Genomic DNA, 119074 nt, shown 5'->3' with positions numbered 1-119074 from the left:
AGTCCGGTAGATCTTAGATTTCAAATGGTGCTTCATCCGACGGTCGCAGGTGACGCCCGTTGTCATTCGCCACTTCAGCCAGGCTGCGTGTATCCTTGTGTTGACCTCATCAGTAAGTCTGCCATCGTCAGAGAGTGTGGAGACAAGATATTTAAATTTCTCCACTCGTGGTAGATCTTCACCATCAACGTGGATAGTTCCAACTTCTCGAGCATCTAATGTCATGTACTCTGTCTTCTTCTTGTTGAGGCGCAGGCCGTATTGCGCTAGACGGTTGTTCCACTCTTCTGTTTGGCGCTGGAGATCAGACTTATTCTCAGCAACCAACATGACATCATCAGCATAGAGAAGTGTCCATGGTATTGGCTTGTGCAGGTCTGATGCAACAGTGTCCACCAAAAGTGGTGATAAGGCAGAGCATTGATGTACTCCTACAGTGATGCGGAAATCATCGGACGCTCCTGCCGCAGCTTGAACATAACTCCTTGGTTCTGCGTAGAGCATCTGTAGCCTCTTAACAAGGTGCTCTGGAATGCTATGTTCTCGTAGCGCTAACCAGATTAGGTCATGTGACACCCGATCAAAGGCCTTCTCAAGATCCAGAAAAGCGAGGTGAAGAGGCTTATGTTTTTCATGGTGTTTCTCAACTAACAGCCGTGCAGCGTGGATTGCATCTGTTGTGCCACACTTTTTCACGAATCCAGCTTGGTTCGTTGTAAGTTTGGCTATGTGGAGAATCCTTTTGTCGAGAATATGTTCGAAGATCTTCATCCCGTGGCTCAGAAGTCTGATCGGGCGGTAATTAGAACAATCGGCAGGACTTTCCTTCTTCCTGAAGATTGGTACCGTAATTCTCCGTCGCCAATTTGATGGTATTTGACCTTCTTTGATGATCTGATTGAAAACCTCTGCTAGCCATATTGCCGCATCCCACCGTTCAGAGCACCAGATCTCTGCCGAAAGATCATCGGGGCCGGTGGCTTTCCCTGGTTTCATCTCCTTCAGAACAGCCTGAACTTCCGTGACGTCAATTTCCTTCACTGGGCCTTCAATAGCGGAGATGGTTGGGATTGGTGGGTGGGGAAATTCTTCGGTTGAAAGTTTTTCAAAATAGCTCCGCCAGCGTTCTCGCGCTTTCTTCCAGTTGACCAACAGGTCACCTTTTTCGTCATTGATGCCGTAAAAAAGGTTGGATGTCTTCCGTTTTGCGGTGCCCCGATTTTAGTAGCCGGTAAATGTGCCACTCGCCTTCACGCGTGTCAACTTTTGCATATAGGTTTGCTTTTGTTACAGCAATGACCTTCTTCGCCACACTACGGGCTGTTTTGTAGGCATTCCAACGAGATGGTGTTTTATCTGAAAGAAACTAATGGTACAGCTGTTTCTTCTTCCGCACTGCATCTTTAACATCGTCATTCCAAAGCCACGTGTCTTTGTCAATCCTACGTCGTCCTGGTTTAGTTGTTCCAAGAATAGAGCGTGCGGCTTCATGAACGACGTCTTTCAGTTTAGTCCAGCTCTCTTCAACCGTGGTGATTGGTGGCACTGTAATTTTTGTAACAATGTCGGCCTTCTTCTCCTTGTAGCGCCACCATTTGATACTTTTAGGCCCATTTCTGGGTAAGTACTCGGCTGTTGGCAACTTCATCCGTAGCTTACAGATGACAGGTCGGTGTTGCATCGCGACGGTTTCGTAAGGAACAACTCAACTTTTGTATCTAGAACATCTTTGAAATTCCGTCGTCTCACAAGGATGTAGTCAATCTGAGTTGCATTGGAGCCACTGTAGTACGTGATTAGATGAGCATCACGCTTTTTGAACCAGGTGTTCGTGATGATCAGATCATGAGTTTCTGCATAATCAAGAATTGGTTGGCCGTCTCTCCGAATCCATGTCCACCATGGGCAGTGTGGTCTTCTTTCTTCCGTCCAACATGTCCATTCAGATCACCGGCAACGATATGGTAGTCTTCCTGTGGCACTTCAGCAGTCTTCTCATCAAGGAGTTCCTAGAAGGCGTCTTTTGTTTCCACGTCTAGGCCGGTTTGTGGAGCGTAGGCACTGAAAAAATGGACCTTCCTTCTATCCGCGACATATACGATTTTCATCAATCGATAATCGTACCGTTGCACCTCAGAGAGAGAACCACCAAATTTTGCGGGTTTAACAATTACAACACCGTTAGTTGTTCTTCGGGTTCCGCTGTATATGAGTTTGTATCCACACCCAATGTCGCGTGACACGGTTACGTGAATGATGTTGATCCACGAAATATCAGCGTAATATTTGTCACAAATAGCAGATAGTAATTGTTTTACTCAAAGTCTCAAATCCAAGGTTGATTAAGAAATAATACGAAATATTTTATTTTAGAGAATACATACTTAACTGCCTTACAACAACTATTTCTGCTACGTCGTAGCACTTCCGTAAGTGTTTTGTTTGTCCAACACTGTCGTCTGTGATGCCTTTGCTCACTGAAGTTCTTTGTATCGTTTTATTGATTTTTCTCATTCGATGTATTTGATGGGCTGTAACTTCATGTGCATTAACTGATTCATTAAACGATTTATTGGTCCAGGGATCATGCTATTTTCCTTTTAAAATATATATATATATATATGTAATGGTCCAGGGATCATGCTATTTTTCAACAAAATGCCCGCACTCCCATTCGCTAGAAAGAGAGCTCTTTGGTGCCAGCCTTGGACTTCAAGAAAAAAAAAAAAACGACGGCGCGAGCAGCGGAATGCAAGTCCAAGACCGACTACAATATATCAGACCGTAATATCAAAACCAAAGCTGCCTCTGTGGATCCGTGGTAGAGTGTCGGCCTCCGGATCCCAAGATAGCGGGTTCAAACCCGGCAGAGGTAGTCGGATTTTTGAAGGGCGGAAAAAAGTCCATTCGACACTCAATGTCGTACGATGTCGGCATGTAAAAGAACTCTGGTGATACATTTGGTATTTACCCGACAAAATTAATTAAATCTCAGCCATAGACGCCCAAGAGAGATCCGGTTTATTCTAGGTCCGCTAGATGGCAGACAGAGTAAACCGGAACGTCGAAATTGACGACCAGACAGCCAGATGGCGTCAAATCGAAATGTCTGCAAACGGTAGCTGAGGCCATACGATTATTATTATTATTATTATTATTATTATTATTATTATTATTATTATTATTTATCAAAACCAACATGGTGGACGTCGTGGGCGCAGTAGTTGCCGACTGATGAAGGTTAGGTAGCACGTAATAACTTCATTTCAACGATAAACCTCCGCACATCAATAATAATAATAATAATAATAATAATAATAATAATAATAATAATAATAATAATAATAATAATAATAATAATAATAATAATAATGTTCTTTTACGTCCCACTAACTACTGTTCACGTTTTCGAAGAGGCCAGAATTTTTTCCCGCAGGTGTTCTTTTACGTGCGTAAAACTACCGATACGAGACTGACGTATTTGAACACCTTCATTTCAAGAGTTATATTAAAACGTACGTACTTAGAAGAAAATAAAATAATTGAAATGATGTACATTAAAGAACAAGTACCTAAGACCTTACTGAAGATAAATACACACATACATGTACTGTATAATAATTTGTCATTTTGTTTTATGACAAACTATTGATATGTTTTTAGGCATACATCCATGTTGTTATGTCAAATCAATTCCTTTAGCATCAGGTACATTATGAATAAAACAACACTGACATACAGAAATAATCAAGTAAATAAATACCACATGAAATAGTCTTCTTTCAGATGAATAACTTTGCCTAAATAAATAGTAAGAAGACTATTAAGAGAGAGCAGGTAGAAAATAGAAAGTAATGTTATGTAAATAGCAGTTTACCTGGTAAGTTTACATGCTGTTGAGCTTAAGACCCTTGCGGATCTTCTGCTTCGCTCCTAAGTCCTCAGTATTGCTCCTCTTCATCTGTTGATTATGGATTTTTTTAGCAATATCCTTGGAGACATTTTTGTCATGCAGAAGTTCTGAGTAGTTTTTGACACAAATGTTCGCTAGGACTTTAATGCACTTCTTCAAAATTTTTATTAATGGTATACGACACTTGCAGACATAGTCAGCATTACTTAAGGTATGTTCAGCCATTTGGAGACCTAGTTTCACTACAGCATCTCTCTGACTGTCTAATTTCAAAAAATGTGGTTCATATTCAACACTGATAAGGGTTTGGAAAAGGGAATACACATCAAAAGTAAGGGAAAGAAGGAAAGCTGAAGGGTGCTTCAATCCACCTCTGTTTAGCTGAGTGAAGTCTGAATAAAGTTCCATATTATCACAATCAAGAAGTAGCTCTTCATCAGACTGTAGCATAACTTTACATTCCAAACACTTCTCTCTTTTCCTTAGTTTCTCCAGGACGGTCATGCTCGTATAACTAGCAATACATACCAAAATTCTCTGAGTTTCTACAGGAATAGTCGAACGGCGAGACTCATCAATAGCAGGTTCCAAAACATCCAAGTTTTCATCTACTTTCCTCTGGGTGAACGTTACAACTAGATCCTTCAAGGTAAACTCTCCTAACTTGGCAGACTTTAACTTCAGCAAACGTAGGACTTTGAGTCTTCGATCAGATTCAAGTATCTGTTCAACACATACATTGTTCATGCAGCCACTCAGTCTCCTATAAGCTGCGAAGGTTCCCTCCAAACTATCTGTCTGTAGCTTGGATGTGAGTATATAGTCATAATTGTACTTATCAAAAACGTATTTACATAGATCAACAATTGCGAGGAGTGTATGAGTTAAAGCTGTGTATGTGTCATGAGTGAGTTTCCCTTCGGTCTGCGACATGTGCCAGATATCAATGTAACTTTTCAAAGTTTGCAAAAAGAGGAGTTTGGTGTCATTGGCCCCATAAATAGGGTTTGCATCCTCATTTAAGGTGTATGTTCCCTTCATAACATGCTGAACATTAACAATGTTCCACCATTTAGAGATTACCTTTAACTTTAAAAATTGGATGGTGCCCTCAGAGATAACCATACCCTCATTTCGTAGCATCTCTAAGGCCACAATATTTTTAGGGTCAAAAAAATACTCATAGCTAGAGCAACGTTCTGCCTCTCAATAGCCGTGGGATACAAAGCCTTCCTGGTCAAATTTGGAGCTAGCTTTAATAACATCCTCTTCTCAGAATGAAATAGGTCTCTCAGGTCTGAAAAATTAGCCCGCATGGTTGTGAATTGTCATGTCGTCTTACCTTCAGGAATGTTCAACATGTTCTCAATGACAGTGAATATCTGTTTAACATTTGGGATAACAAATGATTCACTGGACCTGTTTAACCAATTATTCCGAATACACTTCAATAAATGCACGTTGTCAAAGAGAAGAAACAGAGACTTGGAAGGATCAGCTTAATTAGGAACACAAGTTTTTAGGATCCCGCCGCTTAATAGCTCAAACATTTTCCTATTTGTTCGATGATTATCAGAGACTAAGCACACTACATCAAAGTTTAGTTCATTCGTAACTTTGAGAACATCTACTGTTAGTTTCAGTAGTGTCTCAGCATTCATGTTTTTTACTGGGAAGAGACCTATGACATCCTTGTACTTCGAATGTAAGGATGAACACATAAAAATCTGCATAGTGGTGGCTGCCTCAGACTCAGACCCATATTCAGGAATCCCTATTATCTTTCCTGCTTTATATGTCAGCTTGGCATTAACATAAATTTCATCCATCATGACTGTAACAACTTTATCCTCATCATTCAAAAGTTTAGACTTCTCCAGTAAGAAAGATTTTTGAGAAGATCCAATACCACAGCCTTTTGGACCTATTCTACCTAATAATTGACGAAGATATACATGATGAGGTAGAGTCATAAGGTTAGTTTTACGAATGGACTGATAGGCTCCTGGATATGAGTAAGAAATTGTGGCAGCCCATATAAGAAGCTCTGACGAATACTGTACATGACTTACTACAGACAATTCCAACTGTTCTAGAGCAAATTTAATTTTTCTACATCTTATTATATCCAGATCACTGTCAAGAACCAAGGCCTCCTTTAAAAAATTCACTAGGGCAGAAATTCTATCATATGTGGAAACATGTTCATCACTGAAATTTGAAAGTTGACTCACCAAATTATCCAGCTTACTCCACCTATTACACTTCAGGTCACTGTTTCCTTCACACTGCAGTATCCACTTGAACTTCTCAGTAGGCACACACATATTCTTATAAAATACTTTAACATCTAAGGAACTCGATACTTTGAAGCACAATATTCATTGATGGCACATCGTTAAATTTACCACCATCATCTTTACTTGTTGTAATCGTTCTTCTGGATTTCTCTTGCCTTTGGGGAGCCTAATTGTATGGTAAGAAGGTTGATTTGGGAAAATTGTAGGAACCGCATCAGGAGTTAATTTAGGAATTTTACGAGGGATACGAATAGGCTCACCATTTTCGGTTGGAAAGAGATCTTCCTTAACGACAAATTTTGGTTCAAAATGTTTTACACATACAACAGTTTGGTATTTGACTTCCAAATTTTCCCGATGAATATTCCGTATCCATTTCTCCCGTAAATCTCTATCTTTAGGGAATTTAAAAGTTGAAGTATCCGCAATGGTATAGTTCGATCTACAACCAGGAACGACCCATTTTGTGAAATCTTACAGTACGGCAATATATACACAATTACATACTAACAGTACCATTATACACACTCCTAACAATGCACCATACTAATAAACCGTTATAGAATACAATTTCACCAAATGTTTAGTTAATACTTTAATTACTCGATCAAAATAACACTTTTAACACAATGTAAACACAGATATGAACCAACCACATGTCTCACACGCTCGCCCACGAAGTCGCCATTTTCCTCCCAATCGATAGTAATATTAACGTCTGATATATTGTAGTCGGTCTTGGCAAGACTTATGGTCAAAGCAAGACCAACTACAAAATATCAGACCTTAACCGACCTATCGAAACTGTCCATAATGGCGGCAGCTGGAGTGCTAGCATGCGTTTGTTTTGATTTGTGTATGCCGTGTTGTTACCAAATATTTACGGAAATTTGAATATTATTAATCGTACATTATATTTATTTTTAGTCTTAAGAAGGTTATAGATCCTCTTTCAGTGCCGTAATAAGTTGTATGTTCTTAAAGAGCTGATTTATTCTAACAATATCGCTGGTGATTAGGTTAATGTTGATTCTCGTGTTCTTCTCTGAAAGTATTTTCTTCATTTTTAGTTTTGTATGCAATATGTTTATAGTTTAATGTGCTGTGTGCCTGGATATAAGTAAGAACTTCAGTGTTCCCGTTTCCAGAAGACCTAGTATTACGGCAAATTTGGGTTAAGAGCATTCGTAAGGAAAACTTCGATCCGAATCATAGGACTAATAATGTTGTGAACATTAATCATTTTTGAAATCAAATGTATTATCAGATTCAGGGAAGATATTATTTACCGATAGAAGGTGGTGATCTCATTCGAGTGCCGCGCAAACTTCCGAAGTTAAAACTAATGATGCCTATTCTAGCATTTGCCCTATCAACCAAGGTACCTTACTACAGAGAAAATTAAATCAGTCCCAGAAAATCATGACCAAGATTTATGATTTAGAGACTAAATTAATCTTAAACGGTGGTGCAAGAATGATGTAATTAATTTCAACGTTTTACAATGAACATGCGTAAACTAAACCTAACCCCATTTCCCGTGAGTGAACGTGAGGATTGCGTTTTTTTATATAAAATACAATTACGCCATCAATTCTGGTGAGTTTTAAGTTGACGAGTGTTTTAGATGGTCATTTATATCATACAAATATCGCTTGCACCTACTCAACAATACAGGTGGATTCTTTGTGGGGGAGGGGGGGGGGGGTTGAAATTTTATTGGAGAAATTTGTTTGCGTGTTTTACATAATGGGCTGTGGTTAATGGTAGTGTTACATAGTATTTCATGTAAGGTTAATAATGTTCTTTGTTGACATCTATATATCTTATTTGCTGACCGGAGATTCATATGTGAAATATTTTTATACTCTGTGTCTGTTTCAACCTGACGTTGATACAATTATTTTCCCCCCTGAAATTACATTTAGACTTACAATACGCGATAACGCTACTTTTGGTGTTTAATTATTCATATTTTGAGTTAGTGAGTTGCATTTCATGACGTTTGTCTTGTGATATTTTCTTTAGGTGACTCGAAATAAACATGCATAACCTTCCCCTCAACCTCTCATATCGTATCGTACCAAGACCAACTCCAATCCTCAGACCGTAATATAAGAAAAACATGGCGGCCGAAGTAGCCGAATTGCTGGTATTGGCTAACACGAAAATATCACGTGCATTTTATATAAACGGCCGTAATTTAATATGATAAATGTAACATCGTAAGGAAAATCACTTTTACACGTATGAAATCGCTTCGCCAACAAGTACGCATCACATATAATCAACTAGAATCACATATATTCTACTAGAAAAGAGACCAACAAGCTGATTATTTAGACATTTCAATTCGTCAAATACCGGTAACGTTTTCTCTTAGATTTCACTTCGCTGGATAGATGAAAATACGTGATAAAACTGTTAAAATATTTCTAACATCATTTTGAATGTTTCAAAATAAATTAAGGTGCAAAATTCCTCGATTTATTCGCTCTCATGAGAACTGTGAAACACAAACATAACTTGTTGCCTTAGTTTTGAAGTGGTAGATAATTTCTTAAATTCACCACCCAATGAATGGGAATTACACCCGAAATCATAATGTTATTCGTTTTACGTCCTACTAACTACATTTTTTACGGGTTTCGGAAACGTCGAAGTGCCGAAATTTAGTCCTGCAATAGTTCCTTTACGTGCCAGTAAATCTACCGACACGAGGCTGACGTATTTGAGCACCATCAAATACCACCGGACTGAGTCAGGATCGAATCCAGCAACGTGGGATCAGAAGGCCAGCTCCTTAACCGTCTGAGTCACTCAGATCATTGCTAGTTTTTTGCTAATTGCTTTACGTCGCACCAACACAGATAGGTCTTATGGCGATGATGGGACAGGAAAGGTCTAGGAGTGGGAAGGAAACGGCCGTGGCCTTAATTAAAGTACAGCCCCAGCATTTGCCTGGTGTGAAAATGGGAAACCACGGAAAACCATTTTCAGGGCTGCCGACAGTGGGGTTCGAACCTACTATCTCCCGAATACTGGACACTGGCGCACTTAAGCGACTGCAGCTTTCGAGCTCGGTGTCACTCAGATCAAGTACCGGTACACCCGAAATGATTATGTTAACATGATGTTAATATAATGTTGACATATGGCATAACAGCACTTCACGCAATGATAGTAACCTTAGTAATGAAACGTTCAGACACTAAAGATATAGCCTAATAGGTTTTTACCCATTAAATAACATGAGTGGAAAAACTCTATTGACTAAACATTGATATTTAACCACATGCACGAGCTTCAGTTCGGCACAGTCTGCTTGATAACTGATAGCCACAGCATGAATCGGAAGGTGTTGATAGTGTAAAACCCTACGTTACAAACCCAACTAATCCCTCTAAGTCACTATTTCTTTTGTGTAACAGTATACAGATTGCTCCATCTGTCACACTTATAAGTTTTGTTATACTCCAAGATCCAGCCAAACATTTCCGCAGGCAAAGCACAGATTATTGTAAAATACACTTGCATCTAAATCACTAGACACTTTGAAGCACATAGACACTGACGGAATAACATAATATCAATTATATTCTATCTAAGTTAATATTTTTCGAGGAACACGAATAGTTTGGAAGTAGAGAACTAGATTTCCTAACCTCAGACCTATTCTCAAAATGATGTATGCACGCTACGGTTCTGCCATGGACTTCAAAATAATCACGATGTATATTCCTAATCGATTTCTCTTCTAATGTTCTATTTCGTAGGAAACTTAAGAATAGTTGTATGACAGGCATTGCCATAGTTAGACTAAAAACTGGTCCTCCTAGTGCACTCATGTTTTTTAATGAGTAAAAATACGATCAAAACAAGCACATTCTCACATTACTGGGTATAATTACAGATCCTATGTACCCACCGACTCATATAAATACACTCGCACACTTATATTCTACAAAGAAACTAACATTTATCGTCAAATTTAATAAAATTACACCGACTACATACGATAACAACAAACCAAAACAAACCCACATTTCCAACAATTTCGGCTACTCGATTCGCCATCTTTGAACGATCGAGAGTGGCATTAAGGTCTGAGGATTGGAGTCGGTCTTGATCGTACACCGATGTCCGCCATGTTTCTTCTGGATTACGGTCTGATGTAATTGTAGTTGGTCTTGGTCAAAGATAACAAAAATCGCAAACATAGCACTCCCATACACGGTGCCATCCCTGGACCTCAAGAAAGAAACATAAGACGGCGCAAGCAGCGGAAGGCAACACCATGGACTCCTATTTACAGCCAGTAAATACGTATACATATTTCTTGCCAGTGACGACGGTATTTCTTAATCAACCTGCGACTTGAGACTTTATTTGAGTAGATCAATGATTACCTTTCGTTTGTGACCAATATTACAGTGATATTTCGTGGATCAGCATCGTTCACGTGTCGCTTCACTCATTTTCCCGAGCTGGTGATGAGTTCTGCCTTTGAGTTTCTTGTTACATAGATTTACAGCTGGGCGTTTTATTGTTGATAAATAAGGAGCATAAAAATGGACAGTAAAAATTGAACTTAGATATCGATAACTTAAAGCACACTAGCTTATACGTCCACTTATAACAAGTTGTGGGAAATAGCAAAACAAAACTTGAAATTGATATTTCGTTATAATCCAATGTCTCTATATGCTATTACATTGATTTTTTATGAAGTATAATGCATCTGAGCTGTAATTCTAAAGAACGTAAGTGAACGTTTAAATATTTCCTTATTTCGATGTGTTTTTTTGCACTTAAGTCGGGACATAGCATAACTGAGCACTAGGAAGTATTCCATTTTGGGACATAGTACTAACAGTTTTATTATTTGTCACAAAGGCGTAAACAGGATAATTTCAACAAATACAATATTTTAACCGCAAGGAAAATCATTTGACATTCTAGCACTTTGAATACAATAAAATGTACAATGGAATAGCAAATGTAAAAAAGGACACAGAACAGAAAGACCACCACTTGGTACATTCTAATCATCCTTGCCCGCTGTCGGTGTCCATACAGCTTCAACACAGACATCCTTTGAAGAAGGCAAATTTCTGATAAAGCCCTTGTAATCAGATGGGATTACACCATTCTTCACCAGATTCAACAAATCTTTCTTTTTCTGAATTGAAGTGGGCAGCTGAGCACTGTATTTTACTTTCAGAGAAATGTTTGCCCAATCAACTTTACATGGATTCATCACAATCTCGTGGAAATCGTCCTTCACGCCATACTTGAAGTGAATTGTCGAACCATTTTTTGGAAACGAAACCACTTTACGTGAAGCCAATTAACTTCCTCATTCACAGAATCGCTTGTTCGATTCTTCATGACTTGTTTTGTCAGCTGTTCTAAGTTGTACACGCTGTTGTAGCTCGGTTGAATGACAGTGTAAGGCCGAGGCTTCTTTCTGGCCATTTATATTACAAGTGGAGTATAAGTAGTTTTGTGTTTTTGACATTTCTCTATTGCGGCATGAATTGAGTCAGCCTCAAGGTAGCTATGGCCACTCTCCATACATTTCAAGTCTATGGTTTTCAAGTAAGAGTGCATTTGGGTATTCATTGCGTAGAGCAAAGCAGAAAGTACTTTTGGTTCCTGTTCTGCCCACCACATGTATCAGCATACAGAAATAAATGCTCAATTTCTGGATGCAATTGCTTAATGTAATTCAGCAAGCAGCTGCCAATTTCTGCATTCCCTTTCCTACCATGAGCCTCATCCCACAAGTTGCAGGTTCCATTCTTGAATGAATCATAATCTATAAGTTAAAAACTGAGGGCCGATTGCAGAAACGATGACTAGTTTTAAGCCTTAGGCATCGTCTACGTAAACAACGTCTAAAGCATTCACGGTCTTCCATTGCATAAACAATGTTCAGTCGATGTTTAACTAGACATCCCTTAAAGTTTCAATTTTGGTTTGAAAATGGAGACTGAAGTATCTTTCATGTAACTCTTTGCTTGTCGCAACCAATGAAATTCGTCGGTGCGCGCGCCGAACGCTAGTCAGCTGTTTGTCTTCTACACATTACTCAAATATGGCTGAGCATGACTTGCCCACAGATAAGAGTATCGCTTTCGGTGCAAATTAAATCTCATAATATTATCGACACTAAAGCGACACGCCACCGTACGGGGAAGTGTAGCTTTCATTATAATGTTACAGTGAGTGCAATCTACTCATAAATACGGTAGCTCCGACGAAGGGAAGATGAAGCAATAGTAATGTGTAACCGAGTGTGTTGTACGGGCCATATAGATGTAGATGTAGCTTGCATTCTGGAGATCGTAGATTCGAAACGCATCATCGACAGCCGTGAAGATTGTTTTCCGTAGTTTCCCCATTTTTACACCAGGCAAATACTAGGGCTGTTATTATGGCCACGGCTCTTCTTCCCCAGTCCTCTTTAAACGATAATCACCACCACTTGCCTTTTCCTATCTGATAGTTACCGAAAACCTATGCGATTATATATGTAAAAATCCCATACAACCTACTTTTTAGTTTTCACTATTATGTGTGTTTACTTGGCAGTAAATATAAGTGAATCTCTCCCGGTTGTTGTATGTGACAGCCCTCAGACGATCGGGACACGTAATTGTGATATGTATGTAGTCGAAGTGACCTATAATTCCATGGAAATTACCCCATGTATATAATAAAATATATCGATTGCCAAGAATTGTATTCAAGTTGACAGTTACCGGCCTGTCACTTTGTCAGTCTCAAGAAACAAGTCTCTCGTAAAGCGGAACCTAATTTTTTTATTATCTCCCCGTGCATGTCAAACGAATTGCTGCGATTTAGCAGCGGGCGACCCACAGATAGGCCGTCGGACTAACCTTTCTTCCCGGAATCGTCTCAACATGATAATACAAATTACATATTTCACGGTACATAACCTCTGATTGTGATTCACTCCTGTCATTTGAGGTTAAACAGTGCTCTCGGCAGTGTTTAAACAAGACCGGTTGAACATCGGTTTTAGACAGTGTCTAAGTGATAAATAACGTCTCTGCAATGTGGCAGCCATACTTAGGCATTGTTTAACCGTAGACATCGTCTAAATGCCGTTTCTGCAATCGGCCCTGAGAGTTTTATCTTATAGTAAATTTGGCAGTCCCGTGTAAAGTTTCGCTTGCAGGTCAAAATTTCCACACACAAACTTTGGATTGTCATCTGCAGTTTTGGTACCTTCTTCCTTCATTTATCGTATTTGAAGCTTACGACTGATGTGTTCCATATAGTCCGAGCTGGTGGTAGTTGTCTTGGTGCGTTCTGCCTCGGTACACTTTGAGCATTGATCCTTCTTCGGGGTGAAAATGGCTAAGGGTGGTTCAAACTTATTAAAAATCGCCCGGAATACAGATTCCGACACCTGAGGGCGATACGCATCCTTGCTGTACAGGTAATGTAAGGTTCATATTTTTATGTCCGGTATCAAGTAGAGACGATTGCTCTTTCTTCTACAGTATTGAGCAGAAACTTTTGGAAACGAGTTAATGAAGGCACGAGGGTGACAAACAACTCGTTCTGGAGTTGCATTTGGAGCTGGTCGCCCAGAAGAGAAAAAGAAATGCTGGCAAGAATTCACTGAATCTCTGCAAGAAGATCCAACCGGAAGCAAAAGGATCCTATTCCAGTGGGTTAAAAAGAAGAAAAACACAGGACAAAGTGATGTCACAGAAGCAGGATATATTGCAGAGATGGGGAAAATACTTTGAACAGCTTTACAACGTGCAAAATACCTCGGTACAAGGAGAAACTGAAGATTTAGTGCAGATGGCAGAGATTGGGCCACTAAAAGAATGAAATGAGGCAAGGCAGCTGGAATTGACAAGGTCACCATAGAAATGATAATAGCAGCAGGAGCAGTTGGTCTACAGTGGTTGTATAGACTCTTCAGAGTGATATGGAGAGAAAGGACTGTTCCAAAAGAGTGGACGATACGGGTCATTATACCAATTTTCAAGAAAGGAGACAGGAAGCAACGTGAGGAGTGACACTGATACCTCACACAGTTGAGATCCTTGAAAGAATCTTGGATAGACGAATAAGAGACAAAGTAGAGGGAAAATTGGCAGAACACCAGTATGGATTCAGAAGAGGCAGGTCCACATTTGACCCAATATTTACATTGCGTCAAATGATGGAAAGGACATGGTAGTAACGTTTATAGATATTGAAAAGGCATACGACAGTGTCCCAAGGAATTTGAAATGGAAAACATTGACGCGGCACAGATTGGGAATGAAACAATGCAGATGGTAATAGCAAAAGTGGATCAAACTGAATGGTTCAGAGTTGTATTGTATTGTCTCCCTTACTCTTCATTATCATCATGGATAGAATTCTACACATCAAGGAGAAGATGATGGGCGAGCACGTAAAGTCTATGCTCTTTGCTGATGACATTGTAGTTTGGGCGGATAATGAAGAGGAAGTACAGACACAAGTTGATTTATGGAATGAGGAGATAAGAAATTTTGGAATGGAGATCAGTTCTGCGAATTGTAAGACTTTGATCCTGACAAGAGGTAAAAGAAAATCCAGGAGAGTGACAAAAATAGGAAATGACCCTCTTAAAGTAGTGAAAAATTTTAAATACATGGGCAGCATGATATCACAAGTTGGAAATTTGGATGGAGAAATTGATTTAAGAATACAAGTCTGCAAGTTTCTACCAGTGTGTGAGAAACATTGTATGGAACAAAGATGTGCCAATGAAGTGCAAGAAGGTTTTATACTCATCCTATTATAAACCTATACTGACCTACACTTCAGCAGCCTGAACGTTAACTAAGCGGAACCAAAGTAAGATACAAGCAGCTGAAATGAGGTTCTTGAGGAGCGTACAGGGAAAGACAAGGCGAGATAGAATATGAACTAAGGAGAAGCGTGGGAGTGTGTAAACTTCAAGAAGAGATTGATATAGCACAGCTAAAATGGTTTGGACACATGATGAGAATTCCAGGAGAGAGAATACCAAAGAGAACATTCAAGGATACAGAGACCAGAAAGAGGCCTAGAATGAGATGCAGGAGCTCTGTTGTGGACTGTATTGCAAATACGGGAGTCGATAGCAATAAGGTACTAGAAGAGGAGTGGTGGAAAGATCGAGTAAGGTGGAGGGCCCAACCCAGAGAGAATCAGGAAAAGGGAATGGATGAAGAGAAGAAGAAGATTCTGGTATAATAATATCAAATAGGTTTCTGTGTAATTTCATTTAACTCATAGTTTGGATTAAAATATTGTTCTAAGTGAATGTAATATTTCTCGAAATATTGAGCATTACCCCTTTTTCCATGGTTCTCAGAATATTAATATCTTGCTCGACTGTGGTAAATTGATGATTTGCATCCCCCAAATGTTGAGGCATGAAACTTATAGCGTATTGCAAGGATCCTGCATGGGAGAAAACCTTCCAATGGTTCTTCGAGACACTCAAGAGGAAGTTTCTGAGAAACTGTCATCGAGGACAGAAACATGTGAGGAAAATACTGAATGAATGGTGTGAAAATGGGAAACCATGGACAACCATCTTCAGGGCTACCAACAGTGGGGTTCGAACCCACTATCTGCTGAATGCAAGCGCTCAGCTGCGCACCCCTAACCGCATGGCGACCTTGCTCGGTAAATTAAGTCAAATGTAATTACAGTGCTGAATAAAATTCCTACCATAGGGTTCCCTCCTGGGTCTGCTGCTCGCCTCTATCCCAGGTGGTCACTGCTTTCTAAAATGTCTGCCATGCTTTCACACTTACCACTCTCCAGCACTCCCAATGAATACTGGTGATTATTGTCTTCAGAGGAAGTACTACTAGGCAAACATCCTCTATTAACACTAATCAGAGAGAAGATAATTAGGATTCTCACAGAAGATAGGCCTCCCTCAAACAATGTACAGGTTACAGTAGATGTACAAGAGGGAGGGGAAGGAAAGGGGGGAGTTGTAGAAGACAGGTGGTCTAATGTTCTAAGGGGAAGGAGATTGGAGGCTAAGAGCTCTATTCAGGATCAGAATTCAGGACAGGCGTTTGTGAAAAATCGGTACAAGTCACTCCAGGTAGAACTACAGAGGGAAGATGAGGAAAAGGGAACTGTTGCTGAGATGTGTGGAAGTAGGAGGAAGGGAAAAGGTAGGAAAGGGAATGTAGAGTAGAGGATAGGAAAACACAGGTGGAACAGGGTCGTGGGAAGGAGGAAGTAGCGTCTGCAGCTATTAGGACAGATAGGGCTGACCAGAAGGGGAGGGATCAAATGAGGTGGGTAGGGTTGAGGCTCTGGTCATGGGCGATTCCATCGTTAGACATGTGGGGAAAGTGTGTGGAGGAAAGGGAAACAGGGTAGAGTGTTATCCAGGAATTAGGTTGAGGCAGATGTTGAGGAAAGTAGAAGAGAGGGAGGAGGGGAAGGAGAGGGTGGTAGTGTTTCACGTTGGTACTGACAACGTAAGCCAAGCTGATATAAGTACCAACAGAGTTGGGGATGTGTGGGATCTGGCAAATGCAGCAAGGGTGAAGTTTAAGGAAGCGGAGATTGTTATTAGTGGAATACTGTGTAGAAGGGATACTGACTGAAGGGTGATTGGGGATTTAAATGAGACTGTGGAGTGGGTATGTGGGAAACTGGGAGTGAAATTTCTAGATCCTAATGGGTGGGTAGGAGATAGGGATCTGCGCTCAGATGGCCTTCACTTAAACCGCAGTGGTACATAAAAGTTAAGAAATCTGTTTGGTAGGGTAATAGGGAGGTACATTCAGGGAAACAGGGTGGCCTAATGAGTGGTGACAAGGGAACAGGGAGCTGGAAATCAAGTAGGGATGACATAAAAATGTTAGTGTTGAACTGTAGAAGTATTGTAAAGAAAGGAATAGAATTAAGTCATTTAATAGATATATATTTACCAGATATTGCAAAAGGAGTTGAATCATGGCTGAGAAATGATATAATGGATGCAAAAATTTTCTCACAGAACTGAAGTGTGTATCGTAGAGACAGGATACGAATGGTGGGTGGGGGAGTATTCATTCTGGTGAAAGAAGAATTTGTAAGCTATGAAAGTTAAAGATGAAAAACATGAAATTTTAGGTGTAAGGCTCATTTCTAAAGATAATAGGCAACTTGATATCTTTGGAGTGTACAGACCAGGAAAGGGTAGCGCTGACACGGATTCATCATTATTTGATAAGAAAATCAGCTATGTGGGAAATGTTATGGAAAGGAATGTGATTGTACAGGGGGATCTGAATTTACCAAATGTCAATTGGGAAGGAAATGCGAATGACAGGAAGCATGACCAACAAATGGCAAATAAGTTAATATGGGAAGGGCAGCTGATTCAGAAAGTGATGGAACCAGCTAGAGGGGAAAATATCCTGGATGTGGTGCTGGTAAAACCTGATGAGCTCTACAGAGAAACCGAAAAATGTTAACAGACTCTGGGATGGGTTTAAAGCAATTGTTGAGGAATGTGAAAGCAGGTTTGTACCTTTAAATGTGGTGAGGAATGGTAAAGACCCACCTTATTATAATAGAGAAATAAAGAGATTAAGAAGGAGGTGCAGACTGGAAAGAAATAGAGTTAGAAATGGCTGTGGAAGTAAGGAGAAATTGAAGAAAATTGCATCTAGCAAAGAAGGCATCTAAGGATAACATGATGGCAAGCATAATTTGCAGTCATACAATTTTAGTTATAAATGGAAGGGTATGTATAGGTACTATAAGGCAGAAACAGGTTCCAAGAAGGAGATACCAGGAATAATTAATAAACAAGGGGAGTGTGTATGTGAGGATCTTCAAAAGGCAGAATTATTCAGCCAACAGTACGTAAAGATTGTTGGTACAAGGATAATGTCCAGATAGAGGAGGAGACTAATGCTAAAGAAGTATAAAATTTACATAGGCCTATGATAACAATGACATTTACAATAAGACACAAAAGTTGAAAACTAGAAAAGCGGCTGGAATTGATACGATTTCTGGGGATATACTAAAGACAATGGGTTGGGATATAGTACCATATCTGAAGTACTTATTTGATTATTGTTTGGTTGAAGGAGCTATACCAAATGAGTGGAGAGTTGCTATAGTAGCCCCTGCGTATAAAGGAAAGGGTATACTCTCGGAATCTCAACAAGTCAGTCTCACATATTTCATCAGTTATTTTTGCTTGTGGTGAGATGACCCTTGAATGGGAGAATGGTGATTTATAAAGAGCCTTGAAAAGCTGTGAATTTGAGCCAAGCCTGTTTGCATTGCTGGACTCAATACGTGGGTAGTTGCTCCTCATAAACCTGTCACTGTGGCGTGGCTGACGTTGGCTGTAATATAGTTATTGCACTGTGCACGAAGGAAGTGCGGATGTGGAGAATAACCGCTCTGTTTACAAGTGCCTATTTAATACCTCTTGACAGTCTTTTTAAGATGCCTATACATTATATTGTAGTTGGTGTGGTCAACAGAATTATTTTCCCATTTCTCTTTACCCCACTAACAATAAGGAGAATTCTCCAAAGTCTCCCGAAGTACCACTTGGGTGATTTAGTTCAGAACAAACAACCTCAAAGCCCTCCACCTGTATCAGTACCTAAGATGATTTGTGAGAACCAATCAAGTCGAACTGTGTTGTACACACCGATATCCCTACCGCCCTCTCGCTGTTAATTCTTGAATGCTTTGTCTTGAGATCTTCAGCAATAGCTGAAGAAAAATCTTCCAGTCCTACTGGCTGAAGCAATGGATCACTGGTAATCCCAACTTCACTACCGAGGAATGGCAAGTGTGAAATAAGGAGGCACGTTCTTGTGATTGAGGACTAGGACCACATTTCTTTGTAGACCTATAAATTAACCCCTTCAACATACTTCAAATTTTTCGAGATGGAAAGGTAAGATGGATGATGATGAAGCTTTTAAATTTAAAAATTTCATGATTGTTTTGTACTGAATAGAGAAATATACTCTTTTGACTGTGATCATGGTATTATGAACATCAACTGGAATTGCTGGAATTTTTTGCCTGTGATCATTGTGTTAGTTGTTTTTAGATCTTTATGACTTAATTTTTGCACTGCTTTGCTAATTGGCTGATGACACTTCAAATGTGTTGAAACCAGTCCCAAATGAACAGGTTGTAACTTCTATTTGGTTCAACTTAACAACGGAGTATTGAAAGGTGGATCCTTCCTTCTATTTGATATTGATAATGCTTGTTGTTTAAAGGGGCCTAACATCTAGGTCATCGGCCCTAGGTGAAGATCTTTGCCTTCCTTGTATGTATGAATCAGGCCAAATCAGTGTTTGTCTTTTTTTTCTTTTCTAAAGTGTTTGAAATAGTCTGACGTCCTTCTGCTTGACAGCATATAGCCTAAAGTTCCTGCTACATACTAGCAGATGTATGTTACAATACAGAATGTTTCCTTATGTATACTCAGGTATAAATCGCCATCTCTTTTCTGATATGAATGTTGACATTGTCCAGTGAAAATTCCTATAATTCCTTCAACGCCTTGAAACTTCTTACGACCTGTTGTCACTTTTAAATACGATATTGCGTGGTGCAGTTTGAATGGAAGAGAAGTAATTAAATTTTAATAAATCAGAGGATAATAGCAAAGCGCGAGGGCACGGTGAAGTAATGGACAACAAAATATGCCCTCTTTCTCATGAACCGATCGTCCCCTTAATCTCCACGTCCAAGTTTTTGAACTAATTTTCCTGGTTGTAAGTTCCCGAGGCAGTGTAAAGGAACCCAGTCAATTTCATTCCGTATAAAACGTGGAACGTCTCTTATCTATTACTACACGTTACTCTTGACTGTAAACATTTGAGGATAATCTCCGTCCGCTGGAATGTGGGGTTAATGTTTTGCAGTTGAAGGAAATACTCGGGACTGGACAGGAGTAGAGACAGACTTCGCTGTGATTGTGGCCAACCTCCAATAATAAGTCCATAATATTCAGGCCATGTACGATGAGGAGGTTGTCTATATAAAAGAAGCTGAGAAAGCCATGTCCTGGCATACTTGAAGCTGCTGCCAGCCATCAAAGAATTGGATAGGAGTGGAGTTTGTTAGGATTGTGAAAGAAGTCAGGGGAAGTCTTGAGCAAACATCTGGTATCTGATAGGCTAGAAAGAGATCCCATGTGCTATGGGGTGGGGTACAGATCAGCTGGCTTCATTGAAGTTTTGTCCCATTACTTTATGTGCTCCTTTTGTAAACACTGAGTCTACTGATTACCACTGAAATCCGTCAGAGTGGTTCAAGATGAGAAAGTTTGTGGACACTGGTGAAATATTTAGACGGTTGTATTGAGGTCGCATGTTCTAGATGACACTATAAAAAAAACAAGGCAATGTGTGACAGGTTTGAATCTAGGGCCAAACTTTGAAAATGTTTAAGAATTAAATTACAGAAAAAATCCAGTAAACCGACCTGAAAACTGCCAAAAACTTTAAATAACATAAATCTTAAATTTACTAATTGAGTTGGTACCTGGAATGACGTTACATACTTTCAGAGTGACGGCAAATGGATCAATCTGAGATAAGGAACCGTAACGATCGAGTCAAAAGTTAACCTGCACAAGTTTCACAAGCTGCTCCATTCACAGCAAACGGCGTCACACAAAGTTCCGAACAGCGTCGAACGTTTCCTTATCTTGTCCTCCATTACCCCATTGTCTTTGCCGTGTCGATGAACACTTCTCCAATTAGAGGAAGTACACGCATAAACATGCAAGAAAATGACTCAAAAAAAAGTATTAAATACCCAAATAAAGGCTATATGGTGTGCTGTGTCCAAGTAGGGGACTGGAGTCCAGCAGGGAAGAGGCACTGTCACGGATCTAGTCCATCAAACAAAATTGCAAAGAGCCTAACACTCTAATATTCGTAGATGATGTTCTGATCAGAAGCAGAAGTAAATCTTTGGAATGGCAAGTTTAAAGCATATGGACTAAGCAAAAACTGTGAACAGCAAAGGCAACTCTATTCAAATACCTTCAAGTATCATTTCAAAAGATAAGAGAAATACTTAATAGAAAGCTTCTCAATTTTATATTCAACTGAGAAATCTACTCTGGGCTGATAAAATACCCCAGAAAGCAAAATTGACCATGTTTCATACCTACTTCATTCCAGTTCTCACATGTGCACTTGAACATGTACCCTGCATAACAAGGCAAATACTAAAATCCAGTCAACAGAAATGAGATTCACCAGAACAATAAACCAAAAGACCAGGAAGGACAAGATTATAACTGAAACAGAAAGGAAGCTGGCATAAAATACCTGTTACCAAGCTTTCAGGAAGACGCACGCTTCAGTGGTTTGGACATGTTATGAGGATGGACAGAACGAGAACAGCAAGGAATTAGTTTGACCGAGAAGTGAAAGGGGAGAGGTCAGCAAGTCGGAGGAACAGAAACTATACTTTAACAGGAAGAAGTGGCGAGCGCTTCACCCAGTAAACTGGAGCTGGAAAATAATGATGATGATGTCTGTCTGTCTGTTAGGTCATCAGTCCAGAGGCTGGTTGGATCCTCAAACAGCACCACCAAAGGCTATGCAGTAATAGGGAAACCACAAAAACCAATGGCAGTACCAAAATGAGGCGTACTAGGCAAGATGAGGAGTGAGGTAGTTTGCCATTGCTTTCCTCACTGGATCAGACAGTGCTATTGTAGCACAAGTAACCCTATGAGCAACATCTTTCATGACACTCAGACACACTGGTTGTGCTCTGAATGTCATTACTCAGCACCAGCCATACCCCAGGAGCTTCCATATTGTCACAGCCATGGATGAGACTGGGACTTCAGTGGAAGCTACACTTTGCTCTGGCTTGTGCCAAAAGATGGATGCAAAAGTACTGTATCCATCAAGAAATGACAGCAGGCAGGATGATGATGAATGACGTAAAACCAGAAAATGAAAAAACCTAATAAATTAGCATTTGTACAATGTGAGGTCTGTACAAGTCTGTTGTGAACCAATTAAAAGATGACGTCATGAATATCCTAGCCCTGGTGACAACGAATTGTAATATACTGTTTTCCGCCAACGGGACTCGAACCATAATGGTCGTGGTTTGGTTCACTAAGAACATATCTGCGCACAGTATGACGACATCCAAAGTGCACATTCTGACGTAGCCTCTCCATTTAATACTGGGTACAGTGTAAGCACCCTCCACACCATGTGCGAAGTGGTCCAATATGACCCCATTTTGGTATATTGATGTGTGAGTAAGATCTGTAATGTGTAGAGTGCACAGTCAACTGCTGTGAGTCTACGTACAATACGAAGCACCCGCGATGCCCCCAGCATTTGACGGAGGTCGTACGTGGGCCATTCAGATGTCACACTGTCCCGATGTTGGACTCGGTGGGTACGAGGGCACCCAATCGCGTTGTGTAGGTTCGGGTCAACCAAGAAACACCAGCCCGAGGGAGGGTCATTCGACACCCACCATCCACGGACATGTACTGGGAAGTTCCTGCACAATGTCTCGACGACTCGCATCCTACCGCCACGTGTGTCTGTTGCCATAAACACCAGAACACCAATGGCTGCGTTCGGAGTGGTGCCTTGCCCAGGAGGCATGGACAAAGGATGACTGGCATTGCATCATGTTCAGTAACGAGTTCCACTTATCTATAAGTTCAGATGACCATCGTGTGCGAGTTTGGTGGTGTCGAGGGCATGTGGAAAGGCACACAGGCATAATCCCTGGCATCATGGTGTGCGGAGCCATAGGTCACCTCATAGTGCTTGCCACAGCACCCTGGGGCAGTTTTCCAAAAAGATAATGCATGTGCACTCACAACACGTGTCTATGGACTGCCTAAATCACCTCCCGTGGCCAGCAAGATCCCTCGACATCTCCATCATCGAATACGTGTGGTATGAGGTTTGAAGGGGACTCAATCCCAGTCTCAACCTCCGGGATCTGGACGGACAGCTGCAACAACTGTGGATGAACCTGCCTCAGGAGAGGATCCAAAGGTCGTCTGGCACCATTCCGAACCGTACAAGCGGATGACCTGGCGCCAACATTCCACCTGTAACTGTCTCTTACTTCCCATCACACATGCAGTTTCATTCACTATCAACCACTCCTCCTGGGTGCTTGACTTCTTTTATGAGGCATGTAGCTCAGGAAAGTCCCTACAGCTGTATAATTCGTAGTTAGGTTTAAGTTTGGACTGAACAATACTGAGAGTACCAATATAATTGTTCCATTTTTGGACATAAATTTTCCAGTTAACCCCAATGTGCCGGTGGCCTCCACGGTATGCACGGTAGGTGTGCTAGTTACCAACTGATGAGCCAAAATTGTCATACTGGGGCAAAAAGCTGCCAACAGGAATGAGTAAGGTGGAAAATTTATAATGTCCAAAAGTGGAACAATTATATTGGTACAGTAGAAGTCCGATAGTCCGGCACGTTTGGGACCGGCGCGGTGCCGGATTACCGAAAATGCCGGACTATTGGGCGGTACCTCTTACTACCATACAGGTTAAGGTGTACAGCAAAAACAGCTGTAACACAGCGTTTTGAAGAAAAATGTTGATCAGCAGAAAAGTGCTCCCAATCAAAACAATGAAGTGAACCTGTATGTGGTGACAGCTGATTGTGTCTAACAATAGCAGATGCATTTCCTTTAACTGTCACAAACTTGAAAAAAAATATCATCGGGTGTTCCGGACTAATGGAATTCTACTGTGATATAAATTTACTCTTTCCGTACAAATATTCCTGTAATGTGTCTCGAGTATCAATGAGGCATGGCACTGCATTCCTCCATGTTTCCCATTTCTCTATAGGAATCACAGAATTCAAGAATGGAACAAGTGTTTCCCGGTCACATAACAATGTTGTGCTGAAGTTTTCTTCTGTGTTTTATAAGGGGCAGTCAAATGAAAACCTGCCATGTGAAAGGTGGCAACACTGTTCTTATGTGATAGGAGAACTGTAAACTTCATAGTTTTCGGTACTGTTACTGTAAAGCTTATTTCTCAGAAGTGCCGCATTACATGTTTCGTCCTTATATCGTGGACATCATTGATTATAAAACTAAAAGATAAAGGTATCACATAACAAGAAATGGATGTAAAGGCTAAAATATTGAATACAGTATCAGAAATTCAAGGAATACGACGAAGCAAGTTGGTTGTTCCACCAGCGATCATGCTCAATTGGAAAGCCAGCCTGACAATGCAACTAGCACGTTCCACCTGACAGGCTTGCCAGAGGCCATTAATGGTGCATGGTCGTCTATTTCCTAAGGCCCTTTTTAGGACTACAAATGCATAGAAGTCCACGGGTGACCACCGGGTGCTTCCATCTGCATTCTCTCTAAGAACAGATGAGAGGTGACTTAAATGCTATTTAGATTATAGCTGATGATGGCCACGATATAAGGACGAAACCTGTAACAGTCGATTTGATCAAACAGGTGCGTGGACGGGTCTGGTGTGTAGAAATGGAGGCAACCAAAAAAGAGCAGAGGAGTGCGGCAGAGGGTGCTACAATACAAAAAACTGTCTGTGGTGCATGTCGACGCTGAGTGTGCACGACGGCATCACGTGCGCCCAGGACAGGCCCATCGAGCCATTGCTCCTGATATGATAGTGCAGATTAATGGCCTCAGGCGAGAAAACTAACGAAGAAATTTGTGTTCACGTCGGCATTAGCCATGGCTGATGATTTGGACGAGGAAGGGCAAGAGCGGGTGCGGCGACCTACCTCTTTCTACTGAACGAGAATTGATCATCGTCTCCCAGTGGAAGATGCTGTTGGAATAAAACCATTTCATGGTGGTGTCGTTCATTTGACTGCTCCTAATACATTCAGTATGAGAACGCTTGCTTTTTACCGGTCAATTAATGCAGAGTGCAGCTCGGCTCTGATCGTGACTGCATTAACCATCTTCCTCCCACACGATGGCACTCTCCGTTATAAGTAAGAAATGAGTGAGGAACGCTCTCAGACCCCAACAAGCCTCAACACTAATTCTTCTCTCGTAAGACCTGTAAGGGCGTAATAAAGCCCGTGTCCAGAGATGACAAGGGGGGAGCTCGTCTAGTGTATCAAGGGAACACCTACTATCAGCACTGTAAACTAGAGGATGGTGTTTAATAAGGTTACACTTGCTATCGAATGAAACAGATGTTATTCACGAATGGTTTTGTCCCAGTTTTGACGTATGAGTTTAACTGCCACAAGAAAGCAAAATTGAAATGACGTTTGTGCAAGCATGCTACAAAAAAAGGAAAGATTGTATGAAGAACACAAGCGGCTGAGAATGGAAGAAAGTGACAGGTTTAAAAGTTACCAATGTCAGAAGAGAGATGTTGCTGGAAGAACTGAGAGACTGCCATCCACAATACAGATAATATTTTACTCCAAAGAAGCATCCGTGGCTCAAGTGTCGGCCTCTCACCGCCGGGTCCCGGTGAGATTTGTGCTGGACAAGGAAGAGGCAGGACAGGTTTTTCTCTGGGTACTCCAGTTTTCCCTGTCATCTTTCATTCCAGCAACACTCTCCACTATCATTTCATATGTCAGTCATTAATCATTAGCCCAGAGGAGTGCGACAGGCACAATTCATGACCTGGTCAATGACTGGAAAACAGATTGTAGGCTTTCATTCATTCATAATACTTTACTCCAAAAAGAAGCTCAGTCGCGGGCCATCATGATGCGACCACGTAAACGGAAGTCACCCCTAGTCATGACATAGTAGACACAAGCCGTACTCAGGGCCACAGCCAGGTGGCAAATGACAAGCCCATCCACGGCCTCTCTGTATTTGGTGAGTCCCGGTTCATGCATCAGCTCCTTGGCGACCCTGTAAACAAACACGGACGTTTCTCGTAATTCTCTAGTTAATGAGGTACAGACCAAGTTCAGTAAGTATCCAAATTCTTTGCAATTATTTAAGAAAAGGCTAGGTCTAGGGAACCTGCGACCTGGGTGTTTGTCCTAAATGGAGACTGGTTGATGGGTCATACTTTAGTGAGGAGAGATGCAGCGCTTTCTCTTTCATGGCTTTTCTCCCTCTTCCTTTGAACTATGTCATCGTTGTCGTGGACTAGGCAAGAAGCAAATTCGTGAGTATCTCCGTTGAAAAGGTGAAAATGTATTTGACATAGGAGATAGAGATATTTGGAAGTTCAATCACCACTTATCCCCATTTTGGGCAGTCGCCCAGATGGCAGATTCCCAATCTGTTGTTTTCCTAGCCTTTTCTTTAATGATTGCAGAGAAATTGGAAATTTACTGAACATCTCCCTTGGTAGGTTATTCCAATCCCTAACTCCCCTTCCTATAAACAAATATTTGCCCCAATTTGTCCTCTTGAATTCCAACTTTACCTTCATATTGTGATCTTTCCTACTTTTAAAGACACCACTCAAACTTATTCGTCTACTAATGTCATTGCACTCCATTTCACAACTGACAACTCTGAACATACCACTTCGTCGAGCAGCTCGTCTCCTTTCTCTCAGTTCTTCCCAGCCCAAACTTTGCAACATTTTTGTAACGCTACTCTTTTGTCGGAAATCGCCCAGAACAAATCGAGCTGCTTTTCTTTGGATTTTTTGCAGATTTTGAATCAAGTAATCCTGGCGAGGGTCTCATACACTGGAACCATACTCTAGTTGGGGTCTTACCAGAGACTTATATGCCCTCTCCTTTACACCCTTACTACAACCCCTAAACGCCCTCATAACCATGTGCAGAGATCTGTACCCTTTATTAACAATCCCATTTATGTGATTACCCCAATGAAGATCTTTCCTTATATTAACACCTAGACACTTACAATGATCCCCAACAGGAACTTTCACCCCATCAACGAAGTAATTAAAACTGAGAGGACTTTTCCTATTTGTGAAACTCACAACCTGACTTTTAACCCCATTTATCAACATACCATTGCCTGCTGTCCATCTCACAACATTATCGAAGTCACATTGCAGTTGCTCACAATCTTGTAACTTATTTATTACTCTGTACAGAATAACATCTGCAAACAGCCTTGTCTCTGATTCCACTTCTTTACACATATCATTGATATATATAAGATAACACAAAGGTCCGATAACACTGCCTTGAGGAATTCCTCTCTTAATTATTACAGGGTCAGGTAAAGCTTCGCCTACTCTAATTCTCTGAGATCTATTTTCTAGAAATATAGCTTGTGATATCTTCATTGTAAAAGTACGTCGACTTTCTTATGTCACTTGAATTAAACAATAATGGTCACATCTAGAAGAGTTTTGGACAGAATTTCAAACAATTAATATTTGTATATATCAGGTCCAGAATAAAAAGGAAATTGAATTGTTTTAAATATCCATCACGCCTGTCTTTCCATCTGCAATCGACACAAAATGGCTCAATTCAGTTTTATGAAAGTTGGTGTTTAAGGTCTCATCAATCAATTGTTTGTTTTTCCCTTCATATATTATTCCTCTTCCTATAAATGAATTCCAACCATATTGTGATCAAACTCAGCTCATCCAAAAGGAGAACATTCCTTGAGGATCCACACATTCAATACAAAACATACATTGCAAGACGTGTTTCACTGTCACTTAGGCATCTTCAGCCGCATATAATTGTTTTACTACATATTATCTTAGGCTGTTAAAAAGTGCCGTTGTCTGTTCAGTGGTGAGTTTTTTCATTCGTATGTATCAAAGTTTGTAGAAGCCTCAATTTTTAACTTATGTTGTTTCTTTATAAATCTAAATGCAAATGGAAAATCCTACACTTATATTCAATATTATTTTGAGAGAAAACAAAATAACACCTTTTGTGCCCACGCGTATATTTTCTTTATACAAAGTAAAGAGCCCAAAATAAAATTATTTCCTAAAATCTATAGGCAGCTAATCCATGTAACTCCTTACAAGTACATAAGTTGATATTTTAAAAATACTTTCTAAACCTGGAATGTTGTGACAGATCAATGTTGTTTGTTCAACTAGTTGCACCAGCGCCGCTGGCACAAAAGGTTTTAAAAATTCAATGATTTTGGGGCTGTCAGAGTCTGCCACTTGAAAGCCTGGTCGTCCGCCCGCCACGAAAACAGTGATGAAATAGCTTTTGAACTCGCTGTTTCGTTTAGAAGGAGGCTCTGCTTCTTTCTCACTTACAATACTTTCAGCACTCTCTGTATCACTCTCGCTTTCACAGTCGTTTAAGAATTCATTAAAATCATCATCTTCATCATCACTTTCCGTTGTGGTTCTTCTTCTTCTTGAAAGGTTAATGGGCTTTGAGTTTTTACCCAGTCACAATAAAAACATAATGTAGCACAATGAACACTATCTCAAATAAAAACACAAATTGCACCCAAATCATCCAATCACTTTGTTTATCGTACATCACACACAAGAAGTGAGACTAACAAGGTTTAACTAGCAGGACCAGACAACTTGACTTTGCACCAGTACCTACTCAGTCACCACACACAGGTATTGTAACGCTTCACTCAGCCAGAATATATACTGGCATAGAAAGGGAATCCTAAGAAACCTGGATCAACATACAAGGGAGACGAGAGGAAGAGAACAGCGAGGAAGCGGACGACGACACGATACGGCGTGGAATGTGTTTTCAGATGAGAAAACTTACATGCGGACCGCGAAATGTTACCGAACGCAAAGAGGTTACGATCAACTGTGAAACAAATGAAATAAGATAGATGAACCGACAAGGGAGCCGCACACTGAAGCGTAGTAGAACATGTGTTGCCATGAGAGGTAGCGCAGATAACGTAGAAAAAGGGTGAAGGAGAATTGTTTTGGGGGGTTTAAATTACTATCACAGAGGAAGGCACTACATAATGTACAACTAAAGAAAAAACGCTACAACTGTATATGTGCATCATCCAAATATGTATTAAGGGCATTAATGATATTGGAAGTAGGCTTATATAATAAACAAGACACATTCGTAGGTAATTGACATCTAAGACTGAGTAATCGTGAAAAGGAGCAGCGACAGGCAGATTTATGGACAGGGCATTGGAATATTAAATGATTTGCATCTGCATGAGAGGAACCACATACGCACAATGAATGTGTAAGCAAATTGAATCTGAGGGGTTAAAGCATGGTTAAAAGGAAGATGTATTATATTGATAATGTGACGACGTGTATAACTAGCAAGCAGATGGTATCCCTTAGACACGGCAGATTCATTCCATAGTTCTTGCCAGTGACAATGCATTTTTTGTTTGAGCAGGGGATAAAAATCGGAGGCTGGAACAGCGATGTGGAGCGGAGGTGAGGATGAGAGAGCTACTAGTGTGAGAGCAACTCCTAACTGATATAAAAAAGACATTATATAAATACCAGTTGAGGGTATATTTGGAGGACCGTAAAGATTGTAATACACTGAGGGAATCAGTATATACAGTATATGGTGATGGATTGAATGGAACACGTTTTTATGTACAACAAAGCTTGACGGATAGCAAAAAGCTCAGCAGAAAAAATTGAAAAATGGAATGATATATGATACGACTCGACATGATTAGTAGTTTGAAGACAAAAGGCTGCACCAACACCACAAGCAATTTTTGCTCCATCAGTATAAAAATAATGTCCTGTATTAGGAAGGGAGATAGGGAGTTATTGAGTATAAGCCGAGAGGGTAACATGTTAAAACAAGACACTCATGACATAAGAAACAGCTGACCTTAAACAAACTGAATATTAGGGCTGAAACAATAAATTCTTCAGAAACCAGGAAAAAAACACTATATATGGTTTTTCAAAAAGGGGGCAGGGTACCAGCCAGAAACAAGATATTACTAGGGAAACAAAAAACAGAACTGGTAAATTCATTCAAATACTTAGGACTAAGTCTACAGACATCAGGAACATGATACAGGATCCACATCATCTTCTGCAATAAGAGCCATGTACAATCTCAAGAATATAAAGCAGCTCTCTCTGAATACAGCTATGACTGTGTTCAATGCTAAAATTGTACCAATTATGTTGTATGGGTTGGAACTGATTTGGGAATTCCTATCAAAGATCTAGAAGCAATAGAAAAAGTAAAAGCCTGCTTCCTAAAAAGAGCCCTCGGAATAGCAAAAAACGGGCCATCAAGGCTTGCATATGAACTTGGCAAGAGAAACCTTCTTCATTGAGGACTTGAGCTGCCATCAACCAGTCAAGAAAGGAAACTACTGACCCTCCGACGAGACAAGCGGATGAAAATAGAAGAGAAATTTCTATCCTACAGACGCCATGATTGATAGAGGATGGACAAATGAAAACCACGACATGCGTTCTGCACTGACAAGGATGGCGATACATGGATTTCACCACAGAATATGCAAGAATACGAAATACCATGAACTGCTTTTGTAGTCTGTGTGATCAGTTCTTCTCCTGGTGCAAGAATCACAAGATTATAACACTCACGATTCAATTATTAGTTCTACATAATGACCACAAATGGCAGAACATGCAAGAGTGAATCGGGAAACTAAAAAGAATTCAAGTTCTCGTGCACAGTCTATAGACGGGCGTAGCAGTGCTGGACCAGGCACGTCATGGAGTCCAGTGATCCGGAACAGGTTACAATACTTTGTTGGGAGATTCCTCATAGCAAATGGAAGTGTCCTCCAACAGCATCCATACACAAGTGTACTCATTTCACCATGTTCTGGGAAGTGTATCCTCTCCAATGTCGCTTATTTAGTGCGCAATGGCCTCACGGAGTCCAGCAGGTGTACACTCTGCTTCTCTCTGACATGTGACATATCAAATATCTGTCTCCTGGCTCAATCGACGCAATGATTTCTTGGGAGAGTTCTCGAAGCATCTACAAACTTTATCAATAGTCTCTGCAATCAATGATGGTCTATGTTCAGTTCGTTGTAAGCTGTGCGCATTGAGTGTTTGTTGTTGTCGGGTAGTCAGGTTTCAGGGGGGTCACCCAACAAGCTCCGTCGTCACCAGGCCTCACTCCACAACCACCAGTGGAAAGGGAATATTATTCTCATTCACATCCTCGTCCCTACACTGTTTTTATTGAATCACTCAGCCAACTTCATCCCATGGCTTTGGGAAGACATTGCTACGAAAGGAATATTTTTGTAACATCCAATTCACGCAATAGGTCACAAATTGTCTTTAATAATGCAGAACAAGACTTCTTGAATCTTTAAAACTCAACGTCTTCAAACTTCTTGGGTGTGGATATCATACGTGACGTTGATAAAGTTTATCTGATGATGACATTCGTATGTATCTTACGTTTACATAAAATCAGCTTCATGGTCCTTATCGCACTTCAATAGATTCACAACTAAGTATTAACATGTTAATTTTAAGGACACTTCCTCTAAAGCATTATTTTGTCAATTTATGTATTTTTCATCTAAGCAGTGTTATGTGGCTGAAGATGTTGATAATATACAAAACATGTACCACTTTTAACCATGAAGTTGCCTTAGGCAATCATTGTATCGACTACGTGAAAAATAAATAAATACTTAGTTGTGAATGTATCTTACATCACGGGTTCAAGTCAAAGCGGTCCAAAGACTAAAAGGAGAGTGGTCAATAATGATGGGTCTATCAAAGTCATCTTCCATTCTCACCAGTTACCTCAACAAGTGTCCCTTTTATAGGTACATCCCCATGTTGAACCATTTATTTTTGCACCCATTATTTGCCGCAAATGTCTACCCTAAGTCGAGAACAGAAATTGTCAGTGTACAGCACAACAGCATAAATGTGCGTATTGTAGTGGTACCCATCTAACCGGAACATCGATCTATCCTGAACAAAAATATCAACAGAGATCAAAAAGGTAATGAGTGTTTAGCATATTTCTTTTCAAGAGGCTAAGGCGAATCACCCACAGCAGAACCCACCCCTCCTTCAAAATCAGTCCTCTACTGCGGAATATCCGAGGAAAAGGAAGTTCACACAGGTGGTACAGAAAGCCGCAAAACCTATACCTGCACCCGGTTTTGACCAAGCAGGCTATAATGCCTTTCTGCGTCAGGACTACATTCCCGCGGGATGAGCAGCTCCCTTGTCTCAGACTCTTCTTTCTCCTACCCCTTCTGCCTCCACAGCTACTGCTCTGGTAATTCCGGGTCCGACCCTGCAGCAGGAACAGCAACTCAATATGCAACGGAATCAACTACAACAGGAAATTCAACAAATTGTCTTATTACTTCAGAATTTGGGAGAAGCATCGCCCACCTCCCCCGTGATATACCAGTTACAAGAAAGGATTGCTCATATTCTTGCCCTTTATGATTAGTGTTTTACAATGGAATGCAAGGAGTCTAATCTATAAAAAGTAATAATTACAATTATTAATACAAGAAACATGGTTTTATACTGTCACTCACTTTCATCTTGAACGCCTAGATACTAATGGCATAATGGTTCATGTTTGTGGGTTACTGTAGTCACGTCCTAGTTCGTGAACCATGGGCAACGGCTGAGTGGTCTAGTACGTGGTCCTGAGAGTCGGGATACCAGTTGCTATGGAATGGGAGTGGGCATCTCGGACATATTCTGAGTCATGGCCCTCCTTGTGCTCAGGCGGCTAGGACTATACAATTCACCGGTGGTCCATAACCCGTTAGAGGAGAGATCCTCACTTGGACTATGTGCAAGTAGGGCAGCATCCTGCTTCATAAATTTACCGAGCTCAGAACACTTTAAGCAAGCCTCGGACCTATGGCAGTAATGGAGTCCCACTCCCATTTGACAGGTGAGGGACTCCTTGGAAACAACTTGGCGAACGAAATGGAATTCGATGGGGAGCTATCAATATTAATGGGGCTTATGGAAGAAAGAAGGTAGAACTGGCTGAGTCAGCAAAGAGGATGCATCTGGATGTGCTAGGAGTTAGTGATATTCGGGTAAGGGGAGATAATGAGAAAGAGATAGGAGATTATAAAGTGTACTTGATGGTTGATAGAAAGGGAAGGGCAGAGTCTGGGGTAGGGCTATTTATCAGGAATACCATTGCATGCAACATAGTTTCTGTTAAGCACGTAAATGAGCGAATGATGTGGGTAGATTTGTCAGTTGGAGGAATTAGGGCTAGAATTGTGTCCGTGTATTCACCATGTGAGGGTGCAGATGAGGATGAAGTTGACGAGTTTTATGAAGCATTGAGTGACATCGTGGTCAGGGTCAACAGCAAGGATAGAATAGTACTAATGGGCGATTTCAATGCAAGAGTTGGGAATATAACTGAAGGATACGAAAGGTGATTGGTAAATGTGGGGAAGATATGGAAGCTAATGGGAATGGGAAGCGTTTGCTGGACTTCTGTGCTAGTATGGGTTTAGCTGTTACGAATACATTCTTCAAGCATAAGGCTATTCACTGCTACACATGGGAGGCTACGGTTACCAGATCCATAATAGACTATATGTTAACAGACTTTGAATTCAGGAAATCTGTTAGGAATGTACGAGTTTTTCGCGGATTTTTCGATGATACAGACCACTATCTGATCTGTAGTGATCTAAGCATCTCTAGGCCTAGGGTAGAGAAAGTGAAATCTGTCTGCAAACGAAATGGTGAGTATAGTGGGAAGGCAGGGATGAAATGGGAGTAGTAAAATCAGCGTGGAGTGTTGGTAAGGTACCTTCAGATTGGACAAAAGCAGTAATTGCACCTATCTATAAGCAAGGGAACAGGAAGGGTTTCAACAACTATCGAGGTATCTCATTGATTAGTATACCAGGCAAAATATTCACTGGCATCTTGGAAGGGAGGGTGCGATCAGTCGTTGAAAGGAAGTTGGATGAAAACCAGTGTGGTTTCAGACCACAGAGAGGCTGTCAGGATCAGATTTTCAGTATGCGCCAGGTAATTGAAAAATGCTACGAGAGGAATAGGCCGTGGAGGCCACTGCGTAGGCTAACTGGAACCACCGGCAGTGCCAATGCACTAAGAGACTAAGACGGTATGCACTAGCCAGCGTATTGGTGGGTGTGCTAGGTGCCAACTGATGGGCCAACCCTGGCGCGCGAGGGCGAAGTGCTGGCAGCCAGGAATGAGTTGGCTGGAAAATTTGTAATGTCCAATAGCGGACCATTTATATTGGTATTATAAGTGGTATGTTCCGAGCTGTCAGCGGAGAGATGGCGTGGAATGACATTAGTAGACGAATAAGTTTGAATGGCATTTATAAAAGTAGGAAAGATCAGAATATGAAGATAAAGTTGGAATTCAAGAGGACAAATTGGGGCAAATATTCATTTATAGGAAGGGGAGTTAGGGACTGGAATAACTTACCAAGGGAGATGTTCAATAAATTTCCAATTTCTTTGAAATCATTTAGGAAAAGGCTAGGAAAACAACAGATAGGGAATCTGCCACCTGCCCTAAATGCAGATCAGTATTGCTTGATTGATTTTGATTGATTTGGCTTCGCTTTAACGAGGTCTTCTGTTGTGCAACTGAATGGGCATGAACTACACTGCAGTAAATGGGCCGTGGTCTGCTCTTCTCCACATCCAAGGTACTGTCCACTTCGAAACCCCATTTCTTCTGGTTTGCCGTGCACCGCGTAACACCAGAGCACAGTCTATTCAGTGCTCTCCAATTCACCCAATCTGTAACATGGCCAGGAAGGAGTTCCTCTTTTGGGGTCATCCATTGACCGATGCTCGTATGTTGACTCCTGACGCACCATTCTTGAATTCTTGCTTGCTGTGCTGTTCCTGCAAGTGTTTCGGTTACTCTCAAGAAGCTTTTCCTAGACTTAAGCCACATGACGAGCACACAAGTGCAGATCGCAATGATGCAATATAATTTCTAACAAGACACACTGTAAGGGAACTAGAAGTGTGTGACGCTGGAATTGTTGAACAACACCAGCATTCAGTATTTATTATGCGGTAGTGATGACGCTCGTAGATTTTGTTACAGCAATAATGACGTTTTCAAAAATGAATCCGAGTTTGACGATAGTGATAGTTACTGAGGTGAGCAGAATATCAAAGAAAGTGCTGCACCAACTTCTTCCAAATGCGCACAGCCGGTGACACAAACCTGCGATCATGGATTCACTCTTTTTGGAATTATTTCAAATGAAACATTTGTACCAGAGCCAGCAGTCTACAAGGAATGAAGAATGGGTAAACTATAACCTTCAATACCATGAATGCAAAATTTGAGTGAATTATCTGCATTAGTTACTATTTTATGCATGTTTTTGTGTGACAAGTGTTCGTGTTTCCACAAAGTTCCTGGTAGTTCAAGCATTTTAATTAAACTCGTAGCCCTATTTACTTTCCTTTATTGAAATTTACTTTACGTCACATACTCAAGTGAACTACTTGCGTGCTCCTTTCTTTAATCATCCGTTTAGGAGTTGCACTGCTTGCTAAACATACCTTCCCACTGCTTTGGAGGCCTCTCTCTATGTCATACTGTTTCGTCAACAGCAGCTTCATTTCTAATTGGTTACGATGATGTAACATATTCTTCCAAAACTACTATTCCTATCATATCATTTAATATTAACTACATACTTTCATCTGTTACTTATTGAATATCTAACTTGGATATTCTTTCAAGGCTTACATTAGAATTTTTACACTTAATTTGTTCTATTTCTGTCACGTAATTTTAGTTTAGTTTCTTCCAGCGCTACTTTTTGTGGTGTTCTCCAGTGCACCTTTTTCAAATAAAAATGGCTTGCAGTTCGCTTCAACTCACCAGAGTCTGAATTTGACTGGTCTCACCTGGTTCCCAGTTACATCAGAGGCTCTGTGATTTGTTCCTGCACTCCGTTCTTCTCTACCACAAGTCGAACCTGTCACGCTGCACTTCCGCATCGGGTTTTGCAAATGTTTGTTAAAGTTTTAGTCGAGAAAAGAAAAATCATGTAGAATTATATTAACATTGATGGTTAAAGGATCTTTTTAACTGATTGCTCTGCGATCTGTGTTTTAGCATTCTGCCTTTTGTTTTCATATTTATTCAAGGTTTACGAAACCGTGCCTATTATATTTGAGTATTAATTTCTAAAACTAATGTTGCCGTTTGTAATGATTATTTCCTCTAGTCAAGGTTTCTAAATGCAACTCTAATTTCAAAGCCAGGTTTTATATTCGAGCTCCTGGCTTCTATTGTAAATCTTATGAGCCTAACTTTGGCCCTCAGAGCTGCTGTTTTCAATGTCAAGCCTCAGCCTTAATTTGTTCGTTAATTGTTGGCTCATGACAAAACAAACCCGTTTAATTTAATGGTACCAGCTGTATCATCATCATCAGTGTTCTGCCATATGGCAGGTCTTCACATGGCAGCCCTCAACGCAATCCTGTCTCTTGCCACCCTCTTTGCTTCCTCATACTTGTATTCTATCCTCACACTGTCCAGCATCTGACATCTTCTCCGTCCTCTTTGTATTTTTCCATTTACCGTTCCTTCTATAGCATCTATAAGCAAGCAATCTCTCCTCGTCCAATAACCAATGCAATTGTGCTTTCTCTTCTTGATAACTTTTAATATATTTCTCTCTTCTCCAACTCTTCTCAAGACTTCTTCATTCTCTACTTTTTCTATCCATTGTATACTTTCCAATCTCCTCCAAATCCACATCTCAAACGCTTCCAGTCTTCTTTCGTCCTCTTTCCTCAATGTCCATGTCTCGGCTCCATATTAAGCACTTCTCAATTCTCTATCCATGCCCCCACAGAAAAGTCTAATCTTCTTATTAAATGCTTCCTTCGCAATCGCAATACGAGTTTTCACCTCATGTCCTCTGTTATTACACATCCCAAGTATTTGAAAGAATCCACTAGTTCTATTATTTCCTGGTCTTCACTTTTCTTGTGCTTATCACTATACATTTTGTCTTTTTCTTATTAATTCTCATTCCAAATTCTTCACAGACAGCAGTTAGTTTAATAAATCTCAAAGAACTGTTAACACATCTTTCGTTGCTCACTATTTCTCATCTTTCAAGACGAACCTTTAGTTAAGCTGTTCGATTGAAAAGTGAATTTTCTGTAGTTTTCAATTCTACGAGCTCTTTACACCAGCTGGGTTTTGTTTTGCAGTTGTGGTTAATCTATTCTGAGAAGATCACCGTTTTTGCATTGTATCTGTATTCTTGATGTGTATTAGCTTGAGTTTCTCCACCTGGCCTTTGAAAGTCCTTCTCGTTTCATTTTAGACCCCCCATTTCTTGTTGTATGTTAGCCCGAAGGCCAGTTTCCATTGCTTTCCATTCCACAGAATTCCAACCAATCCATTCTCCGAGATATTTGAATTCATTTACTATTTAAATCTTCTGTTTTTGGACTTTGAGGTGTTTATGTGGCTGTTTGTTGTTTGTAATAATTTTGGTTTTTTCGACGCAGATGTGAAGACCTTTTCTTTTTAACTGCTTGTTTCTCTAGTTCAAGGATTTGCTCCCTTGCTTCCTCCACTGTTTAAGTAAACAAACCCTTCCGTTCTACAATCCTTCACTTATTTTGCGGTGGACTTCCATCCCTTACCCTAGGGCTTTTGGACCCAACCTTTGTCAAAATCCCTCTAACAAGTACAATCAAACTATGAGCAGGCAAATTAAATCTGATTCTGTGGCCATTTATTGTGATTTGAATTCTGACAAGAATATGGAAGTCATATTTTAGTCGAGAAAATGAGAATACAGATGTCCTTTTCTTAAGAGAGGTACCAGAACAAGTTACATAATAAGAGTGAAATACTCACGGAGGGTAAGCGAACAAAGGCAACTGTGACAGGCCGGATATGACAGCCACCACTCCCCCCAAGAAGATAGAGAAGCCAATGTGGAAATGGTAGGCAGCAAACTCGAAGCGGAACATGGCAGTCGGCAGGAGGGCTGCCTTCTTCACGCATTCGAACACCACGAGCCCTGCAAATGACTGTTAAACAGACAGAAAATGGCAGTGCATGCTTCACTCAAAGTTGAGTTGGCACCCAACATAAATATGTTTGTCTTTCAATAATACATTTAAAATAATGTTGTGAACATTGGAAAGCAAAATTTAATAAATTGTTGAAATGGACGAGACTACAAGTACGTCTGGCATTCAAATACAGTAAATACTGTAGGTACATTGTTACTGACGTCTGCAACTTCCCCTTTCTTTCAGACCAAATGTCTTGTTGTGGTATAAAAGAGAGCAAATTAGAAAGCGAAAAGCTAAAATCGTTCCACCTTGGGCTTCACAATTAGGAATGGATCTCATATCAACACATCACATTTTTGAACCTACAATGAGAATACAGAAGAGAGGTACGAGAACAAGTCACATGATAAGAGTGAAATACTCACGGAAGGTAAGCGAACAAAGGCAACTGCGACAGGCCAGATATGTCTTTTCCAGACAAATTTATGAATTTGATCCAAATTGGAAAACAAAGCTCAGTCGATTTTGTACTTTCACGACGTCCATAATGGAATGCCACATGGTTTCATTCTATGCTAAATAAGCAATAGTCAAATCCCATAAGCTATGTGTATTACTTCAAACGACAAGCCTAAGAATTGTGACGATGAACTACGACAGCCGTATCCATGTTTCTAATCATGTCTTGTCAATTTTTAATAATTTTTCGACCGAGTGACCTGGCCATGCGCTTGCATTCAGGAGATAGTGAGTTCAAACGCCACTGTCGGCTGCCCTTGAGATAGTTTTCTACGTTTTCCCATTTTCACACCAGGCTCTACCTTAGTTAAGGTCGTGGCGGCTTCCTTCCCACTCGCAGCTCTTCCCTGTCCCATAAGATCTTCTGTGTCGGAGCAACGTAACAGCACGCTTATACTTCTCGCCGCAGCCCTCTCCTGGAGAAGTTTATTTCTTCTATTGGTGCTTTAAAGCCTGTCATTTAACAACACTGCCTCACAAAACCCATCTGATTGGCTAACTTCAGCAACCCAACCCTCTAACGCTCAGACCATGTTTGGGAAGATCGAAACTCGTGACAACTTAATGTAGCTAGGTGCAATCATTTTTTGCTTTTCACTTTATAATTTGTATTTCAATACAGATCAGCATGAAACTTATTGATTCATCATCATCATGAATTCCTACCAGTGAACCATGTAGGATGTTAAAGAACATTGTGCCTCCATTTATTAGGATCCTTACTCTCTAGGGCATCTCATGTTTCTCTTCTCTTATCTGGTTTAACCACCTTTTTCTAGGGCGTCCCATCGAGATACTTCCTTGGTGTCCGAGTCGCCTGCATCCGCTTAACGTGTCCTATTCAGGGTGACCACAGGTCTCTTTGTATCTGATCATTCCTAATTGTGTCCTCCTTTGTTTTCTGTACAGCTTAGACTACACGTCATGATGGGCAGGAGACAGGGTCTCAGAGGAATCCTGGCATTGCTTCCACTTTCATCTATCCTATCCGACCTCCCTCGGTCAACACTTGTTCTTTTCTGACCCCGACGCTATTAGGTTTGCGAGGGCTAGGGAGTCTTTCATGTTCACGCCCTTCATGGCCCTTGTCTTTCTTTGACCGGTATCTTCATTTTTCGAAGTGCCGGATCATTCCATTCTTTCCCTCTGATTAGTGTTATATAGAGGATGGTTGCCTAGCTGTACTTCCTCTTAAAACAATAATCACCACCACCTCTCAGAGGAACTTCCTTGTCCCATACTATGTTCTATACTTGATGAAAGAAGTTGGATGCTTTGTGCACCCTGTGCAACACGTCTATCATTTCATATTGTACTCCCCAGATATTCAAAGGTATTCACACATTCCCTCGAGAGTGAGGTTATAAGGTGTATTTGTCATACTAACTGTTTTGCTAACTTGCTGTTCCATCTCCTACTATAAGAGAAGAAGGGCAACAAACCTGTATAAAGGTGGTGGCTATCACGACGATCCCCATGACGCTGTGGAATGTCTGGAGCGGCTTCACCTCTGTGAGATATTCTTTCGAGTAGAAGGGCCGGACAGAGACGTAGCCCAGCACTCCACAGGCGAGGGAAACGAGCGACAGCACCGAGTGGAAGTAGCAGATGGCACGCCGGGAACAGCAGCAGCAGACTCGGTACAGCACCACGCCTGGTCACAATCCATCTACATTAGTGGTCAGTTATTCCTATCCTTAACTCCTCTGCCTCCAAATGAATATTTGCCCAAATTTGTCTTCTTGAATTTGAAGGAAACTTAGGGGACTGGACAGGACTACACTGTGATTGTGGCCAACCTCCAATAATGGATGTACCGGGCGGTACACCTCCACGCCGCTAATTCAAAAGGTGCGCCAGTTGAAACTCCTCTGCTGGAGGAAGTCTGAACTTTATTGACGGTATTAATTTTCTACTTTCTCAGAAGATGTCACTACCTGTAAATTTTGGAGTTTTAGAACTGTGTCATTTTTGATGTGTTTTTGTTTTGCTTGAAGTAAGAAGTGTGAACCTTCTCTTCTAGAGGACACTACTGAAGAACTACAATAGTGCACCCTAGTGCGAAGAAAAAGAACTGTTCTTTGGAGAAAATTTTATTTCAAAAGTTTGTTCTTTGTTAAATTTCTTTCAGTCATTGGTTAAGTTGGCAATATTACCCCTTTCTTTCCCCTTGTTTTAAATCTAGCCAATCCCGAATTTCTGAAATTAATATTCCACCAATAATGTGTTTCTTCTTCATCTGGTGTAGGGGTTTCTCTTTATTCTCCAATAAAGTGATTGTGGGCGGGTGTTCTCATTCCCCTAACGCCTAGAACCTTCCGCGAGAGTATATAAACTGCTGATTTTAGGGTCTCTGCGCCACTTCTGTTCCATCTTTCAGTGTGTAAAGTACATAGCAGGGGGCGGGAAGCGCCTCTTTCTTCGGCAGCGGTCAACAACAAGGTAATGGCCAATTAATAACTTCTTCCTTGCTAGCTCAGCAGTTTAACTCTCGGGGCGGGTCCGAAGCTTTTTCCATTATGTAACCTTCCTTAAAATGTAAAGAAACTTGTATCTATTTCATCTTTTAAACTGCATATCGGGATAGAGAGTGCTTAACCCTCTCGAGCTCCCAATCATATTGTTTTGAGGTGAACTTATTTTTCTCCACCTATTCTTCGTTAATATAATGTAAATTGTTCTTTTCTGAAGTCACCTCTGTAGTATGGGATTAGCCCTTGCATTAACGGCCTAGTGCCAAGTAGGTTTTAAATAAAGTGTATTAGGAGTGCGGAGAGCCTCCTTTCAAGTTGGTATTTTAGAGGCCATATAATTAACCTTTTCTCACTTAATAGGCCTCAGTAGATTGGGTATTTTACCCCTGTGTTTATGTCCGTTGAGGACAGCTTGAAGGTGGAGTTTGGTGTGGCCTGGGAGAGGCTTAAATTTGAGAGCGAGTGGCTCTTTTCCGGAAACTGAGTCTTGTATGCCTCGAGGAGGCTTTACGGTGTAATTTGGAGCAAGTGCTCCAGGGTTTGATTGGGGTCTTCTGCCCTGTTGTTGAAATTTGTATATCGTAAAGTTGGGCTAGTTGCTCAAGAATTGTGTTTTCAGGGCTCGAAGCCCAAATCCTGTAAATACTGTAATTGTACTTTGTTGTCTTGCTACTCCGTACCTGCCATTCTTGTTATTTCTGAATTTTGGAAAGAAAATATAACCTTGTTAAATTTTACATTTAACTTTAATTCCGTAGTTGGAGACCTATTCACACCCGCACCTTCTTTCACCTCTACCTACCACGGAAATCTCCGTAACAAGTGGTAGCAGAGCGTGGTTGAATGGGTCTCATTTTAGCCCCTTTTGACGGCTAAACATTGTTTTGTTCCGAACTCTAACCATTTTCTCAGTTGCTGGAATTTGTTTTTATTTTTTCAAAATTGTTCTGTCATCATGCCCGGCCCTCGCGATGTTCTCCATCTTAACTATTTGCGCAAGGAGGAGTTAATCTATGAATTAACTATCAGAAATGTGCAATCTGGAGGCACGGTTGCGATAGACACAAACAAGCTTAGAGAGTCCCTTGATTTGCCCATTTCCATCCCCAATTTGGGAGAGAAAGAAGTTGACGACTCTCTTTCCACGATCGTCGAGAATATTACTGGGCTAGCATCGGTAGTTAGTTTTTTTGATGAAAATGATCCTTCTCCTAATCAAATTAAGCGTGTGCAAGCCAGGCTGTTTCATTTTTCAAATAGAGTTAACGATCTGTTGTCTCTAAAGTTGAATGACGTTCAGAAGAAGGAAGCTAGTACGCTGCTTGAAAATATTTCTGAATTATCTAGCAAGGTCACTCAATTGTTAACTGGGGAAGTTCCTCCCAAAACTGATCAACCTGCCACGATGAATGCTGGGAGCGAGGAAGAGCCTCCTAAGGGAGAAGTCAATAGGATAACCGTTGCTGCTCAAACTATCTCTGCCCCATTAGACAACGAGTCTGAACGCCGTAACTCATTGAATAATGTACGTTCTGAATTAACTTCTTTGCCACTTAAACCTTTACCGATTATGTCACCTGGGTTCAGTAGTTTGCCACATCCATTGGCAATGTTGCTCAGGGGTATCTCTAAGTTTTCAGTTAATACCACCAGTGAAGTAATTTCATTTTTAAGATTTCTAGTTGAATTTCAGGATCATGCCCTTGTGTTTTCTCTTTCCCCATGTCAGATTTTGCAAATCATCTATCCCTATGCAATAGGTATTCTCTCAGACAAAATAGTTAGAGCCATTGCCGAGCGATCATCAACTGAAGACTTCCACGCCCACTTGCTAGCTAACTTCATCCCGGCTAGGGCAAGGTCCTCCCTTATTCAGAAGTACTATTATCGTGTACAGCGTTTGGATGAAAACTTGGCTGACTTCATCCAAGATATTAAATTCTATACTAGGGTGTTTGCTCTTCACTTTCCGGAGGACCAGATTGTACAAGCCATTGTGGAAGGCATTTCACCATCCTATAGGTCATATTTGTGTTTCGCGGCGTGCCCGCAAACCTTCTCTGAACTTGAGGCATTGGCCGTCTCAGCGGAAGGAGTTAGATACGCCGATTCATTGCGTGTCGCGAAAGAACCCCCGCCTTCTTTTAGTAATACTCGGCCTCCACCTCGCCGATCAGTCACACCCCGTAAATGCTATGCTTGCGGGTCGCCCGACCACCTTCGGAACAAGTGCCCATTGCTCAAATCTAGTGTGACAAGGAATGGAGCTGGTTCATCACAAGGCTGTTTTAAATGTGGGGCTTTCTCACATATTGCCAAGAATTGTCCCAATTCGAATAGCACCCCCTCCTGCTCAACTTCTGGTGCAACTTCCAACAACAATATAAAGTGACTAGTGCCTTCGGCTGAGTCGATTAATCCATCTTCCCGAGACTCAGCCCCGGGTAAACAGATCGAAAAATCAGGGAAATTTCTATCTTCAAATCCATCCCTTGAATGCCCCAAGGAGTGTCTTAGGATTGCGGCGGATACCCCCGCACCGGTTCCTTTTCTTAAGATTGAGTTAAATAATGAACCTGTAACAGCTCTCTTAGATTCAGGCAGTGTTTGTTCGATTATTTCGGCTGAATGGTATTCTAAATTGAAATCTGTTTGTAAACTACCTGACTATGTCTCATCTCCTGTTCAATATGTTTCGGCTAATTCATCTCCATTAGAAATTCTAGGTTCCGTACAGGTCAAAATTCGTATTTTTAAATTTACATGGAAAACCAAACTGTTTGTGGCTAAGCATTTGTCTTGCCCCATCATTCTGGGAGCGGACTTTATTTCTCACACTGGTCTTGTGCTCGATCTTCAGAGTAAGTCGTGCACATTCAAATTTGCGTTCAATTGTAAAATTCCCTTGTTAAAGTGTAATTCTGTATCATGCTCATCTATTTCGCCTACCCAGGATGAGATGTTGTTAGACCTTAGACATCTACCTGAGGAGCAGGCTCATAGTATTCGTAAATTATGTCAGTCATTTCCAGAGGTGTTCTCTGATACTCTTGGTGTTACTGACCTTTTTGAATACAAAATTGAGGTCACGGATTCAATTCCTGTCCGTTTTCCACCTTATAGGCTATCTCCACCTAAAATGAAGGCTCTGAAAGAAATCATCGATCAGATGTTCAAGGACGGTATTATTAGGCCCTCTAAGTCGGCGTATTCGTCACCTATCTTTCTAGTCCTGAAACCCCAAGGAGGCTTCAGGCCTGTCATTGATTATAGGGCTCTCAATCGGAAGGTGGTGTTGCAATCTGTGCCCCTTCCTGACCTTCATTCTTGTTTTTCATGGTTTCGTAAGGCCAAGTTCTTTACTATCTTGGACTTGAATCAGGCCTATAATCAAATTCCCCTTGCCGAAGAGTCTAAACACGGATTGGAATTTGTATGAATACAACCGCGTGCCTTTCGGGCTCCCCACGGGAGCAGCTGTACTCACTAGGCTACTAGATAGGGTCTTCTCCGACATCAAATTTGAGTACTTATATCACTACTTGGATGATGTCGTCGTATTTTCAGAAACTTTTGAAGAACATCTAGATCATCTGCGAGAAGTTCTGGGTTAACTGTCAAGTTGTCCAAGGTTGCCTTTGCTAAGCCCTCTATGTCATTCCTAGGGCATATTGTGTCACCTGATGGTGTAGCAGTCGATCATTCTAGAACACAGGCCATCCGTGATTTTAAACCTCCCAAGGACATTAAAGGTATCGCCAGGTTCATTGGTATGGTGAATTTCTTCAGGAAGTTTATTCCTAACTTCGGTAATAGAGCGGCGCCCTTGAACCTTCTTCGTAGGAAAGGCATCAAATTCGAGTGGGGACCTTCTCAACAAGCCGCTTTTGAAGATCTGAAATTAGCTCTCTGTAATGCCCCTGTCCTTGCTATGCCTGATTTCTCAAAGAAATTCATCGTCCAAACGGACGCGTCGTCGTCAGCAGTAGCTGCAGTCCTTCTTCAAGAGACTGAACTAGGGAGGCGACCCATCGCCTATGCATCTAGGACTCTATCGGCTCAAGAAGCAAAATACTCCATATATGAGCTCGAAGGTTTGGCAGTCTTATTCGCCTTAGAGAAGTTCCGTCTCTATCTGGAACATGTCAAATTCGACCTGGAGACAGATAATCAAGCCTTAAGCTGGGTCTTAGGTAGGCCGCGTCGTACTGGTCGTATAGCCCGTCGGGCTATCCGTATTTCTGCCTTCCAATTCGATGTCAGGCATATCCGAGGTACCGAAAATGTTGTCGCTGATGGACTCAGCCGTATGTTTTCCAACGACATTGAGAACCATGAACCGGTCGATAGTTCATCTCCTCCCAAGTCCATGTTATCTGATGTTAATGCCATCTTAACAGATGCCCCCATGCTTTTTAGGGATATCGAGAAATACCAACGTGAAGATCCGACGCTGGCTCCGATAATGGAAACCCTTTCTTCTGGGGAATGTGTGGTCCCTTATGTTCTGATGAATGGTGTTCTATGTTGCCCTTCGAGGCAGGATAAGATGATGAAAGTTGTCGTTCCAGCTGTTCTTGTACCTATGATCTTCAAGTACTATCATGAGACCCCATTAGGGGGGCATCTTGGAATCTTTAAAACTCGTGAAAAGATTCGTGAAAGGTTCATCTGGAAGGGTATGGACGGTGAAATCCGTGAACTAGTAAAAGCTTGTAAACCTTGTTTGCTTAGTAAACCCACTATGTCCACCAAGGTAGGCCTTCTGTCTTCGCATCAAGCGTCGCGCCCCATGGAACGCCTGTATATTGATTATGTAGGACCCTTCCCCCAGTCAAAGGGAAATGCCAACAAGTTCATCTTTGTGTGCGTAGATGGTTTTACAAGATTTTCCTGGTTATTTCCGACTAAGCTGGCTACCGCTCAGTCCACCATTACTTGCCTAAATTCTATTTTTGCTTCTTTTGGTCCGTGCCAATATGTTGTGTCTGATAATGCTAAGGCGTTCACATCAAACCTTTTTCGTAAATTCTGTTTTGACTTGTCTATCTCTCATGTAACTACTTCTGCTTATTACCCTCAACCATCGCTGGCTGAACGGGTTAACCGTAATCTCAGGTCCGCGCTTATTGCCTATCATCATGAAGATCATTCCAGGTGGGACACGTCCTTGCATTGGTTAGCTTTTGCTTTGAATTCGGCAGTTCATGAATCACATAAGTTTACTCCAGCCTCTTTGATGTTCAAGTTTGTTCCCAACACGCCGCTCTCTAACCTCTGGTCTCTGAGTGACATTCTACCCGAGACAATAGATCCGGACAACATCAAAGATCTTTGGAAGAAGGCTAAAACCAATCTTAAAGTCTCTCATGAAAAGGTTAGGGAAAGGTATGATCGTGGACGGAGACCCACCCCTTTGAAGGTAGGTGACCAAGTTATGGTCAAGAACTTTGTTCCCGCGGGCAAGCTTGCCCCCAGATTTCATGGGCCTTGTATCATTCTCGATTTCCTTACGCCGGTCACATTATTATTAAGTAATCCAGCCACCGAGAGGATATTTAGGGTTCACCTGTCCCAGGTGAAACCGGTGTAATTTCTGTGTTAACGAGCTTCATATTATCTTGAAAGGAATATGAAGGTTATATTTTTTTGAGTTTTCACTTTTAAGGCATTCTGCCCCTTCTATATTTAAGCATTTTTGTAAACCTCCCCCGATTTGTTAAACTGCCATTCTGTCCTTACCACGGCCATTACCACGCTCCCGTCTCCTGCTATACACACTGTGGCTTGCTTATATTAAATGCCATGGATATCTGCACGCCGCTGGCCCCTCAACCTCTCCACAAAGTCTGTGCCCTCAAAAAGATGATGGTCCAACAATATTCTGCCGCCTAGCTTTAATGTTTCAGTGCCCCCGCAGCCGCGCGGCGCTGTGCCGCGACTGGGTTTGAGGATGGGCCCCCTCGACCCCAGCGAGGACGACATGTGCACGGCGAGCCGGAGCTCTCCTCCCGGCCAAGGCTGATGTGCGGCGCACGACCTGCTACTTGCCCGCAGCCTGTATATCTTCACCGCGGGCGCGGCGTGTTTCAACACCACTGCTCCCCTCATGGTGCGGGCGAGCGGTATCTCAGGGTACTTGAGGGGTCCGAGCGGCCTCTCCTGGACTTAAGCGGCAACGGCCGATCGGGCCATTCAACTTAGTCTACATCAACTACATGGACATTCCAGTTCGACATTACTACCTTCTCTTGGATTTTTCTGCAATACCTGGTGGACTTAGAAATTTTTTTTTCTCAACTTTAAAAACTAAAATTTATCTTCTGCATTCAACTTCTACAAGCATAAAGACTTTACTTCACCTGCAACAACAAAAATTTTGAAACTGAATCAAACCATATTAAGAAAATCTTAAAAATACTTCTGCAATTAATCTCCACATCTACATCAAAACTTGGACCTAGTTTTCAAACAAATTTCATGTGTCACCCCTGGAGGAACATTTGGGGGGGGAGGTCTGTACCGGGCGGTACGCCTCCTCGCCGCTAATTCAAAAGGTGCGCCAGTTGAAACTCCTGTGCTGGAGGAAGTCTGAACTTTATTGACGGTATTAATTTTCTACTTTCTCAGAAGATGTCACTACCTGTAAATTTTGGAGTTTTAGAACTGTGTCATTTTTGATGTGTTTTTGTTTTGCTTGAAGTAAGAAGTGTGAACCTTCTCTTCTAGAGGACACTACTGAAGAACTACAATAGTGCACCCTAGTGCGAAGAAAAAGAACTGTTCTTTGGAGAAAATTTTATTTCAAAAGTTTGTTCTTTGTTAAATTTCTTTCAGTCATTGGTTAAGTTGGCAATATTACCCCTTTCTTTCCCCTTGTTTTAAATCTAGCCAATCCCGAATTTCTGAAATTAATTTTCCACCAATAATGTGTTTCTTCTTCATCTGGTGTAGGGGTTTCTCTTTATTCTTTAATAAAGTGATTGTGGGCGGGTGTTCTCATTCCCCTAACGCCTAGAACCTTCCGCGAGAGTATATAAACTGCTGATTTTAGGGTCTCTGCGCCACTTCTGTTCCATCTTTCAGTGTGTAAAGTACATAGCAGGGGGCGGGAAGCGCCTCTTTCTTCGGCAGCGGTCAACAACAAGGTAATGGCCAATTAATAACTTCTTCCTTGCTAGCTCAGCAGTTTAACTCTCGGGGCGGGTCCGAAGCTTTTTCCATTATGTAACCTTCCTTAAAATGTAAAGAAACTTGTATCTATTTCATCTTTTAAACTGCATATCGGTATAGAGAGTGCTTAACCCTCTCGAGCTCCCAATCATATTGTTTTGAGGTGAACTTATATTTCTCAACCTATTCTTCGTTAATATAATGTAAATTGTTCTTTTCTGAAGTCACCTCTGTAGTATGGGATTAGCCCTTGCATTAACGGCCTAGTGCCAAGTAGGTTTTAAATAAAGTGTATTAGGAGTGCGGAGAGCCTCCTTTCAAGTTGGTATTTTAGAGGCCATATAATTAACCTTTTCTCACTTAATAGGCCTCAGTAGATTGGGTATTTTACCCCTGTGTTTATGTCCGTTGAGGACAGCTTGAAGGTGGAGTTTGGTGTGGCCTGGGAGAGGCTTAAATTTGAGAGCGAGTGGCTCTTTTCCGGAAACTGAGTCTTGTATGCCTCGAGGAGGCTTTACGGTGTAATTTGGAGCAAGTGCTCCAGGGTTTGATTGGGGTCTTCTGCCCCGTTGTTGAAATTTGTATATCGTAAAGTTGGGCTAGTTGCTCAAGAATTGTGTTTTCAGGGCTCGAAGCCCAAATCCTGTAAATACTGTAATTGTACTTTGTTGTCTTGCTACTCCGTACCTGCCATTCTTGTTATTTCTGAATTTTGGAAAGAAAATATAACCTTGTTAAATTTTACATTTAACTTTAATTCCGTAGTTGGAGACCTATTCACACCCGCACCTTCTTTCACCTCTACCTACCACGGAAATCTCCGTAACAATGGAGAAGAAGAATTCCAAGTTTATCTTCATGTTGTGATCTTTCCTAATTTAAAAATACCGCTCAAGCTTATTCGTCTACTAATGTAATTCAAGTGGCAGCTCAGAACATTATAAAATACCAATCTGGGACAAATAATTCAGGTTCCCTATATCCATATCACATGTCATACCATTTACTTCCCCCAAGAAGCACTACTCTTTTGTTGGAAATCTCCCAGTACAAATCGAGATGCTTTCATTTAGATCTTTTCGAGTAATCATGGAACCTCACTCATTTAAGAAAGGGCACGTCCAAATCGTCGATTGCAGATTAACATACTTCTTGTCCTGGTGCAGCTTTTCTACACCTACCAAACCAGTAACAGTTTATTTGTGTGTGGTTTCAAAGTCATGGAGAAGTGGACTTTCATGAATGACTTTACTGCCTGCTCATTGGTCAAACAGCTAAGTACACCTTCACTTGTTTACTAACTTCAATTAGCAAGATTAAGACATCAGTTTTTGCGGTTCCTGAGTGTTCTAGTGGCTGTAAAATACGTAAAAAAGGTGCAACAACTTTACTGCATGGTGGCCAAAATTTTATATGACGGGAGAACGGTCAGATTAATCTCAAGGAAGGGGAGTGCTACCCAGCACTTCCTTTAGTCTGTTGAAGATCCAGGAAGCGTACGGACAAAAACAGTTCATCAATGGCCTTCTTAATTAACTAGCCATTTTCTATTGATGGAAATAAGAGAATGGCCTAAAACGTGTAGATGTGTACATTCCAGGAGAGGACAAACACGTTTTTTGTGTGACTGTGTCATCATTCAAATTATTATTACTGTAGAACGACACAGTAAGTCCAAATAATCTGAGTAAACAATGTATTTTTGCTTCAATGCTGATTATAATCCTGCCATCATTATAGAAAAAGCACATGTCCAAATTCCATATGGTTATTCCATACATAACCATCAACACTGACATACACATTCAACGTAAATACCATGTCAGTTTTGTGCTTCTCCTGAGAAATTACATTTTTGGATATGTGCCCTTTCTTAACATTTTATTTTCCTAGTGGCTTTACGTCGCACCAACACAGACAGGTCTTATGGCAACAATGGGACAGGAAATGGCTAGCAGTTGGAAGGAAGCAGCCATGGCCTTAATTAAGGTACAGCCTGGTGTGAAAATGGAAAACCACGGAAAACCAGCTTGAGAGCTCTGACAGTGGGATTCGAACCCACTAACTCCCGAATGCGTAGCCAACTTGCCCGGTCTTAACATTTTAAATGCCAGACGAAAATATAAAGGTGAGGTCTAAAAGTGCCAGGCAGCATTAATGGAAAACAGAATGGAACTCCGCTGGGAATGCAAAATATAGTCATCTAAATTCAGGATAACTTTCACATCGATTCCTCACATTATTAAAATAATTTATTCAGGAAAATAATTATTCCTATTACCATACGCTTAAAAACGGAGTGAGGGCGCACGTACAGCCAATGTCTCGAACCACTAGTTCTCTCTCTTCGACTCGCTTATTTAAACTGGTACGAGTTTGTTCACGCAAGCATACAGCATGTTACAGGTCAAAGACCATCTATTGTAAATTGCAAGTACTAGCCGTTGCTCATTTGAAGGACAAAATAAGATGGCATGCTGTCTTAATGCTCATGGAGAAGGAGTTATACAAGCTTATCTGTCTGGTGGTGGCATTGTGCCGCGAGACCTGATTGTACAATTTACAAGTCCGGGGCGTACAAGAGTAATCAAGTTGTGGCAAGTACCGGGATGTTGCCTCAAGTACAGCAGCATTACGAGAATGCCCGCATTGCTACTGAAACAAAGTCTCCGCTATACCCAAGCTCTGGCAAGATTTAAAAATGCGTTTTGAGTCTAAAAGTTATATTTCTATATCACACAGCTCATGCTGCGACTGGAAAGTTCGTATCCTCGTAGAAATTAAAATACTGCGTAATGTATTTACGTTGCACCGACACAGATAAGTCTTATGCCGACGATGGGACAGGAAAGGACTAGGAGTGAAAAGGAAGTGGCCGTGGCCTTAAGGTAATTGCCTGGTGTGAAAATGAAAAACTACGGCAAACAGGGCTCCCGAATGTGCGCCCGTAACCTCAATGCTCCCTCAAAGAATTACATTTACCTTCCTACTGCGCTACGCGGCGGAAACTCGCCAAAGTTTTCCAACTATTTTCTTACAGCGCTATGCTATGCTCCCTTAGGAGCTACGCTCTTGTCTCATTTATCGCATCAGGTTCCTGTTCTGTTCTAGGTGTGATGTGCAGTGCTGTATTGATGTCGTGAGTGTCTGTCAAGGTGATGATAATAATATTGGCTTTACGTCCCACTAACTACTTTTACAGCTTTCGGAGATGCCAAAGTGCCAAAATTTAGTCCCGCAAGAGTTCTAACGACACGAGGCTGGCGTATTGAGAACCTTCAAATACCATTGGACTGAGCCAGGATTGAACCTGCCACTGTGTGGATATCGCAAGAAAATGTGACGTCGTATATTTTAAAAGAGAAATGAGTCCGTAGCTTGCATTTTAACACGTCAGATTTCAATCAAACAAATTCTTCCCAACAAATTTTAGCTCTGTTTTTAATGTGTATCCTGTTCACAAACAGGAAAGTGTCTAACTCAGAAAGGACCCAGCTCCCAGAAATGACGTATTCAGTAAAATTTCCGATTCAGATAACGATGAACGTGTCATATTTTCAGCAAATAACTGTTCTACACAAAGGAAGAGGGAATACAAGTCTCGTTTCTGTGTCAGAGAAAGGCTAGTTGCTCTGTTAAATCTAAGTATATATTGATGAGAAAATTAAGATCAGATTAAGAAAAACAATCTTTAATTTGAGAAGTAAGATATGGCTGATTAAATCAGTATCTGAACTTCCCCAAACTGGAAAGAATGGTAGAAAATGGTTATTTAGGAGCTTGTCTCCCTGGCAATGAAACCTGTCCACAAGTCCTCCAACGTATCTAATTAGAATGTGATATCCATCAAGAACTTCTGTGTATTTCCCGAGGAACATTTTAAAATTCACGTGCTCCTCTTTGCGTTACTTGGGAAAAACAAAAAGAAGCTAACTATGCTGTGCCAAATTCCTGCAACGCTTCCACTGTATTGGTTGTTGTGAGCAGGAAATACTAGGTAAAAATAATACTAACAATGTTTATAAAAGCGATTTTAGACAATCACGCCAAGGAAATTTTCGTTTAGACTTCAAGAATTTCAAAACGAAATCCCTGAACATCTAAATGCTGCTTCCTGCAATTCAGGTAATGTCATCTTATGTATCGGTACATCACACAATATATACAATACAGGTATTTCTATGAGATGAAACAAAATGAAATGATGCTCCTGATATATAATTTATCACAAAGTTTTCGGGAATGCTTATTTTGTTTTAGCATATTGTGAGAAATACGTTGTAGAAACTAAGTGATACAATTGCTCTTGGTCTATTTTTTATCTCATATCTGTTTAGTGTCTTCTGAAGTTACTAGTTTTAATTAATTATTATAGTTTTTCGTATTCGAATGTGTGGTAATGAACAGGCAAGATGGCTCAGTAAAGAGAACTCTAGTGTCGGAAGTATCTGGAGGCCGTATTTCCCGGCATTTCTTCTTCTTCTCCTTGGGCTCCTTTATTTGACAAGGCCACAAGGTAGGGAGAACACAAACAACACAGAAAGCAGGACACAACACTTGAAATGACAGGGACTGTAAAGCGAGACGAGATATGCAGGGCATTCTAATAATAGATCACTCGCACCACATATGCACGAGGAAAGATTGGTGAATCAAAATCTATATACTGAGGCATTAGCATTGGTGATATGACGCTCAGAATAGATACCCTTCATATACGAAGGTTTAGAGGGAATGACCAGCTGTATATTATAATATAATTTTCTTTTATGTAATGCAGAAATATTCCAGTCCTCTTGCCAATTACGATACGCTTTTTTTTTTTTTTTGCTAGTTGCTTTACGTCGCACTGACACAGATAGGTCTTATGGCGACGATGGGACAGGAAAGGGCTAGGAGTGGGAAGGAAGCGGCCGTGGCCTTAATTAAGGTACAGCCCCAGCATTTGCATGGTGTGAAAATGGGAAACCACGGAAAACCATTTTCAGGGCTGCCGACAGTGGGGTTCGAACCTACTATCTCCCGAATACTGGATACTGGCCGCACTTAAGCGACTGCAGCTATCGAGCTCGGTCGCTGTATTTTTAACAATAGGATAAAAATCTGTTGAGGGAACTTAGAGCTTAGCTTACAAGTAATAAAAGGCCTGCCCAATAGCCGCTACAGGCGCCGCAATTCAACCTCACATGAACAACTTCGGTTGGCAGTATTTCTACATGTTGTATGCTTATGGGCGAAGTTTTAAGATATTCAACAACTTCAACAGATTATAAATGTATTTATATCTGACTAACTTGTGACATTGTATTCAAATTTAGAACAAGATTTTAAAGTTTCAAACACTACAAATAGTAATATTTAAGACGACGTAATAGATAATGTTTTATATTCAAAAGAATTTTAATAGTTATTATGATTAAGTCTGTTAGCAGTAAACAATAAGTTGCAGTTGTATATAGCTGAAGATGTTCAATAACATGTCCTATGTTTTTAATAATTTAGCAATAAAATAAGGATGAGATCCTAATCTTATAATTGCTTTTGAAGTATTGAATAGGTGGAAATCAAACTTTTATTGTTTTACTTTAAGCGCCAATTAAGTCGGTACAACCGAAAAGATGTAAATAATGACAAAATTGAATATATTGAATATATCCCCCACTGGCTCCATTGCCTGAGCAAGTAGTGTTTACTTACATGTCGGATATGGACATAGAGTATGGTAAATGTTCAATGTACTGATCTTTTTGAAAATGTGTGCATTGGACTGTGTCCAGAGCATAAATATCAACACCAAATAAAAAAGCTTATGAGTACTGAGTATATCACATTTGAAGCAGCTAAATCGAAAGTAGCTCTTCCCGTTTATTACCCGAATAAACACCTACAGCACTTCCCCCTGCTTTCCCCCAGAAACCCCTGTTCCCTCCAGCGAAAAACTCAGAAAGAGTTAATTTACACAGGGTGTAATACAGTCTCCTCGCCCCATCCCTACTCCAGGATTTGATAGGGAGGGTTATCAAGCAATCATCCGTTATGAGAACATGCCGTCAGAGAGGACTGTACTTTTACCAACCGACCCCCACCTCCGCAATCTGCATCATCGGCTCCTCCAACTGTGGGACCAAATGATCAGGCATCGCAGCAAGAATGCCCGCTTACAAAGTCAAAAGGATTACTTACTAAAGGAAATTCATCAAATTATATTTCTCCTCCTACAAAATGTAGGCGGAGAATCCCACATTTCACACAATGTCTACAAACTACGAGATCGTATAGCACATATGTCCGAGTTATATGATAAATCCATTACAATAGAATGCAAGGAGAGTACCTCCTAAAAAATACGAAATACAATTACTCATACAAGAGACTTTTTCTCAAATACTTGTAATCCAAGAAACATGATTTTCAGATTCCACCCTATTTTTCCTTCCAGGTTTCAATATTGAGCATCATGATGGACCCGGTAGTGCAGGAGTAGCATTTTTTATACAGAATTCTTTAACTTATCAATTTGTGGCACACTAACAACCAAATACAAGGGCAATCAAACAACTAGTGGTACAAGACCGCAAAAACTTGGTTTACCGAGCTCGATAGCTGCAGTCGCTTAAGTGTGGCCAGTATCCAGTAATCGGGAGATAGCGGGTTCGAGCCCCACTGTCGGCAGCCCTGAAGATGGTTTTCCGTGGTTTCCCATTTTCACACCAGGCAAATGCCGGGGCTGTACCTTAATTAAGGCCACGGTCGCTTCCTTCCAATTCCTGGGCCTTCTCTACCCCCATCGTCGCCATAAGACATATCTGTGTCGGTGCGACGTAAAGCAAATAGAAAAAAAAAAAAAAAAAAAAAAAAAACTTGGTTTTGATTGCCAGTACTACCATAGAAGAGACAAGAGGCCATCCAAGCGTGAAATCACACCAACTAGGCCTACTTAGGGTAGACCTCGATAAAAACACAGACACAGGACTGGGAAGTGATGGAATCTGGGCAGAACCAAAGGTCTAAAAGGAACCTCAACAGAGGGTGGATCCAAGGAAATAGGATAGAGCAATTCATGTGAAATACCCTGAAACACAAAATTGTTTTAACTACATAAAAATTTAATAAATAAGAATTAATGAATTAAATAAAGAATAAGGAGAAATCAATTCATTCACTGGAACCACAAACCGTGGGCTGGAGTTGGATCTGGAAGAATTCTGTATAATCACCATGAACCTCCTCAACAATATCAATTCAAATTACACAATACCTGTTCCAGTAATCAAGTAGAACAATACTCAATATTGAAGGCACTGGGGAAATTACATCAACCACAAAAATAGAGCAGCAATTATTTACACTGACAGTAAGAAAACCCTGGACCGTGGGAAGAAGAGTGGAGACAAACTTCCAATGGATCAATAACGAAAGCTTATTTTCCGAGTGTTAAGCAAAAACTCTCTTAAGCCACAATATGATGGTTATGATCACAGGGCATGGAAAAATAATGACCTATCTACATAGATTTAAAATCCAAGAGCATGCAACATGTCGGTGTGGCGAAGAAATGCAAAGTTTGGACCGCATCCTATATAAGTGTTAATTATTAAAACACGAAAGGATAAACCTAAAGACAAATGTAATCAACTCAGGAGGCCACTGGCCTACAAGCAAGAATGAACTTATAGATAAATACTTAAAGTTCTTTAAACCGTTTGTGAAGTGCATCAACTTTGATAATCTGATGTAGGGCATAGTTATGTCAAGAAAGACCACTATCACTGAAAGAACTGTAACATGATATATCTAGGCTAGACGCACTAAAATCAAACACGTAGGTATAGGTAACATAACAGAAAGAACACTAATGCATGTAGTACTACTTAAATTGTAATGGAGCATGCAGTTAATGAATATGTTAATTTTTTTTTTTTAATGTCCACTAATGGACCATTTATATTGGTATTATAAATTTATTCATTCAGGACATATATTTCAGATTCCTTATGGTAATCAACAACTATATTATCTGATGGTCAAGCAGGCATCAATTTTTGGTAGTGGGACAGAGTCTCTCATAGTGCATTGGCACTGCCGGTGGCTACAATTAGCCTATGCAGTGGCCTCCATGGTATGCACTAGCCAGCGTCTTGGTAGGTGTGCTAGGTACCAATTGATGAGCCCAACCTAGCACATGGCGGCGAAACGCTGGTAACCAGGAATGAGTTAGCTGGAAAATTTATAATGTTCAATAATGGAAAAGACAAATAATTCAGATTCCGTATCGGAATCAACATCTATATCATCAGAATCCCGTATTCAGGAGATAGTGGGTTCCTTCCCAGTTCTAGCCCTTTCCTGTCCCATCATCGCCGTAAGACCTATCTGTGTCGGTGCGACGTAAAGCCAATAGCAAAAAAAAAAGAAGCAGCTTAGATGACATCAAATTGAAATAATTATTACTGTAGGAAGGAACTGACTGTATGCATGTAGTACGAAGAAGCCCGCGCTCATCGAAATGGGATGGATGACCATCGAGTTCATTCTCTTCTCGTAGTAAGTGAAGTTGGGACTTATGTTTCCCGTGCCGCTCGACTGCACCTTCGACTTCTGCAGTCGGCTCACCGGATGGTACTTGAACTCTATGGTCCAGGAGATGAAGACCAATGCTAAGGCAGGTAGCACGAGGGCAAGAATGAAGGCGAGGCTGAAATCCATTGTCACTACACATTGCAGACACTTGTTCTTCTTCTCCCTGCAACACAGAGCAGGTTACTGGCACACATTCCCATATCAGGAGGAGGTTCACATGCTGGACGAGAGCATACAATAAAGACACATTTCATTTTCAAATCAGCCTTGTCAATTTAATTAATTAATATACCGGATATGCTCTGAGGACCGTATTGTGCCCTTCCGCCGTGCCAAAAATCACTTGGACCTATTCACTTATTAAAAAACACCAATCTTATTCTTAACAAATCTTCTTGTAACCTTTACCTTTAGTTCTAAACATCTCTTAGTTAATGTGTGTCATAAATGAGGATTAAACTACACTATTCTATTTACAATCTTAACAAAATGTCTTTGCCTTATCTATTACCTACAAATATAATCATCTTCTAATCCAGAGTTTTTGCCAGTTACTTCGACAAACACTGTCTAGAGTGGTAGTTCCTTGCTCCACACTCAGCTGTAACGCGGGGTTATGACAAGAATATTTCTATATACTTTTTGGTAGACTCTTCTTCTTTTCTTCATGGGGCCTCTAAGTATTAGTTCCTTATTAGCGTGGACTTCTAAGATCTTTTGCTACCATGTTTTGACTTCATTCCCACCTAGATATATCTGCTCCCTTTACAAAGCTGCAGGTTGTTCTTATTGGATCTTTTTTTCTCTCTCTTTACTTGGTAGTCCTAGAGTGGAGAGTCTTCATTGCATTTCCTACATACATTGTCTCTTATTACTCCAATTCTATGTAGGTGTTTTTTCAGATGGCAGTGTCCTGTCAACAATCCTACTACCCATTGTATATTATCTCTGCTGAGTTTCAACAGTTTTTTAGTATGCTTCTTGTTTGGTCCTTTTATCAGTTCCTTTGCAAGCCTGCATCCTGGAGTATTTTTCCAGTTCTCTATTTGATTCTTTTGCACCCATTTTCCTATGTAGTGTCAGGCTTGTCCATAGGAAATCCTGCATATAGGTTCTGGGCCTACAAAATGTGCTTCTGCCCCTTTCCTGGCCAGTTTATCAGCCTTTTCATTTCCTTCTATAACTGCATGCCCTGGTACCCATATTATTTTGACAATGTTGTACTTTGAGAGGTTCAGGAGAGTGAATGGCAATACCAGATAATTCTGGATATTATCCGGACTGCCTCTAGTGCCTTAATGGCCACTTCGCTGTCTGTAAAAATGAAAATGTTCTTATTCCTATAGTTCATTTTCGGATTTTCTTCAAGACATGTATCACTTCAGCTTGAAAGATTGCAGTGTGTCTGCCCTGGCTCATCTGGATTGATCTCTCAGGTCTTCCCCCGTTGATCCCACATCGTGTGCCATCCACAGTCTTTGAGCCATCAGTCCACCAAACTATATCTTCTTTTTTCAGTATTCCATTTGTTGAAATCCTAGTCTTCTTTTTTTTATTGTCTGAGTCTCAAACGGTTTTTCAAAGTTGTACTTTGGTATCATATGATCAGAAGGCATGTGTAGAACTCTGTTAACTTTACTGTGTCTTAGATTGGGTCTTTGTGCATTCCAGCACTCTGATTGTGCCAGTCTAGCCTGTCCTTTTATGAAATTGCATAGTGACGGGAGGTCTAGTGGTGTGGTTCTCATAGCCCCAGTTATGGCTGTGCATGCCATTCTCTGTAGGCTATCTCATCTACTGCTGACGTTCCCTTGACTCACTTTCTGCCACCAGATGATTGCAGCATAGGCCATCAATTGATCATTGTCTTCCCGACGGCTCTTTTACATGCATACAGCAAGTTATTGGCCCGGGTTATGTTCCTTTCTATATGTGGATTCCAGGTTAGATTTTTATCTAACACTACACCTAGGTGCAGTGCCTGTTCTTCCTTATATATATATCTTGCCCAAAGAGCTTCGGTGATCTCTTTCCCTCTAATTTCCTCGTCCTTGTAAAAGGGACCAGAGTTCTCTTGTTCGGGTTGACTGATAGTTGTTCTTCCTGACACCAGTTCTCCACAAGGTTAAGTGATCTTTGCAGGAGGTCTTGGATAACACTCATCACCTTACCTCGTACCACAATCACTAGGTCATGTGCGTATCCTTGTTTGTTGAGCATAGCTCAAGAGGTTCCACAGCAGAAGCGAAAGAACTCCTCCCTGAGCACAGCCTCGGCTGGCCCTAACCATCAGCGTTTCTTCAAACAGGGCTGCTTTTATCTTCCTTCCGTCTAACGTGGATTTAGTCCATTTGATGACGGTTTCACTCACCTTGCTCTTTTCCAATGCCTTGATCATAGAGTGATACGTTGTATTGCTGAAGGGTCCTTCTATATCTACAAATGCTGCCAGTGCAATTTCTTTATATTCTAGGCTTTCCTCTAGTTTACAAACCAACTGGTGGAGTGCTACTTCAGTGGATCTTCCAGGTCTATGTGCAAACTGATTTTCATGTAACGTTGAGTTCAGTTGCACCGTTCTTCTGATATATTTATCCAGAATTTTCTCCATGGCTTTTAGCAGGTTAAACATAATGGTCTGTATCCTTTGGCTTGGGCATAATTTGCCCTTGCAGTTTTAGGTATGATTACTGCTTTAGCTTCAGACCATTATTTTGGTACGTACCCTAAAGCTAGACTAGCTCTGAGAAGGTCCGTCAGGGCATTCACGAGTATCTCCTGTCCTTCCTGTAGGAGTATCGGAACTATCTCATCTGACCCCGGAGCCTTTATAGGATGCCCATTTTACATGGTTGTGTTTTATTATTCTGTTGGCACAGTTCCAGTATGCTCTTCAAGCTCCGGTCTCTATTCCAACCGTTTCTTCTTCTGTCATCGTCAGCCTCAGGAAAGTGCTGTGCCATTAGCATCTCCAGCATGTCCTTCCCCGCTGAGTAAATGACCCATCTGGTTTCTCCAGTGAGAAATCTCCACTTTATTTATATGGGTTGCTTTCAGAACCTTCTGGATCCTTGCTGATTCAGTGTGTGATTCCACTTTCTCACGGAACATTCTCCAAGATTTTCTTTTTGCTTTCTGTATCTCTAGGTTTATACTCAGTGAGTTCCCTTTGATATACGTCACACTTACCATTTCTGGATGATATTCTATACAACATCCCAACCTCTTTTTTCATTTTGGCTAGTTTGTTGTTCCGCCACATCTTTCTCTTTTTAGCATTGTAATTATTAGTTCAATACAGATCAGTGATGAAGTTTTTAACTTTAAATGATGATGCTTACCAGGCAAAATCTAACGTCTATCATTACATGAACCTAAAAATTAAGATAGCAAAAATAGGCAACAATGTATCGCACACAAATTAACTCCCAATTATAACAGAAAACACATTTCTGCTGACCATTCTAGAACCCAAGCCCAAGTTAACAAGATTTGGTTAAATAACGAAATTAAGTTCCTTCATAAGAAAAAATCTTTTCTAAACAGCCGCCTCTACGAGTCTTAGCTTGAAGCAGCTCAACGACTCTCAAGCGCTCAATGGGACATATTTCAGACCCACGTTGACAACAGATTGTTCAATATACTATCCAAAAAACAGAGTTTCCTAGATAGAAAGCTCAACACACTCAAAAACAACTCAGCGCTAAGCAGAAATGTTACTAAAGTGACCAAAAAATGGAACAATCCTGACAACATAATAAAGAAGTTCCATGCACCTGTAGTCAACTTATCTAAAACAACTCTAGATGATGATAACTCTTATGGCCCAACACAAATAAAGTTAATACATTTTTAAATTTAGTTACACAATGTGAAATAGCCATCAGTAAAATGCCCATAGATTTACAAGACAATTACAAATACTAAAAGAGAACTCATTTCCAAGCTTAAAAAGAAAACAATAATCTCATCATTACAAAAGCTGATAACCGCTGTTATGGATAAAATTGAAAAAACCAAAACCTTTTTCAGAAACCTATCTGTGTTGGTCTGCACCATGAGAAACATTCCTGCCACCTCCTCCCTCTCCTTGGATCACATCGCCACACCAAGCAAGAGGGGAAATGTTTGGTTTATAGGCTGGTGGTTTTTTCTACAAACAAGCAACCACCCTCTTTGATGTTTGTTGGTCCCTGAGTGCAGCCTTCAAGCTTCTTCTTCACAGTTATGTCACTCACACACAGTTTGAGTACATTCATAAGGCAATGTTTACCCCACCAAGCTCACTTGACAAGCCCTTGCTGCTGTTCCGTAGTCGCCCTCCCTTTGCACTGTTACGATGTGTTCACTAGTCTGCACTGGTCCCCAGATACCTTTGATCAGCAGAGGCTCTGGATTCCTTGGAGTTTGCAGTATTTTCAATTATTATTTTGACGACCATATTGTATTGGAATAGTCTGTGTTTGACGTTAAATAATAGTAATAATAATAATAAGTTAGTAGACGATAATCAAATACTCGTAGCGATAGAAATTTGCTACCGAACAGTAATGCTCTGGTGAATGGTTTTGTTATTGAAGTGGTAACCAACTTGAAGTTTGAGAAGGAATTGTAATAATAATAAGATGCCAGGGAAGTCCGCCTCTGTGGTTTAGTGGTCAGTGTGATTAGCAGCTCTGCCATGAAATTTCAAAAGTGGTGCGAGGTGCACTCAGCCCCGAGGGTTCGATTCCCACCTCAGTCATCCTGGAAGTGGGTTTCTATGGTTTCCCTCTTCTCATCCAGGCAAATGCCAGGATGGTACCTAACTTAAAGCCACAGCTGCTTCCTTGTATATCCCTTCCAAACTTCCGATCCCCTGACAAGGCCCCTGTTCAGTATAGGACGTGAGGTACTGGTCCTCCCCCCAGTTTCATGCCCCGACCCAAAGTTTCACGCTCCAGGACACCGTCGAGGTGCGATGCCTTGGCGAGTCCGAGGGAAAAACCAACCTTGGAGGATGAACGGATTAAAAAAGAAACAATATGCCAGTTCCGTGGATCCCCCGTGGCCTTAATGCCTGGTGTTAAAAACCATCTCGATTGCTGCCAACAGAAGCAAGCTCGCCCGGTTAGTACACTGCACTCCAGGACGGAGAGCCTATCACTGCTGAATGGTAGGTGGATAGTAAAATAACTAACGATGGACTAGCCCAAGCAAGGAAGGCATTTGCTCACTTCAAACATTGATATAGGAATTAGAAAGATTTTCTAGGAGACTTTCGTCTGGAGCATGGCATTGTATGGAAGTGAAACGTGCACAATACAAAGGGCACTAGGAACGTTTTGCAACGTGAGTGAACACTTTCCACCACACTCAATACACTTCTCCATACATCGAAACAGTCACTGGACCAGCTCTGCCACTTTTCTTCGGTTACATTTTCACACTCTTGATCCCATGCTACCAGAAGCTCCTCGTCGGGTGCAAAACGCCGCCCTTTCAGCTTCATCTTCACTTCTGGGAAGAGTCCGAAGTCACATGGGGCAAGATCAGGACTGTATGGAGGGTGATCAAGCACAGTCAACCCTGATCTGGCAAGAAAATCCATTGTTACATTAGCACGATGTGCTGGAGCATTGTCGTGATGCAAGAGCCAAGTGTTGAGCCGTGACCTTGAACGGAGCTGCTTGAGAGCTTGGATGACCTGAGGAAGACAAGTTTCACTGTGGTACACCACTTCGCAGTAACTGTACTTTGTGTTTCTAGCACAACCCGAGCCAGGATGCCCCGTTTAGTGAAGAATACTGCAATCATCCTCTTCTTCACTGACCTTGACTTTCGCACAGTCACAGGAGTACCCTCATCTTCAAACTGACACACCTTGTTCTGGGATTTTGTTGGGACATCGTAATAATAAAGCCAAGTTTCGTTACCTATAACGATACTATTGGCGTTACGCTAAGTCCCATTTTCAAACTGTTTAAGCATTTTTCGGCACCATTTCACTCGATGTGCCCTTTGTTCTTCTGAAAGTGAATCGGCCACCCAAAGGGAACAAACCTTTCTAACATGGAGATGGTCGTGTAGAGCTGGTGCATGGACCTGGAGGGTCTCTTCTACCTGCCGATATCTCAACTGCCTCTCTTGCTGCAACATTTTCCTCACAGCTCCAATGTTTTCCTGTCACTGACTCAGACGGTCGCCCAGAATGAGGATCGTCTTCAACCCCAAACCTTCCCCTCTGGAACTCTTTGTAGCAGTGGAAAATTGTTGTCCGATGTGGACAGTCTTTTCCCAGCACAGGAGTCATTTCCTCCAGGCACTGGTCAACAGTTAATCCACGAGCAAAATTGTAGTGGATAATTGCGCGATATTCACCTTTAGACCACACTGACATCTTTACTTACTTTCAATCTCAATGCTTGGTAACAACTTATGTTAAGGTCGCGCCTTGCGGTCTTCTAGACCGGTTTTCACCCCTCACCATAACAGAGGTGTCCAGCCGATCGTTTTTGCATATTGCAAAACTTTCCTAGTGCCCTTTGTATCTAGCTCAGAAAGAGGATACAAGATTTTCAAATGTGGTGTTATGGAGGAATGCCGAAGGTGAGATGGACAGATCGAATTACGAACGAAGAGATACTCGATCCAATTGGTGAGGGGAGATCAATCTGGCTAAATTTGACAAGAAGAGATAGAATGATTGGACACATCTTATAACACCCAGGACTTGTGCAGTTGGTTTTGAGGGAAGTGTAGGAAGTAAGAATGGTAGGGGTAGAGCAAGCTCTGAGTATGACAAGCAGAAGTAGGATAGGGTGGCATGGAGGGTTGCATCAATCCAGTCTATGGACTGATGATTCAAGCAACAACAATAATTAGCAGAAGTCACATTACCTTTCTTCTTCTTGCTTCCTAAAAAACTTCATTTTTATTGCTTGGTAACTGTCAGCTATTGTTTAACTAATTTGTTAAATGTTATTGTTGCGAGACTAAGCTGGCAAGTTGTTCCCAGCACAAAACTCTTCATATTCTCAAAATGTGTCTGCCAAAAAGAGATTTTGAAACTTCTAAATGTTGTTCTTACACAGACTGACATGTGTTATTGATATACAGCGAGAGAAATGTATTTATTTCTGCTTCCCGCATTTCGAGGCTGCGTCTGTGTATTATAGCCTACCTATTACTTGTTTCAGTCAATAACTCTGTAAGCCATGAGGAACTCACTATTGTTATTGAGCCTTTTGGGGCTGCTGTACCTGGTTATCCAAATTAAATTTCTTACAAATGGTAATGGTGCCTTTTGTTCCTATCATCCAGATGATATTTCAGTGAATTGTACGTTGATATCTCTCATGTGGTGATGCCTCATTTTTAATTGTGGGGGTCTATTGTGAACCCTTTAATTGACCCCTGTGGTAGAGCTGGCGTCTTGACCCAAAGTAAAGAATTGTGTTAAACACAAGATGAACTGTCCCATCACCCTGTTTACAAGCTACACTGACTCACCATTTGACTGACCTTTCATTGGCAGACAGCAACGAGGACTGGAGTTCCCGCAAGTAGACCTATCATTTTGAGGAAAGTCTTCACAAAGTATATACAGAGTAGAAGGTACACCTCTAATAGATACTTTCTTTGCTTTACGTCACAGATAGGTCTCATGGCGATGATGGGAAGGAAGCAGCTGTGGCCTGGGCTGCCAACAGTAGGCTATAAGCTGATAGCTTTGTCTCGCACGGCCACTTGGTCGGTAAAGGAACGAGCACAAGTCAGCTCGCATCACATGTAAACACCATTTCTCAATTCCTTTCCGTTGGCTACCGTGTACGGCACGTGCCACTGGTCGCAAGCCGGCACCTGTCCTTGAATGAAGAGGAAAAAGTGAGGTGCAGCTTTACAATCGGCAGTGACTTATATTGAGCACCGGCAGTTGATGGAATGTTCCTAAAGAAGATCTTCCTTTTAAAAGCAATTGTCACAAAAAAACAGAAAAAGATAAGCAATTTCATTTAGTTTTTTTATTGTGCAGAGTTTATGACACAATACTACACTCTAATGTGAGTTCCATTTGTTTATGGCAGTCTGTGACGTTTATACAAAGTGTTAGTGTACCTTTACACATTAAATTCTGACTTTTTGAAATACATCTTTCTGTATTTAATTTTCCACCACAACTGTTTCTCTCTCATCAGGAATGGAACTTCAATAGTGTGAGTACACTTGGTAATACTACGTGACTTATAATTGGTTCTTTATTCATGTACTGTATTTCACTTAAGCTAAATATTGGTATTTATACCACACTGTTAGTATGGCCTACAGTCCAATCCTGAGGTGGCCGAATTATAGAAAGTCAACTGTATTTCTGTGCATTTACAACAATAAGACCAACATGCCATTATTAAGGTAACTTTCACTTTCCCTTTGTACAGTCATGCTAGCCATCTTACAACGTACATCATCTCACAGAATTATTTACCTTCCACTCGAAGAGTGATTAATACCACTTTCGATATATAAATCTTAAAATGGCTCTGCATCTCCTTCACATCTAAATCTTGCTCATAACTTGCTATGAAATAAAAAAAACTCCTGTCAGTACCAGTAGATGTCATTATGCAGCAGTTTCATTACTTCTCTAAGTTCAGCATTCAACCAGCAGGTGGAAGAGAAACAACAACGTTCTAACGACAAAGTTTCAAATTCAAATCTAAGTGGTCAGGTGGTAACACTTCACCACCATTATAGCCAACATCACGTTGCAGGGAACTCCACCACCCACCTCCGAACGAAAGAGACGTTATAATGACTCAGCGTCATCAGCAAGCGGATCAACACACACTTCGCCTAGCTCGGTGACTCCACTAGGCTCACTGGTCCCAGGCATCCAACATCATCTACTGCTCCTTTCCATATGCCACAGACAACACTGGACTACATGCCAAATAACGTCCGCAGCTATGCCCAACCGGCTAAAAATCCTGCGTTGGCACCCTCCATCAGGCAGAGAAGTGTTCTGACTGCGGTACCCACGCCACCACCAAATTTCTAAGTCATCAAGATGATGCATATCAACCCCTCCAAAGCGAATACCAGAGGTATACAACAAATTATAACGAGGTTCACTCAGAATTTCACCAGCTACGACAACAAACTTGGGACGGCTACTCCAACATACGCACATCAAAGCTGTTCTAGACTCTCCTGTCGGAGTTCAGTAGTTTGGTCAGCAGTAAACATCACCCAGCAGGTGACCTGTGGTGGCCCATCAGGTGGAACGGAACTGGATAGAGGACAAGATCAGTTAGGATACTATCCAGGGATGCAAACACACTGGATGGCCGATGCGGGGGGGGGGGCCACCTTCATGATCGTCAACGCCACACAAGATCAGGTGCTATCAAAGCCAGAGGTATGACCATGCTCCAGGCATTCCTTGTGAGCACCCAAAACTGTGCCAATAAGTCGTCTCCAAAGTGTCTTCTCATCCCTCCTTCTCTTATAAGTGTAAAGCCTGCCCCGTTCCAGTTATCTCCCCACTCCCGCTCGCCTCCCCCAGCTCTGAGAACATCATGCGATTCCTAAGTATGGTGTTACAGAACGTCCTTCCGCTCAACCACCTCCATATTCTGGCAGCGTGACACTCACGTAGACATTATGCATTTCCTCGCTAAATGCTGTCCCTGCTCTACTGGACACTTCCCTTACAGTGTACGACCCGGATATATGTATTTTAAGTGAAACTTTTCTAACTCCTAAATAAAGACCACTATTCACTTTATTCCACCTTCATATAGCGGATAGACGAGATATGGCCATAGGAATCAGAAAACATATAACAGCCAAATCTTAATTCTATAGATAACTTAACAGAATTCTTAATATTAGAAACATTCCTTCCTAAGAATACCACCATAGCAACACTCATTGATTTCAGATTCAACCTTTCGTTATTACAGCTTTGTGGCCAACATTGATAATGATTTTCATAAAGTAATTTCTCAATTCCGGGGCGTACAGATTCCTTTCCCCTTCCACACCTGCACTCATGATGTACTCCCTTTCAGCTAATCCAGTAACAGACTTGGACCATGCTCCGGACATTCACTGGCACTCCCCTCCCCACACTAGTAGAGCACTCATATATTAAAGCATTATCGCTTGTTCAAGAAGTTCTGGACAACCAGTGAATGGTGCACCACCTTTTCTAACTCAACATTTGTATGAATGATGCACCTTTTTGTACTTTCCTTCTATTTCATGTTTCACCCCATATTTTACTGCGTTTTTAAAGATTAAAACATTTTTTTCTTTCTTGAACAGATTTTTAACATTTTGTTTTATAAGAACTCAACACTAGTCAAAAAATAAATATTAAAATATAATTTATGGAAACCACCAGTAATTCATATCTCAGCAACAATGGCCAATCTACCGCTGTGAAACCAAATTTAAATTTAAACAATGATGGTGCAGCAGTTTAAACTAAGCTCAGTTAGTTTGATGGTTCCACCTATCGACTATGTACTCTCTTGTTGTCCGTGTTAGCGTATTGTTCACAACACAAAATAACAAGGACGTATGGAGGAAGAACAGCGGACAACGCCGATACATTTGCTAAAAACAAATTCAAATTAAATTTCAAGAACAATCTACACGAGGAAACCTTCAACTGAACTCCCTTTACGAGTGCTGACACTGTAGATGTGGAGTGGAGTTTCTCGCTATATAAGGATCTACTGAGCTCAAAGCACTTGCTGTAAAAAACTTTGGAACATTGACGTGTAATACAATGTAACATGTTGATTAAGTACCCAGTAAATATGATAAAGAAAGTTAAAACTTAATAAAATTATTTCAACAACACTTTTTGCAATGTATTTTCAGAACTTTTTTTTGCCCCTTCTCTGACCATACCTTACAACCTTGCTTCAATCATTTCCATGAAGTAGATTACTCCCACCCCCTTAACGCTCCAATTACTCCTCAAGATATTCAAAACTTTTTACGCTACAAAAATAATACCGCCCCCCGGCTCATATAACATCACCTGCCGACACATTAAAGAAGCTCCACATCCTTTTTCAATTTATAATACCATGCTATATACTGGGCTAACTCTATTATCTTATTATTCCTGCAACCAAAACAAGCGCCCATCTGACATTCACTTCTGTAGACCTATTTCACTCCTCATCGCTCTCAGTAACATTTTTGAAGAAATAATGTTGGGATATCTATATTCTCTCAATCTCCTCCCAAGCTTGCTTCTGTGCCCACTTTTCCATCCACGACCTTCTCTTCCATATCACGTCCTCCGTAAACACCTCCATCAAATCCCGTAAACCAGCCGCCTTAATATGCCTAGATGTTAACAAAGCCTTTGATTCTGTCTGGACCGGGCGAGTTGGCTGTGTGGTTAGGGGCGCGCACCTGTGAGCTTGCATCCGGAAGATGGTGGGTTTGAGCCCCACTGTCGGTGACCCTGAAGATGGTTTTCTGTGGTTTCCCATTTTCACACCAGGCAAATGCTGGGGCTGTGCCTTAACTAGGGCCACGGTCGTTTCCTTTCCAGTCCTTTCCTGTCCCATTGTCACCATAAGACCTATCAGTGTCGATGCAACGTAAAGAAAAAAAATGCCATGTCTGGCATGAAGGGTTTTTACTCAACATCAGTCACCTCCCTCTCCCCACCACCATTATAAGACATATTTAATTACCTTAAATCTAGGAAAGACGTATGGAAACCATTCATAGCCCTTCCCCATAAACTCCGGTCTTGCGCAAGGCTCTCCTTTCCTTTATACACAGCCAGCACCACCACCATGTCTATATCAATACACTGATGACCTTGCCATACATATACCTCCCTGAACCTCAGTGGTACATCTCCATCAATCGTGCCAAAATAAATCCTGTCTCTGCCTTCCACGTCACAAAATCCATATAACCATGTATAAAATACCTTTCATGGATACCAACCTACTAACATATCTAGGAATTAAACTTAAAAATAATCTGCTATGGAACCACCACCTTGCAGACATCCACAGGAAAGCTATTAACCGTTTCGGAACCCTTCGATCCCTGACGGGTTTCACCTGCGGATTAAAACTAACGTTTATATGATTTTCATTCGACCCTTAATAACCCAAAGCCTCCCTAACATGAATTACTGCTCAACCAGCTGAATACGTTAGACTCAACAGACTCCATCATCACGCTATATGTACAGCACATCGTGTACCTTATCACACACCTTCCACCAATTTCCTTCCTTACTACACACAAATCTACATACATCTACATACCTCCAATATCTGACAAGAAGCACTCTCCATAACAATCCTATAATAGGAGAAGCCCTCACACCCTCACCATAGACACTGCAATCCTAAGCGATAGCTGTATACACTAGAATAATCTCATCACATAACTTCCACCTATACTCCATTGTCACTGTCCCAAACCATTTCAATAAATTTCAACCATCACAACAATGCAAACGTTTAAGATGCACCTTGCCATGCTGGACACATCACCTGTTTATTGTGCTGGCCAACGTACTGCTGTCACAAATAAAGATCTCAAAGTGGCAATACCTCAATAGTAAGCAATATATTCAGTAACAATCTTACAAAGCAGTGCCAATATTTAAAATATTATACAGCCATTTAATGAAAAATAATTTGCTCAATATATAGCAATTGTAAAATCCCTATTTCCCCTCAGGCAAACCTATGTAAACAGCAAACCCTCCTTTTGACTCAGACTGAAATTTCTTTCTTTCTTATGCTTTTTGTTCTTCTTCAATCCTTCGATTTTGAATTCTATCTGTGTCAATAATATGTTAAGTAAATAATGTATAAAAAATATATATAATTGAAACACAATTCACACGTTATAAAATAACAATGCCGAAAAAGAGGCTCAGGTGCAGATTACCTCATCAAATACCACAATGTATATAACTCAATAGCAAGTGTGTATATATGTACATTTTGATAAATTTACTCAAATATTTCAGGTTCCCTATGGGAATCAACATCTATATCAAACATGAAACAGTCGAAGAGGCAAAAGGCATTTTCAGAAGAAAACAAATAATAAATACAAACTTGTACGTATCTATATATATAAGAGTTTTGTCTGTACATTGCTTAGAATTTTAAAAGGATGGTATTTCTGGATCGGTCGTGTCCACAGTAACAACGAAATGCACTTTTTAATTTTCCGTTATCTTCTGTCTGTCTGTATGTATGTACACACATCATGAGAAAACGGCTGAAGAGAATTTAATGAAAATCGGTATGTAAAGTCCAGTAGTAAGTCGCTACAATCAAGGCCATAAATAATTTTACTCACGCTGAGTGAAATGGTAGTTTAAGGGAAGGTTTAATATTTAATTCTCAAATATTTGCGTTATTAGTGGTCCTATCGACAAATACTACATAACTAAAGTTATATAGTATTAAATTTCCAATCATTTATGTCTTAAACATTTTTACCGCACCAGCTATGATAACAGAGATATTAATGAATTTTGGTTTTTGTTCCTAAGTCCATATCAGCGCCGAGTCACGAGAAAATGGGTGAACATAATTTAATGAAAATCGGTATACAAAGTCGGGGATAAAGGAACTACAGTCTATGCTATAAATAATTTTGTAAAACGCCCTAATATCACAGATTGCAAGTTGTCCACTTCATGACCGTATCGATGAGTATAATCAACAAGTATAATTAAAGAAAAAATAAAGTATCAATTAGGTGTTTCTTTAATTATACTTGTTGCTAATATCATAGAGTCGAAAGAAAACTGAATGTGAAGGCCTACAATAGAGAAAGCACATAACATTGATCAACAATAACATTACACTGACCATTGTTTGTTGGGATGTGCTTTTTGTCCCTGTTGCAACTCATCTCCGATAGATGGGATTACTGCTGTATACAGTGTTTTTTTTAATTTGCTTTACGTCACACAGACACAGATAGGTCTTATGGTGAAGATGGCATAGGAAAAGGGCTAAGAGTGGAAAGGAAGCGGCCCTGGCTTTAATTATGGAACAGTCCCAGCATTTGCCTGGTGTGAAAATAGGAGACAACAGAAAACCATCTTCACAGCTGTCGACAGTGGGATTCGAACCCACTAACTCCTGGATGCAAGCTCACAGTTGTGTGCCCCTAAACGCACGGCCAACTGGCCTAGACGTGCAGAGTATAACAGCCTGCCTGAATATTGGCAGGAAGTAGATGAAGAGTTGAACAACTTTCTTGTTTAGCATGCCATTCCTCTGGTTCATAAATTTTCTAATATTACTGGTACGTAACACGCTGGTTCATCATAGCATTTGAACTATTCAATCCCTACTCTGAGGCACTGATTGGAATGAGCAGTGTGCATATTTAACAGAATAATGGCAGAGAAGTGTTCACAGCTGTCTGCGGCCTGGTCATTCCAGCACTGGAACTTTGGACTGTTAGATTGGCACCGTAATACTGTTCGTTAAAAGTGTTAAAATGTGCAGCTTTTCCATTTGATCAAGTACCAGTATTTTGTATGATAACATGACTTTTAATTACTACATTCCTACTGAAGTTTGTGTAATCTAAGTTGGCTTCAGTTAGGAAAACCACGAAGACAAGTCTTTCTGAGAATCCCGTTGTGAAGCATGGGTACATCAGCTAGTCTGGATATATAAAATATATTGTAAAAATATATGAATTTTTTACTCAATAAACTAGGGGGCTAGCAGCGTCCACTATAGTGGGTGCAGTGTTGAATGGTTTTGCACTGGGGTGCTCCTTGATTGCGGGTGGTGATCTCTGCGCCAGAAGATAAAATGTACGTACAAACATATAAAATATAAAAATTAAGAAAACAACAACACTCCCCTTACAATGGCCCAAGAGCCACTGGTTTGGCTGATGGCCCAATCGGGTAGGAATAGAAATAACATTGTTCGTTCGTTTGATCCACTTCAATTCCAAAAAACTAAGATGAGAGGCAGTGAAAGCTGTGTACAGTTACACAAGACCCAGACTGCATCAACTAGCTAATGCAAACTTTTTCACAAGGGAGAGAGCAATGAACGACAGTGTAGTATATATCAAAATATGAACCATACACTATAGAATGCAGGCAAAAGCATAGGCTATGGATCATAACACCCACCATGAACACCAAGAAAAGAAGGAACAAAACTTAACACTTGTGGCATGTACACATGCTGTCACCTATTTGACTGCATATTTGGAAGAATCACCTCATTACGTTTTATGCAAACGTTAAGAAAAATGTATAATTACAGTACTCTGTACACAGTGTATTTAATAAATCTTATCTAAACGTGTATGCTACAGAAGTATTTACAAAATGAGAATTAATTCACATTCTTCTGCAGTTCGCTGAGACCACCAAGAACAAGTTTTATCATTGCCTTAGTCTTAGCGCTGTCCTTTCTCAAGCTGGCGGTTTGCTGAGTGAGCAAGTTGATCCTTTTCTCAATAAACACCAAAGCTTCGGCGAGAGTAAACTCTACATGGTAGCCTAGACCAACGTCTAAAAACACTTTCGAAGCATCACGGATATTAGCCTGGACATAAAAATCACACCCCAGATTCAGTTTTGTCTTAAAACCATTGTCTAGTTTCAGTTCAACAACAGTCTCTAGCACATTCTTTAACTGAATGTATTCGGCAAGTTCACTAAGCAATCTATCCCTTCTCATGTGCACTTTCTTTAGATCTTGTCTCAACACATCGTTCACAAAACTCTCATACTGCAACACTTTATGCGGCAGTGGTACTGCGGCTTCCATTGTCAGTTACCGAATTTATGCAATTCAATTATTATTAGTAATCAACGAAATGCGCACAAATGTGCAAAGGGAAAATTTACAAAACACAACAATTCAATTATTATTAATGAGGGTCCATAAATACGCACTTCCAATAATGTTCTGTTCTGTTCTGTTCTGTTCGTGAAGTTGATTTGGGCTCGTTATCTCACCCAGACACAATACTGCATTATATTTGTACTAGTTCTACACACACACACACACACAATTTCTTCTTCTTCTTCTTCTTGGGATTTTCTTGGGCGCTGCTAAAAAAGCCATTACCCAGTCGCAACTCTTATTTTATCACAAATCTTCAAGAGAAATGTATACTTCGATTTGCTTATGACTGATAGAGTTGATCAACACTTGTAAAAACACGCAAGAAACACTAGGGTTACAGGTCGAGAACGTGACGTCTTCATAGTTTACAGCAAAGAGAGTGAGGTACAGTTATGTAGAGGAGGATGCGAGTTAACTTCATAATACTCTCGAGTCAAAAGAAGTTAGAGTTTAATGTTACAATTATCCAAAAATTCTTGAATAGCAAGAACAAGTGAAGGTGCAGGATGTTGAACGAGTCGAGTGACTGTTGTGGGTACTGGTACGTTTTGCGAGCGTAAAGTGTGGAAAAAACGTTTTCTATGTAGGGCGTAATGGGAACATTGAAAGAATATGTGATTAATGTCGGCTATACTATTATTACATGGGCACATGGGTGAATCCACTAGCTTTAATGTGAATTTATAAGCCGGAGTCAAAGCGTGATTAAAGCGTAATCTGATAAGTGTTGTAATATGCCTGCGTGAATATTTGGTTATTGAAAACCATGGGCGACTAGCAATACTTGGTTGCAGCTGATAGTAATATTTCCCTTTGAGTTTCGCTGATTGTGTCCAATTGTGCTGCCATTTTTGTTGAACAGCAAGTTTAATAATCGGTGTGAAATCTGTGTAGGGAAGAGCTATGGAAGCATTGATTCCGGTTCCGTATGCAGCTTGTTTGGCCATTTTATCAACCTGATCATTACCTGCGTTGTTCGAATGACCTTTTATCCATGTTAGAGTTATATCAGCACCAGTTTCATCGAGTTCAAATAATAGGCGTCGAATATTGCAGATATACCAATTTGTATAGGACTTGTGTGGCATTAAACTTTGAAGTACACTTAAGGAGTCGGTAAAAATGATCGCTTTGGAGATATGATTATTTTTTATGTATATCAAAGCTTGTCGTATAGCGAAAGCCTCAGCAGTAAAAATTGAGGCATAGTTTGGAAGTGTGTATTGCTCGCGGACGTGTAACTGCGGAATGTAATATGCGGCTCCCGTGCCTACATGTTGTTTGGATCCGTCTGTATATATTATGAGAGTAGGATTTAGATCGTTTATTGCCATTTTAAGTGTTAGTTGAGGCATTTCAGAAAGTTGCATTGTGCCGTTATTAAAGAAAATGTGCTGAGACACTACAATATTTGGTTTGAAGTGCATAATATTGTATGGCATTGTATTGTATGGAAGCGAAGCATTTTGTTGAATGCCAGGATGATATTGTCGCGTCAAGTTGAATGCATCTAGCAAAGCTGGAGTTCGTGATTGCTGTTGAGAACGTTGACGATATTTCTCCATTAATTGTAGCTTGGGTAGAATAGGATGGCTAGCTAGCGCCATTCGGGGCAATAAAAATTGAGAAGCCAAATACAAACGGCGATAGTGGAGAGGCATGTCACATGTTTCAACAAGTAACGCATTAGTTGGGGTAGAGGGTAAAGCGCCTATACATAATCGGAGTGCGCGATGTTGAATTACGTTGAGCTTATGAATAAGAGTGGAGGATGCGACATCAAAATAAAAGGATCCATAATCTAAATATGAGCGTATTGTATGTCGATAAAGTAATAAAGCCGTTACGGGATCAGCACCCCAATTTCGTCGAATCGTTAATTTTAATATATTAGTAAATTTTTGGGTTTTTTTTGAAAGGTATTCAAAATGGGGTTTCCAGGACAGTTTATTATCTAAAAAGATACCAAGATACTTGTGCACCCGGACGATCGGAATTGTAATATCCGCAATTCTGAAAGAGTCTGTATTATACTTGCGTTTATGCGTAAAAATCATGGCCACATTTTTAGTAGAGGAAAGTTCCAAACCATGCTCGTTTAACCATGCTTTAGCAGCAGTTAATGCTCGAGTGATATGAGTTCTACAGACCTCCAAACTTTCATGAGAAGAATAAATGGCTATATCATCCGCATAAAGTAATATTCTTGCATCGCGAAGCACGACACCTTCTAAATCCTTTAAATATAGAGCAAATAATAGGCCACTTAAAATGTCGCCCTGAGGCAACCCATTAGACGCGTATCGTACATTAGACATAGAGGTTTGGCATGTAATTTCCATTCGCCGAAAATATAAAAGATGTTGGAGTATTTTAATAAAATTAGCAGGGAGGTGTAAGTTATGAAGCTTCGACAGTAACATGTGTATGGGCACGTTGTCATAGGCAGCTTTGATATCAAGGAAAGCAGCAATTGTTCCATGTTTGCGTTGTTTTGCTAGCAGCAAATCCGTTAACAATATATTAATGGGATCCGCAGTGCTTCTCCCTTTTATAAAGGCATATTGATAGACTGGTAGCAAATTGTAATAAGCTAGACACCATAAAAGCCTTTCCAAAAGAATACTGAGGAAGACTTTCCTTAAACATGATCCTAAAACGATTCCTCTATATTCGATGAGATTGGTAGTCGAGAGTTTGGGTTTCGGTATGGGTACAAGCGTAAATGTATTCCATGCAGAAGGAGGAGCATCTGAGTTTAGTATTTTATTGTAATACGCTACGATTATTGCATGTGCATGATAAGGAAGGTGGGAGAGCATTTTATAGGTAATATAGTCCGGTCCAGGAGCAGAAGTGGGTTTCCTTTGGAGTATGTTAGAAAATTCTGGATAAGATATAGGTTGGGAGAGTGTGAGAAATGTATCGGAAAGTGGCGTTGTAGTATACTGCTGAAATTCTTGAACAACGAAGTCCGGAGTTAATGTGTCGTAAAATTGGGAGATGCTTTCGAACTGTGGCTGGTCGATTTTATTGCATCCCGTATGAGCTAGTTTTTTTTATAGCAGCCCAAATATCCTTCAAACAGGTGTTTCTATGGAGGGAGTTAATAAAACATTTCCAAGATTCTCTTCGTCTTTCGTTGAATACTTTTCTCAGATGGGCAGTGTACTTTTTATATTGCAAATAATTATCAGGTGTGAAATTTTGATTTAAAATTCTGAGCAGGCTGCGTCTTCGTTTCACCATAGCAGCGCATTGCTTATTCCACCAGTGAATATTAATTCGTCTAGTAGTATTGTTACATTTGCGATAATGAAAAGGGTGATATATGTCTAGGTAGTGTTGAATGTGTTGATATAGGAAGGTATAGGCAGAAGCTGTTTGTGAGGCAAATTTAATGCGATTTAAAATATAATCATGAAAGAGGCCAAAATCAAAATCGTGCAGATTCCGTGTTCTACGCAGAAGTTTTAAAACTATATTCTGCGGATGGAGCTGTGTTATTATGTCAATAATTATAGGAAAGTGATCACTTAGATGAGTGTCTTTGTGCGTACACCACATTGATTTATGGACGATATTTTCGGAACAAATTGATAGATCTACGGCACTGTTAGGGCGTCCGGGTGGAGATAGCCGCGTAGGAGAGCCATCATTTAAAATAAACAAATGGTTATTAAAGACTGCATTAAGAATATGACGTCCTTTTGTTGTGATATCGACACATCCCCAGTCAGTATGATGTCCATTGAGATCACCGCCTATTATCACACTGTCTTGGGCTGAAAACTGTGAAAAATAGTGATGCCAATGAAAGGCATTGCCTTGTATGGAGGGCGGGCAGTAGAGGTTCACGATAAGGAAATGTTGTACTCTCACAGCTAAGGAGTATGTGTTAGGAATCGTGTAAGGTAGCAAGACATTAGTATATGGTATTTGCGACGCAATTAAAGTGAGTACACCACCGTAGCCACAATCATCGAGTCGTTCAACATTATAACCCTGGACGGAAAGGGTGGAGTCAGGTTTTAACCATGACTCTTGTAATATAATAATATGGGGATGATATTCTTGGACGAGAAGTATTAATTCATGTTTTTTTGGAGTAATACTTCTACAGTTCCATTGCAGTATGCGCATCCTCCTCTACTAAAAACTGACTAACCTTGTTAAAGAGGATTTTTAACAAATGGGCCCATTGAGGCTGTTCACCCAGAACGTCTGCTAATCGCTTGAAGTCTTGCAGTATGTCTGCTTGAACGTTCTTTGTTAATCGCGGGAGTATAGGTCGATCAGATGAAGTCTGAGGACCTTCTGAAGGGGGAGCCGTGCTATTTGACTGTTCCACATGCACCTTTGGTGGTTGAGACTGTGAAATAGATGCCCGTGGAGCATTGTCCAAAGTAGGGTTGCGTAAGATCGCATGATAGCCCGCTCTATCAAAGCCCGGCAGGGGGTCTGATCGAATTGGTCTTTGAATTATTTCAGTGAATTTCCGTTTACGAGGAGTCTCACGTGGAGACGTCGAATTGTTTGTACTAAGCTGCGGGAATAGATGTGGAACACTAAAGGGGGAAAATCCTGTCGGATGGAGTTTTTCTTGTGCTTCCTGGAAGGAAATATTGTCCACACACATCATGCGCTTGATTGCGATTTGTTGCTGATGAACTTCACAGCGTTCAGATCCGACACTGTGATTTAGCCCACAATGAAGGCATTTACGTAATACATCAGAACATGTTTTAGTTTCATGATTCTTAGAGCAATTACCGCATCTCGAGTATTTTGTTCTGCAGTTTTTGGCTGTATGCCCATATCGTTGACACTTCCCGCAGATAATAGGACGAAAAATGAATGCTTGAACCTCTAGTATTACGTGAAAAATAGTAACAAATTCAGGTAAAGCTTGACATTTGAAGGTTAATTTTATCGTTCCGGTAGGAACAAAGGTAGCTTCCCCATCAACTGTCACCCGTCGGTTGAGACGTTGGGCTTTAACTATAGGGAGGGGGGATTCAATGTACTTGATAATGTCCTCCTCAGTTAATTTCTTATCAACTCCCCGAATCAATCCAATGCGATACAAGTTGGATTCCGGTATGAAAGCTTTAAGTTTATGAGAGCTCAAACTGGGGTGTTTGAGAAAATTGTTGGCATTGTTAGCAGAGTCAAATAGAATCTGAATACGCTTTGCACCTTTCGGTTTGATAGATTTTATACCGACAATTTTACTATCGTAAAAGAGCCGACCAAGCGCCATGGGATGAATATTTCCAGTGTTTTTATCATCAGCTGACTCAACATAGATTACGTACGGCCCGCGGTGACCGGAATAGTAGAAAATCGGATTAGTTGTATCAGTCTTAACAGACTGTTTATTGGATGAAGACTTTTCACCACCGAGAGCAGGTGTGATGACACTATTAGTAGTTGACTGCACTGTTTCTTCGTGATCAATATCACTAGAAATGTCCATGTCCGGTGAACGGTTAGTACCGCCACCCCCACTGTCGAAGCGAGCCATACATATACTGTAATGCTGGCACTATAGAATATTGCACTTGTCGCACACGAACTAAGTAGGAAAATAGAACCGCACACTACCACTGTTCGAAGCGGTCTGTACACACAATTTCAATAAAGGAGTACACCAATGCAGTTGACAATGTTTTCTGAGTAGGAAGTACTTCTTCTTCTTCTTCTTCTTCTTCTTCTTCCTTGGTTGTTTTTGGACTCTGCGCAGCGCACTACGTCCAGTCACTGGGTTGTTTTAAACTTTACCAATCAAAGTGTGTGTTACAAAAAGGGATAGATTGGAGGGTAGTGGGAAACGGAAGTACACACTAGTGTATTGAGAGAGGTTGTGTAGGAAAGAGACATGAGGAATATTTGAGGCGTCTAATACTACAGATATGTACAACAGAACAAGTTGACATGTGTTAGGTTGCAGGGATTTAGCACGAGGACACAGGGTTCTACATCTTCACGCCAGTGTGATCTATCACGGCGATTTACTACTATAGACATACATGACCAGATCACAAATAAGGGAGGCAGGATCGTACAGATTAAATCAGGATATTACATGCGCGAAAAAAGTTAGTCAGTAACTCAGCTAAGCGAACTGTCGGATGGTATACTAAACAAGAAATAGTGAGAGGAAGTTGAAATCCGAGTGATAGTAAAGTGGAAATGAGATGTTGTTGCTGTCGGGGATATTGCTCACATTGAAACAAAATATGATTTATAGTGCCGACATAGTGACCACAATTACACAAGTTGTTTTCCTTAATCTTTAAACGATACAGATGTTCCGGTGTACAGGCATGATTCAAGCGAAGTCTGACTAGAGTAGTGATATGACGTCGAGTGTACTTGCCTTTTGCGAACCATGGTTTAATAGCAATGTTATTTTGAATATTGTAGAAATGTGTACCTTTAAATTGTGCAGATTGACGCCAATGTTAGTTCCACTTTTCTCGGAGAAATTTCTGACAAATTGTCCATACATCATTGTGTGGGAGTGCAATATGGTAGCGTAGGCCTTGTCCATCAGCTGCCTCATTGGCCAGTTTATCGGCCATGACATTGCCTGTTATGCCAGAATGTCCTGGCACCCATGTAAATAATACTGAACGATTTAGTATAGTTAGATCATACAATAGTTGTCTTAGATTTTCTATATACCAATTGTCCGCCTTTGTAGGATTTTCTAATGCTTGAAGAACACTGAGAGAATCTGTACAGATGAGGGCCTTTTGGATCGTAGAATGTTTAATATATATTAATACTTGAATAACTGCAAATATTTCAGCTGTGTAGATGGATGCGTATTGGGGTAGGATGAATTGTTTGGATAACTGCAGCAGAGGGGAATAAAAAGCAGCTCCTACGTCGGATGTGTCTTGATGTTTTGATCCATCAGTATAAAATGGAATGTATTGATTATATTGATCTATAATAATTTTGAATGACTTAGTTGCTATCAGTCTGTTTAAATTCTCGGAGATACTGGAATCATCGAATTTTATACGGATGATATTAGGTAACTGTACAGTCGCAGGAAACATGATAGAGTACTTAGGGTGAGTTCTTGTTTGAACAACGTGAGGTCGTAATATATAAACTGAACATAAGCCCACAGGAGTGCCGGATATTTGTGTTGTACTACAGGTCCATTTCCAAAATATTCAGATAATAACTGCAGCTTGGGAAGAATCGGATGATGATATCGGGCCATTTTCTTGAGAATATATTTAGTAGCTACATGTCTGCGTCGTAAATGTAACGGTGGTTCGGTAATTTCAGCTAGTAAAGCATTTGTAGGAGTCGAATTCATTGAACCTGTAATCAATCTAGCAGCTTTGTACTGTACTTTGTCTAATCGCTGTTTTTGATCCAACGAAGCCATATCTATAAACTGACTACCATAGTCAAAAACAGACCTGATAATGTTTTTATATACAGTTAAAAGGGTAGCTGGGTCAGCTCCCCAGGTTCTGTTCGTTAAGGATCTTAATACATGTAGCTTTTGTTCCGTTTTGCGACAGATCTCGGCAATATGATTTTTCCACGATAGTTTATTATCAATCGTGACCCCTAGATACTTAACGGTTTCTTTGACGGAGATTTCCTGTGCACCGCATCTAATGGGAGACTTATCATATATACGTTTGTGGGTAAATATGAGGATTGAACTTTTTGCCGGTGCTATCTCTAAACCATTTTGTATCATCCACGTCTGCAGGAATTCTAAAGTCTTCTCTAGAGTAAGACGACATTCTTCTATGGTATTTTGAGTGCAGTAGATTACTATATCATCGGCATATTGCAGTATCCGAGCCGTTTTGACAATTTCCTTTTCAAGATCCGCAGTATACAACATATACATAATCGGACTTAAAATGTCCCCTTGTGGAAGCCCAACGGATACAGAGCGGCAATTGCTTTGATGAGCGATTTGAGGGAGACTTACGCGTCGATACGTATATAATTGTCCTAAGATATTAAGCAACGTGGAAGGAAAATCCATAGTACTTAGTTTCTGGAGTAGGATGGGAATATGAACATTGTCATAAGCACCTTTAATATCTAAAAAGGCAGCCATAACGTGTTGTTTTCTGGATTTTGCTAACAATATATCGACTAATAAGATATTCAAAGCATCTGTCGTGCTGCGGTCTTTGAGGAATGCAAACTGGTACTTCGGTAGTAATTCATAATATTCTAGAGCCCACATTATTCTGTTGAGTAAGATCTTTTGAAACAGTTTCCGAATACAAGAACTTAGACAAATTCCTCTGTAACTAGTTGGATCATATTTCGGTTTCCCAGGTTTCTTGATAGGTACTAATACGAAATAGTTCCACTCCATAGGTATAGTACCAAATTCCAAGATATAGTCAAATTTGTGAAGGAGGATATTCTTAGCTTGTGGGGGTAAACTTTTAAGCATATGATAGGATATATAATCCATTCCTGGGGAAGTGGTTTTCGTATGATATAAAGCAACATCGAATTCCGATGGGATGATAGGTCTCAGCAAGGTTTGAAATTTATGCGTAATACCAGTTATAGGATATTGGAGCTGAGGTACGACATAATCAGGAGTTAGAGTTTGATAAAATTGAAGGAGAGTCATACTATCCCAGTCGTTATGGGGTGGATTATTGCGGTTGGAGTTGCATAAATTTCGAATTGCAGACCAGACGTCTTGAAGAGGAGTTTGCCTATTTAATGAAGTTGTGAACATTTTCCAAGCCAATCGTCGTTTCTCATTGAATAATTTTTGGATCTGGGCGGCTATTTTCTTGTATTGAAGATAAGACGCCACTGTCCCGTCATGCCGGAATTTCCTTAAAGCATTTTTTCGACGCTGTACACATGCCGAACATTCTTCATCCCACCAACGAACGTGTGGGGAATATTGAGACGAGTATTTAATTTCAGGTGGATGGTACGTGTCTAAATACAGCGTTATAATATTTAGTAATGTCTGGTATTGATCATTATTCCCTTCGTTATCGACAAGGGACAAGTTATCCTGAATATACCTTTGAAATAAGGAAGTATCCATATGTTTCATTTGTCGTACACTCTTCGGAAATTTGTTTTGCTTTCGGAGCTCGCTGGATGTGATAGTAATAAAAATAGGAAAATGATCACTTTGGTGGGTATCATTCCCTGTTTGCCACAAAAGCTTATGAGCCAAATCAATAGTTGCAATAGTCAGATCGACAGCACTGGGATTAGTATTGGGCGCAGTGATCCGTGTTGGTGATCCATCATTCAAAATTGTAAGAGGGGATTTATTTACGATGTTCTCGATATCCCGGCCTTTTTTGCAGCAAGAAACACTTCCCCAAATTAGATTATGGGCATTGTAATCGCCCCCAATAATAGTGGACGTGTGGAATTATGCGAAGAAATTCGTCCATTGGTCATATGTCGGTCTAATTTTAGGAGGACAATATAAGGAAACGACGGTTAAATTATTGATAGTAATTGCAATTGTTTGAACATTGGAAATTTCATATTTGATCTCTCTGACTTGGAAATCGATACTATTTTTAATAAGGATACACACACCATTCGCAACATAACCATCTAAACGTATGACATTGAAACCAGTGACTCGGAAGTGATAGTTTCGTTTGAGCCATGTTTCACTAAGGATGACGATTTGTGGATCAAAAACTTGTATAATCTGAATTAACTCGTGTTTCTTGTTTAAAATACTCCGACAGTTCCACTGCAAAATTCTCATTTTTTGTGATGTGTTAATAGAGTAATAACTTCATCGTGTAAAACTTTAAGTAAATGACGCCACTGAACATCTTGTCCCATTTGATTCATTATGAAGTCAAATTTTTTCGATAATTCTTGAAATTTCCCCTCAGACTGAATGCGTACATTAGAAGATTCGCCCTTCTTAGAGACAGAAGCCTCAGGAACACAGGTCCCAGAACGGACTTGGTCTGTACCAGTAGAACTATGAATTTGGGGTACATGCCCAGAGTTAGAAAGTAACTGAGATCTGATTGCCGGAATAGATTGTTGGTCTCGTGGAGGGTCCCTTATCAAATTCATGTAGGTACTTCTATCGAAACCTGGTCTACATGGTTTTCGGGGTGGGCTAGTTACAATAGCAGAAAACTTCCTTTTACGAGGGGTTAATGGGTCAGACGTACTAGAAGAAGGTACCAACGAGGGGAAATGTTGCGGTAATGTTAAAGGATTAAAATCCTGTTCCAAAGGAGCAAAATAATTTTTTACTTCCAAGAAGGACTTATTCTCAACACTCATGATCCGTTTAATTTCCTTCTGTCTCTGATGTTTGGTACACCTTTCATCCCCTGCCGGATGATTTCCGTCACAATGGATGCATTTCACCAATGTCTGTGTACACTCCTGGGTGTTATGAGTTAATGCACATTTCCCGCAGCGAGGTTCCCTAGCTCTGCAATTTGTCGATGGATGGCCATATCTTTGGCATTTACGACAAATGAGAGGTGCAAAAATGAATGCTTGGACTTCCAGAATGACATTAAAGATGGAAACGGTCTTTGGTAGTTGTTGAGATTGAAAGATGACCTTTACCGTACCGGTAGGGATGTATTCGGTCTTACCCTCTTTGGACGATCTGCGATTCATTCTTTGAACCTTGATCACTGGGTATGGTGAATCAATGTACTGTAATAGTTCAGTCTCTGATATAGTTGTATCTACCCCCCGCACCAGACCAACTCTGTGGATATTTGAGGAAGGTACAAAGGCCTTCAAGCGTTTCTCTTCAAGAATCGGGTTGGAAAGAAAATTATTGGCATCCTTTCGAGTGCTAAAAGTAATTTGAATTCGATTTCGGCCCTTTTTATGAATGGCTTTGATGTTGTGAATCTGCCGTTCATAAAAAAGTCTGCCTAAAGCCATCGGGTGTAGGTATCCTATTTTTTTTCAGGATCATCCGATTCGACATAGACAATATACGGCCCTATGTGCATGTCTGAATAAGTGTTGGGTTTATCATTGTGAGACACTGTATTATTATTAGTGTTAGGAGTTGTAACTCTGTCTCTATCCATAACTTCTTGAGTAGGTATATCTTTATCCACAATCATCCCTTCTAAAGAAACTTGTTCCAGGATTAGGTTTTCTTTCGATACCGGAATCGAATCTGGAGGTCTACCCAAACCACCACCTCCACTATCTAGAGACATCCCTTAAAACTATGCACTCTATTACTTATCTATAGGTAGCCAGTGACAGGACGTAGTCGCTTCGCACACTCCGAACAGTTCAGCACCAGGCAAGAACAGCGAACACTGTCAACGATCTGCTTCAGTTGAATGCTCGCACGACACTGAAGTACTTGTAGATTGAGGGAAGTAGACCATGCAGCAAACTCACAAAATGGGTTCAAAGCACTTGAAGTAGTTCAGGAAAAGACGAATCACCTAGACAATTGAGAGTGAGGAAATACGTATACAAGACTAGGAGATAGAGGAAAAACACAGGGACACAAGGTATACTAATCTTCACGCTAGAGTGGCCGTCTCAGCGACTTCTACAAAACATACACACCGGGCCAACATATAAGGGATAAGCAGGAGAGGGCAGGGGAACGACGGAGGGGTGGATATATGTGAGAGTGTAGGACTTTGGACAGATGGAAAGAAATATCTGAGCAACGTATATGGGGGATGTAGGGAGGGCAAAGTGTCAGTGAAATCGTAAACAAAAGATGAAGAGGGGCGACAGTGTGTTGATAGGAACATCAATGAAAATGTACACGCGATTGGTGGAGGGGGAGATGAGAATAAACGATATATGTGTCTTGGTTGAAGAGGAGGCGTTAGGGAGGGCGGGGAGGCAAATGAGAATATGATGAAATATGTAAGTAGTGTCAATGTATTGTGGGAAAGTGGGGTTAGAGTTGTAAATTAGAGTGACCTAAGAACTGATTTAAGATACGTATGATTGTGGGAGAGGGCTTGTAGACGAGACATGCAATTGACGAGGGGAGTGGATAATTGTATTGTATTAAGTTGGAGTACAGGCAGCGGCGAGGAGAGTTGTACAATGGGCATTGAAAAAAGAGATGATTGATATCAGCATCGACAGATCCACAATGGCATAGGGGATGCGGTTGTAAGCGAAATCGAAATTTATAGAGAGGTGTAAGGGAATGATTAAAGCGAAGACGTATGATATTGATGATATGACGACGAGTGTAGGTGGCGTGTTGATACCAGAAAGTAGTAGGTAGTATGGGTTGGAGACTATGATAGAATTTGCCCTTCTGACATGCAGATGTTGTCCATGTGTTTTGCCATATTTGTTGTTGTTGTGATTTGAGGAGAGATATGAAATCTGTGGCTGGAACAGAAAATGTAGCTGGGGTTGTAGATAAGAGGGAAGCCTCTTTCGCTAAGCGATCGGCTCGTTCATTGCCTGGTATGTTCTTATGTGCAGGTATCCAAATGAGGGTTATTTGGACACCTGATTGGTGTAAATGGAAGAGGATGTGTTTGACATTATAAACATACCAGTTCAGCGTAAACTTGGTAGATTTTAGTGTTTGGAGCACGGAGAGAGAGTCAGTGAATATATTAGCAGATTGTATGGATGAATGTTTGATGTACAGTAATGTTTGTCGTATGGCAAGGAGTTCAGCCGAAAAAATAGAAAAGTGGGACGACAAGTGAAACAATTCAGCATACTCAGTTTGTTCGTAATAAAAAGCAGCGCCGACACAACAAGAATTTTTCGATCCATCAGTATAAAAATTGGGACAGGCATTAGTGGATGAAATGCGAACTTTTTTAGAATGTAGAGGAAAAAATGAAAGCCGGTAAGGGAGCATAGCAAAAGAAGATTCTTTAGAATAAATAATAGGAGGAGTATATTGAATCACGTCGTATGCCACAGAATAGTATGGTAGCACATGACTACGAATAATAGTAGATTTAAAAGAAGAGACAGACTCAAATGCCCAAATTAAGGCAGGGGCTCAGCAAGGATGTGTGATAGGTGTTGAGAAGGATTGAGCGAGTAATTGTATTTTGGGTAGAAGGTTATTGGAGAGCACGAGAAGTCGTTTGAGGAGATACTTAGATGCTAGAAATCTGCGTCGAAGGAGAAGAGGAGGGTCACCAGTTTCAACTAATAAGGCATTAGTAGGTGTGGTAGACAACGCACCAAAACAAACTCGTAGTGCTTGATTTTGAATTGTGTTGAAGGATTGAAGGGCAGATGGTGATGCAAGATCAATTACATTTGCACAGTAGTCGAAACGAGCACGGATGGTGGAGCAGTAGACTAATTTTGCTGTAGCAGGATCAGCTCCCCACGAACGACGTGTAATGGCTTTTAGGAGGTTAATATACGTGGCAGTACAGTTGCGTAGGTGTTGTATATGTTGGGAAAATTGTAATTTACGGTCAAGGATAATGCCAAGATATTTATGGTGCGAACGTATGGGAATTTCATAAGTATCGAACAGTAAAGGCTCGGAGTCGTAAACCCGCTTGGTAGTAACGATTACTGCAGAGCATTTATCGGGTGATAAAGAGAACCCATGAGTGTGTAACCAGGACTGAACTTGAATGAGCAGCCGTGTTATGCATTTGCGAGCAACATCTACGTCTTTATGGGAAAAGTACAGAACTATGTCGTCGGCATACATAAGAATTCGGGCAGATTGGAGGGCAAGTTGCTCGAGGCCGGATAAATATAAAGCAAACAGTATTCCACTGAAGATATCACCTTGAGGGACGCCGACAGTAGCTTGACGAGGGGATGGCGTAGTGAGAGGAGGTTTGAAGATTAGAGTGCGAGACGTTAACAGATGACGTAGAAGAGTTATGAAAGTGGTTGGGATGCCGTTCTGTGATAACACATCCCATAACATATTCAGGGGGACGGAATCGAAGGCACCTCGTATATCGAGGAAGACAGCAATAGTGTGTTCTTTTCGAGATTTAGCTAATAAGATGTCTATGATAAGCATATTGATGGCATCCTGAGCATTTCGGCCTTTACAGTAAGCATACTGATACTTGGGAAGGAGGGAATAATATTCTAAGTACCAGAGAAACCTTTGGAGCATGAGTTTAAGAAATACTTTGCGGATACAAGATGGCAAAATTATTCCCCTAATATTGTGAGGGGAGATCATTGGACGTCGAGGCTTTGGAACCGGGACTAGGAAAGAAGTGTTCCAGTCGGGAGGAGGAGTCGTAGTATGTAACACAAAATTAAAGTACTGAACAAGCACTTGTAGGGCTTTGGTCGGCAACTGTTGTAACATAGCATAAGAGATATAATCAGGACCGGGAGTGGATGATTTGCAGGAAGTAAGAACGGACGTGAGCTCAGGGAGAGTGATGGGACGTGAAAGGACTGAACACTGACGAGTGGAAGCAGAGATAGCTGGAGTATAAGGTGGAAGTGCATGATCTGGAGTGAGGGACCTTAGAAAGTCACTCAGAATAGTCGGCGGGATTTGAGGGCGTGGGACGTGAGTGGAAGCCCGGGTGAGAGCACGGATAGCATTCCATAATTGAGATGCAGAAATAAGGTTATGGAAAGAGGATATAAAAGTTTTCCAGGCCTGTCGTCGTTTTTGATTGAATACACGTTTGATATGCGCAATATGATGTTTGAGGTGAAAGGAGTGTGAAGGGGTTAGAGTTTTACGATAAATTTTGAAGAGTCTCTTGCGTTTAAGGATTAATTGGTGGCATTCACTGTCCCACCACTTTAATTTAGAGGCACCAGTTGTCATGGAGTTTGATGGTGGTGTAAAAGGATGGTATAGGTCCAGATACTGTGTTATTATTTTGAGCAGTGAGTGATAGGATAATTCTGTTACAGGGAAGGTCTACAGTTGGGTTACCATGTAGGAGTTAAAGCACGAAGCATTGAACTGTTTCAGGGAACGTAGCGGAGCGATATAATGGTCGTTAAGTGGGTTTTTAGTAATATACCCGTGGCCATAAGTAATGAGGATAGGAAAGTGATCACTTGTATGAGTGTCACTGAGTACCCGCCACGTGGTTATAGAGGCAATGGAGTTGCGGTAAAGTGATAGATCGACTGCACTAGGCAACGAACCAGGATGAGTGAGCCTGGTAGGGGAACCATCGTTCAGAAGCAAGAGATTATGTTGAGTTACAGCATGTAAGAACTGTGTGCCTTTGGAGGTATTGAGCGGGGCTCCCCACTGAGTATGATGAATATTGACATCGCCCAAAAACAACAGTTGGGTATCAGGTGGAAACTGATTAAAAAATTTGAACCATTGGGCAAAAGAGATGTAGTTATCAGGGGGATTGTACAAGTTTATAACATACGTGTTCTGATATATAAGACCTAGGGAATAGGTATGTGGTATTATGTATTGTAGACGTAAGGGAGTGTACGATAACGAATTATGTATCAGAAGTGCGACACCATCAAATCCTGGCCCGTCATGGCGTTCGATAGAATATCCAAAAAATAAAAGTGAGTTGTATGAGAAAACCAAGTTTCTTGCAAAGCGACTATATGAGGAGATGTTTCGTGCATGAGAATTTTGTATTCGTATTGTTTATTTTGTAGGCTCCTAGCATTCCATTGAAGGATGCGAACTACCATTATTAAAGATAAGGTGTAAACTTTCTCGAAGTTGATTAATAACTGGTAAGATATTGGGGTGATCGCCAATTAGTTGAGTAAGCTGCATGGGAAGATTGAGAACACACTGATGAACATGTTCTCGCTGTGGGAGTGTAGTACCTGTTTGAGGATGCTGTGCGGGTTGCAGAGGCATTGACGGGCTCGATGTTGAGGGAGTGGGCTGACTGGGTTGAATGGGGTATTGATAACTCAGAGATTGAGAGGGGCGAGAGGATGTAGTGGATTGCACTAGCTGGAGATACCTAGCTCTATCATAGCCGGGAGAAGGTTTAGGTGGCAAATCCTTAACAATCACTTGTGTGAATTTGCGTTTGCGAGGGGCGTCTGGTATTGGAGAAGGATGTTGAGAGGGTAGGGGAGGAAATTGTTGAATGTTCTTGTACTCAGAATAAGTAGGTGGAAATAGCCGAGCAGAAGCTTCAGAAAAGGAAATGTTATCAGTACACATGAGTTTTTTGATTTCCACTTGCTTCTGATGAACAGCACAATCTGATGAACCCGTTTGGTGTTCCCGATTGCAATGTACACATAATTTGACATTAGCAAGGCAGTCTGAGGTAGGATGATTCAAACCACAGTTGCGACAGCGAAAGTTAGTGGACTGGCGATTGCGTATGGTGTGACCATAACGCTGGCATTTGGAACAAATAATGGGGTAGAATATAAAGGGATTGACTTCTAACATTTCATGATAGATTGAAACATATTTGGGCAACGTTTTGGAGCAAAAATGAATCTTTACGGAGCCGGTAGGTAGATATACTGCCTGACCATCTTGGAGGGATTTACGGCGTAGGCGATGAACAGAATGAACTTTGACGTCACTCTGAAGTAAAGTAAGAATATCGGATTCAGTTAGATCTTTCTCAACACCGCGTATAATGCCTACGCGGAAGATATTGGAGTGAGGAATAAAGGCATGCAACTTGTGTGTATCAAGGAACTTATTCTGCAGAAAATCATTAGCATGATTAGGAGAGTGAAAGTTTACCTGAATCCTGTTACGGCCTTTATACTGGATGGATTTAACAGGAAAGTTCCTTTCATGGAGTAAACGCCCTATAGCCATAGGGTGTAGGTTGCCAATGTTATTACCTTGTTTGGATGAAACAAAAACAAGATACGGTCCTGGGTGGTTTAATGGGTATAAATTACATGCACTAGTATTAGGAGGTTGAGCAGGAAGGGGAGGGTTAGTGTTGCATTGGGTCGAAGTTTGCAACGAAGGGGTAGGAGGAGAACTATCATTAACGTTTGTATCCATTTTCACTTCTTCTTCCCGTTCAACATTACTATTTGACGCGGGATGAAAGTCCCGAGTACCTCCACTATCAGAACTCATGCCACCACTTCACAATCACACGCAAGCTAGCACTCGAACGCAGGGGTAAGTTCTAGAAACTTCAGACACCGAACACGAAACCTCGAACACAACGAACCGTACAGTACGATGTCGCGGACGAGACTAGTGCTCGATGATTGATTCCGATTGATTCTGATCAAGATTCTGATTAGTTACAGGTGTACCAATACCAAACAGAACGAAATTATTATTATTATTATTATTATTATTATTATTATTATTATTATTATTATTATTATTATTATTATTATTATTATTATTATTATTATTATTATTATTATTATTATTATTATTATTATTATTAAGGAAAGAGCGCACAAACGTGCATAAAATTAGTATACACTGATCAAATAGATACAAAATACATTATTCATTGCTGTATTCCTTTAGAGTCTTGGGTCTCTGTGTACAAATTGTAAAATGATAACGCTCACACACTTTGTTGCATAGTTTGCATAAGCAGTCTTCATCTGGGTCATGGAAGTATGTTTTCATGCACAATTTATGATGAAATCCATGCACAGATAGTCTAGTAATGGCACTATGCAAAACCTGGTTGGTCCAATCAATCTTCGGTCTAGCATGGCTTCTGTTGTGAAAAATTCCGGCCATATTTCTTCTTGTTTTTCCTTTCTTTTCCTAAGGACTTCTTCTGCTTGTGGTGTAGATGGTAGCTGTAGGATGTACCTCATATCTTCTTTGAAAAAGCGTTCCTTTGCAAGCATATACGCTAGTCTTGACGGCGCTGTTTTTGCTATCCCCAGTATTATTTTCAGGAATCTGGCTTTTACTCTTTCTGGGGTTTCTATGTCGGTCTTAGTAAGGTGGTCCCAAATGAGATGTATACCATAGGAGAGAGCAGGGAGAATTTTGCTGCGGAAGAGAAGCATTGCTGTTTCTAGCGAGATCATGGTGGGGTTTTCTATGTCGTATATCCCTCGAATGGCTGCTGCCGTTCTTTCTCTTATGTGTATTCTGTAAGAGGTACCATTAGATTGAAGAGTGATGCCGAGGTATCGGAAATTACCTACTCTTTTCAAGGTCTGTCCTGAAAACGTGATTGTGTCTTGTGCCGCAACTCTTCCTCCTTTTCGAAATATCATGTAAACAGTTTTGTCTTTATTTAACTGTAGGTCATTTTCGTCAGCCCAGAACTGTAACTTGTCCATTGCTTCCTGGAGGACCTCACTGTTTCTAGAGCCTAGGCGTATAGCACGACTGGAGAGTTCTCAATTATCTTCGTTACCCCTGCTGTGGCGATATTGAATAAGATTGGGCTTATTGGATCACCCTGGAGGACCCCATTTGTTTGTGTGATGGGGGACGAGGCTATGCTCTGTTCAGGAAACCGAAAGCTTTCGTATAATCAATGAAGACAACGTGAAATTTTCCTCCTCTGTGCCTTAGTGCCTCATGTATGTCGTTTAGTAGATTTGCAATTGCGTGCAGGGTCCTTCTCCCTTTCCTGAATCCAAATTGCTCCTCCGGGATGTGGATTTCAATTTCCCTCTCAAGTTGCCGGGCGAGAATTCTTGTATAAATCTTGAAGGAGTTGTTCTCTAACGCTATTCCTCTGTATGAGTTTTCATCATCGGTTTCTCCTTTTCCTTTACAGAGGATTTTCATTCGTGATTGCCTCCCGCTTTCTGGGATAGATCCGCTTTCAAGTCTTCTATTGAAGAGTTTTGTCCATACGGGACATAGTATTTCTAGGGAGTCTTGTAGATTTTCAGTATATATCCCGTCTGGCCCTGCAGCCTTCCGCTTTTTCATGGTAAATACCGTCTCTTTTACTTCTGTAAGGGTTATTGCAGATATTGTTGTATTGTTCTGTTCTCTGATGTAGAGAGCCCGGGTTCTGTTTTCTTTGTTGAGAATTGTTGTGAAGTGGGTTTCCCAAGATTCAATGGTTATATGATTTGATTGATTTTGTACTATTTTCTTCAAGGCTATGTAGGGGTCTTTAAGAGCTTCCTTAGCTTGTATCTCTGCGTGGTCTTCCGTACATGCTGATTTCTTGAGAGCTAACAGATGCTTATAGAGTTTTCTTTGACGAGCGTACATTTGAAGGTTTGATTTGTTCGATTGTAGTCTGGCTTGGCGCAGTAGTTGAAGTGTCTTCCTTCGTTCTTCATAACAATCATGATCAAACCAAATTTTTGAGGTCCGTTCTGTTTTGGGTATCATGGCGTTTCTAATGTAGTGGTTGATAATTTCTAGAGCACAATCTGTTTGGTCTGCTTCAATGAGCTGTGATGCTAATTCTACCTTTGTTTGGTTTGCCTGTAGCTTATCGATGTCTAGTTTTCTTGATCCTGTTTGTGACAGATTTACTTTGTCTTGGCAGTTCTTTCTTACTCTGAAAGTCGCATAGATTGGTAAATGTTTCTTGAGTACTGAGATGTTTTGTCGTTTTGCTATTTGGTGATCCATAAAGGTGATCCCTTTGCCTCGGAAGAAGATGAGATCGATAGTGCTAGTTCCATTCGGTGCAATGTATGTAACTTCCTCTTTTTTATTGATCAGATTGTATCCTTCAGCTGCTAAGATTTCCAAGAAGAGATCCGTCTTGCTGTTCGGTTTGTCGAGCCTGCAGTTTAAGTCGCCGGTAAGTATAACATTTTCTTCCCTTGCTTCATATGTTATTGCCCGAATGACTTGTTCCACCGGGTCATCCATAGTTCTGCAGGGCTGATATAAATTCCTACGAAAGATATGTTGGCTGTTTTCACAACAATTGTATTTTCTTCAATATTGATTTCTTTGATCACTCCTATTTTATCATTATAGAAGCAGGATACGCCTCCTTCTGGTTTTCCCTGGCTCTTTTGGATTGCTAGTGCATGTTTGCTGTAGTAGTGAGGTATGTCTAAATTTTCTGTGATAATTGTTTCTGTGGTAATTATTACATCTAGTCCGTTCCATAAGTCATCAGGTGTTGCTTCGATTAGTTTTCGTAAGGCTTCTACGCTCCATAGCATAACGTTTATTTCAAGAAGGTTCGTGTCCTTAGTCTTTGCCGGTTCACCTTCTGTACTGATCGACATGTCAAAGTTCAGCCCAAACTCGGCTCTCTCGGCGAAAATTGAACCTTCTGACTATTACTCCTTTTGGCCAGAAACCTGGTGATTTTACTTTGTCGAGTTCCCCCAAGGAGAGGCCAAGTTTAAACGACTTATTTATCCCTTTTGTTTCCAGCATTTCACATTGAATGTCGCTAGTTATCCCATTTTTCCTCAGAAAGTTTACGAGAATTTCTTCTTCCGCGCTGTGGTGAATGCTTCCTACGTAGAGCCGTGCTTGTCCTGATTTTAAATAGAAGTCCTCATCGGTTCTGGTCCCTCTGATGACTGATCCATCTTTTCGTTGTCTAGTTCCTTCTCTTCGGTGTTTGTCTTTAGGTGTTTCGCTCCTTTCAGATTCCTTAATTTGTATTGGATTCTGAATCAGTCGTGTTCGAGCTCTCATTGAGTGCGTTTGTTCCCAGCGAAAACGAGTGTTATTCATCTTAGCGTGTGCAAGTTGCTGCCTTGGTAGCAGAGTGACTTAGTATTAAATATCGTGTGCTATATTCTGAGTGCTATTGTGTTTTTCCATGTAATGTATTCACTATGGCATTTGACAGTGGGGGAGGAGGAACTAACCGTAGTCCGAACCTTCTAGAGGGTGACAATTTATTGGTAGATGGTCCAGTTGATATGACTGACTTAATTATTCTCAATTCAGATAATGGGGAAGATGACTCCATGGATTCTCTTGAGGATAGCACGCCTAACCCAACACAAACACCAGTACCGCCATTCAACAGTCTGACAACCCTCCAATTGGGGCTGAACAGAATTCCCAGAAGTAAAATTCCACCAGCGACACGATACCCTGGCAATCATATGGCCCCTATCCTTTGTTTGTTGAAGCAAATGATAACAAAAATGTGGGCACCTTACACCCAATGGCATTGGGTAGGCTCTTTTATGAGCGAAACATTCCGGGTATCATAGCTATTCATAGAAAAGGTAAAAATCGGATCCAATTAACTTGTTTCACAGCTGACGCTGCAAATCATTTTATGCAACACCCCATTCTCAGTGAGAAAAACCTGAAAGCTTATATACCTTCCTCCAAAGTCTACAGGGTCGGTTTAGTAAGGGGAGTGGATTTGACGTTAACTGAAGATGAAATTAAGAAATTTATTGATTCACCTGTGCCGGTTATAGGTGCCCAACGCCTTAAAAGAAGGAAATCTAACGCTGATTCATTCGAGTATGTTCCGACAGGAACTGTGTAGGTCACTTTTGAAACTCAAGTTCTCCCTCAGCAGATTTCTATTTTTAGCGTCATTTTGGACGTTCAGGTTTTCATCTTTAAGCCTATTATTTGCAAACGTTACGGACATACAGCTCTCAATTGTCAGGCGAAAACTCCTCGTTGTGGCCGATGCAGCAATAACCAAGTCACCAAGGACTGTCAATAAACCCTTGTCAAATGCCTCCACTGTGATCAGAATCACCAAGTAGGATCCTCGCGATGTGCTGTACACCAACAACAGACGGCCATTAAGAAGCATATGTGTACTGAAAACGTTTCCTTTGAAGAAGCCAAAAATAGGCTTCAACCCGTTACCTATAATCCTACCATACTACCCCATCATTTTCCGTCCTTAGCTGAAACTGTGGGAACCAGACCTGATAATTTCAACCCGCGTAAACGTAAAATCACTACCTATGTACACCGGGAACCTCCTCCACCCCCACGCCCGGGCTATGATAGGGAGACCTATCTCAATATAATACGAACCCCCCCCCAACGGAAAAATCACCAGCTAAACAAACTCCGACCACCCATACTATTACACCGGCTGTCCCTACTAATCTTGCTAGCGAAAACGAGCAGGGAATAACCCATCCCACATCAAAAGTAGCCCCTGTTAAAGATATACGAAAAGAGGTCCAGGACGACTTTGTTAATCTGATGGAACTAATGGGACCAAATGTCCAATGGCGACACTTATTAAAGTTGATACTTGATAAAATCCTTCCCATTTTAGATACTAAATATGCAGATACTGCAATGGAACTGTAGGAGTGTGGTAAACAAGCGACATGTGTTAATCCTACTAATTAACGAATTCCAACCAGTTATTATCTTCTTACAAGAAACATGGTTTTCAAATTATATTAACTTTCGCATTAAGGGATATACTATCGAACGATTAGATGGTGCAGGATATGGTGGAATTGCAATTTTCATTAAGAATTGCATACCCTATCATCTTCTACCATCGGAACAGGCTATAGCAGGCATTTACTTTCAGCGCATACAAATAAAAGATTTTATCTTTTCTAACTTTTACTGTCGTCCCGATATACATGGTTCCTTCCATAATTGTTCCAATTTTTTTAACCAATTTACGGTGCGAAGCAAAATAATATATTTGCCGACTTCAATGCTCATCACATAACTTGGGGAAGCAAGAGCAATAGCTCCAAAGGAACTCATATCTTAACCTCTTCTCTTCAAGTCAACCTCACCATAATTAATGATGGATCACCCACCCGGCTAACAGCCCCTACAAATGCTCCGAGCGCGGTGGATCTTACTATATGTACCACGGATATAGCGCATAAATTATCTTGGCAAACTATTAAGGATCTTCATGGTAGTGATCACTTCTAAATTCTCGTTACATTGTCTAACCACAAGCCTTTTTCAACTCACACGCTTCCTCGGATACCTATACGCAATCTGAATAATATGGATTACGATCTCTTTTCGCGATTTATTCAGGATTATTTCAGTCATACCTTTAAAATGACATCCGCGGAATATGATTCGCTTTTACACTGTATAAAATCGTATCTCGACATCTATCATCCAATCATTTACAAAACCTCAACCAATCATAATCCAACGCTCAAAATCCGTTGGTGGGATCAAGAATGTGAGGTCTGGATTAGACGACGGAGAAACCTGCTGAAAAATTTACGAAAACATTTTACTTTTACTAATTACATGCAATATAAACGAATCTGTGCAAAAATAGATGTTTATTTAACAACAAAACGTCGAATCGCATGGAAAACCTTCGTAGAGAGTATTAACAGTACTACATCCAGCAAGATCATCTGGGCCAAACTTCGCTCTCTTAGTAACTCTCGGCACACACCCCAACCTATAGCTTTATCTCCGTCCCAATTATATAAATTCTACTGCAATCTAACACCCGTTTTTGTTCAGCCTGATTATCTCTTAAGTTGTTCATACACATCTAATAAATATCAAACTTTGATGAATCCTATTACATATCAGGAACTAGAAGTCGCCCTACATAAAAAGAACTACATCCCCAGGGCCAGATTTTATAACTTACAAGATGCTCAGCTCTCTACCAACTAAGGCTAAATCCGTTATTCTTAACCGGTATAATAAAATTTTAACAGATACTTTAATACCATCAGACTGGAATAATTTTGACATCATTCCGATACATAAACCAGGCACTGATCCCTTACAACCTCAAAATTATAGAGGTATTATATTAGGGTCCTGTCTCGGCAAAACCTTTCAACGCAACCTTCTCCGCAGATTAATATGGCAATTAGAGTATCATAATGATTTACCGAAAAGTCAATTTGCTTTCATAAAGGGACGAAGTACCACAGATGCCTTAAATATTTTTCTAACGGACCTCTTATTAGCACGGTGCCGAAAACAAGCTACTATAGCGATTTTTCTCGATGTCAAAGGGGCTTACGATAATGTTGACCTTCACATTTTGTTTCAAAAATTACACAAGTTAAACTTCCCACTACCCCTTATTCATGTATTTAAAAACCTTTTACTAAATCGAACATTAAATTTGAAAAATTATAGACTTAACGCTTGTGCACGACAGGCTAATGTCGGGATTCCGAAAGGGGATATATTAGGGGCATACTTTTTACTTAATCTCCCAATGATTTGGAACGAGTAGTAACTCCTCATGCACGTATATTGCAATTTGCAGACGACACACTGATCTATACCACACAAAATAACGTAGACCAATGTCGTCACTCCATCACCCAAGCCCTCTCCCATATACATGAGTGGATGGAACACCACGGTTTAGAAATTACACACTCCAAAAGTGCCGCGGTTATATGTACCCAAAAACGAACATATGACAAATCTGCACTACCATATGCCAATCATCATATTACTATTCAACCCTACACCAAATATTTAGGAATCTTCATAGACAATAAGTTAAATTGGAAGACACATTTTGCCCGACTGAAGTCCAACATTGAAAATACACTCCAAATTCTTAAGTCCTTAACTCGTAGAAACTGGGTATCGGATCCGGCCACGTTACTACTTTTATATAAAAATTCAATCCGGGCAAGGATAGATTATGGCTGCCATTTCTTCGATACGGCGTCAACGACCAACCTAAAGAAACTAGACACGTTACAATTCAATTCTTTACGAATCATATTAGGTGCATTACGGACAACACCCACCAATGCCTTACTGGTTGAAGCAGCAGAACTACCCTTGGCTATAAGACGAGAATATCTACCATCTAAATATTTACTTAAAAAGATAGCTCTAAATCGCCATCCCATTTTACCTAAATTGCAGCTTTTAAATGAGTACCAAATATGTCAAAAATTGAAAGCCAACAACATACCGGCACTTCTACAGGCATATGAAGTAATTTTTCCCTTAAGAAATAATGTTGTACAGACAAGATCATTACCGGTATACTCTCACGAATACAACTTATCTACATACCACCCTTCCATCATACCTACTACTTTCGAACACCTTCCGGGTAATCTGAAGAATAATCCTACTATAGTTAATAAAACTTTACAAGCATTTCTCAATCCGCATAAACAATACACAAATTGCTTTACAGACGGATCTAAGACTTCAGAGGGAACTGGATCTGCCTATTACATCCCCCAGCTTAAAGGGGACCATAGACGTGCAATATTATTGCGCAATATCGGGGTTTGTGCAATATAACTGATAGTGTGTACTTAATATTGAAGGGTTGTACAATATATTGTGCAAAGCGGTCACTGACGTACAATATGCCTTGCAATATATGGTCGGTCCATGCCGTTATTTTGTTTGGTGAACATGTTGAATGACACTGATCTTTGCTGCGTTTTGCTCGCCGTGGGCGTAAGTGCCAAAAAGAAGCAGAAACGGAAAAGGAGGACATGGGCCAAACAGTGGTTTCTGGACAGAGAAAGGTACACTCATGAAAATTTACTCACTGAACTGAGAAAATGCGAGCAAAGTTATTTTCGAAACTTTCTGCGCATGAATGGTGAATTGTTTGATGAACTTATCGCTTTGGTTACGCCTCAAATCGAGAAAAAGAATGCTATTATTCGAGATGCTATTCCCGTAAGACAACGTTTGTCTATAACCTTACGTTACCTCGCCACCGGGAATACCTTTGAAGACCTCAAGTTTTTAACTGCTGTTTCACCACAATCAATAGGTCACATTGTTATGGAAATCTGCACAGCTCTGATCAACGGCCTCAAGGAATTCATAAAGGTAAGCACTTTTATGAGTTTCAGCAATTTATTTCAATCATTTACTGTATATGACATATATATTAACATTTGGGCATGTTATTGAAAAGTAGAAAAATAGGAGCTTGTGTTTTGCGGACGGGGTTCTACTGTGGAATCATACTCAACGCACGCAGGGATACACTGAACACTATATGTGGTGGAAGCACGGGAGGCGTTAATTTCCACAGAATTGCGGTGTAAGGTCCCCATTTGTCCATCAAATATAATATCGTTAATCGCTTTCTTTGCAAACAACTGCTGTTGTGGATCCATTTTTTAAGTTCGACTGCCCAAGCTGCAGCTATTTTTTCGTAGTCATCTGGTTGTCTCTTAAGGCGTTCGCAAGCCATTTTCACCAACTCCTCATTCGAACCTGCTATCTTCTTTTTCTTCTTATCAGGTCCATGCTTGCTTTGAGCCTGAAAAAATAAAAAAATAAAAAAATACATAAATTATAAAATATAAAAATAAAAATAATATAAAAATAAATAATAAAAATTAAAATTTTCTTTTTCGCTGGAATAGTTTCATTTATTGTTGCAGGTACCAACTTCAGAAGAAGAATGGAAAGAAATTGCTGAAGGCTTCAATGATCTGTGGAATTTTCCAAACTGCTTGGGAGCAATTGATGGAAAAGACGTAGCAATAAAGAAACCCCCTAATTCAGGATCCCTCTACTTCAACTACAAAAAGTTCTTCAGCATTGTGATGATGGCGGTAGCGAATGCGAATTATGAGTTCATCATAGTTGATATGGGAATCAATGGACGAATATCAGACGGTGGTGTATTTAGTTACACGGTGTTCGCGAGAGCACTTTCAGATAATTCACTTAGAATTCCGGAACCTTCACAATTGCCGAATAGTCAGGGACTAGTGCTATTTGTTTTCTTGGCGGATGAGGCTTTTGCACTGACAGACAATCTCCTGAAACCCTACCCCCAAGCAGGATTAAAATTGGAGAAAATAATTTTCAATTATCGACTAAGTCGTGCACGTCGTGTTATAGAAAATACCTTTGGCATTTTGGTCAGCAGATTTGGTGTACTTCAAAATCCTATAGCATTGTCTCCAGAAAAGGCTCAAAAGGTTGTCATGGCATGTTGTTATTTACATAACTTTTTACGAAAACGCCAGCCACGAGTTTACATTACTAGGAATCATGTAGATAATGAGGATTTGAAGGCCGGCATTGTCACAAGTGGAACATGGAGAGATGTGGGTAATAAGGCAACGCCTCTTCAGCCAAGTACCTCCAGAAATGCATCAACAAGTGTTAAGATGATCAGAGATACTTATTGTCATTTCTTTAACAATGAAGGGCAGGTTTCATGGCAATTAAATATGATTTGAAAAAAAAAACTGAAGTGAAATTAATACCATAAGTAAAAATGTAAAGTAAAACAAGTTGTTTCACCATATGTTGTATGCTTCACCATATGTTGTATGCTTCACCATATGAATGCAAGTAAAAATGATGTATCAAAATTATTAGTAAAAAACTCACAATCAAATTGTAGTAATGATTTTCAATAGTTACAGCGCCTTCACCAGTGTCACTTCTATCACGATCCTCGTCTCCCGTCTCAACTGAGTCCTCAAATGTGTTCATCGTGCTGATTGAAGCAGTTGGTGTTTCTTGACACAGAAGAAACTTCATTTCTTCAAAGTACAACAGTGAAGTTTCGACATCCTCTGCACCCGCACCACTCTTTTCTGCATCACGAAGCCGCTTCACTTCCTTTCGGAAGTTTGTACGCAGAGAATTGATTTTTTAAATAACTTCTTCTTTATCGGCGTTCGGGTATTTTTCGCGATAATTATCAATAAGCACCTCGTACTGTTCACTTTTTTAACGCGATTACTGTAATCTTTTTCTCTTAACGTCCCATAGAGCCGGAAGGTCATGGTTCACTTCGATAAACTCCAAAAGAAACTTTTTCTCCTCCTGTTTGCCATCGCGATACGTTCTCCCCCACCTGTTGATAACAACTGGCGGGAGGACGGGATATTGCACAATATTGCCAACACAAGGCACAGTATTTTGTGGTTTGTGCAATATATTTCAAACTTCTTTGATTTCGTACAATATATTGCACAACCCTTCAATACGAAGTACACACTATCAATTATATTGCACAAACCCCGATATTGCACAATAATATTGCACGTCTATGGGCCCCTTAACATTCAACAACAATTTACGTTACCACCCAACGCTTCCATATACACTGCTGAAACCTTTGCTATTCGACAAACTCTTTTATATTTACGGCAATATAATATTCCCAATGCCATCATCTGTACCGATTCATTAAGTGTCCTTCAAAGTATCAAAACTCCGCAGGAATCTTCTAGTTGGTATATATGGAACATCCGTAATTGTTATACAACCTTTCCGTAAATCAGCACGATATAATATTAATTTGGATACCAAGTCATTGCAGCATACCCGGTAATGTTCAGGTTATCGTTTAGCTAAAGCAGCAGCTGCAGGGCAAGGTCTTCCCTATCACCTCGCCATTCCACACACGGATTATTCCCCTACTATCAAACAGAACGTACTTCAAAAATGGTCTTCTCTCTGGAAAAATTCCGCAAAAGAGAAGGGTAAAGCTTATTATCAACTACAACCGGAACTGCAAAGAACCCCCTGGTTCACTATGGGCACTTACTCTCGGAGACATATAACTACACTAATTCGCTTACGATTCAATCATGAGCTTACACCTGAATATAAATATAGATTTCATATCAGTGACACAGATATTTGCGCCTGTCAGCAAGCAAGTAGTACGATTCATCACATAGTATTCCAATGTTGTAACTATTCTAACCAACGAAAAACGTTTTATCAAGCACTAATAAATCATAACGTTCCTCTACCAATTAGTGTCGCTTGTCTTATTCATACTCCTAAGTAGAGGATCTAGAAGAATTCTGGACCAGCTTTTCGAGACAAGAATTCTGGACCAGCGGCAGCCACTGCGCATGCCCCCCCGTGCGCTTCACTCCCTGAAGGGGCCTCTCACTTGGCAAGCCACGTGCGGGGAGGCGCCTCTCGCTGTCAAGGCTACACACAAGTGTGGAATGTCGCTCCTTGCGGTAGCTTACTACTGCTATGCATTGGGGGGGGGGGTGATAGGTGACATCACTTGTTTTGGTGCGTAATTGAGTATCTTTTTACTGAAAGGTATTGTAAGAGCAAAACAAGTTCACTATTAACCGCACTCTTCTAGTAGAGATTAAAAAAAAAACTCTATTGAGTGTAATTAATTATTGTAATTATCAAATATATATATATATTCTACCCTACTTGTCTATGTGATTACCTCTTGAATTGTTTATGTTGGTGACAGGAAAGACATTTAGACAAAAATCATCATGTTAGATATGGTAATAATTTTTTTTTTTGCTGATGTTTTTTTACTTGTTAGGGTGCATGTAGGAAATGTTAACTACACTTCCCCAGAGGTCTTTATGTAATAGGTAAATATTTCTTGAAAGACAAGGTGCTGTGAGTAGATTTGCTCCTAAAAGTTACGTGCTGGAGTTCCTCTCACTGCTCAAGGTGAGACAGCTACATGTTAAATAATTGCAGCAACTGGATTTGCTTCACAAGGTTACTTGCGGGCGAAAGGTGAACAGGATATGAGATTTTTTTTGTAAAAAAGAATCGCTCCCTCCTCCTGCTCAGCGGAGTGAAGGTTAGGTACTAACAACTCTAACCAACTGGTGATGAGTGAAAGCGCAACACAAAAGTGCTTAGTTTAACTAAATAATAAAAATATTTTTCTTGACTACTTACCTTGAATTATTTTTTCGACAGGATGCACATCTAGCTGTATTTCATGACGATAGATACACGCATTGTTTACTAACCTTACATCAATAAATGTCATCAATGAAATATCATTGTACTAGGTAAAAAACAAATTAAAAAAAAAAACTCGGATAAAGTCTGAAATCAGAGGTTGATTAAGACATTCCGTTGTTACGAACGCGATAGTATGAATTTTTACATACGGAATAAAACACATCTCGCCATTTTTGTTGGATACGTCGGCAACTGTTTATACTCATCGAGGTCAAACAGCCCATACATGAGAGTGGCATGTCTGTGATTTCTTATTATCTTTGTCCAAGATGGCTAACACAAAAAAATGCATTATGATCTCCGAACGAATAAATTAGTTATGGCTAACACATGATGTGTCATCTCATCAAAAATTATATCGAATATATATGTTTAGCAGGGAAGATGAAATAATAAATCGTCTAATGAATCAGTTAGGGGCGCGTGAATTCACCGCAAAGAACAGCAGCAAAGAACTTCAGTGACCAAAGACATCAAACACGACAGTGTTTTAACAAAAGAACGTGCTGCTACGTAGCCGAAATATTGGTTGAAAAACTGTAAAGCATGGTTTCTTTTAAAATAAAATATTACGGAATATTTCTTAATCAACCTCTGAATTGAGACAGTGTGTGAGTGAAAGCTATAATTTGTCACACCTACACAGGTTGTTGATTTGAGGATAGAAAAAATAAAATCTGGTAAAGGATTCAAGGTTATAGCATTTGGTTGGTGTAAAAAAAATACGTGTATGCATATATAGGTTAGGATGAATTATTCAAGCAACTCGAATAATAAGTGGAACATCACAGTGTTTTATTTACCTGTTAGTTCAAAATACATGATTAAATTCTTTCTTACATGCTTCACAGTCTTTAATCATTGGATTCGCTCCGTCAAAACCATCAACCTCGTCTTGTCCTCTGTAGCAATAATGTCTGACACACGGGCTGCATACTGCTATTTCCAGTTTTGCTTTTACATAGTAGGGTAGTTTCTCCCATGCTTCATCTAAATCTTTAGCGGCATATGTTGAGAGAAACCCAGATGGTAAATAGCGAATTAGATATTGTGGCATTCGAAGTAAACTGCCATGTGTATAGTATGATGTAATAGCCTCACTTACTAGTGAGAAATATATTGTACGTAAAGGATCAGGTTTAATACTTGGTGTACAAAGTTCACATTTACACTGGGTGTTACGGTTTCTCTTCTCACCAAACTCATTCTTTACTTGTCGCTCCATGACTGATGACACGCACACACTGTTGTCAACAAAGACATTACCTTAATATTTATTCACACACTTTTTTAAATAGTGTGCTACAGTTTACGTTACGTCACACTGACATGGCGTATACTCCAGTTAGCTTTAAAGTACACTTCTCTTAGCAGTTGCCTAGTGTGAAAATAGCGAACTAGAGAGAATAATTTTATGATTGCCAACGAGGAGGATCGAACTTGTACTCTTCTAGATGTGAGCGAATTCACTTGCTTTATATATAAATTTTAATGCTAGGTGTAAGATAATCTCACATTATATTTACCAGACGCGACTTTATTGTGTGTAAAATTATTATTTTGTAGACATATGTTTGAAGTAGAACATTCCTTTGTAGTGTATATCTATCCCGGATGTTTTCTGCAAGCAGCTTTCGCATAAACCGGTTAACGCCTTACTTCTTTCGCGGTCATTGCTGGTCATGGTCGTGCTTTGACCACGGTTTCATCAAGGCTACAAAAAAAAGGATGCTTGAACTTAAATCCGGGTCGCGGCTTACTAGCAGATGTTGTAACCAGGCAGGTTTTTTTTGAAACTAGTTGTTGTTTCAAATTACATATCGCCGTTAGAACAGGTATATATACTGCGAATCGGTTGCTGTAGGTACGTTAAAGTTTAGAAAAATGACTGCTGTACAACGTAGCCTTGTAGAAAAGCTAGTGGCGCTCAGGGATGTAATCAGACTACAAGAAGAATGTGAATTAAATAATATTGTGGAAGTAGAGGGTGGCTTTGAACGCGCCATTGTGAATAGAATGAGGGAGTTCACTGACGAAGAGTTTCAGCTCTTTATTAGTGTGTACTCCGACATTATATCACGGCGCAATAGCCCTTATTTCCACCTATTTTTAATTCATAAATTTAATTACTTTCTCTGCTGCGCGATATTAGCTGAGCTACGAGCGATGATAGAAGAAGAAAGTAACGAAGATGTTATTGGTGAGTTTCAACTTTTGTTTAATTTTAAGAAATTCGTTTACTGTAGGATTGCGAAAGATTTTAATTTTACATTATCTTTTTCTTTAATATAGTATATGAACAACAACAAGTAGAAGAGCCTGTAAGACCAGAAGAATTAAATTTCTTTGAACCGATGTAGGTGAGTGTAAAAAATATTTTTTTTTGCTTTCATTTTTTTTTTCTGCTCTTAGGAAGATAAACTAATTAAAGAGATTTATTTTATGTCACACTAACACAGATACGTAAAGGAGTAGGAAAAAGGATGGAGTTTAATTTTTTATTTAAAAAATTATAAGAGTTAAATTTTGTTAAATTTTGTTTATTATAATTTATTACGACACATGTTACACAAATGTTTCGAATTAATTATGCAGAGTTGAGGTGGAAATATCTTCTTGCTTGAGGTAATGTCCAACGTTGTCATCAACAAAACAAACAGCACAGTTTCTTGAGCAAGGGAAGTCTGCAACAATAGAGAGAGGACACTATAAGATGGTAAATCTATCAGACATTAGAGTAAAAAATTAAAAATATATTATACTAGCGTACTTACTATTGATTTTTTTTTAGAATACATATTCCTTCGGAATCCATGAATTATGCGTGGCGTCGAATCCTAGCCACGATACGAAAACTTTGTCGTTCTTTCTTTTTAAAATTTTATCAATGAGGTATATTTTAGGATGTTTTGTCTTCTGCAGTTCTTGTTCATAGAACGCACCAAATATTGGTTTATTTTGATAGTCGTGAAGCAAGTAAGTTCTCGGTGATGTTTCTTTTACTTTTCTTACAGTAAATAATTCATTACTCCAATTAGGAGTATAGCCCTTTGTAAAATATCGCTTAATTTTACTTATTCGTACTGTGTCACCTACTTTAAATTTTGGTGGATAAGGTGACTTCTTTTTCTTCATTTCCCGTAATTTGTACACAGTAGCAAGTTGTTGTAGATTGTTTGTGACGTCTATAGGTTTCATACCAATCGTACGATGTTTTCGATTATTATATTCATCTAATAGTTTTGGTAGCATGCGAAGCCAGTGGTATGATCCGCACGCCGAGAATTTCCTCCACATCCACTGCTTCAGTGTTCGATTGAAGCGTTCAACTACGCTTGCCTTCAAGCTGCTCCCTGTCGAATAGTGATTAATTTTTCTTATTGTAATCCACTGTTGAAAAATCTTATTATAAAATTCTTTTCCCCTGTCAGTTTGCAGATGTTTTGGATAGCGTTTACATTTTGAATAGATGCGTTCCATATTCTCCACTACTTCGTTTCCTGTTTTTGTTTTAAGTGGAACTGCCCAGGCATACTTTGAATAAACATCAATAACAGTTAACATGTATTTATATCCACTATTAACTTTCGAAAACAGAGACATATCAACAAGATCCGCTTGATGTAAATCATCTCTCCCCCGGCTAATAACGCTCCGTCTTTCAAAATTCTTTCGCACTGGAGCGTGGAGTTCTTTCGCTATTTCTTCTCTGATATTGTTCATAAAGTATAGGTAAAAGAATTCGTTCTGTGTCGTCTATTCGTTTCTTGAATCGCAGTCGATCTATAGCCAGTTGTTGCCAGTTGCTTCTTCTGTCTTCACATCCAATTTCATAGATTACTGAAATATCCTTTGAGAATCTAACCGCTTTAAATATATTTGCGAACGGAAGTTCGTCCCACCGCGCAGTGTTCATTTATTCGATGTACCTCGACTTTCGAAGTTCTTCTTCGATTGACAAGATTTCGTTTTCGTGTGACGAATGACCAGCACTTCTAGATGCTATTAACTTTTTCAGTCTCTCCACTAGACTGTTTGGATCATTCCAGTGAACTAATTCGATCTTCTTTCTTTGTTCATTTTTCCACTTGGCTACTTTTGATCCTCTTCCTGTACGTTTGTATTTGTGTACACTTACAAATTTTGGTGTGCTCCTTCCTTTTTTCACTTTTGCATCTTCTACTAATGGCTTGATAATTTTTTGAAATTTGAGCGATTTCGTGCCTCTCATTGGCTTGCCTGCGTCATACTGTTTCCTGTGCACGTTAGTGTAATTTAATATATGACTGTAAGTTGACAGATCCTTATCATCATACAACTGTGCGTCCGGATCTTTCTGAAATATTAATTCAAGGAGACCTTCAGTTAAAGGATAGTTAAAATTGTCAATTATAAGATTGTTATCGCGAAACAGTACTTTTTTACTCCCTAAATAGTGTTCTCCATGAACTACTCGAACCCCGAATATTCTATCAACTTTGTGTCTCAATTGTGGGTTAAGATAATTTTGCAGGAGAGTTGTAACCTTTCTGTCCAGAGTTTCTTCTTCTTCTTCTTCTTCTGATTCTTCTTCTTCCTCATCACTTATATAACTATTCAATTTTCGATTTTTCTTTGCAATTAATCCATTCGAGTTAACTGTAAGCTGCTGTAGTTTATTTAATGGTGCAGTTATTGGTTTAAATGTTTCTTCTAACTTTAGTTGGTTTAAAGCCATATCTGCTTTAAGAGAGTTATATTTTTTTTTTACATCTTTTCTTAATTTTGCTAGTTTATCCTTTACACGACTTTTTTCCACTATGTTCGCCTGCATTTTTTAAACTGAAGCGTAACGTCTATTGTTTTACTCATATATAGTATATTCAAAGAGTATATGGAGCGGAAGATCGTTAGTATTCCATTGTTCTGGGTCTTTTAGGCGGAATTGAATTTCATCACCTTCCTTTACAGCAATTGGTGTACCTACTTCTAATTCGATTGGATTGTTCACGTGATTAATCATCGCATATACCAGAGAACCACGTGTACTTGTTAACGGTGTAAGTGTACCCGTATAGGGAAGCTTATACATAAGACGAGAGTTTTGTAGCATATATATTGGTGACTGATTTGACGGTAGACTGTTAATTTGAAAAAGAGCTTTTCTTGGTTTTTTGTGCAGTTCCTTTTTCATCACTTCAAACTCTTCTTTTGCAGTAGCAAACGTTTCTAAATACTGTTTGTTAACAACATCTTGCTCGTGGATAGGTGAATCAACATTTGTAATTCGTTTGTTCTTCATATTTAATTCTCCGTTAGATTCTACTGGTAGAGAATTTTTCTGAAGTTTAGATATGACAAGTTTTAACTCGTCAACTTCTCTCCGCGCAGCTGCATACTGTTCTACAAAGACTTTATTTGCAACATCTTTCTCATTTAACGGATTATGTACGTTAGTAATTCGCTTATTTTCCATACTCAAAGTACCACCTACATCAACGTTTAGTTTCTGTTGATTGCTTATTTCATTCTTCAGTTTTTCGAGTTCTTCACGCGCTGCTGAATGTTTTTCTAGGTATGCTTTATTAATCGCATCCGTCGAATGAATAGGTTTACCGATGTTTGTTACTCGTTTATTTTGCATATCTATCGATCCATCGTCATTCACTTGTAGTAGTCTACCTTTTGTATGCTTTTCTAAAAATAAAAGCGAAATTGCATCTTGTTCCTCTTCAGGATCTGCCACACCCGATATTCTCTTGTTGTTCATGTTGAGGTTATTGTCAGTTACAGGAAGGTGATCATCCACAATATCACGTAAAAGAGAATCAACATATTCTATGCGTGCAGAAACGTCGTTAACTCGTTTCTCTAAATTTCTCTGCACATGGTTAGTGTGCGTACGCATTGTGTCAAGCGAAACTGCTTCGTTTCCATTCATCGCTGGAGCTATTCCTTTCAGCCTTTTGTTCTTAAAATCAACTGCATCCTCTTCTAGTTCACATATGTCATGTATTTCATTTTTAAGATCTAAAATGTCACGTTGTATTTCTTCTTTATTAATACTGTCCTTAACGGTTTTTAACACATAATTTTTATTACAAGCATCCTCCATGTTTATAGGATTGGCGACGTTCTTTAAACGTTTACCATGAATACTTAAGTTTCCGTCAGATGTTGATGTTACGTAATTTGTATTAACCATCATTTTTTCATCTACATATGATTTAGTAGCAATATCATGACGTGATGATGGTCGCGTTACATACACGTTACTGGTTCTGTTGTTTGATGCCATCGTGATGTTCTTTCTCTACTCAACAATTCGAAAATGAGTTCGTTAATGTATACACTCTCGTATTTATATCACATAAAATATATCGAATCCATTTCGATATCGACCTTTGCTTATTTCGCTATCCTTATCGATAACGAGAAAGCTGAATTTCGACTGTGACCAACAACGATAACATAAATCAGTGAACTGGTTGTAACTCATATCGGTGTTCACGTGATCGTCGTAGACATGCCGAAGATTTCTTGCATCTTGTTTAAACAGAATAATGAAATTAGCGTTGTCTCTAATAAGTTGTTTGGGAATGCAGGAATAGGTCTGACATAAGTAAAAAACATCCACGATATGGTGTCGACCTCTACTAAAGTAGTCTTTCATGTGCTGCTGTTTGTCGCTTGCTACATCGTCAAAAATAAACACGGAATTTCTTTGAGCTTTTTCTGGCGGTATTACTTGCTCACGATCAGAGTAAAACTCGCATTTTATTTCTTTAATAGATTTTAAAAGCTTCTCTAGCTCAATATATTTCTTCTGCGACAATGATTTTGAGTAAACATACACATTCTCAAAACGTAACCCGTTCGGTTGCAATAACAAATTAATCATTACATTAGTCTTCCCTGCATTCGATGGTCCGCATATGAGACAGCGTATTGTGTCCGGCAACAGTTTACTATGTTTATTTTTCTTTCCTACTGAACGTTTTGTGTCGTTCAGATTTGCAACAGGTAAAGATATCGATTGTTTTATTGTCTTCACCATCACTTTCTTTTGATGTTGATAATTTTCAACGATCGAGTGCACAGTGGATTTCTTTTTTCTCAAAGTTATTGTTGATTACTAAATAAACACGAACTTTTTTTTACCTTCTGTTTTTACTTATCTAGTTCCAAAATGGTTCGTGCATCACACTACACGTAGTATTAAGAAGTGCTGGAAGAGCTGTCCTGTTATAGTGATCTAATACTATGTTGCCAACTTCACAACCTCTCATATACCGACAAGAAGGCGACCATTTTCTATGTTCTGTTAACGGATCATCATCTTTATCCCACGAAAATAATTCGATTCCGCAAAAAATACATTTAACTGCGTCTAGGTATCCCGTGAAGTAAAATCCAGCTTTAGCTAAACTTAAGGGGTCTATCCACGGTACACGCCATCTAGCGAAAGTCCTTATCCGATCTACCTCAGATTTTAAATTTAACGGACGAGGAATGTACGCCATGTCGCGGTAAAATGAGGAGAGCAGAAAAATATCTCTCTTATTTATATATATCTTTCAACCTTTCAGAAAAAAAAGAAAGATAAAAAACTTACATACATTTTTAGTACTCAACAGTTGCACATCGTGTAAAAATGTAATTCGTATATAATAACACACTTGATAGCAGGAGCTCTTATTTGAGTATGCTGCGTCGAAGACGCAACGTTGTAGCAGCTCCATGTAAACGAGTAGGGAAAGGAGGAATAATAGGCAAAGTTCTTAATAAAGCTATAGATAATTTACCAGTAGAATTGCACATACCAGGTTATGAATTCTGTGGACCTGGGACAAAGTTAGAAAAACGACTTAAGCGTGGTGATCAAGGAATAAATCTATTAGATAAGGCATGTAAAGAACACGATATCGCTTACGCTACATACAAAGACCAGAACAGAAGGAAAGAAGCAGATGAAATCTTAGCCTCTAAGGCTTGGTCTCGTGTAAACTCTCAGGACGCATCATTAGGAGAAAGAGCAGCTGCACTAGCAGTTACGGGTATTATGAAAGCGAAAACTAAAGTTGGTGGCGGTAGACGAAGAAGAAAATCAAAACATCGAAGAGAACGAGTAAAACCAAAAAAAAGACAACATGCTGTAAAAAAAAAAGAAAGGTGGTTTTCTTCCACTCCTTCCGATATTTGCAGCCTTGTCGGGCTTGGGCGGTCTAGCAAGTGGAGCTGCGGGCATAGCATCGGCTGTAAACAAGGCGAAAGCCGCACAGGAAGAATTAAAAGAAATGAAGCGCCACAATCGAATGCTAGAAGCGATGCGTGGGAAAGGGCTTTCTACTCGAAACAAAGGAAAGGGCATTTACTTAAATCCTCCAGCATACAAAAGATAATGGAAGGTCTGCCGAATAGAGCATTAACTAACATAGATCTGTATCGTTACGCATATCGTTTAAAAATTCCCTACTTCAGAGGTGTGTTTATGCGAGATACGTTACCGAAAATTTCTCGTAAAAATGAGAGTTGTATTTTGAATTTAGATCCGATAAGTAAATCTGGTTCGCACTGGGTTGCGTTCAGTAAACGAGGTGCGTATGTCTACTACTTCGATAGTTTTGGTAATTTACGTCCCCCAAAAGAGGTATTAGAATATTTAAGAAACTGTTACATTCGATATAATTTTCATTCTTATCAAACTTTTAATTCATCAATTTGTGGTCATCTGTGTTTACTATTTTTATACTGTATAAATAAAGCAAGACCTTAGTATTTGTGTTCAGTGTGCACGATGCCGTATGAAAGACGGATTACACTCGAGGGTAGAGGCTCGAAGATTGATGTAGTATTAGAAACTCCGATTTATTTGAATAGAGCCTCTTTCTATGAAATAGGTCTTGCCGCACTATTTACATCTAATAGTATTCGTAATGTCACTAGTAAAAATAATAAGTTTGCTATATATTTGAATGGTAAAAAAATTCTTTTGAGTGTAGCAGAAGGCATTTATGAATTCGAAGATCTTGTTGCAAAAATAGAAAGTTTGCTAACTATTAAAAATGTGAAACTATTTCTGCGGGAGTACACTCCAAAACTTAGTTTTTTTATCTCGACTATTAACAACAAACCTACTGGCACTAGCTTAGGTTATCTGTTAAATGTATATGAGAAATATGCTAACCATGAATCACAGCTGAATGAAATAGGTAACGTAATCGTTAATAGCACAAATAACCAGATTGGTATTAAAATGAAGGGAGACAAAACAACTGTACTCACATTACCGGAAGGTAGTTACACTTTTTCGGAAATAGGAGCTCTAGTTCAAGAAGCAATAATTAACAACTTTCCTATTCTCGAAGAGGAGAATGACCCTCTAGATGGAGATAGTAAACTTATTACTATTACTTACGAAAAGACCTATCTTCGCTGTAAAATGTCCTCCAACCTAGACGTAGACTTTGATGTTTCCGATTCAATTGCTGATTTGTTAGGATTTTCACGCCGAAAATATGATGCTAATAAATTACATATTTCAGGAGAGATTATTAAAATTAATAACGTGAACTCGATTCGTGTATGTTGTAATCTCGTGTTAGGTTCCGGTTCCTACCTCAACGGTAAACAAACACATTCGTTATACAATTTTAAACCGCTTGTTCCAGCAGGCTATCCTATCGTAGTTCAACCGTCAACTATAAGCTTCTTACCGGTAAACACTAGTGTTATTCAACATATATCTGTCGTACTCGAAGATCAGTTCGAAAACCCAATCGACTTACAAAATGAGGATGTAACAGTAGAGTTAATTATTCGTCCAGTAAAAATACAGTAATCATATATAACATAAAGCGTACACTTATGTACTATCATTCGAGTAAGGAACAGTTGATCATCAACATCATGGTAGTAATTTACAACAACCAGTCAAAAAACCGAGGATTAAAAGAGGCAGCAGCTAGAGTAGTAAAATATAGAGTAAAGCTAAAAAAACAATCTCATCGTGTACGCGACAAGAAAAAATTAACCTCAAACAATAAAGACTTTTTACAATCGCTAGGCTACCGACTACTATAAGTTCTATTTCTCCTACAGAAACTACTTTACTCTCTTTTCGTGTGCGTAATCAAGGTAACATTACTCTCTTTTTGTGTGAAATCACTTTACAATGCTACCGACTGCCCCCCTAGGATAAAGCATATAAATTCTAATTCTCTACGAAAAACTACTTTAGTCTCTTTTTGTGTACAATCACGCTAACATCAAGGAGAAATATGTTCAACGTAACGGACAAAGTTATATTTGACAACAGAGTTGCTAGGCGGGAAGTAAGGAGCTATCATCCATATGCTGGCACGAAATATGAAAACAACGATGAAATTCGAGTTCCTGTACACAACCAAGAACATATATTTTTACCCTCTGAAGCTGATGTTCACATCGAAGGTGAAATAGTTAGATCAAGCGCAGATAATACACCTTCAGCTACAGCCGTTCCCGATCAAAACTTTGCAGCAAATCTCTTCGATGAAATGCGTATTGAATTGAATGGGAAAGAGATTGAAAGAACACGACGTGTAGGCACGACTAGTGCTATAAAAACTTTCGCCTCTTATTCTAAAAATGAAATGTTAGCGCTGCAAAATGCAGGCTATTTTCTATCAATTTCTACACCACCAAACGAAGCTAATATTATCCACGCGACTACAAAGCTGTTCCATGCAATTATCCCACTGAGTCTTCTTTGCGGATTATTTGAAGACTACAGGAAACCATTCATAAACTGTAAACTTGAATTTATCTTTATTCGTTCTAGAGATGACAAATGTGCACTGTTTTCAGCCAACGCGGAAGATACAGCTAAAGTCAAAGTACGAAAAATGTATATAAAGCTACCAACTCTAATACTGTCCGACGAGGAAGAAGTTAAACGCATAAAGTTAATCCAAAAAAATCCTTCTATTCCTGTAGCATTTCGATCGTGGAGTTATCACGAGTTACCTACTATTCCAAATTCAACGAAAATTAATTGGACTGTTATGACTACGTCACAAATAGAAAAACCGAGAGTTTTTATGCTTGCTTTCCAAACCGATCGTAAGAAAATTAATGTTTCTTCTTCTCTGTTCGATCACTGTAATATTCGATCCGTTGGTGTATTCTTAAATTCAAACTTTTATCCCTATGAAAAGGCTGTAGCTAATTTTAACAATGGCGACTACAGTGAATTGTATGATATGTTCATCAAGTTTCGTAATGCGTACTATCAGCTTGATGATAATCGTTCCGAACCGAACATATCACGAAGTGAATTTCACTCGCATTGTCCTATTGTTGTTGTTAATTGCATGGAACAGGTTGAATCGATAAAATCTTCCTCTGTAGATGTTCGCGTTGAAATTGAAACAAACGAACCTATTCCAGCCAACACTACTCTGCATTGCATTATTATTCACGATCGCATAATAAATTATAAACCACTAACGAATGAAGTATTTTTCTTCCAATAATCTTGCGCGAGTTTTTCTTCCTTTTTTTTTCTTTCTAATAGTGTATATAAACGAGAGAGTGAAGATTCTCTGCTTCAGTTCTTCGATATCAAGCACACCATGAGTGCAAAACCCAGAGGAGTGATAGTTGACATTCAGAGGTTACCTACTGGAGGTTACGAGATAGCCTGTTGTAATATAGATTCGTCTACAAATGTGTTATCTACTGCTCTATTAGGTATGAGTGTACCTAATTTAGATTTCACGCTTACGTCGTTTTTCAATCTTCTCAGTGAACAACAATACCAATATCTGGTTGTGTGCAACTGTGTTAATGAGTTACGTCTATTAGCACTGCAAGAGTATCCTCGTACATGCATAATTGACTTGAACACTATAGAAGGTGTACCTGATTTAAGAACAATGCGTAACGAGTGTTTCCCTGTTGAGTGCCCGCGCCATTTACCACATGTTGCAAGACATTCAGGCAGCTGTGCTATGTTCAACGTTCACGCAGTTCATAGTTGGCTAAAATCGTCAGATGGTGTGATGAGAATAGTGTGTTCAGTGATAAACAAATTTAAGAAAGAAGGTGTGAGCAGATTCAATAAATTTGAGTGGACTTTCTTCCCTGAAAACATATTATCTATTTACGAACAACATCAGTTAAGTGCGCTCTGGCAGTATCTACCAGATCATCTGAAGGCGAACTTACACCAGGCTTGTCAGGATTCAGGAGCTAACAACAACGACATCGTGCGAGCTTGATATCGGCTACTAATACATCAATTATTAAGGTGAAAAAAAAAAAAAGATATAATACCATCCTTTTTCCTTGCTTGTTTTTTCGGTTTTATTCTGCTTCTAACTAATTTATTTATTTTTTCTCCTCTGCAGCTGTCTCCTCATAGTGGGATCAACAACAACAACAACAACAACAACAACGTCTGAGCTTGATATTAGATACTATTTCATCAATTATTAAGGTAAAAAAAAAATAGTTTCCTTTTTTTCTTTCTTGCTTGCTTTTTCTGTTTTATGCTGCTATCAACTAATTTTTCTTTCTTTTTTTTCCCTCTGCAGGACTCTCCTCTGGTGGCGGTCGAAGATTCAGTCTCTGCAGATCTCTCCTCGTGGTTGCAGTTACAAATTCAATCAGAAGTTTATATTTTGAAAAACCTCTGTAGTTTCCTATTCAATAAACTTGATTGTAAAAAAGAAATATGTTCTCTTTTTTTTTCATTCTCCTACTCCTACTTTAGTTAAGAGTACAAGGAATAAAAGGAGAGGCTGCGCAGGATAGTTTGAAAGAAAATCAACTTTTTGATCATCTAGTGTAGAGTTTTTTATTTTTTCGAGAAAGAAAAAAGATTAAATAAAGGTTTACAATGCACTTTAATATATAAATGATAGAAAATTAACTTACAGTTCAATACTAGTTAGTACAATAGTATACAATGTACTTAAACAGCGAGTGTAATTGTATAAGATTCCTTTTTTTTTCATAATTAAATAATTATAATAATAGTATGCAATGTACTTTAAAAGTATAAATACAGTACAATACATTGAATAAAAGAAACAGCGAGTGAAATGTTTATCTAGTTTGAAATTCTATAAGCTTACATTTTTTTTTCATTAATTACAGAATGAAACAAAAGTTTCTCTAAAATAAAAATGATTAAAGTAATCATAGGAGCTTCTCCTCTTATTACTTAATATTCAAGAAAATTACATTATTTTACATACAGAGGGGTAAACTGATGACAAAGTGGAGGAGGTGTTCACAAAAAAAAGCAAACCTACTTTGCAAGATAGCTATACATTAGTTATACTTCTTTTCTCTGCAAGACTGTAATGTCCAAATGGTAATGTATTAATTTTGTTATCTGTGATGTACCTTTTGTCATCATTAGCTGTGAGTGCTAGTTTGTATTGACGAACCGTGAACACAGAATGAGAATTGGAAGTAATGCACACTTGTAGTTTGGTCACTTGTTCACCTTCATACAGACAACGTCTATACTGATCAATTGTAAGGTGATCGACAACATTTTTTTTGACACCCTTAGCTTTACATGTAGGTTTCTCTTTTTCACACAACTTAATAGCATACATCTTTGGTCGCAAACCTACAAATTCTTCAACAATACTTCCACCGTTTTCATCCTTCATCAAACCTATTTCACCTGAATTTTTTCTTTCAATTTGGAAAGGATTATTTTCATCATAATTTCCTGTATCAAACAAAACTGAATTTTCCTTCATAAACTCATAGATATCAAATGAAAAATTGTATATTAAACTGTCGGTGTCAGTGTAGAGTAGTTGTGAGTTTGATTCTGTGTTTCTCAAAATAACGTTGTAGTGAAAATCGTTCATTTTCATTTTTGACAAATCTAAAATTGTAGCACCGAGGTAAACCGGTTGATTGTGATGAATTTGAAGTTTCTTCATTTCGATAACCATACACTGTTCGTCTACTATAATACGACGTTTGAAGTTTGCTCTTGAGATCAACGTACCAGCACCATAACGTCCCTTCCACTGTGTGACCCATCTGACGTCGCGCAGCTTCCTTACGTTCATTAATGAACGACCAAAAATTGCGTTATTCATTAATTTATAGAAACTTTTCTCGAACTCATTTTTTGCTAACTTTCGTTTCTCTGTGTTCAAATCAATGTAGCATTTTAACCATGCGCTCTGATTAAACTGAATCGCTCTGTAAATGTGAGCTACTTTCATACCTAACTCTACACACTGTTTTAATAGCCTATAATGAAGAACATACCGTTCCTTGTTGTAAAGAGTGCTCATTAGTTTCGTAGATTTTTCAGGACACAATGGATAATCGGCATGTTTATCATGAAGTTCTAGCGGGTAGATTAAATCAACTTCTACCATAAACCCAACATCTGCTTCATCTCCTACATTCATAATGTCTAAATTCTCAACGTTTTCGACCCATTGAAAGCCGCCCGTTGGAAGAAACTGTTGCATAGCGAATCCATACAAATTGTTCACGTCAAAGTACATTATGTATGATTCCGGTTTGGACTCATCGTATGTTACCATGTACTTGTTATTTGCTACTGCATGCCGCGTAACGCATTGCACATTACCACCGCGTATGGAGCGTTCGAAAAACTGCAGCATGTCGATATCCTGAAGTAATTCTAGCTGGACAGCTGTTATTTTCTTCATAGCACTCCATGCCATAGACGGTACCGTGTAGAAATGAGCGGCATCAATACCATATGTCTCTTTTCCACTCAATCTAAAGTTTTCAAATACATCGGCCAAGAGTAAAGTATCGATTTTCAAGTAAAGATCAGAATATTCACCCAACGATTTACAGTTAAACTTATTCCAAATAAGCTGAGCAAACGCGTAGTTTTCTTCCGAAACAGTTTCACCCTTTAAAGAGCTAAAGAATGAACTCCTTGACGGTAAACTAGTGTCGTCTAACACCTCCATACTAGTAACATATTCGTATGGAAATATCCCTTTCCGAGAAGCGAGTTTAAACTGTAAATCATCGGTGAAATACCGTCTCGTTACAAGCTTTGACTCGTCACTAAGTAATAGCGACATTTTGTCCAGCGAAAAAGGAATAAAGTTGTAAGTGTCTATAAATCTTAGTTCAACACACTGTCTTTGGTTATAACGTATAAAGTTTGAAAATCCTTTGTATCGTTCCATGTTCACTGCTAATAGTTTAATGTTCGTTCTGAGATTTGTCACAACATCCCCTCCCTTCCTATGCAGTTCTCTAATTATGAAATGACCATCATAGGCTGTCAAATTATGGAATGCTACCGGCAAGATAGAAATTTTACGATACTGTAAGTTACACAATTGATGTGCTGATCCCCTGTAAACACCCGTTAAATGACAATGATCGCGAACTTTAATTTCATTATCTGCAATTTCCTTCTCACATATGTGACATAATGTAGACGAAAGAAATTCATTTTCTTGCTCAACAGTTAATGCTAACATTGGTTTCGTATCAAAATAATAGGGCGCAAGCGTGTCCACCAAGTTATACATCTCATCTACGAACCATTTTACACAATCACTACCTCGATAGAGTTTGAAAGAGCACAAATCTCTGTCAAAACTACAGTGTAAATAATATGCTACGCTGTATGGCACATGTTCGTGAATTGGAGTTGAATGTGAGGTGTCATCACTTGGAAAACAAGTAGTCACAGGTTTCAGTATGCATTCTGTGTCAGCATACACAATAAAAGGCACTGGCTCTTTAACCTTATACTCGGTAAAGTACACTAGCCGTTCGCTATCCGAAGGCATTATACTTTTGCCCACCGGAAATTGTATACAGTTATTAGTATGCAAAGCTAATTTTTCCTTATTAGAAAAGTAAGACAAACACCGTCTGCAAATATAAATTCTATTATGGTTCTTCGTAAGAGATGAGCGCACAAGACGTGGAAGATTCTTAATCAAACAAAAGTGATACTTCTCACTGTCGACAATCTGAAGCATTAGAAGATCTACGATCTTTTCACACGTTTTATGTGAAATGTACAAAGGTACAAGAGTAAACTCTTTTTTGTCATTATTCCGTCCTATGCACACCCAGTTGTTCTCGTCATACTGCGCTCCGAATACATTCACGGAGATTTCGTTTTGATCTTCAAATTTTCTCATGTATCTCATTTCCATCGGGATTGGTATGTCTTTTAAATTTAAAATTGCATTATAATGTGGATAAGAAGAAATGCGATCTACATGATGTTTAGCTGGAATTAAGCCAGCAACTACACTCCACGCAAAGCAAGCATCTCGTGTGTTCCGCAGATTAATAACTGCTTTCTTGTTTCGAATTGCTGTAGGCAACGTTAGACTAGTTGGCGACTTGCCCACGTGAAAACCTACATTTTTATTAATGTTTATCCGCAATTCGCGAATTCGTAGCAGAGACCATCCCGAATCACGAGCCTCGAACTCTGATAATTTTTTCAGAATCGGTCTCGTTACATGTTCGTTGTACCATTCTCTTAAATTAGTACCGTCAGTAATTTCAGCGTTCCTTGTATGAAAATAATTGTTATCGATTTTCTCGTGACGGACATGTTGTGTGCAGAGAACGGTATTTACTTTTAATGCTTGTGTCTTGAGTGCTTCCTTCACGTATTTATTAAACCACACGTAAGATTTATCTAGGAACTCTTCGGGGAGTAAGAAATCATTGTTAACGTTTACCACCGCTAGTGTGTACACTCTGCGCCGAAAAGCTTCCTC

The 119074-nt window shown here is 39.9% G+C and overlaps 2 protein-coding genes across 3 annotated transcripts; both read right to left on the bottom strand.

Annotated features, from left to right (window-relative positions):
• Nucleotides 1–25563: 25563 nt before the first annotated feature.
• On the bottom strand, nt 25564–72980 carry LOC136885800 (plasma membrane ascorbate-dependent reductase CYBRD1). Of its 2 annotated transcripts, none has more exons than XM_067158534.2 (5): nt 72874–72980; nt 56825–57099; nt 40152–40363; nt 38027–38202; nt 25564–26133 (listed from the first exon to the last, which is right to left on the bottom strand). In XM_067158534.2, exons 2-5 carry the CDS (start codon nt 57060–57062, stop codon nt 25965–25967), a joined length of 795 nt encoding a protein of 264 aa, XP_067014635.2. In that variant the 5' UTR covers nt 57063–57099; nt 72874–72980; the 3' UTR covers nt 25564–25964. The 2 variants fall into 2 exon arrangements, with proteins under 2 accessions (XP_067014635.2, XP_068086312.1); XM_068230211.1 differs by lacking the exon at nt 72874–72980 and adding an exon at nt 60960–61125.
• On the bottom strand, nt 72238–72909 carry Uxt (Uxt prefoldin-like subunit). The gene has a single exon (XM_067158535.2). The coding sequence runs from the start codon at nt 72743–72745 to the stop codon at nt 72308–72310; it is 438 nt and encodes a 145-aa protein (XP_067014636.1). The 5' UTR covers nt 72746–72909; the 3' UTR covers nt 72238–72307.
• Nucleotides 72981–119074: the final 46094 nt, after the last annotated feature.

This window comes from Anabrus simplex, chromosome 14 (assembly GCF_040414725.1).
Source record: "Anabrus simplex isolate iqAnaSimp1 chromosome 14, ASM4041472v1, whole genome shotgun sequence".
Classification (NCBI taxonomy): domain Eukaryota; kingdom Metazoa; phylum Arthropoda; class Insecta; order Orthoptera; family Tettigoniidae; genus Anabrus; species Anabrus simplex.
The sequence above is the reverse complement of the archived record's forward strand: the minus strand, read 5'-3'. Positions and strand labels throughout refer to the sequence as shown.

Bases quoted from the DNA above. Each gene is read 5' to 3' on its own strand.
- LOC136885800 (XM_067158534.2), bottom strand. From the start codon at position 57,062: ATGGATTTCAGCCTCGCCTTCATTCTTGCCCTCGTGCTACCTGCCTTA. The intron at 38,203-40,151 runs GTTTGTTGCCCT...TCTGTTTAACAG, and splicing joins TAGCCACCACCTTTATACAG to TCATTTGCAGGGCTCGTGGT. The intron at 26,134-38,026 runs GTGAGTATTTCA...GTTTGTTTACAG, and splicing joins CCTTTGTTCGCTTACCCTCC to GGTCGCCAAGGAGCTGATGC.
- Uxt (XM_067158535.2), bottom strand. From the start codon at position 72,745: ATGGAAGCCGCAGTACCACTGCCGCATAAAGTGTTGCAGTATGAGAGT.